Source organism: Notechis scutatus, chromosome 1 (assembly GCF_049901735.1).
Source record: "Notechis scutatus isolate UNSWTSFEM ecotype Mainland chromosome 1, rNotScu1.2, whole genome shotgun sequence".
Classification (NCBI taxonomy): Eukaryota; Metazoa; Chordata; class Lepidosauria; order Squamata; family Elapidae; genus Notechis; species Notechis scutatus.
This window is the reverse complement of record NC_142009.1, coordinates 73300100-73444278: the sequence shown is the minus strand read 5'-3', so window position 1 is coordinate 73444278 and position 144179 is coordinate 73300100. Positions and strand designations below refer to the sequence as shown.

Here is a 144179-nt window from a genome sequence, read left to right as displayed (position 1 = left end):
TACAGCATCTGAAGTGGTTGATTGGAGGAGAATCAGCTCTACCCACTTTGAAAACACCTCTACCACACTTAGGAAGTTTTTCCCTTGCATGGGACCTGCTAGGTCCACGTGTACTCTAGACCATGGTATTTTGGTATCTTCCCACTCCCCAGAAGAGGCAGCTGGTGGGGCAGGCCTGGACATCTGGCAGATGGAGCAATTCTGAACTTTATTGGTGACTGCCTCATCCAGGCCTGGCCACCACACATAGCTCCTGGCTAGAGCCTTCATTCTGTTGATCCCTGGGTGACCCTTCAATAATGCATGGTCTCAGTAGTTTGGGAATAATTACTCGGGGACCCCACAGTAAACACCCTTTTAGTGTGCTCAGTTCGGTCTGGCGTGCTTTGAAGGGGCAGAAATCCACTGTGGTGGTTTCCCTGGGCCACCCCCTTCGCACCCAGTCCATGACTTTAGACAGTTGTACATCTCTGGCGGTGGTGTAGGCGATGTCATCGGCTGTAAGAGGCAAACGCAGATCTTCCAGCAGGAACACAGAGGCTGAAGGGGCAGGATCAGCAACCAGAAGGGGTAATGGGCACCTGCTTCGGGCATCAGCATGAGCTAGGCCTGTAAGTCAACTTATAGCTGTAAGCGGCTAGGAAGATTGTCCATCGGGTCATTCTTGGGGAGAGGATTTGTGGGCTGGGCTTGTTCCCTGCCAGGATGCCTAGCAAAGGTTGGTGGTCCATGATGAGCTCAAACTGGTGTCCATAGAGGTATTCATGGAATCTTTTGAGTGAGGCCACCACAGTCAATGCCTCTTTATCTATTTGGCTGTAGTTGTGTTCAGCCTTGGAGAGAGTCCTAGAGTAATAAGGTATAGGGGCTTCCTGGCCATTTGGCAATTTATGATCTAGGACTGCCCCAATTCCATAAGGGGAAGCATCACAAACTAGGATAAGGGGGAGAGCCTTGCTAAACTGAATGAGGACCTTGGTTGAAGCGAGGAGGGATTTTACTGCAGAGAAGGATGCCTGTTCCTTGGATCCCCAATGCCACTGCATTTTAGAGTCTAATAGTCTGTGCAATAGTTCTGCTACAGTGGCCTTGTGGGGCAGGAAAGAGCTGTAAAAGTTAAGTAGTGCTAAAAAGGCTTGTAACTCAGTCTTGTTCTGAGGGACCGGGGCCTCCTGGATGGCCCGTACTTTGGATTCTACAGGGTGAATTCCCTTGTGGTCAATATGATATCCAAGGAAATCTATCTGTGAAACTGCAAAGATGCATTTTTTCCTGTTCAATTTTAGCCCAGCCTGTTTAAACACTGGAGAACTTTTTGTAATCTATCCAAATGTTCTTGAGGGTTGTCAGCAGCAATGAGGATGTCATTGAAATATGGGATGACCCCCTTGAGGGGGGGTCCCGTATAGCAAATGTTCCATAATGGATTGGAATATGCCAGGGGCAACGCTGACACCGAATTGTAAATGCTTACATTTGAAAGCACCCCTATGCATAATGATTGTTTGGGCCTCTGCTGTCTCATTGTCCACTGGGAATTGCTGGTATGCTTGAGTCATATCCAGCTTGGTAAAAATGGAGCTTTTTCCCAGGGAACGGAGCAGGTGCTATATGATAGGGACAGGATAAGCGTTTGGTTGGAGACCCTTATTCATCGCGGACTTGTAGTCAGAACAAATTCTTATGGAACCATCTTTTTTTAAAGGTATTACAATGGGAGTTTCCCATTTAGCAAAGTCAATTGGCTCTAAGACCCCTTGAGAAATCAATTTGTCAAGCTGGGCATCCAGTTTAGCACGTAATGCCAATGGCACTCTGCAAGGTTTGAGGCATATAGGAGCAACATTAGAGTCCAAGTTAAGGGAAATAGGAGTGCCATTGTAGCATCCCAGTTTGTCATTGAAAACTTCTGAATAGTCAGCAAGAAGTTGCTGCAAGTTGTGGGGGGCAACTGCATTTACTCCAGTTACTTGGAGGCCCAGGGAATGGAACCAGTCCAATCCCAGTAAGCTAGGTAAGTTCCCAGTTACGATAACTAGTGGAAGGTGACCCTGAAAATTGTTGTATTGAATATGGAACTTGCCTGTTCTGAGGACTGGAATGGATTGTCCTTGGTAGTCTCTCAGGGTCAGATTGCAGGAGCTGATTCTTGTGGAAATCTGGTAGCAGATTCTGTAGCGTCTTCCACGAGTTGAGGGATAGAGATGATCCAGTGTCAACCTCTATCTGACGAGGGCTGCCTTCTAAGAGAAGATTAACATTAATTTTATTAACATTGAAAGAATAAGCTAGTGACTCAGCTCTTGGGAATGCTTTGTTGATGGCATAGCATTCCTCTTTGGATTTGAGGTTTTTTGGTTGATTGAGATGTTGAGATGGTAGGATTGTGTTTCTAGGTGCCTGGCAGATTCTAGCTATGTGGCCTTTCTTCTGGCACTTTAAGCAGACAGCATTTCGGAAACTGCAAGTGGCTCTCAGATGGCTTCCTCCACAGCTGAGGCAAATCAGCTGTGGTGTAAGTTGTTTCCTGTCGGCAGGAAAACTTTTTCTCTGCATCGGCTGGGGTGCTCAGAGGCAATTGATTGCTTCTTCCTCTTCAAACTCATCATCTTCACCGTAGCTGTCTTCGTAGTGCACCGCAGTGCTGGGTTTTACCCCGGGAAGACTGCTTGGTTTTTGTATTTCGGCTGCGGATAAGTTGGATAGTTCAGCAGCTTGAGCTTCTTCAATGGCTTGCTTCAAGGTGAGGTCGCCTTTAGCCAGCAGCCGTCGTTGAAGTCAAAGGTCTCTCACCCCACAGATGAGCTGGTCCAGCAGCATATCGTCTAGATGATCTCGGAAACCGCATTGTAGGGCGGCTGAACGAAGAACTGCCATGTATTCACTTATGGACTCACCTTCTGCTTGGCTTCTTCTTCTGAATGCATGGCGGCGGGCAATATGTGATGGCTTTGCGGCATAGTGGTTACCGAGTATCTCTTGTAGTTCTTCCCAGGGAACAGCCTTGACCGTCGGAAGAGCCAGCAGCGCGGTGGCGGTGTCAAAAATGGAGGCCCTGCAGAAACTCAGGAAATAGGCTTTCTTCCTGTTAGGAGGGATGTCAGATAGGTTTGTGGCATCCATGATGCATTCGAACCTATTGATGTACGATGTCCACATCTCGGAGGTTGGCCGAAAAGGTGGAAAATTTGGCGGCGCTGTCATATCTTTGTTTGATAGTGACTGCTCTAGTGACAGCTCTTTTTGGTGACAGCTCTTAGTGACAGCTCTTAGTGACAGCTCTTTTTGAAGTGACTTCAACCATTGGTGCTCTCTCTCTTGCCTCAGGAATTGCCTAAGTTCATCAGCATCCCATCCTCGTCGCCAGTTTTGAGTTTGGCACACTTAGAAGAAGAGGTGGAGGCAATATAAAGCTTTAACAGGCTTTATTGTTAACATGTAACTCAGCTGCGGCTAGCTGCGGCTCGCGGCAGCAGCTGAGAGAGAGACAGCTGATTCCATTTGACAGCTCCTTTTACACGGAGCTATCAAACGGTCCAGCCAATCAGGGACTTCTCCGGTTCCTGCTTAAACAACGGACTGGAGTGAGGACTTGCTGGTTGCAACAGTTTCCCCAAAGTACTTCAGATTGTTATTACAGTGTAAAATAGGGTTCTGGAACTTCACTGAAAGTTGGTAATTTGTGCACCTATTGCTGAGGTGGGATGTGTCTACTTCTGTTTTTGTTAGGCTTGGTTGGAGGCACCATTTTTTGAAGTAACTTCTGGGAACTTCTGAGAAAGGATTACTTCTGCATCGCTAAGTTGGTTCTTTGGACTGTGAGATTGATATCATCAGCATAAATAAATTGCTGAGAAATAGTTTCAGTGCAGCAGTTAGCTGAATATTTTAAAATGAGCTTTCTTATACATATTTATTAAGATTTTCAGATAGAAGTGCACCTTCTGGGACTGTGTTATAACTGGAATTGTTGCCACACTACAACAGCTGCAATCTGATTATTCAGCAACACAATTTGTTTATTCTTAGTGAAGAGATTTTATCATAATATCAGAAAACCTTTCTTTTTCCTTTTTTCTCAATGCTATAAATGCCACAATAAGTCTTCTCCCACTCATATTTTACATATGTAATAAAAAATTAATCGCTCTCATATCTTTTCAAACTTTTGCCTGCTTATGCCTCATACAATTTCAATGACTGAAAGGAAATGATATTCTTTGAAATAAAAGTTTAGCTTTCCTTCTTCTTCCTTTTGCTTTTCACCAATAACCTTATTTAAAATGATCACCCAGAGGAAACTTGGAATATAGTTTCCTTTCCAGAATACTCTTAAAGCTTGTGAAACAAAATTGGAATCTGATATTATATTCTAAGAATGCTCATGTACTGATACAGGATTACACCTAATCACCAATTGCATATTGCAATTCTCCATTTAAGGGGAAAAAACATTTTTACAGACTTTCTGCATCATGCACATTACATATAACCCTCTCTTAATCAGAAGCATTGGATTATATAATTTACCTCATTTCATTTAGGACAGCATTGAGTAGGCATAACAGGCATTATATAGGCAGTCTTACATTCTTCTATTTTGCTTTGCTAATCACAGGAGAAAGGAAGTAAAGCAAGCACAACTCTTTAGCTAGTGGAAATTAATTTATGTATGGACTTCTCTTGACATCTCATTTTTCAGACTCTAGTCAGTTGGGATATGACTTAAGAACAGGCTTCAACTTTGTTAGAAAGTTGAGGGAGAAGGACATAACATTATTCCTAAAAAACTTTCTGTCCTCGCTCGTGAATTTCCATTTTCCTATTTGCTTTCTCCACTGTTGATTTCCTGATGTAGGTTGGCAGAATACATCTGAAAAAGAGCAGCAAAAGTAGTAACATGAGTGCTTTTACAAAGAAAGAAAGCCAGTCAGAATGGGATCTCACCACTGCAACTCAACTGCCCACATTCTAACTAGTCAAACCTGGTTCTTTAAAAAAAAACAAAAAACGAATATCCTCCTTAGGGACAGTATTAAACTTATTAGCATCTAACATGTATTTTTCCCCTTACAGATTTGCAAAATAAACAAAAATAAAACCAAAAAAAATAAACATATTCAAAATGTTGATTTATTCAAACATTCCTCTCTCATACTCTCCATTTTGTTGAACCAAACTCCTGGTAACTACATAGACATGACTGTGTTATTTTCTTGGCAACGAGACATTTGTCACTGCTGTTTTTCAGGATGTTTTTGACTTCCCACTCTAACATATAGCCCTGGGATTTCCTAGCTCTCTCTCATAGAAGTATTAACCAACCCAATATTAAACCCTATTTAAAGAAAACTCAGGATCCGTGACATTTTTACAGGGACAACGGTGGGGTGGGGGTCACAAACATACTGACCCTTTTTTTAGGTGTGTCACAACATGCTGCATATGTATGTCATTGCATATGTATGTCAGCATGACGACAGTTCTAATTTTGCTACTTTAACAAAATATCAGAATTCAACAAATACTTCTGATCTGGTTCAGCTAGAATTTGGTTCTTAGTGTGATCTAAAGCCATTGGGGAGCTTTAAAGCTTCCCCAGTGCCTTTACCTCCTTTGTAATTGGGAAATTCAGCCACAGTTCCCATTCTTTCACTTATGGGGAGTTGAACATGCAGTGTGAATAAGGTCACTACCTTCACTGTGAATGCTTTCACTTATTAACTAGTTTGAAGGCAACTTATAGGTATCTTCACTTCCATCAATCTCAACATTCCATTCCATGTATTTATTTACAGCAGTTCTATACCACTTAATTCCAGTATAACTCCCAGTGGTTTACATATAAAAAAGCAAGCAGTCCAACAACAAATACATCTAAAGCAAAGTAATAATAAAATCCATGGAGCCATTGGACATCCAATATCAATGATGACATTCACAAACTAAAATCGATGTGGAATAATACTGTTTTACCATTATTCTGAAAGACAGCAACATGGGTGTCCACTGAATCTCATGGGGAGGTTATTCAAAGCTGATCCAGTGCCCATGAAACTAGGGCCGAAGGGCTTTAGCACCTCATGCCAACTAGGAGATGGAGTGCTGTATTTTCCATCAATAGTAGTTTCTGATTAATTTTCAAAGACAGACCCATGTAAAGTGCCTTGCGGTAAATTAACATCTGGTTCATGAAGTCATGAATTACTGAGACCAAAGCCTCCTGCTTCAGCTGCAACACAATTCTGTTCAAATACTTTTTTTTTTTAAAGGAGTTGCTGGAGGACCTTCATGTCCTGTTTGGCTCAAAGTAGCACTAGCATATTGATGGTACCTTCTTTCAAACTCATGGATGAGCTCCCACCATTTTCACGCAGATGTTAAAAAGCAGCTGGGCCCTGTAGCATCCCACAAGGAAGTAACCACCTGGTTGACCTTTTCTCTATCACAAACACCAACTGGAACTCACTAAGAGAGATGCAGAACTACTAAAAAAGCTACTCCTGACACTAATAAGGGCATTCCCATCACTGATAGTATCCATTGCATCTAACTGGATCCAAAAGCTGCATTCCTTCTTCCCTCCAAGTTCCTATGGAGGTCAAATGCCAATGCTACCAATGCAATTTGCATTCCATGTCTTGGACCTCAGCCCTGACTGAAAAGGATCAAGATAAAAAGGTAATTTAGAGATTGCCGGTGCCCATCCCACTCAGCTTTTCGAAATTGAAACTGGGTACATTTGTCTGGTCCTTTGCAAAAATACATTCAGCAATTACTATGAAGAGACAGTTGCAAATCCACAAGCTCCCACTGATCTGTTGCATTTAAGAGCTTCCTCTTGCTAACTGTTTTGGTGAAAGAGTAGAATGCTGGCAGTATTGTAGTCAGGCACTTTGCCCAATAGCTGTACCCATGGTTGCATATTGCTGAGATAGCTGGAGTGATGGAGAAAGAGAGGTACAATTACTACAGAAAGAAACCAAGAGCAGGATGCCAAAAGAGGGCAATTAAATTCTCTTTACTGCCTTCCATTCCCCACAAAGGAGAAATAAAAAGAAATTGCTAACACCCCCCTTTTCCCAATCCGCAAAGCAGTTGCTCAAACAAACAAAACTAGAAGGAAATAGATGTCCCCTATTGAAGATAGTCAAGACTCTTTTCAGCTTTATATTCACACCCTTGACCTTGGTTGTTAGGCAAGGGAGCATCATTGCAACGAGTTGCAGAATCAAAATAGTCAAGCTCATTTAAAATGGAACCCATAGAATAAAACACAATTTCTGTTCAAATGTGGGAGGGGAAAAAATAAGCAGAGGGGGTTGCATTAGGAGCTCTCACAAGCTGAATAGATTTCTGAATGCCTTTGTTGGCAGATGATGTATCCCATTTTCAAGGAGACTGGCAGAGTCACCCCCAGTGTGAATTTACATCAGGAAACCAAATTACTGGGAACAATGAAATGAAGCTTTTTGCTCTTCTCACCTATGAAGCAGATAAGAATTCCTGCTTTGATGTCCTGCTGGTAACACTTAAATTGGCAAGCCTGTTTCTGAAATTCAGTTTTTTTCCCCTATTGTGTCAAGATTTTCAGATCTCACCCTATTCTTGTACTGCCTTCCTTACATCTTATTTGGGAAATCATTTTTTTTCTTTACTATCTTCTCTTGCTTGGTTATTGGACATCATGTAGCACTTGTTTATTTACCATTAAAAATACTTTTATACTAAGTCTTGTCAGTGTTTTTGCACTAATTCTCCTAATCTGCCACAGTATATAATTGATCATACTTCTCCCCAACATACTGATACCATCTTAGTATCATCCAAAGCACAATATTATGTATTGGTTTCCAAGATTTCAAAGCAACTGCCAACACAGTTTCAAGCGTCTTTTTACAGCTTTAAGAGTGATATGCATTTGAGGTTTATATATAAGCAGAGTCATTTTACTTGTCCCACTCATGTCATCCCTGTGTGTCCCACAGGAATCAAGTATATCCTCCCCAATCAGAAAAACACTTTTGCCTTTGTGCACAGTAAAAATTTGTTTTGATGAGTATGTGTGTATAAGAGAGAGGGGGAAGGACAACATACCTGAGTGCTGTGCCTGGTATTAAATTCCATCTTTATATGATGCAAATTAGAATTGACAACACCCTGCTTTGTGGAAGCTGCTTCCATGCCAATATTTCTCACTTTGTTTTCTTATAGTTATCTAGCTGAGATTAATTATTTAATGAGCGTAATTCTTTGGAAAAGAGCCCTTTAATTATTAACAGACAAATGCTATCTTGGGTAAGTGTCGCATGGCACATCCACTTATATACGTATATCTCAGCCATTTTGAAACAAATACATTTGGGTGTCCTTGTTTAAATAGCCAAGAGCAATTTATAAACTTACAAATCCTTGCCCAACTATCGGCAAGTTCTGAATACCATTAAAAAAAAAAAAATCTTACTCCCCTTCTGTTATGAAACATAGATTTTGATAGGCAGCCAATTTTTTACATAGTGCTGTGGAAACAGGCATGGCTGCCTTGTGTAAGCCAAGCTTCTTGTTACATAAACCTTTCCTAGCAATTAAAATTGATCATCCCTACCTACATTCATTCATCCATACATCCATACTCTCTCACACCCACAAAGTAAGCACTGGATTTCTCCAGTGACTGGAAACGTTTAAAAAATGCAGCAAAAACAATAATAAATGACTGAATCAGTCCTGTTTTCCAGGAATAACCAATATAAACAAAGAAGGAAAGCAAAATGCTTCATTTGCATGCAACATTCAGTACAGGACTATAACCTAGATGCCTTTATGCTCAGAAATAAAGAGAGAGAGAGAGAGAGAGAGAGAGAGAGAGAGAGAGAGTTTCACTTATTTAAAGAGGCGATTTTAAATGTCCTGAGATTGCAGGGCATTTCTAGCACATAAAAACCGATCCCTTTCTCCTGGCCTCTCCCTCTGCTTCTTGCAGTACACTGATAAAAGGAAATAAACATCACAGCAGGAAATATGCGCCAAAATGAAACAAACATGAAAATGGCAAGGAAAAGAAGATTTATATGCTGCAAAAAAAAAAAAACACTCCAAAATAAAATGTTACATTCACACATGGACCTGTACACACAAAAATACTTTGTTTTATATATAAGCTGCGTTCTATTTATACCTATTAATGGGTGTGATTTTTTTTTCTTTTTGTAGAAGAGGGAGGAATGAATATTTATTGCCAAACGAAAAGGTTCTGGCAGTTGGAGTAGAGGCTCATTTTTCTCCTCCCACAGAGACCCACTGTGCCTTGCAGGGAGTGGAAAAAAAATCCTCCTAAATAAACCTGTTTGATCAATAGGCTGCTTAAGGTCAGGCAAGCTTGCAGCAATTCCATCGGTGTTGCCAAATCTCCATGGAGGGGAACTTCAGCCTATGTCATGTTTCCCTCTCTTTCTTTCTTTCTTTCTTTCTTTCTTTCTTTCTTTCTTTCTTTCTTTCTTTCTTTCTTTCTTTCTTTCTTTCTTTCTTTCTTTCTTTCTTTCTTTCTTTCTTTCTTTCTTTGCAGTAACATAAAACATAAAATGAATACCAAAGCCTCTGTCTTCCGAAGGAATACTGTTCTTTCAAACCATGGACATATCTTACTCTGCAAAGAAAATCAATCATAGGATCAGGTTTTATTGACAGTCTTTGTCCACTGCAGATGAGATTCGCATTCCTTCCTTCTCGCTGAATGGAGGGCGGGAGAATGGGATGTCCTATTATGAGCATGACTTGCAAATATATATATATTCCCTCAGCTGGCTTACGGCTCTGGCCTCTTGACTAATTTGTGTCACTCTCTGAAGCTGATGAAATCAAAACCTGAAGCTGGCCATAGGTTTTTCATATTGATTAGGCTCTGGAGAAAGAGGGACCACAAATGAATCAGAAGCAGTTAAGCACAGAGAGGACAAACACTGGCATGTCTCATTTTCTCTTTTAAATCTACAACGCTGTTGTAATGATACACCCTGAAAGAAAATCGATAAGGAAGAAGATCTGCATCCTCCTGTTAATTTCATTTCAAGCAGACATTGGGACCAGACCTTGAACGGAAAGCGGTTGGGGGGGGGGAAGGAAAGAAGATTACGTAAAGAAAAGGAGCAATTATCTTTTGAACACTGCAGGAATGGACTATGCCTTCTCTTAGGCTATAAACAGAAGATACTGAAGTAGGGCACTTAGCCCTGTGGAGAAATAAGGAAAAAGTAGAAATTGATATGTAAACGGAAAGGCAGTATTATGCCATTTAGCACTGCCACTCAATTGCAACATACAGAACAGAATATGTGGGTCAAGGGTCATCTCTGCTTATCATCACAACTTGGGAATGCTCTGTGCATTGGTCTTGATAGGTACATTTGCAGTCTTTGCAAGTAGGCTATTTCATATGCAGGTGTACAACACATGGGATGATGCAAGCAAGGATGACTACTCCCTTAAGGCACACATCTGCTCGCACCTTGCTCGACAAAATGTCCTGACCTTTGGCAGGCCACAATGCAACAAAAGGTTACAAATATCAGGGAAAGATATATTCCAGCCACATATACAGGTCTTCCCCAACCAGGTGAATCCCAGGTAGGTTGGGGAGCTACACAACTATGGAGTAAAGTCTGTGCAATGTGAATAGCTGCATATTAAACCTCTACAAGGAAAATTCTGCTTTTGGCATATGCATCAGAAGGGGCCATTAGTCCTCTAGACTGCTGGATTGCTTTATTTACCTGACTCATGTCAAACATGCTCATCTTTTCTCAGTTGTGGAATTGCAGATCGTCCTCTCTTTTTAATTCTGGTATAATATTTGCCCCGACCGCTCTAGTACATTCAACAGGGTCTTGACCTGCAAGAAATAAACACGTGAAGATTTTCAGAAAAGAAATACATTTTTTTCTAATAATTACTGCATGGAATCAATGGCAGAGGGAAGTTGAAAACTGTAACCCTTGACATTTGGCTCAGGTTGCACCCCTCTGTGCAATCCTCCTGCTTCCTGACATCTCTGCAAACAATGAAATAACAATTGATGGCTTTCTACTGAACATTAGATCAATGCCATGGCCCTGCTGGCTCCGAAATGCAAAGTGATTCATTAATCTCAAGGCTAGTTTGTGAATCTGAAGGAGGGGGGAAAAAAAGAGAAAATGAAGAAGGTAAAAAGATCAGCAGAATGTGTCCTTCTCTTTCTCAAAAATGCAGGCATTCACTGCATGTTTGTTCCTGACTCATACAAAGAGAAGCCAAGAAAAACTGAGGGAAGAAGGATGCTTTCGTAAAGAATGTGCTTGTCTGAGGTTTAAATTTCCTTTCAGCAACAGGAGCCTTACTCTCCTTTCATCCACATCCCCTCTCAAGAATGTACAAGGAATTGGGACCATATCAGCCTGCAAACACAACTGTGCTTGTATATGTTGGCCATAAAAAGGGGGCCACGATAAAAGTATGGGTATATTCTCACCTGCACAAAGCCCAAGGGCAGGCTGTTAAAACCTGGCAGAACCCGTTCTCCCTCCTGCCTATCTGCCTGCCTGCCTACAAACTTTGCTGCCATACTTGTATGCAAACATCACCTCACAATGCCCAAGGGGGCAAAGCAGCCAGGAGCTATTCTATGACACTACTTCAGGGCAGATGTGCACCCAGAGAGTGCTGGGTGTGCCAATGTGTTTACCTCAGCCCAGAAGTTGGCTCTTTAAATCTGGACCAAAGCCGAGATGGTTTCTTTGTCGAGTTTCACCAGAAAGCATGCAGTGAGGCAGTTGGAAGCTTCTGTTCTTCTGGGACTGATTACAGACTGCTGAGGAAAATGAGTTTCCTGTGTGTGTGTGTGTGTGTGTGTATGTGTGTGTGTAGATGATAGATAGATAGATAGATAGATAGATAGATAGATAGATAGATAGATAGATAGATAGATAGATAGATAGATAGATAGATAGATAGATAGATAGATAGATAGAGTACACAAACACACCAATCCTTCCTTGTGTGGGTGTAGAAATGCCTCATTCCCATTTGATTCCCCCTTTATTTGGCACCTGGGGGCTTTCTCCAAGTTTTCCATTAGCTGAGAGGAAATAAGCTAAAATACTAAAGGGTTTGGAGGAGGAGGAGGAGATGTCAAAGAGTGTAAAGGGAGCCAGAGTCACTCTGCTGGCAAATCAATGCAGCAGGGATGATGTCATTGGAACAGTTGGTGGAGAAAAGAGAAAAACAAGTCTGTGTGTGCTAATCCTGTTTGCTGCCCTAAAGGGAATGGAAAGCAGCCAAGGCAAGGAGTTCTGGGAAACCATATAAGGGTGCCAAACAAGCTTTGCCGCCAACATTAGGAACTGACATCTTTGTTCTTTGTAACTTGGCTGGTGGCCAGAGGCCTCATTTCAGCTCTGCAGCCTGATTACACTGGATGCCTGCCAGCTGAGCTCTCTGAGTTCCTTTTCTTCTTTGGAAGCTTTTTGCCAAACATGCGGCAGTTACCATGGCACTGGGAAGGAAAGTTTAAAATTATACCTAACATGCACACACACACACACACACACACACACACACATATATGTACATTTGGGAAGGCAGCCAGAGAGTTTGCTTACGCTGGGGCTGTTTTATACAGATGTGCTCTTTTTCCTTGTCAGCTACACAATTTACAGATTTATCCCCAAAAACGCATTCAGGGCATTTGAGCAGAAAAGGGAGGATAGGAGATATGCAAGTATGTGTGCCTGTATGAATGTGTGCGCTTGTGCTCGTACACACACACACACACATACATCAAAGGGCCGGAACAAACTGCTTCCTTTTCAGCTAAATTAATTTGAAACAATGGGGTCTCTAGTTAAAAGCTAACGTCTAGATTTTCTGAAACAGTTAAGAGGTGAAAAGAGTTATTTTTAAAATTGCCATGGAAGGCTGTTTAGGAAAGGGAACAGAGAGATATGAGTGCGAGAAATAATACTATATGCCTGTGAACTTGCATAAGGCAACAACACTGATTTATGAGGTGGGGCAGGACTCACACATTCATAAGAAATAGTTTTGATTAACTAGGAAAGGGCTGCCAGAACTTGAATGGCCAATTTTATTTCTCACATAATAGGGAGAGGTGTGGTCCATCTCTGCTTCCTTCCTTTCTTTTACCCAGAAAAAACATACCATAGTTTTAATTTTTGAATAGGAAAAGTTCTTTGCTCAGGGATTTCAAATTGAGCCTGCTGCTATTTTTAACCAGCTATATTTTTCACCCGTTTAGATCATCTGGGAGGCAGTAGAAATCTCGAAAAACCATTTCTCAAAGTGCATACAATCAGCATGTTTCTGCAGTCAAGGTTATTTGGATCATTTTTGCCTCTTGCAAGATCCGATTTCTTGAAATTCAATACCAGCCCAATGGAATCCCTTCCCTCTTTCTGCCTTGCCTTGCAATATGGGTATTAATTGCATAGCATTATGTCTCCATATACCGTATATGCACATCTCAGATATAAAGTATGCAAGGAACTGTTGCTGGGGAAGAGAAGGATGTGGCCCATAATAATAATGGACATGAGGATGCATTTCAAAGCAGACATCTAAAATTACCTTGATTTCAATAGGAAAGTTAAGTGTGTATCTTCTCCAGCAACATTGGTGGGAAGCATGAAGGTGCATTGTATACAGTGTGATAGTGATGTAATAAATTCTTCCCATTCCCAACTGCTCGGGCTGGTCCAGAAAGATACCATGATCAATGGTATTGAAATCCATGGAGAGATCCACCTCCTTCCAAAGCCCTCCAAAGGTTATCAGGAAGCATAATCGATGTGGTCTCACTGCTTAGCCTAGCCTGAACCTGGATGGATACAGGTCGGATAATCCACTTCACTCAGGACCCTTGGCAGCTAAGCACCAACTGCCTTCCCTTTGTGGACAGAAATTATCCAATGTCTCCAGTCCCAAAGATGACCTCATGAGCAAGTGGCACAGCACTGCTCCTTCAAAACGCATGGTACCAGAGGTGGTATTCAGCAGGTTCTGACCAGTTCTGGAGAACCGGTAGCGGAAATTTTGAGTAGTTCAGAGAACCAGCCAATACCGCCTCTGACTGGCCCCGCCCCCATCTATTCTCTGCCACCAGAGTCCCAGCTGATTGGCTAGGTCTTCTTTTGTTGCCCTGCACAAGAGAACAGAGCTGGAAAGCAGGTTAGTGGGGTGGGGAGGGAATGGGATTTTGCAGTATCCTTCCCCTGCCACGCCCACCAAGCCATGCTATGCCCACCAAGCCACACCCACAGAACTGGTAGTAAAATAATTTGAATCCCACCCCTGCGTAGTACCATCCCTTCCCACAATGAGGCATTCGTATCACCACTCAGCTCCAATCACACAACATCTCCCGAGGGGCCTTGACTAACCAGAAGAGGCATGGGTCAAGCACACAGGTGGCTGAGTGAATATTCTATTCACTTCTTCACGATGGGCCAACACAAACCCTACTGTTCTGACCCAAACCCTTTTCCAATAAGACAAACAATAACTAAAGGGAACAGAAACCTTTTAATGAGTCTTACGTATCCCCAGTTAAAAGGCTTCTGCAAACTAATTAACTTTGATAAGCACAGACCTTGCCAAAACTGTGCAAGACTGCCAAGAATCACAGATAAGAAATATTTCACAACACAAGAGTCTTCAAATACCAAATGTAATGTCCACGAGGCTGAGTTTCAAAATGTCTTTGCTTCCTGCAAAGAGCGTTCGCTTCATAGCTGCCTTTTAATCTTCTTGAAGGAGGGGCCATTACCTTGCAGCCTTACTCCCGAGTCGCCCATGCTGTTGCAGCTGCTCTTTCCTGTGAGCAATCCTGAGTGCATGTGCACTTGGCACAGGCTCCTCGGGAACCTCCTCATCGCTGCTGCCAGCCCCCACAGTCTCTGAAGGCAGCAGTCCACTCCCTAATGGTCCTGGCCCGTCATCTGAGTCCTCGCTCTCCTCAGCTGTCCACACCTGCTGCCAGCTAACCACAACACCTTCCCAGATAATAGGACACAGACAGGTCTCTGAAGAACCACACTCTTTTTTTTTACACTATACAAAATTTTATTAAACAACTGAAACATCACATGGACACTGAGACTATACACAAACACTTCTTCGCACAAGCCCAATGGGATCGGGAGAGGGGGAATCAGGCAGGCAGGGGGCCCTTCCAGGCTAGGCGTAGAGATCTTCCTAGTCTGCTGAGTAGACCTCCTCCTCTTGCAGGAGGGCGAAGTTGAGGAAAAATGAGAACAAAATAACTTTTAACACATAAATATTGTAAATCAGTTTTACAGTATCTATTTAGAGATCATACTGGAGTGATCTGTAGTGATTCCACCCTCCTTAAAAACAAAATTAAAAGAAGAAGGAATAAGTTATTTTGCAGAGCCTCAGCCCCAAATGAATACTTGGTCCAGAATAGAGCTGTGGACTTGTTTCCTGCTGAAAGCCTTACCTGGGCCCCATACTATTGTTCTTCCCTAAAGTGCAGAGGCAATTAATAGAAAACATTTATTCTAACTAAGAGCCAGCCATTTTGAAAGAACCCAGAGCACAACAAGGGTGAAAATACCGGGAAGACTTAGATAGATTCCAATTCTCTTTTCTCTAAATCGCAGTCCTGATCCCATTCACCCACAACAAGTCATTTGACTTCATTTCCAAAGTAATAGGTAGCAAACTGTAACAAATTTTGCACATCTTATGGACAGTGCCAGAATGATGGCAATTGCTTCTTCCTTGGTATAGCTAATAACAAGTTAAGCCTAGACATTTAAGGCAATATTGTGAAAACAAGGTAGAAAATCTATGCTATCAACATGCTATGCTAAAACACAAACAGGGATGTGGCCTTCGAGATGAAGCAGCAGAAATGCTCAAGAGGCATCGATAAAATAAGGTGAACTGGTAATGTTGCCAATAATAATATAATTTCAGTGGTTACCAGATTTCAAACAAACTCCCCGCAATGTGAGATTGAAAAGGGGGTCGACTTCTCCAAAGCACCTGAGAAGCAACGGGTGGAAATTGATTAAAGAGAAATCCAATCTGGAACTAAGGAGAAATTTCCTGACAGTGAGAATAATTAATCATTGGAACAGCTTGCATCTCAGAGTTTTGGGCGCTCCATCACACCATCCAAAATAGACCGGATAACTGTTCAGTATGGAATAAGGTCTCCTGCTTTGGGCAGGGGGTAGGACTAGAACAGTGGTCCCAAACCTTTCTGGCTTGGTAGCCTGGCATGGAGGTGGGAGGAGGGAGGATAGTTCCATGAGAGCGGCAGGCGCACACATGTGCATGTGGACAGCTCCATTTGCGCAAATGTGATAGAGCTGCATGCACATGGACACTCATCCGCCCTTCACACGGCCCGGTGTTGAATGGGCCACAGCCCAGTAGTGGGCCACGGCCTGTGGGTTGGGGACCCCTGGACAAGAAGATCTCTATGATCCCTATGACCCTATAGTTTTATTTTCTACTGGGTATTATGGGGAGGGGGAGGAGAAAGGATGGAAGAGCATTAAAATGGAATTTCAAAATATGTCTATTTTACACTGAAACTCTACTGAACAGAAAGTAGGCAGATGCATAGAAAAGTGGAAGTTTGGTGCCCTTAGTGTTTATGCAGAAGAAGCAAACATTGGCAGGTGTTATTTGTCATGTCCTAATATTGCAAGAGTAAGAAAACCTGCACCTGCCATAATCCCCTCTTTTCTCTGGCTGTTAAATATAGGAACCTCTTTTTTTATTTTTTTTTATTTTTTTTGCACTAGGTCACCATCTTAAATATTCTGGCATAATCACTGAAGGACGTTTGAGCTCCATTTCCTCTTGTGGAAAGAAGGAGAGGTTATGCAATAGGTCCTTGCCCGTAGCAGGAAATGAATGCAGTCTTCCAGATTCTTAGGGCCACATCGTTTCCCTCCTAGGCTGCTCCTGGCCGTTTCTGAAGCTGACTTTAAAAATCCAATTCCATGCTTTGGCAACGGGTTGGGACTCGTTTGGACTATGGCCACCAAAGATTTTGACTGCACGTTCTGCCCTTCCCATCTGTGCAGGGAACATGAGCCCTGTTGGCTGCCCTCTGTGCTTGCTTTTTCCTTTTAGGGAATGTACCATCCTCCCTTGGCCCCAGCTTTTGCCTTTGATTTCCCAGAAGTGTCTTTCCCACCCTCTTCTTACACTGAAAATAATGCAACCCCCTTTTCTCTCCCCCTTCCTTTTATTGTACCATCCTTGCTTTGATGCTGCAATGATTAAAGCAAAGGGAACAGGTTGCTGCTTTGTTCTTTTGTTCCAGAAGGTCTGTGGACACTTTGTAGCGATGTTCAAGCTTCTTGGAAGCAAAGAGCCTTTTATTAAAGTCTGTACTTGCTTTGCAGTTTAAAGATTTAGTTGCAGTGCATGTTTCAACTTTAAGTTGAGGATAAGAGAGACAAGAGAATCTTTGAATTTCTGGGGGTCAGGAGAGGGGGAATAAGAGGAGCAGGCTTCATCCAGCCTGGGCCAAAACTGAAATAAGGCCTATTAGGGGGACGTAAGGAGCAACATGAGCATGGGAAACGGGCATAGAAAGACAGACGGTGAGGAACAGGGATGCTTGTGAAAGGTTGGGGGAGTCAAAAACAGTAAAGATGTACCCTGTTTCTCCAACAATACGGCCTCCCCCAATAGGAAGTCCCAGCATGTTTTATAGGCATGAAATGAAATTAAGCCCCTCCCCCCAAATTAAGGCCTATATTAAAACATGCGAAATGAGGGAATGGTGGTGGGGGGCTTGCCATTAGGAAATACTTTTGTTGCACAACCTGATATGGTGCTGCCTGCGTTGACCCCGATACGAAGTGCCCCACCAACGCCGAGGTCAACATCCAAGCCGTCGCCGCCCGCCCGAAGATGCAAGGGAGGGGGAATTAAGTCACCCCCGAAAAGACGGCCTAGCCATTTTTTCAGGGCTAAAAAAAAAAAAAAAGACCCGGCCTTATTATATGAGAAACACGGTATCTGTCCAGGGATATATGCAGAAAGGGTGGGGGAAAGAAACAAATCAAGATGGCAGCTAAACCATGCAATTGGAGCCCCACCATTTTTGTAGATGCATTGCAACAGATGTAAAAAAAAAGGGGGGGGGGCTTTGGTTGTGGCTACGGTCTGTACTTTTTTTTGATCCACCTCTCCATAGACATTCTTGGCAAGAAAAGTTCATTGACTTAATGGGCCTTTGTTGGATCAGGCTCAAAAGAGTAAACATAGTAGCTGCTATCCATCAGAAAACAGGAACCCAGCAGCCCAAGAAGAAGTGGCTGCACAAAATAATGACTATCCAGAAGTGAATATGTCATATTGTAGAAGAGAATTGTAGCCAATGCCACTAAATGAAAGAAGCACTTCAGGCCCCCGATCTGGAAGATTTTAACCTGACTCCTAAAAATGTCAGAAAACAGCATAGGTGGTCCTCAACTTATGGACACAAGTGGGACTGGGACTTAGTTGCTAAGTGAAGTGATCGTTAAGTGAGTCACACCCCATGATATGACCTTTTTTGCTGCAGTTGTTAAATGAATCATGCAGTTGTTAAGCTTGTTGGAAGCCACTTGGGAAGGTCACAAATTGTGATCACATGACCACAGGATGCTGCAACCACCATAAATACATGCTGGTTGCCAAGGGCCCAAATTTTTATCATGTGACCATGGGGATGTTGCAACAATCGTAAACCGTAAGTGGTTGTAAGCCACCTTGTTTCGGCATTGGTGTAACTTTGAATGGTTGTTAAAACGATTGATTGCAAGTAGTTTTGAAGTGGAGCAAAATTTCAAAACATAGGTGGTTGCATTTGCAAGGGACTTAGAGTGGGTGGAAGATAACATCCTTTATTTCTACATTTAAGAATGGAGGGTTATCCATACTGCAATGGACTGAGCAGAAAGTGCAGATCTACCCTTGGTTAAAATCAGAGCTTCCAGCTAATTTTATAATGCTCTGGTCTCTGCCTTTGAAAAGAACTTGATGTTCAGCTGCCATCTAATTTAGATTTTCCTTATTTCTACCATCAGGGAAATCAAGGCAGGGGATTTCCCATTCAGGCATGCAGAATCATAAGGATACCTGGATTTCTCAAAAGTGGTTTTATCGGGTTTGTCAGGATGTGCCCTGTTCATGATCGACAATGTGTGAATCACTGACTTTTGCATATAATGTTCTGCACTTTTAAGAGACAGGAAAAAGCCAGGCTGTCACTGTGGTTGTATAACAACAAGTTGGGGAAGGGAGGAAGTGACTGTTACCAAGGCATGAAATCCATAGTGAATAATATTCAAATTAGACTCTTAAGTGCTGACATTTCAGTTTTCTTTCCTGTCGCCTTTTTTGCTTCATTTTCTTGCTATAGAGTTTCTGAGAACGGGAAAAGGGATATGTTCCTTTTTGACCTTGAGCTGACCAACAAAGGGATTATTTTAATAAAGTGCTATTGTTTTTTTTTTTTCTTACAGCCATCGTGGCTATTTTTTTTCTTTTTTATAACTGTTGTGTTATGTTGTGTTTTGAAAGACAGATTGTTTCACTTTTTCTGATTCAGTTAAAGATGGCAAAAACTATTTTCCTTTTATTTTTGTAATAAAACCTGAGATCATTAATACAAATTTGCATTATTAATTTTCAAGGATAGACACACTTTAAGCCGGGGAAGGGAGAATCTTCTATTAACAAAAAGGTAATTTAATAAGATGCTACCTAACTTAAGACCCCAAAGCCCCATTACTACCTGAATACCACCAAAAATGTATCTCATTATAAATCTTGTTATACTACAAAATGGATATAAATAGAACTGTGACACTATATTGGCGGGCCTCATATTTCTCTTGGTGCTTATTAAATGATCCACTAAATTACAACGTCCTTCTTTATAATAATCTTTTCAGGAGCCAGGCATTTCATATGTTATGAAGGGGCTATTACAGCATGGGAAAATTAGCATGGGTGGTTTATTATGGAATAAGCACTTAGCTGCCCATTACTGTTAAGGGAGAGTGTGTTACAACAGAGAGAAAGTAGGCAATTTCATTATCCTTTCAATAATCTGTCATGGGAACTAGAAAGATCAGCCAGGATTTTATATTGTGCTGATGGAAGAGTTGCAAGAAGAGAAAACAATAACAATGGCCAAGAACAGGAAAGTTGAAGAAAGAGACAGAGGGGCTAATTCTGGCTGCACAAGACAAAAGCCTTAAGAACAAATGCATATAAAGCCAGAAAGGGGAAGACAGCCTTAGATAGCAAGTGCTGACTCTGCAAAGAAGCTGAAGATACAGTGAACTGCCTCTAGTTAATTGCTGTAAGAAGAGAGCAGGGACTGGTTACAAACAACAGCATGACAAAGTAGCAACAATGGTGCACTGAAATAGCTGCAAGAAATGCCATTCGCCTGCAAGCAAGAACCTGGTGGGACTACAAAAACAGACAAAAAAATATAGTAACAGAAAATGAAGAAGTGAAAATGCTCTGGCATTTTAGAATTCAAACAGACAAGTACCTACTACATAACATTCCAGACCTAATGATTGTGAACAAGAAAGACGAAAAAGGGGACATGGCAGTACCTGGAGACAGTTGAAGAGAAGAGAAGAAATTGGAGTAAATAACAATATACAAAGACCTGCAAGTAGAGGTAGAGCAACTGTGACGAAATGAAAGATAATACCAATAATAATAGGTTCCTTGTGTGCAATCCCAAAATATCTAGAGCACTAAGAGATCTCAAAGTAAGGCCAAGGTTGTATGAATCAAAAGTAATCCTTCAACTAACCTCATCACAAGCCATTTAGGAACTTAAACATTAACATCAGACCTTTAAATGTAAACCAAAAACTTACTGTTAGCTTATGCATATACAGTAATATAAAACTGTAGCTCTCAGACTTCACCAACCTCTAGTTGCTAGACTGGTTGTATCTTTCCAGAGTCCCTTCAAGGAAACTTATCTGCCCTTTCAATTAAAAGGATCAGTTCTTGGGAATAGGAAGTATCCTCTTGCCATGGTCAGTTAAGTCACTTCAACTCAAACAAAACAGCTGAAATCATCTGATTTGATTGTACTTCTGTATGTTATCCACTGCCTCAATCTAAGTGGGGGACTCTAACCAGTTATCATCTGCTATAAGACAATTTTCATATTACAACAATCCTTATCTAAATTTAACATTCAACACCATGTAGCTGTTTTTAAAACTGTGAAAAGAAAGAAAGAAAGAAAGAAAGAAAGAAAGAAAGAAAGAAAGAAAGAAAGAAAGAAAGAAAGAAAGAAAGAAAGAAAGACAGACTGTTGGCATAATTTTGCAGAGATAAATTAAACTGAATATTTTGTTTTGTTCAATTCTTTAAGATTTTAATTTATAAAGAGTAAATCCTGAGGCGGAATGAATGTACCTAACTGGTAGTTCATGGTGCTAACGATATTCTCACTGCTTAGGGCAAACTGAAGTCCTTAAAATGTAAACAGCAGCTTCAGAGAAAAGATTTAGCCCTGACAGTTTCAAGCACTAGAAATGTTTTAACTGTAAAACTGCTTAGGCTTTGCCTTTTTCTTAAAATGATTTTTTAAAATTTAGTTTAGACACGCATAACGATCTTTATTCTTAAAAACAAGAAAAAATAAAAAATACAAATACAAAGAAAAGAAATCTGCATCTACCAATCTACTTATCAATAATTATTGCTTTACTAATGAATTCGTTACTCTAATATCAACAATACAAAATATTATTGTAAGATATCACAAAATGTCTGCCATAGTAATATCTATGTGCAAGCTGTTGCGTCCTTTGATTAATATAAAATACTGCCTTTGTTTTGAGATCATACCTCTGGAATGTTAGTTTGCAACCAGTTAACTTATATTAACTTCAACCATTATATTAGCTGTTGCTCTGCTATAAAAGGAGATGGCCAATAGTTGCATTCCTAAAAGAACAGACCTCCACTGAGTATCCTAGGGAGACAGATTTGTTACCGTTATATTTTGTTGCTACTCTCATTTGGTCTTGTAAAAGGTTGCCTCTTTAAATGTTCTAGAAGGGCAATCTCCATGCAATTTCTATGAATAATGAACCGGCTTGAATAATCTATGAAAACTAAAGGCTGTCAGGACTGAACTTTCCATGCTTTTGAAAGATGATAGAATTCTTTATTGGCCAAGTGTGATTGGACACAAAAGGAATTTGTCTTTGGTGCATATGCTTTCAGTGTACATAAAAGAAAAGATACATTCATCAAGAGTCAAGAATCATCAGATACAACACTTAATAATAGCCATAGGGTACAATATGCAATCAAATCATACTAGGAAACAGTCAATATAAATCATAAGGATACAAGCAACAAAGTTACAGTCATACAGTCACAAGTGGGAGGGGATAGGCGATAAGGAGTGATGAGAAGATTAACAGTAATAGTAGTGAAGACTGCAATAGTTGAACAGTGTTGAGAGAATTATTTGTTTAGCAGAGTTATGATGTTCAGGGAAAAAACTGTCCTTGTGTCTAGTTGTTCTGGTGTGCAGTGCTCTATAGGATCGTTTTGAGTGTAGGAGTTGAAACAGTTTATGTCCAGGATGTGAGGGGTCTGCAAATATTTTCACAGCCCTCTTTTTGACTCATGCAGTAGACAGGTCCTCGATGGAAGGGAGGTTGGTAGTAATTGTTTTTTCTGTAGTCCTAATTACTCTCTGGAGTCTGTGTCTGTCCTATTGGGTTGCAGAACCAAGCCAGACAGTTATAGAGATGCAGATGACAGACTCAATAATGATGTAAAGCTGCAAACCAAAGCACCTTAAATAAATGGAAGAAAATTCCTACTATCCAATGCTTGGCATCAGTCTCTTGGCCTAGTAAAATTCTTGAACAAATTAGGGATGTGCAAATTGTGGAGCCCCTAGACAGAGCAGAAAAGGGAGGCGGTGGTGGGGTCAGGCTCTGTAGCTGCCAAAAGCCTACAGCTCATTTTGGCAGTCAGAGGAGGCTGGTTATAAATTTCCTGAGGGTTAATGTACAGAATCTTCTAGCTAGCAAACATGACCATAAAGAACAAAGATGAACATCTCAGAGCTGCTGACCAGGAATTGCCTGAAAAGAGCTGCCAGCTGCACGTCTGGAAAACCAACACTCTTATCATGGTGGAATCAGCAGTAGCCGAGTATGAAATGTATAGAAAACTTCTGGCTTTGGCCCCAGTTGTTGAGCCGAAAATCTAATCCTCATGAACAAACCTGTCTGCATGTAATACGATGATGCCCGGCAATCTAGTCATCGGTGCCCAGATACCGCCTTCCCTGAGAGAGAAAGTATGTGATGCCTGGCTCTTCAGTCTTGCCTGCTTTTGAGATATCCCCCAGGCTGTAAGGCTTCTCATAACTAATTGTATGCTTCCATTTCCCAGCAGGGACGTTCATCCTGTGCTGCTAAATCAGAAGGTTACCTAGCAACAAACAGAACTCTTGAACGTGCCGAGAGGAAAAAGGCATTAAAGGAATTTAAAAAAAAAAATTCTGAGAGAGTCACGGGGAAACAAGGTCATCATTTGCTTTGACAGAAGTGAGATGTTTCAGCTCTTGCTCTATAATTTCCATCTCTCCCAACCAGTACAAACAGCTGGGATGATGTAATCTTAACACATCTAGAGGGCACCAGGATAGGAGAGGCAGTATTTTTCCTTTTTCAGTGTAATATTGGCTGAACCTGGCAATAATATTTCATGATTTTCATCCCTATCCCCACCCTTGCAGCATTTCTGTAGCAAACATGGAATAGCGTTCCCAGGAAGAAGAAGAAGAAGAAGAAGAAGAAGAAGAAGAAGAAGAAGAAGAAGAAGAAGAAGAAGGAGAAGGAGAAGGAGAAGGAGAAGGAGAAGGAGAAGGAGAAGGAGAAGGAGAGGGAGGAGGAGAAGGAGAAGGAGAAGGAGAGGAGAGAGAAGAAGAAGAAGAAGAAGAAGAAGAAGAAGAAGAAGAAGAAGAAGAAGAAGAAGAACAACAACAACAACAACAACAACAACAACAACAACAACAACAACAACTACTACTACTACTTTATTGTCATTGTACAAGTAGAATGAAACTGTGGATGCACCCCAGCAACTGTTTGCAATACAATAAAACCAAAGCACTTAAAAATGAAGATAAGAAAAATAGAGTACCCACGTCTCCATTTGCAATTTGAGAGTACAATATCTACGAATATACACAAAATATAAAAAGTAGTGTTAGTCATGAAGAAGAAAATGGAAAGAGGTGGCAACATCTAATCCCATGTTAAGATAGGCTATTTCCGGAAGATATGTTCAACATCTGCACCCAAAAAAAGCTGGCTGACTGGTCCAAAGAGCAGAGAAGCATGGGATTTACTGAGTGAGAGTCAGTGGTTGGGATTCAAATATTTTTTTACTACCGGTTCTGTGGGAGTGGCTTGGTGGGTGTGGCAGGGGAAGGATACTGTAAAATCTCCAGTCAGAGGAGGTATTTTCCGGTTCTCCAAACTACTCAAAATTTCCACTACTGGTTCTCCAGAACTGGTCAGAACCTGCTGAATACCCACCTCTGGTGAGGGTGATCAATAACAACCAAGCTCTGCTATTGAAAGGTGTTGAAAAGGAATGGCAGAGCTGGCAGGGAATTCAATCCTGATATCATGGCCAGCAGCTCCTAGAAATAGCCTGTGAATTGCATGAAGCTGTAATGGAGCAATTCTCTCTTGCATCTTGCCAAGTAATAATAAAACAACAACAACATCAAAATGCATGTATGGCCTTGCAAAATTCTCTTTTTACTCAAAGCAGAGGAAAACAAAATCCATGCAATAGTGACTGAACTCGCAATACAGAAGTGGCAGGGTGTAGCTCTCTTTCTCTGTTTAAATCAATTTTCTGTGCTTGAGAGAGCACTAGGCCTGTTTTGTAAATACAAGTCTACCTCTGTTTTCAAAAGGGCACTTCATCCGTGTTCATAAAGAGGCGCAGCGTATGTGCTTCAGAAAGCACTAGTAATGCATTACCTGTGTCCAGTCTCTCCTGCAGCCCAAGTCAAAATGGCCAGAGAGCCCCTAGCTAGCAGGAGGAGGACGGCATGCATGCCTGTGGCATTCTTTGTTTTTTTTTTAATGTTTAAGGAATTTTTATTAAAGCAAGAATTTTATAATCCAAATTATGGTTCTTTGCTCAGCTATCAATTCTTACTGCTAACTACAACAGTAGTGATGATATTCTGAGCTTTTCCACAGTAAATTACAAAATTAAAGAAAGGAATGCTTTAAATTGTTTGTACTGTGCTGAAAATTCTTTTCCCCGGGTTTATAAAACATTGTTTTTTTTTTAAACTTTTGCTAGTTTGGGGGGGATTTTAAATCAATAGGTAATCTAGGGCTACCAGTTTTGCTAGTCCTGGCATTTGTTGTGTACATAAGCTTCAAAGTTTCCTTTCCTTTTTAAATTTATTTTATATTTTGTAATGTTTTTCTCAATATTTAGTAGTTTTTCCATGTTTAGATTTTTTCCTTCGGTGAAGCAATATAATAATACATAGTCCTGGGTCTTATTAGACACTTGGATCTCCTGCTGGATTAACTACTTTTTAATGCATATAAATAATTTAAATTTTAAAATATAATAATAATAATAATAATAATAATAATAATAATAATAATAATAATAATAATAATAATAATAATAATAATAATAATAATTTTTAATGCCTGTGGCATTCTTAATGAGCCAGTAGGAGCAGAGCAGTTACTAATTTTAACTGTGTTAGTAATCCACGTTATCAGTGAAACGTGCCATCGTGTTCCCTCATGAAAATCAGATCAGTGGAGGTGGGGAAGGAAAATGCCACTTTATAACTGGGACAGCTAAAGAGGATTTTAAGCAGCCTTAGCTGTGGGTCAGGGAAGAGATGAAGTTCATGCCACATTTGAGCGGATCATGAAGTGAGCCTTCTGAAGCTGGTTTTGAGCTGGCATGCTGCAGGGGGGAAGTGCAGAGCATTTCTACATGGGAGAATGTTTGCTTTACTTCAGGCTCACACCCAGCCCTTTATATCTTCTGGCACCCTCCTGCTACTGCTAATGCTGTCAGCATCCCCTGTCCACTTCAGCAGCCTAGGCAAGCAAGAAAGGGTGAGACTGAGAAAATCCTGTTGCTTTCATTGTTTCTCGGGATACGGACAGAATGAGAAAACCACCAAACTGATTTTCTCCCCTCGCCCCCCCTTTCATTTCCTCTTATGTGGAATGCAGGTCAAGTGGATGCCTGTTACTGTTAAAAGCCTGAAGCTCAAGACAGGATTTTAATTTTCATTCCTGGTTTTGGGTGTTTCTGAATTGGAGGAAGTGAAAAACAAAACAAAACAAAAGCACGGACTGTTTTCAAACGACTTTTGAAGGATCGAAGCTTGAAAACAAGGGTGACGTGGAAGCCCCTTAGACTGGAAAGTCATTGCCAACCAAAGTGACAGTGCTAAACTAGATGGACGTGAACATTACAAAGCAAAGATTCCAATGAGAGCTGGGATGCCTTTTAGCAGGAATCTAATAAGACTGTTTCTAAACCAGTAACTGCTTCACTTTACTTAGTGAGGATTGGAAAAACAAAAGCCATTGAAATCCAGTGTCCCTTTTTTAATGGCTGAAATTCCACAAGATAGGCCAAGTTCGCAAGATCTCTGCCTTTTCACCTAAGATCTTATTATGATACTTGGCCCATGTTTAACTTTCTAATTAAAAAAGAAAGTGAAGGAAGCCTATACTGCAACATCCTGAAAAATTGCAGTTCCTAACCCCCTGGTATCACAGGTTTCCTGTATCTTACATGGGGACCCCACCCCCCGCAACAAAATCGATCCTGCTGCACAAGAAGGAGAGTGGAAAATACAACCCTGATGAAACTTCACCTGGTATTCGCACACCGTCATGGCAATAATGTAGTATCATTTGCAGACAGAAGCTGCTCCATTCAATGAGATATGTGGTCTCAGAGTTGATAGATATCTTCAAACAGTGCTGGATTGAATGTTCATGATTCTGTTGCCATGGGAATATTCACAGCCTAGCCATAGCTCTGAGGCGTGAAAAGGTCCAGAAAAACCACAAATACACACAGAGTGTACTTTGGTGGCATATTGCTTGAGTGGAGTCATAAACAAGTCAATCTTTGGGGAGGAAAATCCCCCAAAGCTGAGATTTATGGCATTAGTTGTGGCTCTGGGTGTTCCTCTCTCTCTCTCTCTCTCTCTCTCTCTCTCTCTCTCTCTCTCTCCCTCCCTCCCTCCCTCCCTCCCTCTTTGCAAGCCTGTCTAGCATTACACCCCAAATTCAACAAAATGATAATATGTTGCTAAAGAGGGATTGATTTTTCCAACAGACATTGTCATAGTTATTTCAGGGGAATCTATGTGACATATTTGCAATTGTTTTTCTCCAAGATCTAATGGATTATTACATAGGTTAGAGATGAAGGTCTCCATTGTGTTCTGTCTTCTATCTACAGCATATGTAGAAAGATTTTTATTGTCCCGATCACTGGAAGTTCAGCATGGCAGTCATGCATTGATGACTGCAGAATCTCGCCAAGGACATATTGCAATGAGATGGTTCTCCTATTTTTGTCTGCAGCAATTGCGTTGATAAATTTGTTCCATCTTAGGGTTTATTTGTGACTCTACCCAGCCTCATGAATGCCTCCGGGCAAATCTGAAGAAAGCATCAAGCTGATAGGTAAGTATCAATCACAGAGGAGCTTCTTTTGTGAGAAGGAACAATACGGACATCATGTAGCCATGCTTTTGTGATTTGTGCTATCACAATAAGCTATTTATGGAATCCTACTCATGAGCCCTACGCATAACAGCTTAAGGCACCAGCTACCATGAAAATGGTGACATTTCCCTTTCAGCATTTGGGGAATATGTAAGATAAAGCAGTAAAAACATCCTAAAGTAAAGCCCAGTTTCTGAGGACTAAATGGACACATCCATGTAATTTTCTTGGCACTGACACCAACATGCTTCAATATTGTCATCTTCTGGGATGGTTTCCTAACTTTTCAATTTAATTTACTAAAGTACTTCGACTTCTTCACTTCTTCCAAATACTGAGCAGGTTTGAACTTGCCTAGCTTTTCATAATCAGTTCATTTTAGGCAGGAATGCATCCTTCTAATATGCATTAGCTATGAACAGGTAGCTGTCACCATGATAAACGATATCAAAATTGCAATAAATGAGAGCCAGGAGAACAGTATAAATTGTATTAAACAGTATAAATTGTATTAATATTGGACACCTTAATATACAGTAGTTGCAAAACCGAGATTCTTTTTCAGGCATATATTACTTAGCATGAAAATGAATCACTTTTTCTATTCTTTTACATGTTTATTTATATTTGCATCAAGATTTAAATGAGTAAGAATCTTCTATTTTATATTCAGCTTTATTTATATGCTGAGAAACAAAACAAAATCTGTTTGTGATCCTAGTAAGCTTCTCATAGTTGCCTTATTGGGGAGGTGGGCAACATACAAATTTAATAAATAAATAAGCAATGAGAGTTGATTTACCAACAATTATCAATCTAACGGTTAGAGCTGCAGTGGCGTAGTGGTTAGAATGTGGTACTGCAGGCCACTTCTGCTGACTTCTGGCAGTTTGGCAGTTCAAATCTCACTGACTCAAGGTTGACTCCGCCTTCCCTCCTTCCGAGGTGGATAAAATGAGGACCCAGATTGTTGGGGGCAATATGCTGACTCTGTAAACCACTTAGAGAAGATTGTAAAGCACTGTGAAAGTGTATATAAGTGTAAGTGTTATTGCTATTGCTAGTGTGATCAAGCTATCTTTCTGATAAAAGAAGTTGAAATTACAGAAGAATTACCATTTGTTCTAGTACATGTGTCAAATTTAATTTCTGATATACCCATCTTAGAGGATGTCAGAGTTGAAAAGACTGTTCCTGACATGTAGAAAGTTACTACCAGCATGTAACAAGCAAGCAATACATCTGCATGACTGTAAGGCAGCTTCTTATGAATATCTTACAATGAAATCTGAAATTATGTCAGTGGTGCTTTAGTGGTTTAAAAAGCAAATCCAGGGTTAGAATTCAGCATATTACATCTTGATAGATTCTAGACTAAAATCCCCACTCAGCCCTGTAGTTGATGGAACTACAATGGACCAATGATTCCCTTTTGCTAACCTCACAAAGATGTAAGTTTTTTTTCTTTTTTGTGAAAATAAATTAACACGTCTATCAGACTAGGTTTATGTTCCGCACTTGCAAATTAATGATTCCAATTGACTTTTCAAGAGTTATCAGAGTTTGGATTTCACTGCTTTTTCTTCACAAGATGATGTCAGAACTCGTTGTGCACAAATGGTGCAGTCTGAGGTTATTTTGGGGCCAAATACATATTCAGGTAATCCTTGGTTAAGGACTGCTCTGACTGTTTAATGATTTTCAAAATTACAGCAGGATTAAAAAAGTAGCTTTATGACCAGTCTTCAGACTTACAGCTGTCATGCTGTGGTGGGATTCAAAAAATTTTTTACTACCGGTTTTGTGGGTGTGGCTTGGTAGGTGTGGCATGACTTGGTGGGTATGGCTTGGTGGGCAGGTAAAATCTCCATTCCCTCCCCACCCCACTAACCTGCTTTCCGGCTCCATTCTCCTGTGCAGGGCAACAAAAGAAGACCCAGCTGATCAGCTGGGACTCGGGAGGCAGAGAATAGATAGGGGTGGGGCCAGTCAGATATGGTATTTGCTGGTTCTCTGAACTACTCAAAATTTCTGCTACCGGTTCTCCAGAACTGGTCAGAACCTGCTGAATACCACCTCTGCTGTCACGTGTCCCTGCAATCATGTGGTTGCCATTTCGACACTTTACAATCAGCTTCCCACAAGCCAAGTCAATGGACAAGCCAGTAGTAAGTCCCAACTCATGGTGATGTGATGCCGCATTGAACGATTGCAATGGAACGTATGCCATAAGCCTGGCATTTAAATATGATATTTCACTTATCAACCATGTTGCTCAGCAATGAAACTGCCTATCCCAATTGCAGGTTTTAAGTGAAGTGACTATTTGTAACTCTGATTATTTGCATGAAAAGTCAGTATGAAAGGGTATGACAAAGAAACAATAGAACAGGGTACTTAATTATTTCTCTGTGTGTGTCAACTTCCTTCTCCAGACTGCCCTAAGGACTTTGTCTCCATTGCTCTCAAATGATTTCATTGAGATAAAAGCCTTGAAAACAGCAGTTAAAAGCACTGAAATAATGAGCAAGGAAAAAGTTCAGTTCTCCTCCCTACTTTTTTTTTCTCTGTTCCAAATCATATTCTCCTGAGCCAACTTTTCATGCCGAAAAAGAAAAAAAGAAAAGACAACAACAACTCTAAGTGAGCACTTAAAATACCATGACATAAGGAAGATCCTCAAAGGAAAGTTACTAAAGGCTGCGAAAATATCATCGGCCCATCCGCTTGGGGAGGAATGACTTTGTCTCAAGTCTTTGCAGTTTTCCAGGCTAACTTTTCCTCCATATGACCAAAATAGATTAAAAGGTAACATTTCTGTTGAGTTGAGTTTGACTCCTAATTATTACACGACAATGGCAAGTTATTATGTTTCATATGGAAGTGATTTGTCATAGTCTTCTTCTTCCAGCCTGTCCTGCTTTGGAAATGCCTAGTGGTCCAACCCCATTTAGCTTAGGGTCTGAGACCCAAGAAAGTTGGTATCATGCTGCCAGGCATTTAAGCCCTAAAATGTAATTAGGACTGCAATTAAAATAACAATTCCATTGATCCGCATGCATCAACCAGTAAGCCTGAAGAACATTGTTTAAAAGCAGGAAAGTATGGCCTATCCCATTTAAAGATACAACCAGAATCTTGGCTGTGTCTCGGATTCAGCCCACATTCAACCAAGAGCAAACTTTTGGCTTGGAGTTCAAATGTACATGACTTTATTTAACTTGGCTTTGATTTTGGGTTCAATATTTTTACCTAGAGTCATGCTTACTGCTTTTTAATATACTTGTTTGTTTCCAATTGTCATGTACCTTGGAATATAAGAACAAAAGAAGAAGCAAGAATTACTCAGTGCAGAGTAAACAGATCAAAGTGACTTTGCTAGTAAAATCCTCTTCACAGGTTTTGATGTACAGGTATTCATAGGCTAAATTGTTTCCATTCAAATAAAAATGTGAAAATGTGATGCTTAATCGTTCATTCAGATTTCAGCCCAATTCTATGGAGAGATAACTTCTGCTGAATTGGAGGACCTTTACTCCTAATCTGGGAGCACAGTCATGCATAAGCAACCCTCTTACTGCCTGCTTCTAAGCTTGTTTACTCTCTAGACCAGGGGTGTTAAAGTCGATTTCACTGTTCAACAATTTACAAAGTCTGCGCTGCTGCTGCTACTACTACCATTAATCTTCTCATCACTCCTTATCCCCAATCCCCTCCCACTTGTGACTGTATGACTGTAACTTTGTTGCTTGTATCCTTACGATTTATACGGACTGTTTCCTAGTATGATTTGATTGCTTATTGTACCCTATGACCATCATTAAGTGTCGTACCTTCTGATTCTCGACTCTTGACTAATGTATCTTTTCTTTTATGTATATGAGAGCATTTGCACCAAGACAAATTCCTTGTGTGTCCAATCACACTTGGCCAATAAAGAATTCTATTCTACTCTCTTGAGGGCTGCGTTGTGTTTGACCTTGGGGGGGGCATAGCTACAGTGGGCGTGGCCAGCTCAACATGACTCGTGACAGGGGCACCTGTGGTGGCCAAGTGCTAAGGGAGGACTTCCCTCAGACCCTCCCTCATTCTCATTATAATCTCCTTCCTTTTTTCCTTCCTTCCTTCCTTTTCTTCTTTTTCCTTCCTTATTATTTCCTTTCTTCTTCCTTCCCTTCTTTCCTTCCTTGCTCTCTTCCAATCTTTCCTTCTTTTTCTTTGTCTTTCCTCTTTCCCTTTCTCCTTTCCTGTCCCTTCTTGCATGCTCAATTTCTCCCTTTGTTTTGCTTTTAGTTTGTTTTGCTGGCCCTCTGCCAGCAAAAATGGAGCTTGGGAGGGCTATGCACGCCCCCACCCCCGAGCTCCATTTTTGCTGGCAGAGGGCTGCATGAGGCCTCCATGGCCAAAATGAAGACCTGGAAGGCCACACTGGCAGAGGCAACATGGACCAGTTCTTTGCTGTTTCCAGGGTGTCCCCTTGGGCCAGATCTAAGCACCCTGCAGCTGGATCTGGCCTGCGGTCCTTGAGTTTGACATTCCTGCTCTAGACAATGTCCTACAAAAATCAGTAAGATTTATAATGAGAAAAGGTATAATTAGAACTTCAGTTTTTTTGTGTTAAATGGTTTCTTAGTTGTAGCATCATAATTATTGTCCACGTTACAAGACAAGAATTTACTTTATTGAAAATTGGAAAAGGAGAGCTGTAAAAACCCATTTTCCAAATCTTTCCAAATAGCTTACAGTCACCATGATAGACTTTGAAGGCAAGACTTTCTAATGAAATCGACATGTCTTCAACTTTGTCATGCCCCTGTTAGAATCTGACTCTGGGGGAGAGGAAAAACAGCTGACAGGGAGTGGGAGTGTGGCTCCGGAGGTTGTGGAGGAAACTGGGGAAAGCACAGGCCAGCTGGACATTCAGAGGAAGACACAGGCCCATCCCCTCTTCATCCTAGTGCACGCAGTGAGGAGAGGATAAGGGAGAAACATGAATGGTGTGGTCTACGGGGGAGGAAAGGGCCTTGATCCCCTTCACGGGCTGCAGCTGTGAGGACTGTTTAAAAGGACAAACTGCGCATGGGCCAGTGCTGGAAGCTAAGCATGAAAATATTTCTAGTTTCTTATCTGAGTTCTGGTGTCCTTCCCAGTGTGTGTATTTTGATATCTGTAGACGTTATCCTGCCTTGTCTCATTAATTGCTTTAGTGTGGTTTGTGTTGGTTTCTTCTATTTATAATTTATATGTATTTTGAGTTTGAATGGGAGTTCTTCCTTTTCGCAACTGTTTGTGGGGGAATTTTTTCTCCAGTCAATGATAATTGGACCTTTGAAGCCAAGTTGAAGGAATTAAAGGGACGTCACCTGTTTTTGTGACTTTGTTGCTTTTGTATCCTACCCTGGGTCATCACAAACTTGTTTGCAAGCTTACCGCTCATACTGTAGTACAGCAGGAGAAAGCTTTTTAGGGATCCAACCAGCTGGATTGTATTCCACTTTGGGAAGGAGAAAGAGACAGATGAGAGGTACTGCCTTAATGGTTTGCTCTAGGACAAGTTAAGGTACATACTTCCTCAGTGGATCTTGGCATTACTGATACTCTCTTCTCACCAGCAAACTGAGAAACTTCTGGAATGCCCACCATCACCAATTGGGCACAGACGTCTTCCTTTTGTTTTGCTCTCTCTCTCCAACCAAGTTAAGGTACAACAATCAATGAATTGAAAAATTCACTCAGATTCCCTCAATAGTGAGATGAGCAGCATATAAATTTAATAAATAAAAAATAAATAAAATAAAACCTACCCTCATTCCTGTTATTTTGACACAATGTTAGTGAGCATACGTAACATGCTATGAATCATTAGTCAGGAAATAAGCTGTAGTGCAGTTAAAAGCCACAATGCTAACTGTGCATCATAAATTTGGGGAGGTTGTAAATACTTTATAAATAAAGAAACTTATAAATACTGTGAAACAACCCCATAGCTAACCCTTTTTTTATTTTCTTAGGCCAATGTTTGGCATAACTGTAAAATGAAATACAACTTCTACTTAATAAAAATGTGTGTGTGTGTGTGTAGATACAGTAGATGGATAGAGATGAGATAGAGATGAAGATATCTGGCTTTGTACATACGTAACTCTAATTGGGGACACATTTTTAATTTGACTATGTAAAATTGTATTGCTAGACATTCAATGCATATACAGACATACATATTTTATGGAGGGCAGAAGGTCAGCACAGCTACTTCCACAGCAGAAAAATCTGAAACCCACAACCAGCAGCTAGTGAAATCAACTTATTGTGCATGAGATGCTAAAACAGCTGGTCAGTTTTGATGTGCATTCTAATTGGACTGCACAGTGTTAATAACAAGACCAACATCAGCCAAGGCTAAGGGTTAACTTTCGTGCCAGATGACAGAAGAATATGAATTACAGCAAGGTGTTGATTCTTATCTGTTCCTCAAAGTATTCCTCTGATCTTCTTAAGAACAACCTGTCTGATGTAACCTTCTAGTCCTTCTTGCCAAGCCAGCAAAACTACAAGAGCTGGATATGTGTCTATTTTCTTTCCCTTAAGCATGTTCGTTTCAAACCTAATTTTACCGCCCTAAGGATGAAACATGCAAATGTTTTGCCTTTATGTTTGAAAATGGAAATACTGCTGGCCTAGCCCTACTTTTGACATACAGTACTTTTTGGGGGGGGGAGAAATATTCTTCATCAAAAAATGCTGTCATGTCTCAAATTCCATGAATGTGTAATGATGATACCAATTTAGATATAGGGTTCACTCAAACAGTGGAAAAGTGAAGTGCTTAAAAATGGATGGTGGGGAAATGATCCCTAACATAGTAAATGGAATGCCTGGTCAGGTGATCAACAAATGACTCCCCAAATCCTAAATTCACATCTAGGCTGATAGGATTTAAGTCTAGCCCCCAAAATGGCTTTTGGAGAGAAATATAGGAAGAGCTTAGCTTTAACCTGCTGTAATTTTGATTGCATTTAAGGTTTTGCCTTTGACTATGGCAAGAAGAATTTTTACTCCAAGATATGAATAATTTTAACAACACTCATCATAAGTGAACATTCAAACAGAGTAAGAGCTTAGAATTTTAGTTTAGTCTGGAAGAGCCATTTCATTCCAATTCCAAAAGAATTACACAGGTTACCTACTCCAGGGGTCCCCAACCACCGGTCCGTGGACCGGTACCGGTCCATGGAACAAGTCCTACCGGGCCGCTGGTTTGCTGGGCGCCGCCATCTTTTTTTGATGAAAAAGTGCTTCCGGTGAGCTTTCACCGGTAGAAAGCTCACGAAGACTTTTTCATCAAAAAGATGGCGGCAGCCGTGAGCTTTTCCGGTAGAAAGCCATTTCTACCCAGAAAAGCTCACCGAAGCACTTTTCATCAAAAAGATGGCGGCGCTAGCGCTTCGTGAGCTTTTCCGGTAGAAAGCCATTTCTACCGAAAGCTCACCGAAGCACTTTTCATCAAAAAGATGGCGGCACCAGCGCTCAGCTTTCGGAGAAAGCTCGCCGGAAGCACTTTTTCATCAAAAAGATGGCGGCGCAGCGCTCGGTGAGCTTTTCCGGTAGAAAGCCATTTCTACCCGAAAGGAGCGCCGCATCTTATGAAAGGCTTCGGTGAAGTCACCGAAGCACTTTTTCATCAAAAAAGATGGCAGCGCCCAGCTAATGCCGGTACCGGGCCGCGCCATAAAAAAGGTTGGGGATACCGGGCCGCGGCATAAGAAAGGTTGGGGATCACTGACCTACTCCATTCTTCACTCTAAGTCAGAGAGGTCTCCAAACTTGGCGACTTTAACACTTGTGAACTTCAATTCTCAGAATTCCCCAGACAGCAAGTCTTAAAGTTGCCACTTTTGGAGAACGTGCTCTAGGTGATATAAACTTCAACTCCTCAGAATTTCCAGCTATAGTAATTTTGGCTTCAGCTGTAATCACGCTATGGTAACATGATGAATTAAACTACATTTACTGAATCATTCCAAGAACTTCCTGCAAGTAAGCTGTAGTCTGTTTACTGTCTTGAATTCCTACACTAATTCCTGCCCCTCTTTCAGAGTCCAAAGAGAATGGCCTGGCTTAATTGAAATCTGGCATGGATCCTGGGAATCCGGCACATTACACCACCCAGCATTTTCTTTAGCCATGTGACTGTCATTTATAGCAGCTGAATTTCAACATGACTGAGGGGGCCTCCAAGTTGGGGAAGACAGATCTATAAGTCTAATTTAGAGTACTGGTAGTTTAAAAGTCCTGTACAGCTGAGAGGCAATTCCTTATCTTGAAATAAGGTCATTGTCCAAATCCTTTTGGCAAGGTATGTATCAGAGGTGGTATTCAGCAGGTTCTGACCAGTTCTTGAGAACCGGTAGTGAAAATTTTGAGTAGTTTGGAGAACTGGCAAATACCTCCTCTGACTGGAGATTTTACAGTATCCTTCCCCTGCCACACCCACCAAGCCACGCCCACAGAACTGGTAGTAAAAAAAATTGAATCCCATCACTGGTATGTCTGTCTGTCTGTCTGTCTGTCTGTCTGTCTGTCTGTATGTATGTATGTATGTATGTATGTACGTATGGTATGTCTCTATCTGAAAAAAAATTCTCATGGAATTCCAACTTTGAAATATCCCTCCTCCCAGTTTAATTGGGCCAACAGTCTTTATCAAGACAGAACATGGATTTAAAATCAAGGATTTAAAATTGCGGAGTTACCCCCTTTTCTGTTACACTTTTTTGACTTTCAGTTTCTGTAGTGCTGCTGTTTCTTTAAATGGAATGGTATTTGTTGTTATAATTATTTCTTTCTTTTTGCAGTGCCATGGAAGAGCACTTTCAAAATCATATAAATGAATAAAATAAAATAAACACCCTCTGTATGAAGAGATAATTATGTATGTTATTACAGATTATATTAGGAGGGATTATATTATGTTAGACCTTTAGCATTTTTGTCTACATACTATTTAAGCCATCCCTAAGAACAAAAATGATTTAGAGGGGTTTCCTAGACTTAGTGCGTCAACAACTTGGCATTTTGGCAAATAAACAATGAAAACATAACCCAGTATCTCAACGTAATATGGCGAAATCGTGAATAAAGATAATATTCAATTAGGAAATTTGTCCTTTCACCCTCTTTCCCTATTAAAGTATTTTGAAATTGTTGTTGTATGGCCTTGCTATAGATAACCTGTCAGAAGACTTTTTTAAAAATACGTGAAGTGTATGCATCAGTGGTGGGATTCAATTTTTTTTTTACTACCGGTTCTGTGGGCGTGGCTTGGTGGGTGCGGCAGGGGAAGGATACTGTAAAATCTCCAGTCAGAGGTGGTATTGGCCGGTTCTCCGAACTACTCAAAATTTCCACTATCGGTTCTCCAGAACTGGTCAGAACCTGCTGAATACCACCTCTGGTTTGCATGTGTGTCTGCACACAAATTTCCTATTTTCTGTTAATCTTGTGTTTTCCAAATTAATATTTCTCTTTGCATTGGCACTCTTGACTCACTTAGAATAGGATCCATCAGGGTGCAGCTTTTTGTTTTTTTACCCCTAAACCTCATTTAAAAGAGTCAGTCTCTGTAACATTTTCCAGTAGTACTTACTGTTGAGCAATTTCCTTTTGGAATCTTCCCTGTTTAATGAGTTAGTAAAATAACAGAGGCCCAGTGAAAGTCTCACATGTCTCTGTAAATCTGTAAAAATATGGTATGTTTAGAGAATTATATATTGGATCCAGGCCTTCTTTTGCACGACTAATTTCCTCAGGAATGTATTTCAGGATGGAGAAAGTGAATTCCTTAGAACATTTTCATTAATTTAGATGATTTATAATAATGTATAAAAAGCCACACTGGTTCATATAATTCTCTATCCAAAGCAATCTTCTGCCCTGAACTGTGACTGGCCTCAGTTAAGTCCATTAGATTTAATAGAATTCATGTACTTAAACAAAAAAGTTGTAGTATATAATTTAATAATGTGTGCAAGTCTGGACCAATTCCATACTGTCCTCTTAGGGTTACTCTACCAGCCCCCCAAATGCACACATAAAAGCACATCCATTGTTTCAAACTGGATATGTTGCTACCTAATCTAGTGGCAATTCATGGAGACCAAAGATTGGGTTAAAAATCCACAGAGTTTAGCTCTTTTCCTGGATCTCTGCCTCACCCCATTGATCAAATGGCCCCATTCTTTTTGGATGCCAAATGCAATTTTCTTCTGGCTTGGCTGCATTTCAGCTCAGCTCAAATTATGAAACTTCCTTTCTATTATTTGAGATGCTGGAATTTGATACGGCTTGGGAAGAGATCAAATCTACATTAATGAGAGCTTGCATCCATACCAGCCTTCACTTCCCAATGTGGTGCACCAGTAGTAGATTAAGGCTTACTGGTGCCCTAAGCACTGACAAATCTTGGTGCTACCCCCTCCTTTGTACATACTGTACAAATGAAGCCAAGCTTAGGCTACATAAAGGTTTTTGTGGTTCCCCCTTTGGGCCTGATGCTCTAAACACGTGCTTAGCCTGCTCAATGGTTAACATACACCACTGTGGTGCACCTTCCCTGCCCTCACAGCTTTAGTTATCTCCAAAGTTCCACAGAGCTACCAAGTCTATGTTTAGTTTTTTTCATGCAGTAAAAAAATATAAGATGTTTTTATTGGAGCTTTCTTTCTCTCCCATGTGTATTTATCATTCCTATATCCTCCCATGGTAAAAATTCAGATCTGTAAACTCTAATTAGGTGTTGATTACCACTCTTGGGTTATGACTAATTGGTCCAAGGTTATGCCAACACTTCTGGCCTTTTGGTTCTACCCTTGAGTGTCCTTTTCTATTCAACAGATCACTTGAGTGCCCTCTGCTGTTTTGTAGGAACACCTGAGTAAGAGTTTTGAAAGATAAGGCACAGTTGATGTGCTGATGTGCAGGTGTTTAAACAAGTTAAAGTGGGGAAAAACTTTAATTTCAGCTGTTGGGTTTTTTTTCCTTCTTCTTCTTCAAAACATCCTGGGGAATGGAAAGTCAATGGGAAGACACAAATCAGTAGGAAAATAAATGCTATTTTCAGCTTTTTGAAATGGAACATCTAACAAAAAACAGAAACTGTGGCCATAGAATGGTTCTTAATGGAGCCCTTTTGAGACGAGATAACAGTGTTTTCTCTCTTGCTGTTGTGTGCATTTTTCACTCTGTCTTTGTCCAGCTGGGTTTAGTGATTGAGGTCTGGGTGTGCAATTGTGTATTTGTTCCACCAGATACTGAAGGCTGTTTGCTTTAAACAATGCAACATTGTTCTCTCTCTCTCTTTTTTTTCTCCTTTCTTTCTTTTCAAGATTGGAAGAAGCATTGCAATCCCTGGGAAAAGGGAGGGGGAATGGACTCAACCATATTAGGAAAGTATCAAAAATAAAAGCTGATTTCTATCAGTACATTGCAATAATACAGAATGATTAAAAACACATCTGGTTTTCTTAATTTCATCTGCCAACATGGCTTTAAGAAAAGTTGGTTTATTAATATAAGGCATGATATGTGAGACTACATGAATTTCCTTTATTTCCTTTCATTGTTTCATATCTGACTAGGCAAATATGTTCGCCTGGGACACAATCCAACAGGAAAAAATTTAGAGTGATATCTAGGACACATAAGCCCCAAAGAACAGCCATTGGAATTTCAGTGAATCTTACTCATTTTCCCCCAGTATCTTGAGTGGTTAATTACTAGATTTCCAGCTGCCACTATTATCAAAAAAGCAAATAATCTGGCTGCTTCCAGCCAGCTGATTAAGGTGCCATTGTTATCCAGCTGCTAGGAGTAACAGAAAACCAACTATGAGGGGCATAAGAAGTATGTGATTATGCTTGTGTATATACAGTACATATAAAGGATGCCACATGATAAAAGAAAGCAATTCAACAGCTGGAAAAGTTGTACTGCTGAACTACCTCTGCTTTGATACAGCTATTAGAAGAAGGGGGAATATAACAACAGGAGAGAAAAAATGAGTATCTATGCAATGTCCTTCTGTTTTGCTTGCATTCATGTTTTGGAATGCTTTTTGGTTCATTAAGAAAATGACCTCAGTATTTGTCTATCAGTACATGTAGTTAGGTATGTGATATTTGATAAGAAAAATCCAGCATCCCCCTCAACCAAGGCTGATCCATTAATCACTGTGGAAGATGCAGATTTAGGTTTGCCTTCTTTTGTGTGAGCTAACTTTCCCCTTTATAGCTATAAATGAGATGCCTGGAAATACTTTGTATCTAGGAGCCCTGTTAATGAGGGAGAAGTCTGTGAAATGAGCAAGTTTGTTGCTGAAATTCTTCAAGACTGTAACCACCAATTTAAATATTCAGAGAGAAGCTAAACATGCGTCTAGAATGAGGACATAACCACGAATTAAAAATTCCAGAGGGGTGGTGAAGGGAAAGTTTCAAAGAGCTTCCTTTCAAAGGTCACTGGATGATGGTATCACTTTCTAATAGTTCACAAAGTTCACTCAGTGCCTGTCCCACTGCATTTTTACTCTGCCAAAAGATGTTTTGCCTAATCTGGCCTCCACTTTCTAGGGCTTGCAGGTGGTGTTATCTGTGTTGCTTTGCAAAAAAAAAATCTGTGGGCCTGTTTTGTCCTTCAGAGAGGCAGGAGTCTGAAAGAGCATCGTATAATTACTGAAGGACACTGTTTGGCCTGATGCCCAGACCCTGAGGCCTATTGAATCCTCTCAGAATGCTAACTTTCTGACAAGATGAAAAAATATATTTCAAGGTAACATTGACAATCCTCACTCCCAAGGTTTCAGCTGTCCAAAAACAATAACTCTAGGGCTCTCAGAAGGGTTTTCAGTGTTCTGATAAGCAGAAGATGCATTTATTTGGGATTTGCACCTAACAAAAAATATTTTAGAGCTCTAAACAGGTTCTGAGTAGGTGGAGAGACGAATCACTTAATATTATTCATCCCTGAGAGAAAGAGTTTGCTAAAGGCAAACAAGAAAATAATACGCACCAGGTAATAAGGTTGAAATAAGGGCAGTTTTTTCTTTATTAATCAGAAACTGCCACTGACCTTAAATAACAGCACAGAAGTCTACATGGTAAAGGTTGCATTAAAAAAAACCTGTTGACAAGCAGAATCCTATAAAACAGCCTGATTTAGATCAGAGTTTGTCCTCTGATCTGCTAGAAGCCCACAAGGCCGGGGGGTTGGGTTATGAGGCGTGCGACTGCCCCGGGGGGGGGGGGGGGGGGGGTCCCCCCCAGGGGGGGAGCCCCCCCAGGCCCCCGGCCTGCCGAGGAACAAACGGGGGGTGAGCGCTGGGCGGCCCGGCCGTCGCCGCCGCCGCCGCTCTTGGAAGGGCAAAAGTCGGGCCCAAACAACCAAACAGGCAGGCAGGCAAGGCTGGAAGCGGGGTGGCGGGGGGGTGGGGAAGGCAAAAGCCACACCCGGTGAAGCAGCTCCGGGCGTGGGAGAGAGGGCTGAGAGAGGAACGAGGGGAAAGCCGGGGGGGAGGGAGAGAGGAGGACAGGCGCCTTTTGCCCGCCCAGCGCTTCACCATTTTAAAAATTTCTTGCGGTACAGAGTGCCCAGGACCGGACCTGTCCGCGGTGGTTGAGGCCCGTTAGAAGGTTCTAATTATGTGAGACTATACTGTATATATGCTGTTGAATTAATTCCTACCACTTTTTTTTTCAGGTTGCTCGGATTCTTTTTAAAAGTTTCAAAAGGTTTTTATCTCTTCGTGACTGAAACAGAAAATAAATGAGAAACAAAATAAAGAAGTAGATGAAATTTAGCAGAACAGTCCAATAATTCTAGTGATATATCTCTGCAAGTCTGATGAGAAAGGAATGAAATGAAAATTATTTTTGTTAGGATATCAACAGATCTATTACACATATTTGCACCTATGGGGTGGGAGGGGAGAGAATGAGTTCAAACAGCCATTACTGTCATCCCAATATGATGTCCAGTATAGTGTAGTGGTTAAGATAAAGGATGGCCAAATTCAAGTCCATCCTCAGCTACAAATGTTCATTGGTCATTCTCTCTCAGCCCAATCAGCCTCATAAAGATCTCTTGATATCCTGACAAAAATAATTTTGTGAGGGAAAATAGCAGGCAGTGCTATCTTTGCAAACTTGAGGTTTGTAAGAAAAGAAACTCAATAAACAAACAAAGAAATAATGGAGGTTGCAGGACCTAAATTGAATAGAGTAGACATCTTCCAGATACGTTTCCTGGAATAATAATTGGAATAATAATGCTGGTACATTGCCAAGTAGCACTGATCTTAACATCTATACCTGGGTATGATGCTTACATGTCTCTGTTGTGTCCCATTTTAATAGTTTGCAGTAGTGTTAGAGTTCAATTGCTTTTAAATGACTATCTTTAATTATTAGCTATATTGGAAACTTTTCAAGGTTTAAGAACATAAATATATGTCTAAGCTAACACTCTGCAACTAGTTCTTTAGTTGTGCTATAGTACATTCATCTATATCCTGGAATCTATCAGAGCTTGTTCCTCCTTGCTATCTTCCCCAAGATGAGGCCACAGCTTCTGTAAGATAAGATAAGCAGTGCTTTTGCTTAGCCTCTCTAGCCAGTCCCAAAAATTCTCACTGTAAAGAAATGTCATGCTCTGATTTCCCTCAGGACTTGCTTCCCAGAATTCTGTGGTTTTCTAGAACTAAGCCTGCCTTACCAGATGCTGCACTAATTCTGTCTCAGAGGTCCTGTTTTGCATTGGTTCTTTCTGCCTGAACTTTAGATCCTGTGCAAATATTGGATGCAATAGGATGCAAATATTGCTGAAATCAGAAGGTAGACTTTCTATTTTAAAATAATGACTAGCAGGAAATGTATATACATTATATAAAAAAGCACATGCAAAACATAAGAAATGGATAGCAATGCCAAACAGTATCCATTAATGGTATGGAATGTTTCTTGAGGACATCTATGAAAATCAGTAAGTCTTTGGTTTAACTCATACAAACATACCACATAACCAAAGGTATCTGGAAGCAAGGTATACAAATACACAGTGATTCGCTTTGTCATTATTTTTCTTCCATTCAGTTGTGTCAAAATCTTGGAGACAGCCTGGACAATAGCCTGCAGTTCTCTTGGCACAGTTTTTCAGAAGTGGTTTGCCTTTGCCTTCTTCCTAAGGGTGAAAGAAAGTGACTGGCTCAAGATCACCCAGCTGGCTTTGTGCCCAAGGTAGGACTAGAACTCACAGTCACCCAGTTGCTAGGCTGATGCCTTAACCACTACACTAAAGTGGCTATTATATTATGGGCCTGTGTTTATTTCCATTCATTGAAGATTCAAAGTCCTTAGAGGGCATAATTTCTTTACAATTCTTTAAATTTCTTTAAAATTGTTTTATAACTGACTGAACAACTTTAGCTGTCCCAAAGAATTCTAGGAATTATAGTATGATTACAATGCTAAGAACTATGATGCAATTCAGAAATACTTAGCACCTCAGGGGCCCTTGTGAAGAAAGAATACTATTTACCAATGCAAATCTGCTCTTAGTCACCTCTGTAAGAGACATTACTGTCAATTTATCTTCCAGACCCCATATCAAGCAAAAAGAATAGGAAGAGTAGTTACAAGAGATTTTAAAAAGATCTTGGTAACCAAGTATTTAGCACTAATGGTTGAAATATAGCCCAAGGATGTTGGGTGTGCTAGCAGCTTTCTGTCTTGTTTGAGGGACATTCAGTATTCCTTATTTTCTCCTCAGACTCTGTGTCATCTAGCACGTAGAAGAGCTTTTCTGTACCATGCGTGGAAACAGGTTTTCCTCATATTCTGTAACATTACCTTGATCCTGATCGGTTTGATCCTTCTGTTCATTAGAAATGGCCAGTCAGGTTACTGCTGATATATGAGATTCTACCCCAGTAGAGCATGTGTCTGAACTATGTCATTCTCTTTAACAGATCTTTTTGTTAACAGTTTGTGTCACCTCTTTTCTCATTACATTAAGAATTATGAAGGTACCATCTGGGCTGCTGATAAATCTGACAGACCCATTCAGTGTGGCCTTTTCTCCAAATCTCATTATTCTCTTAAGAAACTATCTGGTTTGGCATATAATAGAACTGAATACCATTTGGTTTAAGCTTGATGCTGAATACTGTAGTATGAAAGTCCTTTTGTTAAGAAAAAAAGTACTATTTGACATGTTAAAATTATCTGGGAATTCATTGGGAAGGCATTAGCTTGACTGACTCATTGAAATCCATGGACCCTAAATATATTCAATGTTGTTTGAAGCACAACTTTATTTACTGAACTGTGTGTGTATGCATGCATATATATATACACACACATAGCTAGGAGAGGGGGTGCGAGGGAGGGAGAGAGAGAATATAAAATCAAGAAAATAATTAAACCATTCAGCAAACATCATTTATTATATATCCCTAAATAAGTATTATTCATAACTGAGATTTATATTCCAACTTATGTGACTCTATGTCGCATCGGATCACCTCAGTAGTTTTGCATGTGCTTAAGCAATATAGCAACTTGTTAATTGGGTTGGGTTGAGTTCGGTTGGTTGGTGGGTTGGTTGGTTTTCTATGCACACTGGTGTCAGATTGGTAACTGTCCATAGGCAGAATTGCAGTACAAATTAAAACACAAGTGGGCACTCACATTCACTTGGATATTTTTGATACATCTCAAGGATCAGCAGGTATAATCAGAAACACTGACAGTGCATTTGACAATGGGCCTTTCAGAGGAGCCAACCATCAGCCATTATTCTGTGATACCAACTGCAGTCACAGTCTTGGATTGTCTGTCTGAATATTTGTCTCAAGTTAGAATGCTTAATATGAAAGCAGCCCTTCCCAATTTGAGACTTTCTTCGGCCATGCTCAGTGTGGATGATGGGATTTGTAATCCAATATATCTAGAAGACTATTGAAAGTTGATTTAAAACATCTGGACATAAACCTAAACATGCTTTTTCTTCATTAAGAAAGGATAGCTTTTAGAGTTACACACAGCAATTTTTCCAGTGAAGGTCATTATTATGAAAAGTGACTATGTCAATGAGAAATCATGCTCTGGACTTGGCCAAAACATACCAAACAGTGGCCTCCAGACTGATGCCTTTACCTACTTTGAACAGTTAGTGACAATTTTTATACTTTGCTGGCAAGGTATTTTCTCTTTTTTTACAATTTCTTCTTCTAATTCTACTTCTAATAAATAATTATAAAATTTTGTTATTTTTTTTTGCCTGATCCTAATAAAATTTTATCTAATTGCTGGAGTTTATTGTTAATTCCAAATTCTTTCTTGTCCTGTTTATATCTACTTTGAATTTGAAGATATGCCCACTGATCAATTTTTAGTCCCCGCTCTTGAAATTCTTGCCACAATTTCAAATTTCCTTGTGTATCCAATAGATCCTTATATTTAATCGTTTTAGTGATATCCAGATTATTTGGGTGAATCATCGCCTCCATTGTTGAAATCCAAATTGGTATTTTTAAATAGTGTTTTTTCCCTATTTTCTTCCAATTAGTTAATAATGAGTCTCTGATTAGGTGTCTATGAAAATATTTCTGGCTAGTTTTCCCTACATCCCATAAAAAAGCATGCCACCCCCTTTGCAAGTCATGGCCTTCTAAGAATAATTTTCTCTTATTGGTGAAATTCACCCATTCCTTCAACCATACTAAAGAGGCTGCACTATAATACAACTCCCAATTTGGAAGTGCCAGCCCTCCCCTGCTCTTCATATCCTGCATTGCCTTTAAATTTATTCGAGGTTTTTCCCCTTGCCAGATAAATTTTACAGTTATTTTATTAAGTTCTTCAAAAAAACATTCGTGTACTTTGATTGGGATCATCTGAAATATATATAGGAATTTTGGAAGAATATTCATTTTAATAGCAGCAATCCTGCCTAATAATGAAAGTTGCAGCTTACCCCATGTTTCTAAATCCTTCTTTACCTGTTGCATCAATTTATCATAATTATTTTCCTTAAGTGTCGTACAATGTGCTGTCAACCATATTCCTAAGTATTTAACTTTCTTTATCACTTGTATTCCCATAACTTCTTCTAGTTCTATTTTCTGTTTTTCTGTTAAACTTTTAGTCATTAATTTTGTTTTCTTCCTATTAATTTTAAGTCCTGCTACTGCTCCAAATTGTTCTAATTCATTCATCAATTTTTGTCCTCTTTCTATTGGTTCCTCAATGAAAAAAATCATATCATCTGCAAACGTTTGCAACTTATATTCTTCTTTCTTAACCTTTAATCCTTTTATGTCTGGGTTCTGTCTAATTAGCATTAGTAATGCTTATAATGATAATATGAAGAGCAGGGGTGAGAGTGGGCAGCCCTGTCTGACTCCTTTTTCTTTTTTTATTGGGCGGGTATAGTCCCTGTTTATTATAATATTAGCCTGTTGTGTATCATAAATGGTTGTTATAATATTTTCAAATGTGGTGCCTAAATTCATATTATAAATTTTTTGGATTAAAAATTGCCAATTTAAATTATCGAAAGCCTTCTCTGCATCTAAAAACATAAGTGCAATTTGTTTTTCGGGGTGGGCTTTGTAAAATTCTAAGACATCTAGTAGTATTCTTAAGTTGTTCCTGATTTGTCTGGTCGGGAGAAATCCATTTTGATCTTCATATATATGCTCATTTAACATTCTTTTTAGTCTACTTGCTATAATAGAAGTGAATATTTTGTAATCAGTATTTAACAGTGAAATCAGCCTATAGTTATGTATATATCGGGGATCCGAATCCTCCTTCGGGATCAGAGAAATCAATTCCCCCCTCCATGAGTCCAGCATCCTGGCTGCCAATAAGACGTCACTAAAAACTTCCACCATAAGAGGTCCTATTTGTTCTGCTATTGCCTTGTACAGCTCCCCTGGAATCCCATCTGGTCCCAGAGATTTATTGTTTTTCTGGTTCTCTATTGCTGATTTCAATTCAAACCAAGTAATGTCTTTGTTTAATAATGTTTCCATTTCTTCCCCAATTGCTTTATCCTTCACTTCATTTAAATCAGGGGTCCCCAACCACCGGGCCGCGGACCGGTCCCGGTCCGTGGAGCACTCTGTACCGGGCCGCAAAGAAAATAAAATAAAAAAATGGCGGCTTTCTTCGCCTTCGGTGAATGCTGCTGGGATCAGGGATCAAGGACACAAATGAAAGAAGGGGAGGGAGGAAGCAACCGAAGCCTGTCCTGCTCTCCGGCTCAGCGGCTTCGGTTTCCTCCCGCCTCGTTCCTCTCTCAGTCGCTCTCTCGCTCCTCCACCAGCCCAGGAAGAAACTGCTTCAAAGAAGCCGGGGGGGTGGCTTTACCTGTCGGCGCAGCTCCTCCGAAGCGCCCGTTCACCCCCACCCCGCCCGCCCACGGTTCAATCCAGTGCTCCGTTCTGCCTGCCTGCCTGCCTTCGTTTCTGGTTGATTCGGAGCAGCTTCGGCTGAGAATAATAACTATTCGCCTCTTTTTATCAGCCGAAGCTGCTCTGAATCAACCAGAAACGAAGGCAGGCAGGCAGGCAGAATGGAGCACTGGATTGAACCGCGGGCGGGCGGGCGGGGTGGGGGTGAACGGGCGCTTCGGAGGAGGTGCGGCGACAGGAAAAGCCACCCTGCCAGTTTCTTCCTGGGCTGGATGTTAGAGGTCCATCGTAGCTCTGAATGATCCCTAAACAAGGACTACAGGAGCTTCCTAGGGAAAACACACTGACTAAATGCTCCTCATTCAATTCCTGTTTTCACCAAACAGAGATAAGAGAAACATCTGCATGAAATTTTGTAGCTACACAGCTGGGCAAGACCTAGAACTAGAGAGACTGCAGTCAGGTGTCTTTAATGCTAGTTGTAGGGTAAACATAAAGTTTTGGGAATGGAAAATAGAATCTCCGCCCCCCACCCCGGGTCCTTGAAAAAGTGTTTCTGCTTGAAACTGGTCCCTGGTACAAAAAAGGTTGGGGACCACTGATCTAAATAGTTTCTTATTCTATCTTCGTTAACTTCTTCCTTTTTATATAACTCTTCAGAATACTTATGGGCAATTTCTTTTTTCTGTTCTATCTCCTGTTGTATATCCCCCTTTCCATCTATTAGCTGGTATATCAATCTCTTTTCTTTCCTTTTTTTTAGTCTATATGATAGCCATCTCCCTGGCTTATTAGCATGTTCAAAATAAGTTTGTCTAGTTGTATTCAAATTTATAATCATTCTCTCTTGTTCAATTAAATTCAGTTTATGTTTAGTTATTATTATCTGATTTTGCAATTTTGAATCCTTTGGGGTACTCTGTAATTGAGTTTTTTTGTTGTAATTTGTTTTGCTGGGCGTATTTTTCCTTATTCCTCGGCGTTATAAGAGATTGTTATACCTCTTATTACTGCCTTCATTGTATCCCAAATGTTTTGTTTCGTAGTTGCTCCATTATCATTTTCCTTTAAGAAATAATTTAATTCCTCCTTGAGTTTGTTGGTGTATTCTATTTCTCTTATTAACTGAGTATTTAACGTCCATCTTTTCTTGGGTTTTTCCCTACCCTTCCATATTATCTGAATTGGATTGTGATCTGCCCATTCATTAGGTAAAATTTCAATCCCTTTTATCTCATTTGCTATTTCCCCATTCATCCATGCCATATCAATTCGTGTCCATATTTGATGAGGATTTGAATAGAATGTAAATTGTTTTTTCTCGGGATGTGATCTTCTCCATATATCAATCAAATTTAACTCCTTCATCATTTCCATACATATCTTGGGAAGCTCTCTTTTCCTCCCGTTGTTCTCCCCCACACACACACATTACTGTGGGCTTTTTGATAATCAGCTATAGAATTAAAGTCTCCTATGATACAAATATTTCTTTTTTCCAATCCTACTATTTTTCCATAAAGATGCTTAAAAAAACTCTTTTTGATCTCCGTTCGGGGCGTAGATTACCACTAAGAGAATTGGGATGGCATTAATACAGATCTGCAAAACCAGAGTTCTTCCCTCAGAATCCGACCATATTAAATCTGCTTTCAAATCCTCTTTAACATATACTGCAATCCCTTTCTTTTTCCCCATGTCTGCTGGTGAGGAAAATAGCTTCCCTAATTTCGGACATTCTCGGTATTTTTCATCTGTTTTCTTTATATGAGTTTTTTGTAGGCATATTATATCAGCGTTTTGTTTGATTAATTTAGCTATTATCCTTTTCCTTTTTATCATCGAGTTTAAACCATTTATATTAATTGATAGTAGTTTCTTTTCTTCTTCCTTTTAATTAATTCTGTTTCGCTCTTTGTCTTGTAATGGCTCTGGTCTCTCCTTGTGCCTGAAGATGTGTCCTACTTTCTTCTCTCTTCTGATGTAGATGACTATTTCCTTGATTTCCTAAAGTTCCATCTCTGTTTTTATGATAGCCTTGATCTTCCTGGGAGTTTGTTTCCAGTTCCTCCTTACTGCTCTGGTCTTCTGGACCTACCAATTGCTCATAAAATTCCTGGGCCTTTTCCATGGAGTCTATTTTAATTTTCCTTTCTTTCTAAAAAACTAACATCCCCTCTGGGATTAGCCATTTAAATATGATTCTTTTCTGATTTAGGTAAGCTGCTAAGAACTTGTAGTCTCATCTTTGTTCTCTTACTCTTCTTGGTATTTGTTTGAGAATCAAGACTTCTTTACCTTTATATGTGATTGTTTCATCTCTTGACATCCTATATATGATATCCCGGACACTCCTTCTCGCAAATCGTATATGGACTTCTCTTGGGCATTTGTGGCATCTCACATAATTAGTGCTAATCCTGTAAACTTCATCAAACTCCCTTAAGATGTCATCTTTATCCTTTTCCAATAGTCCAGCCAGTATTCCCGCCATTAGTTGTTCCAGGTCTTCTTCTTTGGATTCCACTACATTTTGGAATCTCAAGTATGTAGCAGCCTTGTCCATCTCTAGGTAGATCAGTGAGTCCTCCATTTCTTTACTCACATTCTTTAATTCTTCATCTACCCTTTTCTAATTTCCTTTCGGTTCGTTCAGTCCTTTTCTCTACCTCTTTTATTGTTGCTTCATTTTTCTCCAAGGCCTGCTGTAATAATCCAACTTTGTCCTCTACTTTGGAGATATCTGCTTTCATTTCTGCTTTTAATTTCCCCATCTCCTCTTTTAGTTCATTGATATCTGCTCTCGTCTCATTATGGCTTTTCATCATTGTTTCTTGCAGCTTTGTCATCGATTCCTGTAAAGTCAGCAAAATTGATTGGATGTTGGCATTCGAGATGTTAGCTTGTTTCTCCACTGGTAATGTTTCTTCTATGGTTTTTTGTGCCGGGCGAAGCTGTTGCCGATGTAGTTGTTAATGTTGGGGTGACCTTTCTTCCAGTTTTCAGAGCTGTAGTAGTTGTGGAAGTCATTTCTTTTAAGATTTGTTTCTGTTGTTGTACTATATAAATTATATTATCCCAAATTAACATTCAGTGATAGAATCTCTGTATTAGGATTGACCAGTATCTAATTACTTAATCTATCTATCTGCTGGATAGCTGTGCTTTTAACTGGTTACTGGAGTATAAGTACTTATATATAAAAATATTATCACTGTATTATTTTAAATCCAAATTCTAAATCACATATATAATTTTGTAAGGTCTATGCTCAGCCTCTATACATAACTTCATGTAATTATATATATATATATATATATATATATATATATATATATATATATATATATATATATATATATATATATATATATATAATATCCAAATCCAACTATATTTAAATATTATAAATAAATATGTGTATTTATCTAACCTTATTTTAAATATTCTTAAACACAAACATTCATTCCCAAGTGGATTAATTGTGATCACACAATAAATTATAATATTAATACATAAAATCCTATACTTATTAATTAAATAATATTTAATGTTCTTACTCTTTTCCCTATATATCTAATCAAAATATAACTATCACTATTATTAATAAATCAATTAAATCAATTAATTCAATTATTTAACTATCAGTTACAACAATCAATTTTCCTTTCCCCAGTATGCATATTTATAATCATTATAAAGAGAGAGTAAAGAAGGAGAGATAGTTCATCATAGTACCAGATGATGAGGGAAAAAGAAGAAAAAAAATTGAGCAAATGTATACAGAAAAAAGGGAGTAAAAAAAGGGGGGAAAGGAATTTTGAAGTAAGTTTTTAGCTTTCCGTTTCTAAGTTTGAGAGCTTTCACTCCAAATGCACCAGAAATGGGGAGGTAAAAAATGCTAAGTAGTGACTGCAATTACACGGTATCTCCACACATTCGGAAGCTTCCACTTTTACTTTTTGTCTTAGCGTTCCTAAGTTCAATTTTCCTGATTTTCTTCAGATGGAACCACCTCCTCAATTAGATCAGTATGCTCCCTAAAGGGCTGTTAAGTGGTTTATATCAGTTATATTGTTACGATGGCTTCAGGGTTTCTAAATATCACCTGTGGCGCCACACTGTCTCTGTTCCGTCAGCTCCGATCTTCCCATCTTCGCTTTAATAAAGTCTTTCAGAATAAAAATCAAATGAGATAGTCCAAATCCTCCACAACTTCCAGGCACCTTCCAGCCACTTGTCTCCCAACCTTGTAAACTTCCCTTTTTACTTGTTATTGTCCTCTCTCTCTCTTCTGTCTGCCAAGCCCTTTCACTTTCACTTGCCTCGCATCCGCTTTTTGGGCGCTTTCTTTTAGGGCTCCGGACAGACACTTGTAACAGCCTTATAAAAGTCTATGGCATTCCAATTCTCCTCTCCGCCGCTAATTTTCTCTGCCACACTCTTCCCCAATGATCTCACAAACTGTCACTCACTCACTTCTTTACATCGGTGGCAGTCCGGACTTTGGAGCCGCCATTGATAGGAGGCTGTTTCTTGCTCGTTGGGCTCTGGAGGGCTCCTCTTCGCTGCAGGGGGATTGCCTTCCCCACACTGCAACCCGAGTCTCCCCCACACCGGCACAAATCTCTCCGGGACTCGTGCACCCTCAAAGGATTGCACCAACTGCAAAAAGAGATTAACTGAAACCACAGAGGGGCTTCGGCACCTCTGTTCGTCCTTGCCTTGCCACCGCAGGTATTTTCTAATATATCAACTCCACAAATGATTTTGGGACTGGAATCCATATCGCTGATGACACAAGCATAAGCCTAGAAGAGTTCAAAGAAGCTGGAGGCAGATTTGGTGAAAAGATATCCTTTGAGTCCAGGGGTGGGATTCTACCTGTTTGGACCGGTTCAGGCGAACCCCTTGCTCCAAAGATCAGCAGGCAGTGAACCAGTACATTGTGACGAGCATGTGGGCCCTCCCGCCCCCGTTCTTTCCTGTGCTTTATTCCCTTTTGTGAGAGCACAGCTGATTCGCGTGGCAGAGCAATTTGCCGCACCTCAGCTGTTTTAGTCACAGGGACTGCAAAAGAAGGCAAGTATAACACTTTTTTGAAATGCGGAGCGCGCGTTTGGTGTGACCCCATGCTATCAATGGACCGGTTGTTATACTGGTGGAATCCCACCCCTGTTTGAGTCACAAAGATTGGGAAGCGACTGAATGCCTGAACAAAAATAGAATATAGCAAAGAATATCTCTGCTTCAGATTATAAATATATTTTATATCCAATAATGTGACTTTCTTCTCTAATATTTGGCTCTTCTGTGTTTTACTGTTTTCTTTGTTCCATCTTATATTGTTTTGTTTTTATTTAAATTTAAAATCTTTTTAAAAAGAGAGAGAGAGATTGCCTTTAGCTTTGTTAGCATCCTGCTAGCCTGCTTCTGACAGCTTTCCCCTCAAGAAGTAGATGAGACCTAAAATATGGGCCTTTTTTATTTCATTTTGTACAGGTTCAATGTATCCCTTTTGCTTCTCTAGACTCCTGAACTCCCCATCAAAACAGAACATTGGCAATTTCAACTTTTGGAATGCTAACATTAATATCCCATGAAAAGTTTGATGCAGTCCACAAAACCAAGGAAATTACTCAGCCCTGCTTTCTACAGCTTCTGAAGCTTGTTCAGGGGCCTGGGTTGTCCATCAGCTAGGATTTATCCATTTGCTAAGCCAAGTAGAGCTTTGCACCTAGATTCCCCATCCCCATCCAAACCAAAAATTGTCTATATCACATTGGCTTTTCCGTGGGAAAGTGGCGATGTGATACTTACATTATGCTACCTTGGATTATATCACAAAGGGTTACTTCAGAAGGAACTGGCTCATTGGCACTTTGCTACTTCAGCAAAGGAGCAGTCCAACACGGCTGGAGTGAAAAAAATTCATGGCACAGTGGGCCTCTCTACTCTGTTCCCCCATCTTTTGTTTGAAGTAATTAAATCCTTATGAACAAACTGTTCAGATTTATTTTCTTAACTTTTTGTTTGTGCACTCCCACCCCTCCACCCTCTACTTCCCCGCCCCCCTTACGCACATAGGCAAAAAGGAGAAAAACACTATCGCATTGTTCTGTGCCACTTTAGATCTCCAGGGCACTCTCTGAGTGTGTAATAATATCCCCCATGGATAGTCTAAAAATAGGTGGGTGAACAGAGTGCTTGTCAATGGATGGGGTATAAAGCCTTATTAGGACAGAAGTTTCTCAGCTATTCAGTGAGGAAGTGTAGCCCAAGCAAGCCATCACCAACCTGATCTGCGAGTTTCTATGTAGCTTCCTGCCTCTGTGCCTACAAGAGAACTGCCACATCTTGCAATGAGTTTATCATTCAAGTTCATTCAATTCTTGGCAGCTCACTCAATTAAAGCTGTCTGGAGGTGTGCTGATCAGGTGGTTGGGTGATGTGTTGTTGCTTTTTAAATTTGTGGTGTGGAAGCAGTTGTATAACAAAGCAACTCAGTGACGGGCCTAAGTAAATAGCACACAAGGTGTTTTTTTTTTTTTCCTTCAGAGGAAGTGAGCCTGACATTAATCATAATCTTCTGAGAAGAGTTTCAGAGCTCTGCACTGCTAGCAACATGTGGGTGGGGACTGAACTTTTTTCATCATCGAAGCTCCAAGTTCCTGTTTACTAAGGTGGCTTGCTTTTTATACTCAGAAGTAAGCGAAGCACTAGAATAGCATGAAGGGTGGTTCCCAAAGTCACTTCTCACACTGAAAAAAAGGAAGAAATGCTTCACTTTCACTGCCTGTGCAAATGAATAACTATTCTTTATTCTTTAATTCAGAGCAAGGGGTGAAACATGCCCAAGCACATGGAGAGATACTTTCAGGTTGAGAGAAATAAAACAACTCAGTTCTTCAAATAGTTACCAAGCTTCCTGTCAATGTTCAGAAGAGGCCTCAGGTAATTTTTACATGAGAGCTTGCTATCTTTTTTCTTTTCTTTTATTAGTATTTGTGCATGCACATGGTAATCAAAAAGCACTATAACGGACTCCTTTCATACAGAGTGGAAAGTCTAGAACAGGGGTGTCAAACTCAAGGCCCAGGGGCTGGATCTGGCCCATGGGGTGTTTAGATCTGACCCGCCAAGCCACCCTGAAAACAGCGAAGGACCCGTCCCGTGGTGCCTCTGCCAGCGAAAATGGAGCTCAGGAGCCTGTTTTCGCTGACAGAGGGTTGCAGGAGGCCATCGCAGCCAAAAACTGAGCTCGGGAGCCCTTTTTCACTAGCAGAGTGCTCGGCCACCACAGGCGCCTCCCTGACACAAGTGACATCAACCTGGCCACGCCCACTCTGTCCATGCCTCCAGCCCACCCAAGGTCAAACACAACCCTGATGTGGCCCTCAATAAAATCGAGTTTGACAGCCCTAGCCTAGAATAATGTCATCACTGTAGTGGGAGAGAAAAGGAGTAGATGCAGAGGTGGTATTCAGCAGGTTCTGACCAGTTCTGGAGAGCCGGTAGCGGAAATTTTGAGTAATTCAGAGAATCGGCAAAGACCACCTCTGACTGGAGATTTTACAGTCTCCTTCCCCTGCCACGCCCACCAAGCCACGGCCACAGAACCGGTAGTAAACAAATTTGAATCCCACCCCTGAGTAGATGCCACAGGCATATATCCAACGCAGAGGAGAACCCTCTTCAAACTGCCACAAAATCTATTTTCTGAGACTTGAGAACAATTTAGCAGTAAGTGTGAGATGCTACCTTTCTGTATACTTCCCCACCACACACCGAATGTAAAATGATATTTCAGTAATAATTGGAATGAATACAGATAGTCCTCGACTTACGACCACAATTGAGCCCGAAATTTCTGCTGCTAAGACAGTTGTTAAGTGAGCTTTTCCCCCATTTTACAAGCTTTCTTGCCACAGTTGTTAAATGAATCACTGCCGTTCTTAAGACAGAAACAGTGTTGCTAAATGAGTCTGGCTTCTCCATTGACTTTGCTGATCAGAAAGTCACCAACAGATAATCGATCATATGACCTCCTGGACACTGCAACCATCACAAATACGAGTCAATTGTCAAGTGTCTGAATTCTGATTGCATGACTGTGGGGATGCTCCAGTGGTCACCAGTGTGAAAAACGGTCATAAGTCACTTTTTTCAGTGGTCTTGTAACTTTGAATGATCAGTAAATGGATGGTTGTAAGTGGAAAACTACCTGTATTAATTTCAAATAGTTTAAAAAACCCATTTTTATTCCAATATTTTCCCCCATAGAATATATTCTAATCTGGGTTGGTCACCAGGACCAGAGAGTTTGTCTTCCAATTTTTTTAGACTTGTGCTGGAGCCAGAGGCTAGAGAGAAGTTCCCTGAAGATGGGCTCTTCAAGCACAAGTCCAAAAGCTTGGAAGACAAAACTTGTGGTCCTGGTGACCGACCCAGATTGGACACTGCAACATTATCCTGGGACACATATATTCGCCTTCTTTCATGAGAATATATTCTGTTCCTGAATAGAAGGATGCTCTAAATAAATCCTATGTAGAGAAGAAAGCAGCTCTGGAGAAGGGAAGCATAAGCTCTTAATTTGCAAGACTGTAGGGAGAATCTCTTTTACTTGCAATTCAATCCTTGTGTGTCCTTGAGGCAACTCCATTTGAAATTGACCAGGCAATCTCCTTTGGTGCCACTAGATTCTCTGCCCCACCTGATTTGACAGTGTTTTGTTTTGATTTTAAGATTTTAATTAACAAAAAAAAAAAAAAAAGAAAGAACTGGAAATCCTGTCAAGCAAACCACAGATGGTGATAAGAGGTAGAAGTACAATTTTAAACACCGAGGCAGTAAATAAATCAGGGTGATGACCACATTCTGTTGAAGCTGAGTCACGTGTATCTTGTGCCATTCTCCTTACTCCCTGTTGCATGGGTAGGGGACCTAGAGAGATGCTGTATTGTCAAATTATATGCATTCTGAATGCTTTGGGAAAATGTCCAGAAACTAGTGGATGATCTTGTCCAGGCTCTTTTTGACCTAGGGAATAGAAAAACAGAGAAAAAAAATTAAAATAACAATATGTATGCCATTCAAACTGCCTACCTTTCTAACATAATTTTTAGAACTTTCCACTTTGGTCAATCAAAAACTAGATTTCAGAAACAATTTTGAAGGCATTCTGGAAACAATACTCAAGACTTTGGGGAGCTGTGTTTGCTTTAATTTGCAAAAGTCTTTGTGGGGCCTACCTAATCCTACACGCATTATTAGAAAATTGAAATGTGTGATGAGTAGCCTCGTATGATGTTTTGAAGTGTGACCACTTCAAAGTGAGAGGTAACCTCAAAAAGACAGAACCATTTTTGGAAGTTGGTGGGGCTGCTAATTGGCCTATTGGTAAATGGTTGCTGTGTGACTTGCCATGGCCATCACAGCATTACTTTATGAAGAGGCAAGCCTCTCTCACGGCAGCCATGTTGAAGAACATTTATTGCACCCTCTCAAAATTCCAAATGTTCCAATGTTAGCACAAGCTGATCTGGGACCAAAGCATTTTCAGAGGTTAGAGGACATGCTGTGGAATAACCTCACCATTGACTTTTGGAAAATAAATGCTTTGGATAAGTTTTGCCCATCATGGAACATTTTTGCGAATGAACAAGCTTCCCTCGTGGTTGCCATTTTGTAAAAGCATTTACAACATGCACACACCCTGCCGATTCCAAAGTGTATATTATCTTGGCTTGTGCCCCACAGGATTTTTACAATATTGAGATTACAATCCAGTGTAACTATATTCACATTTTGTTATATTTGGAATACACTAAATTATGAGTCACAGCAGATCATTAGAACTAAGTTGCAACCGGGGTGTTGGTCCTTAAAAGCAACAAGGTAGCAAAGCAGCTTCTAAAATGAAAACAGAGAAATCTAAGACGAGATAGAAAGGTTTCATTTCAATTTAAAGTAGCCCTAGGGGAGGTGGAGAACACATGTTTAGTTGCTCAAATGAAACTGGATGGAAATTCGCTAGAGCATACTGTAAAATATGAAAACCAGAGAGAGAGGTCAAAGGTGGAATACACACACCAGAATAATTTAGAGTACAGCACTCTGTATGTGAAAAACTTTGAAAAGTAGACTCTGATTGATGAAGAATGGGGTCAGAAAAGGAGGCATGGAAACCTATTTAGTCTGTCTGTCATGATTCAATTGAAGTTCACAAAACCTCATGGCATCCATCATTCTATGATACAACTTCCCCTGTTTTGTGCGCTGCACCAAGTAATTATTCTGATTAGATTTTTTCTGCTTTCGTATTAGAAAACAAGAGTTGATATGCATATAATGTTATGTTTTTGAAAGCTGAATAACTGCTTTACTCTGCCTCTCTGCAATAAATAATTGAGTTATTGTATGATGCCATGAAAGCTTGTCCAGACAAGGGGCATTTTTGAGCTAACCAGCATTAAGAGGGCTGTTTACATAAGTTTATCTTAAATCAGAGTGGAGGAAGAGGAGGGTTACTAAGGCAGCCCAGCTGTTTTTTCTCCAGTGGTTCCCATCACTCAAAGGTCAATTTCCTATTTTTAAAACACCCTCTTTTCGTACTGTTAAAAAATTTTTTAACTCCTTCAACTCCCTGCTGGAATCCAGATTTCTTATCTCTTATCACAATGTTTATGGTAATTTTCCAGAATCATTCTTCTTCTATACATGCTCAGACATTAGAATTTCCCGAAACCAGAGCTAAGCAGACTGAGACCCAGACTTACATCTGCCTCCTAAAAGCAGTGTTTCTCAATCTGGCCAAATGTGTGGACCTCAACTCCCAGATTTCCCCAGCCAGCAAAACTGATTAGGGAATTCTGGAAGTTGAAATCCATATATCTTAAGATAGCCAAGGCTGAGAACCCTAAAGCCTTTTATAGCCCTCAGAGCTTTTCCAAAATTTGTTACTGAATGGTACGGTAGTTGTTGAACATGATGGAAGGAGAAAATTAATTTGATAGGAAGTCATCATAGGAATTGTATTTAATTCACTTTTAATGTTTTTCACAGAACCAGTAGTAAAAAAAAATTGAATCCCATCACTGGATTGGCCCAAGGTCACCTACCTGGCTTTCATGCCTTTGAGAATTGAATTTCAACGTATGTGTTTTAATAAAAACCAAAAGAAAATGACTTATGAAATATAAAGTTCGATATCGGGCAAAATAAAGAAGATAACAGATAGATTTCATCCATCACTCTCTTTGATAAGAGCTTCCAACTTAAATCCAATGTGTCCATTCAAGTCTGAAGGTCTTCATCTGACAGCCTCCCATCAACATGAATGGGAACTATGTGGCAGACCTTTTCTGTATGGCTCCCATGTCCCTCCCCAGTTATACCCAAGTTATATTTAATCCTTTCCCACATTTCATTTTCTAAGGCAGAAAAAAACAGTCTAAATTATCGTACTGGAGGACAAAATTGATTATGGGTGCTCATCATGGCTATACTTGATTTGTTCATTGCTGTGCTTTCTTTTAGATTCAGTCTTATATTGTTGTGGTTTAGTCTTACTGACTGCAGTGATTTACCAATGTTGCAAGTAATACATAAACAAATGTGGTAGGCTGGGACCATAGAAGTGTAGGTGGTACTTTGAATGAAAATTTGAATCACCTGTTTGGTTACCCTAACTAAACAGGGAACAACACAGAGGGAAATGAAGAGCACCAAGGGTGTTGCCTCCCATGTCATCTTGCATCTGTCCTCCAAGCTGTGATGTATTGTATAAGACCAACAGGCACTGGGGAGGAGCATGGGGTGAAGTGGGAAGGAACAACCGATAGTAAGCTAGCTTTGTTGTGGATTTGTGCTGTTGCAAGGGAACAATGATGCCAGTAGCACTCAGATGGGCCCTACAGAGTAGGCAAAAGTATATAGAAGTAAGCAAGATAGCATATACCCCTTTACCATCATCATCATAGTATCTCCACAAGAAAGTACTAAAAATATGGCTATTGGCAGCAGCAGAGGAAAACCTGCAATGTGTGACAGGATAGCAGGGTTCCAATATCTAAGGGGTTGCCACAAAGAAAAAGAGGTCAACTTTTTCTCCAAAGCACCTGAAGGCAGGACAAGAAGCAATGGATGTAAACTAATGGAGGAGAAAACTAACCAACCAACTACGGAAAGATTTCCTGACAATTAGAATAATTAATCAGTGAAATGATTTGCCTCTAGAAGTTGGAGGTTTTTACGATGAGATTAGACAACCATTTGTCCGAAATGGTGTAGGGATTCCTACTTAAGCAGGGGGTTGGACTAGAAGACCTCCAAGGTCCCTTCCAACTCTGTTATTCTATATTCATTGGTGTTGCCATTATCAACTAACAGTCAGTAGAACTAGCTGAGGAGATGAAGTTCTCTGAGGAGTCTGTTCTTTAATGCAGGTCTAACGCTATATCAAAACATCATTAAACTGCATGTATAAAGAGGAAGAGAAAAACACTAATTGGGCATTATATAGGTAGATGTCACAATGCTTTCTTCTCCTGCACTACAGGACAAAAAGGGAAGCGGAAGGTACTGCTGAGTGAATGGAGTTTGCCTCACAGTAGTCTTAAAGTAGACCCTGGGAGATAGACTGATCCCAGACTCCGACCATATTGTTGAAGGTCCAGGAACATGCTGGTGACAAAAGAAAAAGAATCTGGAGAAAAAGGAAAATGCTAACTTGAAACTGCAACAGCTAAAGGTGACTCTTGTGAGCTGGAGATAATAAACTGAGAAGATGTCATAAAATAACCGTTTCCAAGGCAGGACATGTTCAATTTATGTGAAACTATATCCTTTCATGATAGAAACAGGAGACCAAAAACAGATCATTTCAAGGCTACAATCTTGTACTTTCCTCCTACTTAACTCATGAGATGGGCACCTCTATAAATGAGATAAAGAACTAAAAATAAAATAAATAAACCGAAGTGCAGTTTATTTTATTTTTAGTATTTTATCTCATTTATAGAGGTGCCCATCTCACAAGCAAATGACTCTGGGTGGCATACAGGAAAGCAATACATATCTTAAATCATTATCATTAACAAATATATCAAACATATTTATTATTCGACCTTCCTTGCAAGTATTTAGGGTGACTGGATGCCCCGCAAAAAAGGTTTAATGGTAAAACAATCCACCAGCTACCCTCCTGACTGCATGAGAAGCAACCCCTCTCTTCCCAGAGCTGCCATTCATTTCCTGGGTCATGATCAGGGAGCACATCAAGTGCTGATATTTATGACTGTGGCCTATCCAGAGACTGGCAGTGGGCAGAACAAAGGCAGCTTTCGGCTCTCTGCCTTTCATCACCGTTTGATCAAGGCAGCTATAAAACCTCGTGGTTCTTTGACTCCTTTTGATTATTGGAAGCAAGAGTACACAAGGATGTAACAGATCTGGCTAATCCCAGAAGCAGGTGAGAGAGAGAGAGAGAGAGAGAGAGAAAGAGAAAGAGAGAGAGAGAGAGAGCATTGTGCAATCATCGTTGCTGCTCAAGGAAAATAAGGAGGTGCCCTTTGTCCCTTGCTCTGCTGAAGCATGTTTGCTTTCCTGTGGTTAAGCCCATTGTGGGCCAGGAGCGTTAGAATTTCAAAGGCAAGAAGCTGGCTTTCTAAAGTGTAAATGAGATGGCCCAAGACTGAGCTTCTCTCTCTCTGTTTCTCTCTCTCTCTCTCTCTCTCTGTCTCTTTCTCCCTCTGGATGTGAAATGTTCACAGGGTTAGCCTCATCTGGTATGCCACACATGCTCTGTGACACTGCCGAGCAGCGGGAATCCTCAGGAGGTGCCTGTCTACTGCAGAGAAAAAGATGGATCAACATTTTATGGAGCTCCCTGGCTCCCGATGACAAATGCCAGGTTATCTTATAGCCTGTACATTTGGAAAAGAAGCTTGTGAAAACAATAAATATCTCTTAGCAGACTCCAAAGTTACTTTGGTAAACACACACACACACACACAATAATCCTACAAATCTATTGTGGCACTTTAACTTTCAGTGGCCAGACTAATTCATGTCAGTGCTTTTGCTCTTGAGAAAACTTTTTCCACCCCAATGGCATAGCTACTCAGAAATAAGTGCCAGGGAGTTCAGTCAAGACTTACTGCAGGTAAATGTGCACATAATTGCTGACAACCTTTTTAATCTAACTCAAAACTTTCTGCGCCAACTCAGAAAGCTCAAAACTGCCCAAGGAGCTGCTGATCCAATTCTACAGAGGAATTATTGAGTCTGTCATCTGCACCTCTATAACTTTGGTTTGGTTTGGTTCTGCACCCCAACAGGACAGACACAGACTTTAGAGAGTAATTAGGACTGCAGAAAAAACAATTACTACTAACCTGCCTTCCATCGAAGACCTGTCTACTGCACAAGTAAAAAAGAGGGCTGTGAAAATATTTACAGACCCCTCACATCCCGGACATAAACTGTTTCAACTCCTACACTCAAAATGTCAGTATAGAGCACTGCACACCAAAACAACTAGACACAAGGACAGTTTTTCCCCCGAACGCCATCACTCTGCTAAACAAATATTTCCCTCAACCCTGTCCAACTATTTACAAAGTCTGCATTACTATTACTATTAATCTTCTCATCACTCCTTATCTCCTATCCCCTCCCACTTGTGACTGTATGACTGTAACCTTGTTGCTTGTATCCTAATGATCTTTATTGACTGTTTCCTAGTATGATTTCATTGCTTCTTGTACCCTATGACTATTATTAAGTGTGATTCTTGACTCTTGATGAATGTATCTTTTCTGTTATGAATACTGAGAGCATTTGCACCACGACAAATTCCTTCTGCGTCCAATCACACTTGGCCAATAAAGAATTCTATTCTATTCTATTCTGACTGCTTCACTATGACCAACACTTTTTTTTTTCATTTTTATATTTTAGAGCCTCTTAGGTCAAATTTGGGGGCTGCATTTTTAAAAACACATTTAAAAAAAAAATATTGAAAAGCAAGGTCTGATTCTTCTTAAAGCTTGCATCAATACCGCGTGACAAATTAGTTTAACAAGTGATTGATATAAATACTATGATGCCAGAAAAATAAGACAAACTATCTCCCTCCCCCCAGCCCCCAATTTCTAGTGAATCACTTGAGTCAATTTTTTTACACTTCAGTGCTTTCTGGACTGCAAGGCTGAGAATAATGATGTCATAATGGCAGTATTACTAAAGGCAAGCTGCTAAGCTGGAGCCATCTGTGCTGTAATTAATGCCACCATGCATTAGATTTCTCCAGACATTTTTTTGAAGTTCTGCAGAACTGTTTCTCCACCACTAGAACTAGACAGCATCCAGCCATTTCTCTGATGGATGTCAGTGGCCTTGCTGTAGAAGCCATTCTTCACATCTACATACGTACTTGTGGAGATTTGCAACATGTCGTAAGGAATCCTGATTGAGCAGAACATCCCCTATGGGTAGGAGCTGTGTAATTCACAAAACTCCTCCAAAACATTAGTGGATATTGTTCAGAGGAAGAAGGGCAGCAGGGATGTGGGATACTCATTGAACATCTAGAGGGATTTTGCTGTTTATTCACTCACCCCATCTGCAGCTGGGAGGGCTCAAAGTGTGACCATGAAACACTGCTGTAGAGGTAGTCCTTTACTTACAATAGTTCATTTAGTGACCATTCAAAATTACAACAGCACTGAAAAAAGTGACTCATGACCATTTTCACATGATTATTGTAGCCTCCTCAGGGTCAAAATTCAGGCGCTTGGCTGACTCATATTTATAATGATTGCAGTTGTCCCGGGGATCACATTTTGTGACCTGCTGAAAGTCAATGAGGAATGCAGATTCACATAACAACCCCTTGTTACTAACTTAACAACTGCAGTGATTCATTTGACAACTGCAGTGATTTCATTTGACAAGAAAGGTCGTGAAATGGGGCCAAACTCATTTAACGATTGTCTTAACAACATAAATTTTGGGCTCAATTGTGGTCGTAAGTTGAGGACTACCAATATTCCTGGTATCAAGTCATCATTTAGCCAGCTAAATTCACAAATTTATTGGCTAATCTTGGAAGGAAGTAATTGCCCAATCTTGAAGGGTTCCTATTATATGCCTTCTTGCCACACAGGTACTTAGTTCTGTAACTTCAGAATATGGTTTGTTAATCACTGATATTATAGACATCTAAAATGAAAATGTTAGACTCAGTTGTATCCATAAGTCGAGGAACACCGTACTGTACTAACTGCAGTGGTTCCCAGTTGGACACCAACTGCACTACTGCATTGCACCATCTGCAAAGTATTCCCAGTTTTCAGATGCAATTCCAGGTGCTGGTTATTGTTGTGAGTGGCATGTCAATCCCACCAGATCTGGCAGGATGGTGATGCTCCAGATCTCTTTAGTGTTTTCTGATGGTTCCTGTTCTGTCTCACCTTTCTTCTTTCCCAAAAGATGAAAGAGTACAAACTCACACAAACACAGGCAGGCAAGCTGGCTCGGACTTCACAGAGTTAATTCTTTGGAACTGATAATGTCCTTGCCATTCCGACACGCTCTGCCTGCCAAGTCCGAATTGATAACAAGTAAAAAGCTACTTCCAGAAAATTACAAGGCAGACCACAGAAATCATTCACAAAGAAAACCTGAAGTAAGATTAAACTTTGTCCCGTACAAAATTCCAGCCGACAACACACCCACTTTTATCCCCTGTGGGGTGTGGCTCAATGACTCAGCTCGCTCTCTGACCCTCCCACGCCTCCTACGTTGCTGCTCACGTTTCTCCCTATGACGCTGCTTAGGATCAAGCCAACATTCTTCCTCTTGACTCCCTGTCAGGGGCTGCTCCGATATGCCTTCCTCCTGATTAATCTCAGGCTGTTCTTCTCGGTTGTCTGATGAAACCTGAGGCATTATCAGGGAGGAAGGCATTGCCAGAGAGGAGGATCCTGGGGAGGAAGGCATCCCCAGTTCCTCCTCCTCATCTTCCGAATCCTCTTCCTCTAACAGCACAGGCTCGGGAATCGGAGCCACAACAGGTTCCTAGGAAACTTGGCTTCTCCATCACAACACCTGCCTTATGGAACAAACAACCCGCCCCCCGAGATTTAGATATTTCCAATTCTACAAGGATGGTTGTAGACTCTGGCAAGATCCATCCAACATTCACAAACACACTCACACTCAGGCACACTTTCCCTTGCTCTCCCCCCAATCTTTTGTGTCAAGCCATTTAATCAAATCCAATAGTAGTGTCTCTTCTGAAAGCAGAGTGTGTACAAAGACAAAGAGAGTAGTTCCTCTCAATGGATATCGCCTCATATTCTGATTCAGAAAGTCAAAAGCAGAGGAAAAGAAAGGCAAGCAGTCCTAATTATATAAGAGGGATTGTCCCGTATCATCCTTAGTTTGTAGAATTTGTTGGACATCATGATTTCATCTTTCTTTTGTCATTCCCGTTTCAACTGATGACAGATGAAAAAAGCAGAGGAATGAGGAAGAAAGGTAGAAGCAAAAAAATAAATTTGTTTTGTAATGGTTTTGGCTTCAGGCCTGGCCACCTGGAATTATCTCTCTAAAGTATTACTTATTTCTCTTTAGTTGGATTCCACACTGCCCCTTTCCCCCACTGTGCAAAAGCTATTCATTACAATGAATGAATAGCAGGTTTAAATATTCTCATACTGGTAGGTTGTCCAGGAAGTATAATATAATACAGAGATCTGATCTAGTGAGGCTTTTAGCTGATAGAAATGCTAAATACTAATAAAGGAAAGTATTTACTAGGTAATACAAACTTTGGAGCAGTTTATCAATATTCATGCAGTTCAGTTGTGATACTTTAGTGGAAAAGAGTTAAAGAGAATATATTGCAACCTGAATAATAAATGTGTGTGTGTGTGTGTGTGTGTGTAAACAAAACAAATTTATATTTTGAAGTTAGTTATTAACACTGCAATCCTATTCAGAAGTAGTCAAAATAAGTTCAAAGGTCCTTGTGCCAAAATAAGTATAAAAATGAAAGCTAATAAAAAAAGAAAAGCAAAAACATAGAAGCCATACTTTATAACCCTATGGGAGATGTAATAATTTTGTAATGAAAGCTAGCTTGGAGTGCCTGATAGATTACTTCCAAAGTAGCAACACTTCCCTTGTACATGTTTGGACTGGCCTTGGGTGTGATTAAGGCCTACTTTTTGGTAAACAGTGTTTCTCCAAAGTGAATCATAAGTGTTTCAAAACAGTCGTTTTACTTTTGTTTAGGGAATTTTTTTTTTTTTTGTAAGCACATGAGTCTTACAGTGTGGGTCAGGATGAGCCACCCCTAGGGTATAAAAACTACTGTGTGGGTGGGCTGTCAACATTTTAGCCAAGTCTTTGCTTAGATGTATTGCTTGAGCAATACAGCTTGAAAGTCTTTGTTGAGGTTTGATCTTTTGCAGGAATGTTGTGTTAATTTTATGTTTGATGTTATGAAGTATGGCATTCTTTCAGAAAAGGAGAACACTTGAATTCCATAATTTGGTGAATTCTTCTTCCATTCCCCACCCCCACCCCACTTTTAGGCTAATTCCACACCCCGTAAAATAAAAGCTTGTGTATATCCAAATGCATTGAAATAACACATCTTACATACAGACCATGTTCACACAACATGCGTAAGTGGATTAAGGGGGTGTTAGTGTATCATTCAAATACCCTAGTCGTAACTGACTCTGAAAGGATTACAGTACTTTTAACCTCAAGCAGACGAAGATTGTTCACTGACAAAAATATCCCAACACAGACACTTCTCTTCCCACTGCTGCTGGCATAAAAACGTACGTTAAGACTGACCCTGCAGAAATGGCTTCTCTGGGGAGGTCTCTCCGATTATTTTTATTTTAGCTCTTCCCCACTCTGTGGCTAAAGAAGGAGATGTAAGGTTGCTGAAAGCAGCGAGGAGGTTCAGTTCTGACTCCAATCAGACTCCAATAGTTTCTTTCCTTTTCTTTTTCAGGCAATACCCAGGAAAGGGCAAACCAATGGTGCATGTGCCAAACTCTCTTTCTTCCCATGAAGGGCTTCCCAATCCATGCCCTATTTGGATCCATTACTGGAGAAACATCTTCAGGGTGAGATCATAGTTTGGTAATTGAGTGTATGCTTTGCATACAAAAGGCTCTGAGATTAATCCTTGGCATCTCCAGATAGGCCTACAAAATATCCCTGTCTGAAAACCTGGAGAAGCCCTGAGGTGAGGTGGGTAATCTGATTTTTGTGGAGCCAAAGTCCTAAACTACAGAGGCTTAAACTGTTAATAGTCTGTTAACATGGTTTATTGTTTATAAGACTGGCCCTATAGTATATAAAAATAACATAAAATAATACACCAATTTATATAAAAATAGATTGAGGTGATCCAGAGTATGACTTTCATGAACCTGTAGCTGGTCTTCCTGTCTTTTCGGATCCAGTGGAGCATTTTCACTGGTAAGATAAGGAAGGAATTGACCTTCTGGAGCCTCTCTTCCTCTGCTTCCATGGTTCCCAGTCTGTTTCAGAACCAACCCCAGCTTCCAGCCTTCTCTTTTAATGCTGTGGGGAAAACAGTCATATCCTGTATGCTGCACATTTTGTTGTTGTTCTTTTTAGTCCTACCACACCATAAGATAAAGAAGTTATACTTGCAGAAGCTCCTATATAGGTTTCCACCCACTCAAATGACAAAGCATCACTTTCTGGAAAATATTGGTACTATACTAAGAGCTCCAAGGAGAGGATTTGGAAAATATATATTGCTGGCCAAACTGGCAGAAGGGCACAGAAATTCAAAATATTAATGAACAATATCACCAAGACAGTACAGTTTTATAAAACTATTAGAATCAGCAACCTAGCATACAAACAAACATTCACAGAAAAGAAATAAAAATGAAGAATTCCTGGAAAGATTGAAAGAGTTCACTAGGCACTAACAGGATGTCAAACTCGGTATAAAGTAAACTCTGATGGATGAGTCCATAAGCCATGACTCTATTATAGCTTGATGTGTTGATATGTTGGGTTGCTGTTGAGCAGATTACAACATTCCAACACTGTGGGGAAAGAGCTGTGTTAGTTTATACCAGTCAAAAATCAGAAGGACTTGTTCTGTACAGTCAATTTACATACTTGTAGCCCGCGTCGCGATTGGCTAAAGCGCGCGCGACCGGATTGGTCGGCGAGCCGCACTGATTGGCCCGTTCGCGAATCCCCGCGATTGGTGGAAACTAATCGCGGGAGATTCAGCGGTGCCATTGGCCGCGGCCGACGCGGCTCGGAAATAAAAGCCGCCGTTTTCCTCTCCAAGTTTAAGCTGTATCCAGAGCCAATAAAGAGCTGAAACCAAGTCACTGACTCTGAGCTTCCTTCCCGCGACGGACATGACACTGGCGACGAAGGTGGGATCCAGAGACTGACCACCGGCACGTGTCCCGAGGAAGACAAAGACCGACGAGATGGCCAGCATGACCCCACCAGCACCCTTCAACCCAGCTACCGAGGACTGGGAATCGTACACGGATAGATTCCTAATGTTCCTCAAAGTAGCAATTTGAAGGATGCGAACGGGCAAAAGAAAAGGGCCGTTTTCCTCACACACTGCGGGCCCGCGGTGTTTAAGATGGCCAAAGCCCTAGCGAAGCCCGAGGATGTGAAGGAAATGGACTGGGCCGATCTCGAGCCACTCCTTCGGAACCACTACGCCCCGCTGTACCCATCCTCATCCGGCGGGATGAGTTCTATCGGCGGAACCAGCGGCAGGACGAGAGCATCAGCGACTTCATAGCCGCCTTGCGGGACCTTGGGGGATGTGCGAGTTCCGGGACCTGGACGACGTCCTCCGAGACCGCGTGGTCCTAGGCCTCCGGGATCAGGCACTAAAAAGTCGACTGATGGCAAAAGGCAACATCGACCTCGGGGCGCCCTGGCCGAAGCTTCCGCGGCCGAAGCCACCCGGAAGTCAGCAGCCAGACTTCGGAGGGCAGAGAACGGGACCGCACTGAAACCCCCGAGGCAAGCCGACGGGAGACCACCACACACCACGGGGACCTGGACTCCGCCTCCGAGACCACGGACGAGGAGGAAGACGTCCACCGGCTACAAACAGGACGGGACCGGCGAGATCAACGAGGTCGTAAGTCGGGGAACCAGTGCGCCGGGTGCGGGGAAATCACCTTATCAGAATGCCGGTTCATCGACGCGATCTGCCGGCATTGCAACAAGAAGGGCCACATCGCCCGAGTCTGCCGGCTCAGAAAGACACACAGCCCCCGCCGGCGAGAACCAAGCAACCGGGGACGAGACGACACCCCCCCGAGGGCCAGAGATCGCCAAGCCGACAACCGCTGGAGCCGAGACAACCGAGGGCGACGGAACGGGGAAGGCCGTCAGAGAGAAGAAACCCACCAGACGGTCACCATCGGCCATGCCGAAACCACGGATGCACGGAAGGTCTACGTGGAGGTGAGCATCGAGGCGAGCCATGCCAGATGGAGGTAGACTCCGGATCCTACCTCTCCATGGTCGCCTGGAAAGAACTCAAGCGACTGGTGCCAAACATCCAGAAAAGAGGACTGGAGAACCAGAAGCTGATCATCAAGGACTATCAGGGGAACCGCATCCCCGTCATTGGGACCGGACAGTTCGAGGTGACTTTCAAAAACCGCACCGCGAAACTCCCCCTGACTATCGTGGACCGGAACCGACCCAGCCTCTTGGGACTCCAATGGTTCGCGCCACTCGGGATCGAGGTCACGGGAATAAATCACACCACAGAGGCCGACTGGGAGCAGCAACTGGCGAGGATTTCCAAGAAGTATTCGACGGCACTCTAGGCAAGTACAAAGGGCCCCCTATCTCTTTCAACCTAGACCCAAATATCGCCCCCATACGCCTAAAACCCAGGCGGGTGCCTTTTGCACTCCGGAAGAAAATAGACGAGCAGATTGACAAGCTCGTCAAACAGGGGGTTTTGCAGCCAATCGATCACGCCCGGTGGGAGACCCCTATAGTCACCCCAGTCAAGCCAGATGGGTCAGTAAGGATCTGCGGGGACTATAAGGCCACCCTCAATTGCGCACTGCAACAAAGCGCCTACCCCGTCCCAGTAGTGCAACACCTATTACACTCGCTGGGGGGGGGGCAAGGTCTTTGCGAAGCTCGACCTGGCGCAAGCCTATCAGCAACTGCCGGTCGATGAAGAAACCGCCGAAGCGCAAACTATAGTCACCCACCGGGGAGCGTTTCGCTGTAACCGACTCCAGTTTGGAGTCAGCGTGGCCCCAGGAATTTTCCAGAGCCTCATGGAGAGGCTGCTGCGAGGAATCAAGGGGGTGGTCCCTTATTTTGACGATGTATTAGTGTCGGCAGCCAACCAGGAGGAATTAGAGGGTCGCCTAAGGGAGGTGCTAGAAAAATTCAAAGGGGCCGGGCTGAAGGTGAAGAAAGAGAAATGCCAGCTATGCACAGAGCAAGTCGAGTTCCTGGGGTACCTCCTAGACCGACATGGCATCCACCCAACCGGAAGCAAGGTCAAAGCCATAAAGGAAGCCCCACACCCAAGAACAAAACAGAGCTGCAGGCGTTTCTGGGACTGCTAAATTTTACAATGTGTTCTTGCCCCAAAAAGGCGACACGGCGGAGCCCTTGCATAGGCTCCTGGACAGGACGGCCAAATGGACCTGGGGGAAACGGGAGGACACCGCGTTCAAGAATACCAAAGACCTGCTCACCTCGGATGCTGTTCTCATTCAGTATAATGAGACCCTACCCATCGCCGTCACATGCGACGCCTCACCATTTAGGCGTCGGCGCCGTCCTCAGCCATACACTTCCAGACGGAAAAGAAGCACCCATCGCTTTCTTTTCAAGAACACTCAGCAAACCCGAAAGAAACTACAGCCAATTAGATAAGGAGGCACTGGCTATCGTCGCAGCGGTAAAGAAGTTCCACGAGTACCTCTACGGCCGCCGATTCACCCTCATCACGGACCACAAGCCACTGCTGGGCATCCTGGCGGGGAACAAGGCCACCCGAACATCCTATCCCCCAGGATGACAAGGTGGTCTGAGTTCCTCGCCGCCTCTACGACTACCGGCTCACACACAGACCCGGTAAGACGATCTCCCATGCAGACGCGTTGAGCCGCTCGCTGCTTCCCGACCTGAGACGACGATCCAGCTCCCACGACGACCACCCTCAGCATAGAGACATTACCCGACCTACCCATAACCGCGTCAGACATTGCCCGAGAGACTAATAAAGACAAGCGTCTGGCGCGGGTATTACATTGGGTAGAAAAGGGATGGCCAGAGAAAGACAACGATGAAGCATTCAGGACATTCCGAAACCGGCAAACAGAACTGTCACTACAGAAAGGTTGTTTGCTATGGGGGGACAGGGTGGTCATACCGGAAAAACTGCAAGGGAAAGTATTAAAATTATTACACGAAGGGCACCCGGGGATTGTGAGGACTAAAGCTTTGGCCAGAAGCTATGCTTGGTGGCCAGGTATGGACAAGGAGATCGAGGCCTGGGTAGCCAAGTGCTCACGCTGCCAAGAAACCAGACCAAATCCCCCCGCAGCACCAATATTAGAATGGGAAACGCCCAGGGGACCATGGTCGAGACTCCATATAGATTTTGCCGGGCCCACAAAAGGGAACACATTCCTCATCACGGTGGATGCTTACTCCAACTGGCTGGAGGTAAGCAACATGAAGACCACCACAACAGATGCGGTAACCAAGGTCTTAAACAAACTTTTCGCAACCCACGGTCTCCCGGATGTCATCGTGTCAGACAACGGACCCCAGTTCACCTCGCTGGAATTCGAAAGATTCCTAGCGGAACGAGGCATACGACACGCACTGACAGCGACGGCGCATCCGGCGCCAATGGTAGGGCAGAACGGATGGTTCAATTTACAAAAAGAACCCTCCAAAAGATCGAACACGGGGACATACAAGAAAAAATAAATAAAATGCTCCTAATACAACATATCACCCCAAACACAACGACAAACAAAAGCCCGGCAGAATTACTAATGGGGAGAAAGCTAAGGTCACCACTCGACAGACTACACCCCACATACAACCCGGAAAAACCCCCGGACTCATCAAGCAAGCACCGGGTTTTTGCACCAGGCGACGCAGTCTATGCAAAAAACCTTACCGGAGACCCACTATGGGTACCGGCAACTATAACCCAACTGACAGGACCCCACTCCTACCGGCTACAGACAACCGACGGACAAACATGGAAACGCCACATCGATCAAATAAGATCAAGAACAAAAAACAAAACCGACACGCAACCAAACACAGACGACCCCGTTAACACAAACCAAGAGGGGAGGGAAGATACAGGGGATCAAATAGGAAATAACCAGCAATACTCACCAGTCAACAGCCAGCCCGAAGTCTCACCAGGAAGGAACAGCCAGGCCAGCTCAACCAGCCCGGAAAGACCAGGCAGGAGCGGCGAAAGTCGCAGCTCGACCAACCCGGGTAGACCGGGAGGGAGCTGCAACAAGAGGCCCAGCGACACCTTCCAGGGGATTCCATCGACAGGGCCAAGAGAAACAGAAGTCCCGACCGAACCGGCCGAGAGCCAAACAACAACTAATCTGCGCAGGTCAAGTAGGCAAGTGCGAAGCCCCGCCTACCTACGGGACTACGTTACGTAGGACCGAACCAAGAGGGGAGGGGTGTTCTGTACAGTCAATTTACATACTCGTAGCCCCGCGTCGCGATTGGCTAAAGCGCGCGGCGACCGGATTGGTCGAGCGAGCCTCACTGATTGGCCCGTTCGCGAATCCCCGCGATTGGTGGAAACTAATCGCGGGAGATTCAGCGGTGCCATTAACGCGTGACGCGGCTCGGAAATAAAAGCCGCCGTTTTCCTCTCCAAGTTTAAGCTGTATCCAGAGCCAATAAAGAGCTGAAACCAAGTCACTGACTCTGAGCTTCCTTCCCGCGACGGACACGACAGGACTCATTTAAAACAATAAACAATAAGTAACAAACACTATTAAGAATCTTAATTCATTGCCTTTAAAGTATGTAGATAGTTGTTAACTTACAACCATTTGTTTACCAAATGTTCGAAGATACGACTGCTGAAAAAAGTGACTTGCAATCTGTCCTCCACTTATGACCATTGCAATGTCCTTGCAGTCATGTGATCAAAATTTGGGTGCTTGGCAACTGGCCTGTATTTATGACAGTTGCAGCACAAGTGTGATCACCATTTGTGACCTTCTCACGAAGCTTCCAAAAAGCAAAGTCAAGGGAAGAAGCCCTATTCACTTAATGGCTGCATGATTTGTTTATTCATTGTGTGAGTTGTTTAACAAGTGTGTGATTTACTTAACACTGCAGCAAAAAAAAAAAAAAAAAAATGGGCACAACTCATTTAATTACTACATTGCTTAGTAATAGTAGTTCTGGGCCCAGATGTGTTTGAAAGTCAAGGAGTATCTATGTAACAAAAGCATATAAAAGCCAATGTAATCATACATAAAGAACGCCAATGTAATCTGTGTGCTGAAAATCCCAGTCTAATGCCAACCATGCCTGGGATGAGAGCAGGGACAACCATAGAGTTTAGATGGCAGCCACAAGCATCTGAACTCTTTTACACAGCCATCATTGTAACTTTTTTGACCCTAGAAGGAAGGTCTTCTCATGGCAAAATGCCATTTCCTTCTCGTCTGTAATTCCTGCCAGCTTCTCCAACAGCCTTCCCAGCAGTCATTCTCAGAAAAGTCACCACAGGAAGACTATCCCCATAGAAGGACATGTAGGAAAGCTGGTAATTATTAATCAATCTGCCAGAGAGGAGCAGGCAAACCTGAAATGTCATTTTCTCTCCCACAAAACATGGATGTTTTGGCAACAGAACTTCTGTTAGGGGATTTTGAAAGAAAAGCCACTATATTTAAACAATTGCAAAATACTGCTTTGTAAATATACCCTTTGGTCTTAGGCAGAAGAATCAAAGAAACAATACCGTTTTTCATGGAGTGAAATCTCTTGCTCCCACAGCAAAACAGTGCTACCTTTATTATTTTTATAAATAAGACAGTGAACATACCTAATATTCCTTCATCCTCCTATTTTCCCCAAAACAAGAACCCTATGAGGTGGTGTTGGGCTGAAAGTGACTGGCCCAAAGTCACCCAGCCAGCTTTCATGGCTAAGCTAGCACTAGAACTCACAGGCTCCTGGTTTCTAGCCTGGTGCCTTAACCACTACACTAAACTGGCTCTAAAACAATTATAGATCAGAAATAATGTTTGGAAAGCACCTGCTGCTGTTTTTAACTCTCTAGTAATCAAGTAACCCCACTCTTTCCTAGGTAAATAATATATTAAGCTGCTCACAGGTATAATCTTTGGAGATCTGGTCACAATAGAATGGATATTATAAAAGTGACCTGCTTCAACAGAAGTTATTTGCACATGAAATCCAGATTATTGGCTCACATAGATCATTATTCCTTCCAATCAATGACTCAAAGCTTGATGTAGTTATAAAAGGCGCTCACATTGTACATGTGTTTATGCAGGATACATTAATAGCAATAGCACTTAGACTTATATGCCACTTCACAGTGCTTTACAGCCCTCTCTAAGCAGTTTACAGAGTCAGTTTATTGCCCCAACAATCTGGGTCCTCATTTTACTGACCTTGGAAGGATAGAAGGCTGAATCAACCTGGAATTGATTAGGATTGAACTGCTGACAGTTGGCAGAGTTAGCTTGCAATACTGCATTCTAACCACCGCATCACCAAGTCTCTGTGGTGTAACATTGTCTGTGTAACATTCTCTGATGACCAAGACATATGTGGGGTTGTGGGTCTCTGTGTTTGTGTGTTTTACTGCCATCTTTTTATTTTGGGAGACCTTTTGAAAATGTATGTGATATCATAGGTTTTAATTATGAACATGATCCAGTCTATTGTTCCATCTTCTCTGATTGCATAAAACCCTAATTTGTATCATCAGAAAAATCTGCCAGTCTTAGTTCAGTTCTGGAGACTCGATGTTATATATTTCAGTATAAATCAACTGGATTCTGCATCATACTTTTCTACCATCTTCTTGTAACTCCACAGTAATCAATATTGCACAAATGACAGGCTAAAAATAGGTGGTTCGACTATACTGTCAGTGCTTGCCTATATGCAGATATTCTGATTCTGGAAATCCCCTTTATCTCCAGTCATCAGTCTGAAAATGTGAAGAGACAAAGGAACTTGTGAAGACAAGGGAACTTCCACAGCCCAACGTTCTGTCTTTTTAAAAAATATTGTTATTAAACATATTTCATCATTTTATATCACTTTTACAATCTTTGCAGTGCTCCAGCATCAATAATACTCATATATACATATCAATTACATTCCTTTCTCTTCCTTTAACTATATACATTTCGGTTAAATTTAATATATCTCTTTATAATTAAACTTTACTTCTGTTTTCTAACTATTTATACCATGTGTCCCAGACCAAATAATATTCCGTTTCCCCTCTTTCTTTTAATTCTAATGTTAGCCTGTCCATCTCCGCACAATCTTACACCGTTTTTATCACCATTCCCTCAGAGGGCAGGCTCTCCTGTTTCCAGCATTGCACATATGCAATTCTGACTGTGATCGTTATATGCAATATAATATATTGAATTTTCTTACTGTAGTTTCCCCTTATTATGCCTAGTAGAAATTTTATATGATGTTTGCCTTGCTTTGCACTGGCATGAAAGCCTCTATGATGATTCCATGACATGTCCCAGGCTCTGAGTGCTAAGTGAGAAAACATCCCACTTTTTCAAACATTTTATAATTTCAAGTTTGTTGTGACAATGTATGTACTGAAATTCAGCTTTCCAGATGGCCTACAAGTAGCGTAACATTTGGAAGGGTATTTTTGGTGACTGCTATATCTAATGAACATAATTTCCAAACTTCACAGTCAGAAACTGCTGAATCATTCATGTTAAGTGGCATAATTTGAAGTAGAAAGGCAAAAATGTCATTATTTGGATTTTTGTTAATTGTAGTAATTGGGGTTGTTTTATATGTGTTGAGTTCTGCATTTAGTTTACTAAATAAACTTCACTGGTCTATGACCTGAACACAGATTTAATTTGATTTCATTTGAAACTTCACAATTTCTTCATCACCTTAATGAGTAGTCAAAATTAAGAATAGTAGAAAATGAAGATATACAACAGATTCACACCTTTCGAGAGTCAGACCTTTGTGGCCAAGCTAGGCTGCTGCTGACTCTGTAAAATAAATTTTATATGTATTTTCTGTTTCTGTTCAACATAATCCCATGAGGATCAGAAACCGTATATATGTCATGATCACTGACATATACATGCCAATTTAGTTTACTACTAAGTCCAGCCTATATTTCCTCCAAAATTTCTTTCACATGTTACATTTACTGGAGTATCTTCCCAAACTCCCCAAAAGAAAGAATCTAGAAAGAGTGCAGAGAAGAGCAACAAAGAGGATTAGGAGACTGGAGGCTAAAACGCATAAAGAACAGTTTCTGGAATTGGGTATGCCTAGTTTAATGAAAATAAAGACTAAGAGTGACATGATAACAGTGTTCTAATATCTCAGGGGTAGCCACAAAGAAGAGGGAGTCAAGCTATTTTCCAAAGCATCTGAAGGCAGGACAAAAAGCAATGGATGGAAACTAATCAAGGAAAGAAGCAACCTAGAATTAAGGAGAAATTTCCTGACAGTTAGAGCAATCTGGTGGCGAACCTATGGCACATGTGCCAGAACTGGCACACAGAGCCATTACTGCCAGCACGCGAACACTCGCCCAGAAAAGATCTACTGCGCATGCGCCCACGCCGCCCTCCTGACAGCTGATTGTCGGGTATCTGGCGCACATATGTGGTGGCACGGTGGTGCACAGGAGACACTCGCGCATGCGCACAAGCACGTGGTGAGCGTGGGGGGGTCACACAGATATACGCAGAAGCACGCAGCGCGGGTTGCACGAGTCACATGAGTCGTGTGCGCATGCGCAGAAGCACACAGTGTGGGTCACACGAGTTACACATGCATGCACAGGAGGCATGGGGGGCCATGTGCATTGCCTTCTGGGTGATGGCACATTAGCACGAGCAGGCAAGCATGCGCACAATTATCGGTACGGGAGCCCAAAAAGATTAGTCACCACTGAATTAGTGGAACAACTTGCCTCCAGAAGTTGTAAATTCTCCAATACTGGAAGTTTTTAAGAGGAGATGAGACAACCATTGTCTGAAATGTTATTAGGTTTCCTGCTTGATCAGGGGAATTGGACTAGAAAACTTCCAAGGTCCTTTCCAACTCTGGTATTCTGTATTTTTTATAACTAGAGTGGTTATTGGAGTATTATTGGAAAAGAGAGAGAGATCACCCAGATTTATAAAACATGTACATGTGCCCACACATATACACACTTAGTAATAATTCTTGTAACTTAAATGAATGCATGACATCTTATCCATCCTGGAAAAAAACATGTATATCAATGATCTGTGGGCTATAAACCAATTGTTTATCAACTTGATCTGTTAACCTAGCTCTCTTTAGACATGACTTCATCAAAGAACAGATTGTTCTCTACAGTATAAAGGATAAATACTATTTAATATGTAATGTGTGGGCCCAACTGTATATTTATAATGAATGTATGTTATTTAACCATACTTTTCAACAACAACAAAAATCACAGTATCTACAGCTGTAGTCAGATGTTAAAAAACAAATGCTCCCTTAGACTAAGGCTCAACTCACAGATACATCCAGGATCATCTTCTTCCTTGTCCTATTCTTCTTTTTCTTTGTAATTGTGGGCAACCATACAAAAATGCCACTGTTATTCTTGCCTTTCTCGGACACTGTTTTCTTCTGAGACAGTTTTTCATCTTCCCAGCCAAATCTACAGACCCATTTTTCTAGGGGGTCTCTCATTTAAGGGCAAACGAGGACTGACCCTGCTTAGATTCTGAGGCCAGCTAAGACCAACTAGATGCTGTACTTTAAAAATAGAGTTAAACCCACAATGCAAAAAGGTGATAAAAAGCCCCTCCAAGGCATTGCACACATGCCATTGACTGTTGCAATGAGGAAACCTTCACATGTACAACTGAATATGCCATGGCTTCGTGTCAAGGCCATGGCTTCCTGTCAAGTCCATATCCTATTCATGAAGGTTCCTATAATAAATGGGGGAAGGGTGTTGACGTGTTAATTGTCATCATTTTTGTAACAGGTTTTTCCATTGCATAATACTTGGATAGCATTTGTCTTACAAAACAGCTATTTGTAGGTGGGTGCATTCTCTTGGTTTTATGGATATTGATATTGGAACACACTATGATCATCCATCCATTAAAATTGGGAACACCTGTTCCTGCTAGTGACAACTCTGGATTGATCTCCCTTTAATGCTTGAAGTGGCCCTAATTAGACTAAGTTCTCAAGCAGACATTCCCTGTTACCGTACCACCATCTGAGATATGTTTTAAAGGAAGCAGGCTGAGTAAGGGACCTTATGTATCACACACAGGAATTTTCCATAATAAACAGCTCTTCTAACTACTGCTGCGTGGACTACGATAGAATGACAACAGAGCTGTACTCTTCCAGACTTCGACCTCTCCAATTACTAATCAATTTTAGCAATGCAATCATTCTCTTGTCCCAATCTTATTTTCTGTTCAGGGGCTTCAGTTCAAAAATGTGAACATAAAATTTGTTTTGTTTGCCTTTTCAGCTGCAAAATCCATCTTGGTTCTCTTTGTTCAAAGCTGTAGTTTCATTTCCAATCTCAATTACAGACTTCCATATAAGAAAGGTAATGCGTTTTCAAAAGAAATGGTTGGCTACTATGTTTTGACAGTTTGGCTTCGGTTAAAGTATAATTAAATGTTTCAGAAAACAAAGGTTTGGAAATTCAATCATGCCACTTGTACTTGGGAAAGAGGCTGTTTTGTTTTTACTTTGAGAAGAAGAATTAATTTGTCCTTCACTTTCCATTCTAAAAGCAAACAGTTGGATTGAGCATTCCACGATTATAAGCAGTGCGTAGCTAACACTGGGGAGAAAAGAAAAATAACATCTGAAACAGAGTAAGCTTTGATCCTGGCTATGTCTGATCGACAGGTTTTTTTAGAAGAAGAAGAAGAAGAAGAAGAAGAAGAAGAAGAAGAAGAAGAAGAAGAAGAAGAAGAAGAAGAAGAAGAAGAAGAAGAAGAAGAAGAAGAAGAGGAGGAGGAGGAGGAGGAGGGGAGGAGGAGGAGGGAAGGAGGGAGGAGGAGGAGAAGAAGAAGAAGAAGAAGAAGAAGAAGAAGAAGAAGAAGAAGAAGAAGAAGAAGAAGAAGAAGAAGAAGAAGAAGAAGAAGAAGAAGAAGAAAGGAGGGGGGACCTCTCTGGTTAGTGACTTGACTTCTGTGCATGCCCCCTCCCACCCCACAACAGCAGGAAGTGTGGGCATGTGTTGCATATAAAAAACCCAGAGGCCAAAAGTTTTCAAGTATGTTCAAATGGCACTCCCCTCCTTCCACCCACCACCCAACCCACATACCACATCCCATTCTAATTATGGCCTATAACACATCTGTGAGTCCTGAATTACGTGCCTAAGAACTATTTGTCTGGTTTGCAGCAAAAATATCTTTTGTTTTTCCTAGTAACTTAGGATTTCCTTGAATACAAAGAAGTGTGCTGCTTAAAAATATACAGAGGGAGCAAACCCAGTGCAGTCAAAGGAAAAGGCAAGAGACTGTTGTCAATGTGTTAATGGAAGACAGGGTAGAAGTTGCCACCTCTAGGGGAGGGAGGTCACGATACTGGAAACTTTCTCTTTTAGAGACAATTATTGGCCAACAGTTGCTTAGAAAGGAGAAGAGCTTTTTGTTGACACGGGAAAGGAGGGCTCTGAAACTCCAGAGTTTACAACTCAGAAAAAGAAAGTGGGGTGGGGAGTGAAACAAGCCAGATATCTGCAACAAAGGATTTTATAAATACTCCAAACCTTGTTTGGCTATAATCTACAGCAGGAATGCTCCATTGTAGCCACCGCGTCTGAACTTTATGCCAAGCAAAAGAACGGGAGTGGAAATCTCTCCTTGTAAACTAAAAGTACAACACTATACAAGAGTAACGAAGAACAAAATGGAAGTCTTGGCCCAGATCACCTTCCCTGCAATCTTAGACTAGTCATAGCAAGTACATAGCTGTGTTAGCAGAACAACGTATCTGACTTCTAATGCTGCCCCATTAATATAAACATGTTATCCCTTCCCTTTATTAAAAAAAGAATTTCCAATTACTGTGTTTTTCTTGTTTTGCTTTCCATCCTCCTTTTTTCATATAATTGTTCTGCTTTATTTGGTTCTTGTTTTTGTTTTGAAGCTCCTTAGAGACAAGCCGGCAGTTGCTTCAACTTTAAACTTTAATGAGCAAGCAAAATGGTAAAGGACAATCTCAAACCTTTTGCTTTTGACATAAAAGTGGGTCTGTGTTGCAAGGAAAAAAAATTCCAATGAAACCAAAATAGCTACCAACATAAGAACATTAATTTGGAATTCACATGAGTGCTGAATATCCATCTTACAAATATAAAAGTTTCAGGGGGGAAACATGTTGTATACCATATCCTGCAACACCAACTTCTCAATGGGAGGTTGACTTATTGTCCCAGTAGTCGAGAAGATAAATTGTAGCACGTATTAATATTAAACAGAATTATGATTCCACTTTGTGACAACTTCTCTTATTCTTCATGCATCTACATATCAAGAGTTATGTCTGTGATACTGTAATAATCTCTACATCTGGTCTTTCAGCAGACTTCAAAAGGAAGCATTTGATATGCAATTATACTACAGCATGGTAGATATTATTGGAGAGAAACTCAGACACGCTGGCTTTCAGCTGATGTGAAATTGTGCTTTGTATTTCTATTGACATTGCCTTGCTACCTTGGCTCAATAAGCCATTTTATTCTAGAAGAGGCAGCATAGTCAGATTTTTTAAATACTGCCAGTAATAAAAAGAATACTTAGGCTGGACATTGCATAACAACCCATACATTTATTCCATTGAGTAAATGAAAAAAGAGTTAATTAAATGGTAAATATGGTCCTTTCCACTTCTAATATGCAGAAATATTCAAAGCAGACAATAGTTGTCTTCACTACAGCCAACCTTTAAATACAGAAAACATCACATGAGACCATCACTATATTCTCCAGCTGAATAAAAGGAATACACAAAGAAACAAAGAGCATTTAACCAGTGCCTTCCCTTCCCCCATGGTCTGTTTCATAAACTCATAGTCAGAAGGTATTTCAGAGGTCAGGCACAGTTTGAAAATCTCCAGTGAAGAAGAATGTGCCTCTTCATGAGGCAACTTTTTCCACTGGTCAACAGCTCTTGGCATCAGGAAATACTTCATAGTGTCTGGCCCAAAATCTACTTCCTTCTACTTTCAGCCCATTTGTTCTGGTTCTGCTCTTTTGAGCAACAAGGAACAATATTTCCTCCTACAAATGAAGCTATGTTCTGTAGACATCGTGTCTTTAGACTGTAGATCCAGTGTAACTGCATTATAGATTTGTGTTCACTTTTTGCATTTCAACCCAATCACAGGTTACAAGAGCCCCATCTCTTTCACACACCAAAATGGGTGGGTGAACAGCAGGAGAGGAGACAGGAACTATCGAGCCATTATTCCAAAGTAAGAAGCCAAGCTAGGGTACAGGTAGATTAGAAATCTGTTGGGAGAGAAGCGAACTGGAATAAACAACTAACAATGTGGACAACTAACCAGTGGGACAGCTTGCCTTCAGAAATTGTGGGTTTTTCATCACTGGAGGTTTTCAAGACAAGACTGGACAGCCACTTGTCTGAAATGGGATAGGGTCTCCTGCTTGAGCAGGGGGTTGGACTAGAAGACCTCCAAAGTCCCTTCCAGCTCTATTCTGATTGATTGGAGATTAGGAACTTCTAGCCTTCCACAGCCTTTTCTGTCCACAACTGCTGGGCTGATCTCTAGGGAGAAGACAGATAATTTAGGAGACAGGAAGTTCCATCACTTCTACCAGAAAACTAAATTCAGATTGTTACCTGCGAAAAACCAGAAATAAATCCTCTGAAATATTGAGATAGATAACTTTATGGGGTGACATAACATACGTGGACATCATGGGATCACTGTGGAGCTGTTCTGGACACCAGCACTCCCATATGAAAGCACTATATGTACAGATATACAGGTAGTCCTCAACTTACAACAGTTCACTAAGTGACCATTTGAAGTTACAATGGCACTGGAATAAAAGTGACAAGATCATTTTTCACACTTATGCCTGCTGCATCATCCCCCTAGTCAGTTGCTTGGGTACTGGTTCATATTTATGACACTTGCAATGTCCCACGATCATGTGATCAGCTTTTGTGACCTTCTGATAAGCAAAGTCAATGGGGAATCCAGATTCACATAACAACCCCTTGTTACTAACTTAACAACTGCAGTGATTCATTTGACAACGGTGCCAAGAAAGGTTGTAAAATGGACCAAAACTCACCTAATAATTATCTCGCTTAACAATAGAAATTTTGGGCTCAATTGTGGTCATAAGTTGAGGACTACCAGTATTCCTGGTATCAAGTCATCATTTAGCCAGCTAAATTCACAAAGATATCTATTGGCTAATCTTGGAAGGAAGAAATTGCCCAATCTTGAAGGGTTCCTATTATATGCCTTCTTGCCACACAGGTACTTAGTTCTGTAACGTCAGAATATGGTTTGTTAATCACTGATATTATAGACATCTAAAATGAAAATACTTCTAGTAACGGGATAAGTTATTAATCTGGTAACATAAAGATACTATATTTTATAAAGTTAACACAAACAAAAATCTAAGATGCAAGTTAGCAATTCTGGACTATCCACATTTCAACATTTTGGGGTACGAGCTCATTTCCTGTTGGTGTCCAAGCAAATCTAAGAGAATAACTAGACAACTTGCTTTTTTAATGTATGCTAGAAAGAATTTACCAGCTGCAGCTTTAAATCTTCTCCTTTGCTATCCTGGGCATATAATAAAATCTGAATTCTGATTGTCATATGCTGCAATTTTGAAATGTTGGAGCCATTTTTCAAGAGAGATTGCTGAGTACTGACAGGTCCTTTGTGGATTTTTCCAGGGGTTACTGCCATTGGCATCGACCTCACAAGACTTCTCTCAGCTGGCAAATAGTTATTGTCTTTGAGCCTAGCCAAATGATTCAGAAAGTTTCTACCCATAGCAGACTTAAAGATATTTAAAGAGAAATAGAATCATACATTATCACAGATAGATGGAGCAAATGCAAACAAGCCATGACTATAATTTTTAAAGAAGGTGACGATGAATCTTTGTTGGCGAAATGCAATTATTTTATTAACTTCAGGCTCTGTGTTTTGAAAGAAAAAAGAAGGGTCAGATAAGTTAAAATAAGGTCCTATGCAAAAACAAAACCACAAAGGGCCTCCTTCCCAATAAAATACAGTATCTTTTCATAGTTTTCTTACATTACAGCAAGAATCTAGGTTAGAAGACCACGTTCTCATCTAAAAGCTACCTGTAGAAATTCACAAAAAGGTCAAGTCTTGAATCTCTTCCAAATGCCAGAAAAAGATACCTTCTTTTTTCAGGTGGTTTTTGGATCTTTAAAGTTTTAACTGGGAGTCAGTTTCAATGCAGCATTTATACTTTATTATAAGCTTTTGCAACACAATTTGCACTGAGTGAAGATATAACAAAGACCGTGTTCATCAGGAAATTGCTCAGCGAGAATCATTAAGAGGGTGAACATTTTCTCATGGATTAAATCAAGAGTAAGGATAACTATTATCATACTACCTATTTTAATCAGGTCACCAATGCAAGACACTGTCATATTATATCATTGTTTTGTGAATGGCACCTTTCAACAAGTATCGCTTCTGCATCTCTTGCATTTTGTTTCTCTCTGTTGTGTTTCTAAAGCCTTACAGCACAACTAGGAGTGAATAAGTATGCACATCTGCAGGCACACACAGACACACAAACAGAAAATCCATCCATTATAATATTACAACATCCTCCAAAAGCTTTCCCCAAAATCAATTGTTAAGGTTTTGAGATATGACAAGATTTCATTATTTATCCTCAATGAACCATTGCTGATCAGCTTAAATATTGACAAGATACATAGTTCTACATTTGAAGCATCATGGTGAAAAGTTAGTGTGCTGTATTAGCATACTCCAAACCCTCGCAACTGATTGGTCCAGACGGACAGCGACCTGATTGGTCGAAACCCCGGCCGTGATTGGAGCGCTAAGAATCTACCGCGATTGGCTGTGCCGATCGCGGGAGATTCAAAGCGCTGCCATTGGCCACCGAACCGCGAGCCAGCCCTATATGAAGGGCTGCCGCGGCTTGTATTTACCCAGACTATTCCTATTCTAAATAAAGAGCTGAACTCACTAGAATGGTCTCGCGTCTCCTTCGACCCGATCTACCTCAGATCTAACAGTTAGCATGCTGTACAAGGAAAAATCTGTCTCCGATGAATTCTTCATCTTTTGCTGTCAAATGATAGCTCTGATATTGGTGTTGTGCAATGCATGCAGTTCATTACTGAAGTCCATTATCTCCCTTAGGCTTACAGTGTCTTGGAGGCTACTTTAATAAGGAGATTAAGAGAATGAGCTATGCATCGCAGGCAGAATATTGTAGGTAGAAGGGATTCTACTGAGAACAAAACATGGCCATTTTTGGCAAATTGGCTGTACTGTATATATGCATTATATTACAGCCAAAATAGTAGAGTAGTATTGATTAGAAGACACTTGATAAGCAAATATGATTTATCTGGAAAAAGCACAGAGAAATGTATTGGAGATTAACGTTGAAGGGAAGCAGAAAAGTCCAAACTCAAAGAGATGGTGTTACCAAAGGTTTCTCTGAGGTTTAATTATTTGCAAACTAGTATACCACAAAGAAAAACACTGCTTCCTGGAATGACCCATTTACTTTTGTGCCTGTTCCTTTCTTGCTCAGTGGACCATAATTTGTTTTTGCCAAACAGAGTCAATGTCACTACTGTAAATCCAGGTTTTTCTCCCCATGTTTCTTGGAAAGCACCACTCAGTCCCATGTCAAGAAAAACAAACAGAGAGGGTTTACTTGGGTTCTATTTAAGGCAAATCACCAGTGACAGTTCCAATAACAACCCCAAAACCAATAGTGATACTTGTTGCAAGACTGAGACTACTGTGCAGAAAGGCTCACACAGTTGCTTCACCCAGTGCAGCTTTTTTTCCCCTTATTTTTTTGCCCCTCCATCCAGGAGCTTTAGCTGTAGAAATATGGGAGAAATCACTCTTAAATATTAGTTCAGTTGGCATGTAGACATGCTACAGATGATTAACTCCCTAGGCTAATTAAGGGACCACACTGTGAGCCTTGCCATACAACTCTTGGGTGACACAAACTACAGCAGCCAAAAGGAATCTAGTCCAGGGGTCGCCAAGGTTTTGGACCTCAGGGACCACCAAACTCATAATTTTAAATTCCACTAACCAGAGATCCTGGGAAAATCCCAAAAAAAGTCTGCAGGAAAATTCCCCACCCTATTTTCCTACCGATTGACCATTCTTTATTTGGGATCGCAGGATACCGTCTCCAGCTCCATTCTCAGGGGGGGGGGAGGGAGAGAGAGACTTTTGGCTTCATGCAAGGAAAGCAGCAGAAGTCTTTCTTTCTCTCCCCCAAACTCCACCAGAAATGAGTCTTAGTGAGACTTGTCATGCCAGTGCAGCCTCTTGGCGCAGGATGCCTTCCAGGGTCCCAAAGACTCATTTCTGGTTGAGTTTGGGGGAGAGAAAGAAAGACATTTGCTGCTTTCCTTGCATGCAGCCAAAAGCAGAAGAAGAAAGAAGTGGAAAGAAGCAGCCCGGTGGCCAGGCGAGTTCCCTCCCTCCACCCTTTCCCCCCTCCCCTCACTACCTCATGTTGTTTGCAATGCAAGCCTTGCATTCCCATGGGCCATGTGGGCGGTGCAGTCTTGTGTTCCCACACAGCCTGGTTTAATTGATTTGGGGAGGGGTTGCTTTGGGGATGACATTTCTCTGTGGACCACTAAAATTTTCTCGCAGACCACCAGTGGTCCCCGGCCCACTGGTTGGCGACCAGTGATCTAGTCCACTGATGCCCTAGGGTTGCAAATTGTATTAGAAGAGTCAGCCACTCAGTAGAAAAATGAAAGGTCAGAATGTGGATTTCTCCCAAAGCAAAGAGGAAAACCCCATTTTCAGAGAAACTGGAGTTGCAGTTTGCTTATAACAAGCCAGTAGCACAATGGCATTGTCAATGGGTGACTTTAGCAGCAGGGTGTTCTTGTGTGATAGACCTTTGTAAATGGTCCTATGGTTTTATTGACAAGGAGAACTAACTGTGTGTCCAGCAGCAGCCAGTGAATTAAAATATTCAGGAAAAGAAGCACTTTTTACCTCAGAAATTTTATTCCATCCATTTACCAGCGCCAGCAGGCTTCATCTGAAAAATAAATGTTTTTTTACTTGGATAGCCAAGGACTTTATTATTTCCAAAATTCTTCTCATCTTCAAAGTGCTTTTAGAAATTGGCTGTGTAACAAGACAGCTGATCCCAACTGGAATCTGCCAACTAGCAAAATCAGGCCACTGCATTTAGCTTTGCTTTTCTGCAACAACAGCAGCAGCAGCAAAAAAAAAAAAAAGCAGTTAGGAAAATCAGCTGGTTGGAGAGCTTATGCAAATAAAGCAATATATAATTCCCTGGACTAGGCTTCATTGGTCCCCATATTTTCATGCTGGTATTGCTGCTGAGAACTGAATTTCCAAATCAAGAATGGGTCTGGACCACACTTTCTGCTTTCTTAGGGGAAAAGTGTTTTCCTGGAGGACACAATAGCTGTTCTGTTCAGAAGCAAGAGTTATTCATGCTTCCAGAGCTGAGTTACATATGGCTCAATTTCTTTATATATGCAAATTGAGTTGCCAGTTTCCAGATGTTGACTGGAATTATGATAATTAGTTCATAGAGGAAGTCTGAAAAGATCTAATGTCTTTATTTGTTTATTAAATTTGTTCACCGTCCATCTCTCTGCAAGGCAACTCTTAATTGTCTTGGAACCTGGGGTGGGATTCTACTGGTTCGGACCAATTCGAGCAAACCAGATGTTAAAATTACAGCTGGTTCGCCCAACCGGTATTTCAAATGACCATCTGGCCCCACCCCTCCCAGAAGTCTCCATGCAGCCCATTTTTGATGGAGGGTCCGCGTGGAAGCTCTGGGAGGAGGGAAAACGGCCCTTCTGGAAGTCTGGAAATGAGCCTGTTTCCAGTTTCCGGGGGGCCTCCAGAGGCCGGGGGAGGCTGTTTTTGCCCTTCCAGAGGCCCAGGGAAGGCCTCTGGACTCTTGGGAGGGTGAAAATGGCCTCCCCCAGCCTCTGGAGGCCCAACAGAAGCCGAAAACAGGATGTTCCAGTAGGCCCTGCCCACCATATCCATGCCCACCCAGGAACCGTGCAGCGAACCAGTTGCTGGGATTTTTGAATCCTACCCCTGCTTGGAACCTATTTCAGTGACTGATCCATTGGAAGAAGTCTTGGCTAGCTACTTTATTATCAAAGGGTGACGTTGAATTGTGCTAACTGGTTGTCCATGTAATAAATTTCAGTCCAGTTTTCATATATACCTTTATTGATGTTAGCCAAAGTATGGGTGATAGATAGGTTGGGCAGCTTTTACTTTCAGCAATAAACTATATCCATATAGCCCAGGTTCATGTCAAATCTACCTCACCAATTTAATCTAGAATTCCATATGCATATTTCCCCCCTGCCCCCCGCAAATCTTCCGACATCAATGACAGACTTTTTTTGCTACGGTTTGTAAAAGAATGCTGAATGGAGACATGTTTGTATTCAGAACTCCGTGAAGTTATATTTGGTTTCTAGCAGTTACAAGGATTGTTTATTATAACATAGATCCTGAAACTATTAACTCAACATTTGACAGTGGCCAGATTTTTCCAAGAAGCATCTCCTGGGGCTATGCCAAGATTCAGCAACACTTAATTTAGTTTGAGTTTCAATCCCAATGCATATTTACTTGAGAGTACCTCCTGTTGGAATCAATGGGTTTATTTCTTTTTTAAAAATGAAGAACTTTGTAGCCTCAAATTATATGTGTTTACTTGCACTCACGTTACATATTCAGACAGCAAAATCCTTCAGATATACATGCAAGTTTTTTGTTATGCATGTATATGAAACAGAAGTCTACCCAGCATATCTATTTTCGTCCTTAGGCAACAGTGGATTTTATTCTGCGGTGTGCTTCTTATTCAGTATGAAATGGTGTTAGCATTGCTAATGAGAGAGCAGTAATTGGTTGGTAATCTTTCTAATGAAATCAGTATGAAGGCCATTGCTTTAAACCAAGATGCAACTCAAGCCTATAGTTCAGAATGTGCATGCATTTACAATTGCTGGAGGCAAGTTGTTCCACCTACTAATTGTTCTAACTGTCAGGAAATTTTTCCTTAGTTCTAATGTTGTTTCTCTCCTTGATTAGTTTCCACCCATTGCTTCTTGTCCTACCCTCAGGTGCTTTGGAGAATAGCTTGACTCCCTCTTCTTTGTGGCAGCCCCTGAGATATTGGAACACTGCTATTATGTCATCCTTAGTCCTTCTTTTCATCAGACTAGACATACCCAGTTCCAGCAACCATTTTTTATATGTTTTAGTCCTCTAATCATCTTTCTTGCTTTTCTTTGCACTCTTTCTAGACATCTTTTTTACATTGTGGAAACCAAAACTGGATGCAGTATTCCAAGTGCGGCCTTACCAAGGCATTATAAAGTGGTATTCTCCTGCGACTCTACAACTAAAGGAACTTTGGAATCACTCATGTGCTCCAGTCCTGCATTATTCTGCCTTTGAAACACAACTACTCCTTCCTGACCAGTGGGATTGCAAAAGTTCTTCATTTTATGACAGTTTATTCATAATTAGAGGTTCATTCTCCTAAAGAGAGGAAGGGTAGATCATAATAGGCATCAGTTTTATTCAGAACACATTTCCACTAGCTACTGAAGGCAGCTGTGCTGCTACAACGTGTTTTTCAGTAACACAGAACACACCACAGATTAGCTTCAGTGTGCAAAGCTTTCAGAGCAAGGGAGGAACATGCTTATAAGTCATGTTTTTTTTTAAAGATCCTGAGCCATATCTTAATTGGAAAGGGAGCTGGGTGTTGAAAAACATCAAGCCTCTAAAACATAACTTGTTCACATTGTTTCTGACCTTGGATGGCAGATAAACCAATGTGATATTATTTCAAGTCAGGTGTTTTGCAAGCTTCAGGTACCAGGTGTTACTGAAGGTCACTGTTATGGACTCTCCCACATCTAGGAGAAAAGGACTAAGAGTAGTTTTTATGCAAGATTACCTGTTGATAATTAACTGCTTTTAACCAAGAAGTTAATAGTTATTCAAAGCATTCGGTAATAGAGTGGAGGTGGAGAGACATACTTATTAAGCACTGGGAATGATGTGCAAAATAAAACCAAATGGATATGACAGGATGCGATGACTAACGTTCCTTAAGAAATAGGCTGGGGGATTGAACGAGATCATAAGTTTACCAAGAGCAGAGAGGTTATTTTTGAAGAATCAAGTTAGCTGCACGCTTCTTTAAATTTTATTACTGTGGATTTGTTTTTTTAAAAAAAGAACAAGCTGGATCTCTGCAGTTTGAATCCTTTTTTAAGTCCCGTTGTTGGATGTTTTTCAACAGAAAGTTGGGTAGCCATCTCCTCTGCATGGGGCTTCCTCATGCTTTAAGTACATAAAGAGTTTTGGTGAATCAAAGTAAAGGCCCATTCAGGTTCAGCGTTTTGATTTCCCTATGGCCAGCTGAATGCTTGGAAGGCCAAAAGCGGGACCTGGAAGCTAAACCAGCCTCTTAATCGGTTTGCTCATCAGCTGGTTTTTAGACAAATGGGCTATGAAGCCCGTAGCATAGTAGCTATGGTGACACACTGCTCAACAGTAAAGAACACTCCACTGAGCTACACTGACCCTACAATATGTTGATATTGAGGAAGAAAATGCTGTATTTCACTCTTGGCTTTGTTCTTTTGAAAAATAATGGACTTGCCTTCTGAAATAGTGCCAAGATAACCAAGAGACACTCCTGTTTGTGAACAGAATTATTCTTCCTTCTGTTTCCCTTGCTTTTTTTATACTTTAGTTTAGATTTTTTTGTTCATCAGTTGAAAAGAGGATCATTTACCTAGCAAATATTACTTCATTACATCCATGAAGAAAAGCAAAGGGAAAACAAAAGCCACATGGAACTGGATTTAAATAGCCATAACATTATGCGTCACAACTTCTCTTAATTAGAAGTACAAAAATAGGAACTAATAATGCTGCAATCTATTGCTCAGAAAAGTCCAACTGCTGCTAGGATAAAATGGAATAGTAATGTGGACAATCTGAGTCATCCTACCACTGCCACCAGATAGTATAGGGTCATGTCCATAACAAGAAGGTAGCCAGATGACAGATCTCAGATCCAAAGTCCTTTAGGGATATGTTCCTAGTCAAACAGTGACCAGATAACCCTGTTTGACTCTTGAATATCATTCCATCTGACAACTGCATCAACTGGGACAGTACAAAACAATAAATCAATAAATTGTAACAGCACGTAGCAATGCTAAAGTACAACGAAGAATAATCATTTGGCTACTATTTTGTTATGGGGAATAGGGAAGTCCATTCCTAGACAAGTAAATAGAATTCGTTTAAGGATCTAGTATGCAATGTCTAATGGTGATCTTCAGCAAGGCAAGGAAGAACATTAAAGACTTGGTGGGCATGGCAGGGGAAGGATACTGCAAAATGGAAAGGTATTATTAATCACCCTTATCCAGGGATGGAAATCTACTGGTTCGGACCAGTTCTATAGAACCGGTTGTTATGATTCGGTGCAGTTTGGAGAACTGGCAAATTGTGCCCCTGGCTGGTCCCTCCCCTCTTCTCCTGCCCCTCCCCACCCAGTCAGTCCTTATCACACACATGCAACATTGTACACATGACTGCGTTCTTCCCCGCCCAGTCACTCCTTAAGGAATTCCTTTTTTCCCCCCTCCCGACAACAAGCTGTTCCTATGATCAGCTGTGCCGGGATTCCCCTCGCTTACTTACTGATACACCCAGGAGGCTTCCCTGAGGCCCAGGAAGGCAAAATAAAAATAAAAAATGGAGGGGAGCACAGCAAAAACTCCCCGCAGGAGGCTCCCCTGGGGCACAGGAGGCCCAAAACAGAGTGCAGGGGGTTGCTGCATGACCCCCACCCCCGCCATGCTCAGGAAGGTTTTTTTCTTTCCTGAGCCACAGGAAAGCTTCCTGGGAGCAAAAATGCCCCCCAGGAGGCTCCCCTGAGGCCCAGAAGGCCCAAAAAATGGGGTGGTGCAAAAAAGAAGAAGAAGAAGCCACGCCCACCCAGTCACATGGCCATGCCCACTGTTGTATACTCGTAGACATTTGCATACTCGTAATACTACGTTCCGATTGGACAATCACTACCGCCTAGCGATTGGTGGTTAACAACGGAATATGATTGGCTGCCTAAACGGCGGGAGGTTTAAAATGATGCCATTGGTTGCGAGCCGCGAGCAGCCGCTATAAAAGAGTCTGCCGCGGCTTGAGTTTAGTCGAAGTTACTGACAGTTAAATAAAGAGCTGAACTCAACTCCAGTCTCGAGTCTACTTTGTTCTGGCGATAGAACACTCACCTAGCCATGCCCACAGAACCGGTTATTACAAAATTTGAATTCCACCCCTGCCCTTATCTTGGTAAGTTTTTTAGCTCAGGATGCATCCACCAAGAAAATTTCCCCTAGTCAATCCAGATTTGCCTTGCCTCATTAGTTGGTCTACAAAGAGCCAGTGGCCCTTAGAAGAGAAGCCATCTAGCACAGATAAAAGCCAAAATAATCCAGAAGTCACCACCTTTATGTCCTTCTTGTCAACCTTCATCTAGGCCTAGTAATGTACAGAAATTCCTCCCCCCCAAAAGGAGGGTGCTCAGATAACAGATACAACATTTAAGATAGCCTGATTTTGTGCAGTGGAGCCTTGCAGTAAGAAGTCATTTCAAAACAGCTAGAAATAAATTGCAATAAGCCTATCAGATTGGGGGTGGGTGGGTATTTTTGTGCTTATTTGGCAATAATGATATTAAACAACCTTGACAACTTTAGTTTGGCACACAACCCTCTGTTGCAGAAAGGTAAAGTTTACTTAGTCTACAAGATGCCTGTCATGGAACAAATGATTATTCTTACTATGTGTTATAATTGTATCCCTTTTATAATGTTATTGTTGTTTTAATTGTGCATTGCCTTGAGTCATATGTAAAGAAGGCAATTATATAAGTTGTCTAAATAAAGAAACAAAGCCATACGGTAAATGAACAAATGCTGAAGCAGTTGGCTTACTTGACCCTGGATTGAGATGTGAGAAGTAAATCTGGGTAAATCAATCCAAAAGACTTAAGTAGCTTTTGCCTACAAATCAACACACAGAATCAGCTCTAGCCTGGCGGCAAGTTGAATATAAATAGCTACAACAGTTCCAGAGGTGGTACTCAGCCAGTTCTGACTGGTTGTGGAGAACCGGTAGCGGAAATTTTGAGTAGTTTGGAGAACCGGCAAATCCCACCTTTGGGTGGCCCCACCCCCATCTATTCTCTGGCTCCCATTGAGTCCCAGCTGATTGGCTGGGTCTTCTTTGGTTGTCCTGCACAGGAGAATGGAGCTGGAAAACAGGTTAGTGGGGATTTTGCAGTAACCTTCCCCCAGGAGTGGGGTGGGAATGGAGATTTTACAATATCCTTCCTCTGCCATGCCCACCAAGCCATGCCCACAGAACCGGTAGTAAAAAAAATTGAATCCCACCACTGAACAGTTTTATAGTCAAATATGGGCAAATGCAGGATGATCCTGAGAGATGCATTCAGGAGTTGCTATCACTTCAAGGAAAATAGAAGCAAAACTCCACATTAAATTATGGTGAGTTTTACACATGTCTTACATGGATAATGAAACTCGGTGAGTTTGTTTCCTTGGTTTAGGTCGTCCTGGCTGTCCTGAACTATTATAAGTATTGCTTCTTATTTTCTTTCCCTTTGTTATTTTGCCCCTCTCTTCCTCTGTCAACCTTGCGAGGTAGTCCAGGCAAAATGCAAACCCAGGCATACTACCTCTATCTTTATTGTAAAGTGATATTAACAGAATCTTGCACATCTAAAAGAACCCTCCTGTCCCGCACCTTTATTCTCCCCAAAACCAGGGAGGTCCCTTCTGAGACGCTTTTGCCATCCCTCCTCCTTCGGACTCAGATTTTGTTTATCAGGCAATTGTCTAGGGTGTGGCTCTTCCTCCTTTCTCCCAAGGTCATTCCCACATACCATTACACCTCCTGTGCTTGGTGAAATGGAATTGCCATCTGTATGCTAATACAGAATGGGGAAAGAGTATACATTTGTGCTCCTCTAGCAGTTGTGTTTTTTCTTCAAAATTAAGAATGCAAATGTATGTACATAATTGAAATTGGAAATGGTTCTTTAGTAAGTACCACAGCAGGAGGCCAAGAGAGGAGTTCTGGGCTTTCATAGAAGGATCTGGATTAAAGAGCAAGCAGGAATACATTTGTAAACAGAGCCATAATTGCACATCAGTGGCATGTCTTTTCTCAAAGAACACCATCACTATCCTTCACCTTTACCAAACTTTGTTTTTTAGAACTCTTGTGCTACAACTCAGTCTAGTTAAAGTTACCATTTATGGCAGGGACTAAATAATTTTGACTGAAAAAGAAGAGGAAAGGACCAACTTGGTACTTGGATGGAGGCACAACCAGGAAAAGTGAGAAGGACTAAAATGGCCTGGGCATATCTGTGTAGTCAAACTTGATTTATGGGTGATTTTACCCTTTGCAATGTAATCACTCCATTTATTTGCTGGATTCTGTATTCCTGCTGGAATCAATTCATGTTTAGTGCCAAAGTTTATAACACGTAAATTGAATGTATTCCATTTTTGCAATCCCTAGCTGATCTGTGGTCACTAACAAGATGAAAGAAACAGTGGGGAAATATGGAAACATATTTGGAGACGGAAGATGATACTTCTGGATCCTGCAAAAATTTATAATGAGTCAGGACAAATACTGCATAATAATGCTCTCTGGAAAAACTCATTAAGAAAGCTCAGACAATGACATTTTGTCCATGAAGATTGAAATGACCCAGTGTACTGAAAAACCATGAGTATATATGATCTTCCCTGTTCCTTGGTAATGCTCTCAACATAACCATAAAAGGTTTGAACTCAATAAGATTCCATTCAATAATGCAGAATTTAGGGAGTGAAAGTAATGAGTAATAACAGCCTGTGAAATCTTGTTATGCATGCAGACACACACACAAAAATGGTCTTATTGGAGAACCAGCAAATAAGACACCATTAGAGATCATCTACCAATCCAGGTCCATAAGAAGGCACAAGTTTTTGTCTATGCAGGAAAGGTACAGTGGTAAATGCGAAACATAACAAACCAAAGCAATTGTTTCTGTCTCATTTTTCATTCTTACCCTTCCTGCTAATGCTATACTTTAGATTGCAGGTTTCTTAAGACATATGCCATTTTCTTGTGTTGTAAAACTCCAGACAGTTACATTGACATGTCATAGTCATTATCATAGGCATATGCCACAATAATATTTGCAACAATAAAAACCAGCAGGACTTTTAAATGTTGTCTGGAGACTTAAAATGGAGCATTATGTAAATTCTATACAAATACAAGTTTAGAGTATATTTGCCATTTTTCTGCAAAATGCATTTTACGGATATTCATAAAATGAAACCCTTAGGCAGTTCAAGGGATTTTTTTTTAATCCAAAACTTTCCTATAACAACAGATGGAAAACTCATCTCATTTAGGTTGTTTCTCATAAGTTAACGGAGATATTTAATGAGGAACCACAAATGTCTCCCATGGATTTCTGATAGTAGGTTCCTCTTCCATTTAATTGACAAATATGTAACTAGATGAAGTGGAAAGGAGCCAAAGCACAGGCATACAACGTGATGTGGGATGTCTAGTAATTAGCAGTCCAAGTAATAGCTTGTCTAGGGACAGGATGATTTTTTTTTTACCCCTACTCACAATCATTCTAAGGGATTTGTTGTTCAGCAACACTGGTCTTCATGTTCCACTGAAGGAGAAATTCTGCTGTTATCCTGCTGAAGTTTCAGGAACTATCTCATTTCTTCTGCCCCTTAACTAGATTGGAAGATTAATGTCCAACAAGCTGGAACATTCTGGGCACCAGAAAACTACTTCAGTTTAAAACCAAAAACAAAGCACTAGCAGGTATAAGGGTTTTTTTTTTAAAGGAGATGAATAGCATACTATAAACTTTGACATTCGATGATAAAAAGATAAATAAGTGGGTAAAAAGTATATTTTCATGGTGGGACACTGTTCACATTTCATGAGGAAGCTGCAGAAACATTATTTACTTATTACATGTTTATCTTACCCAAAGGGCTTCATGCTGCATATTTAGTCTTTCCTCTTCTCTCTTTTATCTTATCAGTCCATGATGGCATCCTGGGCACTTTTCATTGTTCCATGTTCTGAAGCTCCTGTTTATACAAATCCCTGCTATTGCAGCAGGATGATGCTGGGAAAGTAGCATACAATCGTTACATAGGATACCAAAAAGATGGTGAGGATCCTAGAAAGAGCACAGAAAAGAGCAACAAAGATGATAAAGGACCTGGAACCTAAACCTTACAATGAACGATGGACAGCTAAAGGAACTAACTGTTTTACCCAACAAAGAGAAAAGCTTAGAAGGTATGACAGCAGTCTTCTCTAGTACTTCAAGGGCTGACACAGGGAAGAAGGATTTGATTTATATTCTCTATAGCGCCCGAAGAGAGGACAAGATGCAATAGAATAGAATAGAATAACAGAGTTGGAAGGGACCTTGGAGGCAGTGGTGGGATTCAAAAAAATGTATTACCGGTTCTGTGGGCATGGCTTGGTGGGCATGGCAGGGGAAGGATACTGCAAAATCTCCCATTCCTTCCCCACCTCACTAATCTGCTTTCCAGCTCCATTCTCCCGTGCAGGGCAATAAAAGAAGACCCAGCCGATCACCTGGGACCCAGGAGGCAGAGAATAGATGGGGGTGAGGCCAGTCAGAGGTGGTATTTGCTGGTTCTCTGAACTACTCAAAATTTCCGCTACGGGTTCTCCAGAACTGGTCAGAACCTGCTGAATACCACCTCTGCTTAGAGCTCTTCTAAGTCGAACCTCCTGCTTAGGCAGGAAACCCTACACCACTTCAATAGGTGAAAGCTCATTAGAAGGAAATCCAGCCTAGAAGTAAGAAGGAATTTCCTGACAGTGAGAACCATTAATCAATGGAACAACTACCCTTCCGGAGTTGTGGGTGGTCCCTTGCTGGAAGTTTTCAGAAAAGAATGAACAATCATATGTCTGGAATAGTTTAAGTTCTTCTGCCTTGGGCAGGGGGTTGGACTAGAAGACTTCCAAGTTCCCTTCTAGCCCTATGATTCTAAGACCCCAGCAGCACCATCAATCAATCAAAAGGAATTCAGTCGTACCAGTTAGTATCTGTAGAAGGTAGGGATGTTCTGGGTTTGTCTCTTTTAATTTATCATTACAGATAAGCCCAAAGGATACAGAGGAAGAATAATTCATTCCAGGTCCCCACAAAGCAAACTTACTTTTTCTCAGCTATTCAGGAACCATGGGATCCTCCCCAAGGCCTCCATGTCCCGCATACAAGTATTATTATTTCTTGTAGATTTCAGCTCTAAGACCCAAACTCCACTTTCATACTGACCTACACAACTCTTCGGGGCAGTGGGGGTACGGGGTGGGCAGCGAGGTAGATTCTGATACTAAACATTCACTGTTCATACATATTATATATGCTGTCAGATGCCAGAATAGCAGATTGGAGCACTCTTAATTCATTAATAAAGAACTAAGAAATAATATAGGCAAACACTTGATTCCTAATCTAAGTTAAAGAAGATCACAGATGGGAGGCCTCCTGTCCATCTCATCATCCCTGCAACATATGGTCCCAGCTGAAAAGCCTCTTTGTGATGGGGTGAGGTGGAAGGGGGGAAAAGGTTAGGAATACTAAATCTTGGTTGAAATATAATCTCCAGATTACCACTAGAAAACAGCAAAGGTTCAGGTTTTTTTTTCTATTTCCGTTTTGTCATCTAACAATGATCCAAACTAACAATGATGCAGTCTAGATGCAGAAGGCTGATAAAGGATTCAGGAAATTATTTATTTTAGCAGCCCTTCACATTTTGTCTCACATCACTCAGGAGGATCACAGTGCTTTGGGCTGTAAGAGGGAGGAGGGTACTGAAATGTTCTTTTTATTCAACTACCTTAGAACCCAGAGGTGGTCTTCAGCAGGTTCTGACCAATTCTGGAGAACCGGTAGCGGAAATTTTGAGTAGTCTGGAGAACCAGCAAATACCACCTCTGACTGGAGATTTTACATATCCTTCCCCTGCCATGCCCACCAAGCCACGCCTACAGAACCGATAGTAAAAAAAAATTGAATCACACCACTGTTAGAACCCCATCCTTTTTATAGCATCTACTTCCTTACCTGTAGATTAATGATTGCAGAGCTAGCTAAATGCATATTAATGTAAAGGGGGAGAAGAATCTACCAAATTCCAGGAGCCAAGAGCTAACTCCCAGGGTCCCTACTAATAATATTCAGTCTAAATAGAATTAAAGGTGTTTCATAATTTTCAGAAGAAAAAATCCCCCATAATTTTTGGCAGAAATAAACAGGTTGTCAACAAAGTAAGATGCCCACTACAAGGCACTCATTCTTCAGTAATTAGAGGATATTCACAAGGATTTCAGCTGCTCCCAAAAAAGAGGCCGCTTGGAGAGGAACATAATGTTATTTTCTTAATCTGTTCACAACAGCTATATTAAATAGAGTTTACCACTGGGTAGTTCTTCTACAAACATTTCCACCAGGCATAATGCCGAAAGCATTTCTCATCTCCGCCACCGCTACAACAATTAAGATAATAGATAGTTATTAACATAAAAGTCCTCTACTATTTGGGTGGGGCTGATAGAGAGTGGTCCAAAGTCACCCAGATTGCACTTCTCTAAGCTCAACTCATCTGACAGGCTTGTGGTTGTTGTGGGGGAGGGGGAAGGAAATGGGAATATTATTTATTAACAAAACGTAAGTGAAGCTTTTAGTTTCATAACACGTCTCAGTCCCTGACCCCTCAACACTGACAATAAAAGCCAAGAAGAGGTAAGGAAATTGTGCATTCAACACTAAGTGATCTGGATTTTCAATTCATAGACCCTCCATACAGGACAAAACGAATAGTGAGAGATTGAAAAGGCCTTGGGGAAACCAGTCCAAATTATGTGATAAAAAGCTTTGTTGAATTCTAACTTTCTTAACTTGTCAGAAAACCTGCTTTATCTCCTTTCCCTCTTCCCTATCTTTCTCCTGAATGTCTGAAATACGATGTTGAGAGTTTCAGATGGTGGCAGGGAGGAATTAATAAAAATGGCCTCTGTTAACTGAGTGAAAAATAATCTACAGTGTCTAACAATGGCTGGATTCTTATTCAGATTTTATGCTGATAGGGTGAAGTACAGTGAAGTGTAGCCCATATGCTTTTGTGGGTGTTAAGTCTAACTTAACAGCTGGTTAATTGCTGGGCTCTAAAATGTCTGGGTTGGCAGAAAAAACATTTGCCTGTCATAAAACCATGAGAATCAATATATGACTTGTTTCTGCTGAGCAATCACTGCCAAACATTTGAAGTCTGATCAAACATACAAGGCAGTTATTGCTGGCTCTTGGTGCTGTATAGTTTGCTGAATTCCAACACGGTTTGAGAAATCACGAGACAAACAGCTGGACTGAAGTGAGCAGCTAGAAGAAAACAGACTTTGCCTCTAACTTTAGGGTCATTTTAGCCTGCAAAATACATTTCTTCTGGTAGAGGGGCTCCCCCTATTTTTCAGGGGGTCAAAGTTGCCAAGTTTGAGAAACAATATTCTAGATGTAAAGTAGTCCTTGCTTAGCAACCATAATAGAAATCAGCAACTCTATCGCTCAGTTCTACGGTCACTTAGATTAAAAAAAAAACATGTGGCCATGATTGGCTTATGACTTTACCTGCTCTTCAGTCATTAAGTGAATTGCTGTGGTCATTAAGCAAAACATATGACTGCAACTTACAGTTTTATTTCCACCTTCTCTATTAACGCTGCCATAAACCAACTGCTAAACACACACGTGATGATCATGTGGCTATGGGACACAGCAATGAATGCAAATGCCTGCCAGTTGCAAAAGGTCCAAATAATAATCACGAACAATTATAAATTGATTGCAAGTCTATTTTGTTTCACCATAACTTTGAATGATTGTTGGACAAGGTAGCTAAGCTATTTTATTTAAGGAATATGCCTTAATACACAATTTCAACACACCAAATTACAAAAAACTTGCTTTTGTTTCTGTTTTCCCAGACAGAGCCCTCCCCTTTTGGACAACTAGAGTGGGGTTGATCTTGAATCATGTTTGAATGGAAATTAAGTTTCTTCCCTGCTATCTGCTAATGACTAATGGATGTGCAAAGTTCTCATGGCAAACTTTAACTTCAGAGTTCAGCAGGAAAGAATACGATAGTAGGTCAGGCATAAATCACGCCACTCTCTCGGTCCACTGAAGGAAAGGGAAGAATGCCAGATTATTTTGGGAACCAGTTTTATTATTAAGCTGTTAAGGTAATTGCAGAGATCATTAATATTTTGTAAACGCTCTGAAGCACATCTAGGGAAAAAATTTAATCTGCTTTTGATCAGGGTTGTTAACTCTTGGTTTAAGCCCAAAGCAAGTAGATGTTGCGATGCATTGTTGGCATCAGCCATTGAGTCATGTCTGACCCTTGGCCACTCTATGGATCAGCAGTCTCCATGCCTCTCGGTCCAGTGGTGGGATTCAAAATTTTTTACTACCAGTTCTGTGGCCGTGGCTTGGTGGGTATGGCATGGTTTGGTGGGCGTGGCTTGGTGGGTGTGGCAGGGGAAGGATACTATAAAATCTCCATTCCCTCCCCACTCCTGGGGGAAGGTTACTGCAAAATCCCCATTCCCTTTCACCTCACTAATCTGCTTTCCATCTCCGTTCTCCTGTGCAGGGCAACAAAAGAAGACCCAGCCGATCAGCTGGGACTCTGGAGGCAGAGAATAGATGGGGGTGGGGCCAGTCAGAGGTGGGATTTGCCTGTTCTATGAACTTCTCAAAATTTTCGCTACCAGTTCTCCAGAACTGATCAGAACCTGCTGAATACCATCTCTGCCTTTGTCCCTCACTGCCTCCTTCAGATCTGAGACAATGCATTCAATTATAAACTAGAAGAATAAAGCTACACAGATCAATTTAAACAATGCCCACCTCATTTTACTTATCATTTGGGCTCAAGAACAGTGGACTGAGACTGGGATCTCTTTTGAAGACAATATAAGGAAAAATTCATATTTCTGAAGCTGCATATGCTCTTTAATTTTTTATAGATAGCCTTCTTACTATTTCTGACATTCTTTTTTATTCTGGGGTTTTTTTTTGTTCTTCTTCTGTTGCCTGTTTTTAATTAATCGATGTACTCCACTGGATCTTGAGTAAGTGGCATATAAATGATAAGGATAGATGATAGATAGATAGATAGATAGATAGATAGATAGATAGATAGATAGATAGATAGATAGATAGATAGACAGACAGACAGATAGATAATTTCCCTTAGGATTATAAAGGCTACTTAATAGGCCTATTTTAATTTTCCTCACATATAGGTAGTCCTTGAAAGTTACAATGGCGCTGACACAAGTGAATTTTGACCAGTTTTTACATTTACTACCATCGCACCATTCCCATGATCACATGATCAAAATTTGGGCACTTGGCAACTGTGATCCATTTATGACTATCCTGTGGTCCCATGATCACCATTTATAACTTTCCCAGCCAGCTTCCAACAAGCAAAGTCAACAGAGGAAGCCAGATTCACTTAATGAGAGCATGTTAATAACTCTGGCAAAATGGGTTATAAAATGGGGAAAGTTTACTTAACAACAGAAATTTTGGGCTCAATTGTGGTCATAAGTCAAGGACTACCTGAACTCAATTTTTAAAAAGCCCTGAGAAAGAAATTCCTCTATCAAATGCTGATGGTAAAATTTGGGCACAGAAAAAAAATCAACCCTACCCAGCTTTCATATATTGACTTGCTTTCTTTGCTGTATACAAACACACATATTTTACCTCTTACATGTTTTTTTTAATCGAAAGATCCACTGGTATACTAGTTTATATTTACTCAAAGCCTGGGAAATGCCCTGCTGTTATTCAGCATATACACTTCTCCCTCCTGAACTCAGCAAATACCTCAGACATTCTTTTCTTAGATATTTTTTGTGTATGTAATCAATTGTCGTCAATCCATTCAGATCAATGATCATAGATGATCATTGGTCACCAAACATCAGCACCCCTGAATTCTGACAAACCAGAAGAAAGATGTCTTGAATTTCAAATCAGGGCTAGCTCAGGTATATCGTTTTCAATAACCAAATTATGCTTCCATTTTAGTTCCATGAACTGAGATTCACCAGATGGGAAATCGAGTATGACTTCAGAGCTGGCAACCAGACAAGGTTCTTTACAGCACCTGTGGATAGTGGCTTGTTTAGGGAGGGAACACTGTCTACACTCAGCTGCCTTCCAATGCTTCCTTGCTGCCAGGCATATATTTGCTACCAAGTCAAACAAACATTGCAAACTTGTGGTGGTGCTGCCAGTGAACATTACCTGAACTAAGCAACACGATGAAAATGCAGCTTCTGTTGGATAGTGTGGGTGACTTGATTGCTTCTCTTCCTATTTACTCTGCCAGTGACGCAGTGGGAGAAAAAGATGGGGGCGTGCATAAGCGCACCAACGTGCCTACCGTCCCTGTCCTATTGTTTCTTTTATTTTTCTTATATGTATCCATGTAGTCATAACTATGTTTTTACTTATACCTATTATCTTGTAAGCAATTGACTAACCAAATAAAATAAAAAAATAAAATGAATTGATGCATCCGTATCTGGGCTGCAAAACATCCAGTCAGTCACTACATGGCAGCATGTTTTCAGTAACACTTTGCTGTCATCTAGTGGCAGTCCTGAGTTTTGGAGCCCAGAGACGGTGCCTAAAAGAATCAGCAGATTCAAGCCTAAAATATAGCGGGTTCGGAGGTATTTCTCAAGAAGAGTACTCCGCTCCTCTACTCACAATAGAATTCCCTCGAGGCTTGAAATTTTGGGCTTGGACAATCTGGAACTGTGCGCCTGCAGTCTGATCTAAGCATAGTACACAAAACTGTCTGCTACAATGTCTTGCCTGTCAATGACTTCTTCAGCTTCAACCACAATAATTTACCGGCAAACAATCGATACAAACTCAAGGTAAACCACTTCAAAATGGACTGCAGAAAATATGACTTCAGCAACAGAGTGGTCAATGCCTGGAATGCTCTACCCGCCTCCATTGTTACAGCCTCAAACCCTCACGGGTTCAATCTCAAACTGTCTACTGTGGATTTGACCCCATTCTTAACAGGTCCTTAAAGGGAGTGTGCATAAGTGCACCAGCATGCCTACCGTCCCTGTCTTACTGTCCCCGTTTATCTGTATTTACTTCCTTTGTTCGTGTTTATACTTGTTATCTTGTATATGTTTGATAAACAAATAAATTAAAATAAATAAATAAATAATATACCAGTGAACCATAGCTACAGGAGGGACAAGGTTGCTTGGCAGCCATTTTCCTCAGGTTCAGGCATTAGGATTCCAATTTGTAGCTTGTATAGGATTATGTACCAGGGACAATTCAGAGGCTCCGTCAGTCATGTGTTTTGAATTTCTCATTAGCTAATAATTGTAGAATGGTGATATTGTTGTCTTCCAATATGTCTTATCCATAATGTTTTCAAATAACACAGATAATTAATGCACTAGTATGGGAACCAAAGCCAGCATCCAAGTTTAAGTCAGTGAGCTTCATGTAGTCACACACCAGATGTGTAACGTTATAGATTAAGTTATTCCCTAGGAGGACTGTGGAATAGAAAGGATGTGAGCACATTGTACAACCTATTCCACAGGGGGTGACATAATACATTGAAATTCAGATAGTACTGATGTTTTGATCCAGTGCTCTGTCGAGCAACACGATGCCAAAATCATCAGTTAATTTTCAACAGCAATATTGAGATATGATCTCAGAGAATGAATCTTGTAAACTGAGCAGGTTTGCATTCCCCAAATCTGCTATTGATTGAACTGAAAATATGGGAGTGACATCATTAAAAGGGGCTGGGGAGAAAGCATAGGACTTCGTAGAGGACTTTCTCAAAAGTAAGTTTTACAGAAATTCTCCTCATTGCAAAGAAGGGAGAATACCAGTGCATTACCTAACTTGCTCTCTTCCTTCCACTGGTTTCAGAAAGAGGTTGCTTCTCATTTGTGTGATGCTCTCCTCATCTTGGTGGAGAAGCTAGAAAAGACCAAATTTGCTGGGATTGCATTCTTTACATTCCATTCAGGCCCCACTGCACTGCCAGCAGCTGCCAGACCACAATTATGCTGACATAAGATATATGCACTCTAGTCTACAACTCTAAACCCCTCTAAAACAAAGAGTGGTATGAGCCTCAGAGACATTACAGTATCGCCCACTCTGCAAGCATTCCTGTGCAACAGACATAAGGTCCATTTATATGAATTTTTGTTGTTAGCTGTATTTATTTCTCCAAATAAGAATAATTTCAAATGATTTCAAACTGCTTTTCAGCAGCGTCTCTATCAATATGGCTTCATATTACACAGCTTGACAGGAGGCTTGCGAAACTCCTAGTGAGCTGCTGGGGAGATTGTGATTGGCTGGAGAATTAACCCTAGTCTGCCATTTCTCCTTCCTTGGTTGTTCAGTTTAGTGTTTCTCAACCTTGGCCACTTCAACTCCCAGAATTCCCCAGCCAGCTTTTGAAGTCCACAGTTCTTAAAGTGACCAAGATTGATAAACTTTGTTGCTTGTATCCTTACAATTTATATTAACTGTTTCCTAGTGTGATTTGATTGCTTATTGTACCCTATGACTATCATTAAGTGTTGTACCTTATGATTCTTGACTCTTGACGAATGTTTTTCTTTTATGTACACTGAGAGTATTTGCACCGAGACAAATTCCTTGTGTGTCCAATCACACTTGGCCAATAAAGAATTATATTCTATTCTACTCTATTCTAAATAGTGTTTCAGCTGTTTTGTGACACACTCCTTCCAATATGCCACCAACCTTGCTTTAGAATTACCTCAGGCAGTTCCTCCTGAACAAACAGCCTATCTTATCCTCAAGTGCAACCTCAAAAATAATATTTGGTGAGCTTTAATACTGGCAGCCCTTTATATTTATCGCTAGTAAGATCATGAGCATCACTACCTCTGTGTATTGCAGAGGTCTCCAGATGGCTTGAGAATTCTGGGAATTGAAGTCCACAAGTCTTAAAGTTGCCAAGTTTGGGGACCCCTGTTGTATTACAAAGGGCAAAGGAAATACAGTCACATGAGGTTTGAAGCATTTTTTTGAAATTATTCATTCAGTGTTTTCAACTGTACAAAATTGTTTGTTATATTTATTTGCATCCAGCCTTTTGTTACTTTTACAAATAATTCAAAGCAACAAACATGTCCAACACACTTTATTCCTCCTCCTTTCTCCACAGCAACCCTGTGAGATGGAATGGATAGAGAGAGAGTGGTTGGACTAAGGCCTCCAAACTGACTTTCATGGTTAAGGCAGGACTAAAATTTACTGTTTTCTTCTTTTTAGCCTGGTGTCTTAACCAATAATGCTGAAAACACCAACATTCCTGTATGTGCATTCATTGACTTTCCTTCCTTCCTTCCAACATAGAAGCAGACATGAAATTTGTTCCCAATCTTTTTTCCCCCTCAGATTCTGTTTCTTATGTATGGTTTAATTTAACTTTTTTTCCCTTCATCTCCATATGGAGCAAAGTGAAATTTAGAAAAACACACACTTAAAAGAAAAAAGGCTTGGAAAAAACTTGTGTTTTCCAAGGCTCGGGTACAGCTGTTAATTTGTGGCCAACCTCAGTGGAAAGTAAGCAAGATGGCAGCAACATTTGACACGAGAATTCGGAAATAGCCTCATTCCAGAACTCGGCTGGCTTCAGAATTGAGCTGCATTGCCAACACTTCAAGTTGTGTCATGTCATTTTATTTTTTTTACAGAAAATGTTGATGCAGCTGCAGAGGACTTTGCTATTCTTTCAGACTGAAGTTTCATGGAATAGTGATGGTTGTCTTTGCTCAATAGATGATAATGAAGGGGTTTGAGAAAAACTGAAAATAAGGGCTATTGTGGTTCTTTGTGGAAAATAGTCCTATCCAAACCATAAAAGTCATGAACTTTAACAGAGTTTTAAGCTGAATTTGAACTTTGTGGCTTGGGGTCAGTTTTCAGCACCAATCAAGAATATTTTCCTGCATCCAGTATGCCACTGGTCCTGATTTTCAGAGACTAAGGAAATTTTTCAGAGATATTTTCAACCAAATAGAAGTACAAGAATAATTTATCTGAAGATAAATTGCAAACATCTTTATTAAATTATTTTAATTAATTAATTTTATTTATATGGCTTCCCATTGCATATACTTGACCTTGGGTGGCTCACAAAATAGAATACAAACAGAAAAAAAACAAATCAAATTTGAACAAGAAAATAATAACATAAAAGCTTAGCAGCTGAGAACATTTCTGACATCACATCTTCAATATAATGATGACAAAGAAATGGGCTCATCCATATATAACAATAGCACTTAGACTTATATACCACTAAGCGGTTTACAGAGTCAGCATATTGCCCCAAACAATCTGGGTCCTTGTTTTACCCCCCTCGGAAGGAGGGAAGGCTGAGCCAACCTTGAGCCTGGTGAGATCTGAATTGCCAAATTGCAGGCAGCCGTCAAGCAGCAGAAGTAGCCTATAGTACTGCACTCTAATCACTGCACCAATCATAATGGTAAAACCTGGATTTTAATACTTTGAGAAAGGCCAACAGAATCAAGGCAAATCTGTTTTCTGGGAGAAGGATGTTCCAGAAGAGAGGCACCAATAGCAGAAAAGGTGTTCTTCCTGGCGCCATCAAATGGCGCTCTTTTGTGGGCAGGACCCTCTTCTGCCAGATCTCACAGGACGGACAAGCTCCACTGGGAAAAGATAGTCCTGTAGCCCCCAATCTTTTGGGCACCAGGGACTGGTTCCGTGCAGGGAGTTTTTTCCATAGACCGGAGGGGATGTAGTTTTGCATGCTGCCTGCATCCCACGGATGGGGCGTCATTTGTTTGCACGGCCTGGTTTCTGGCATGCCGCGGATGGACTGGGGGTTGGGGACTTCTGTTGTAGCTAATACTACCTCAAGCCACGAAAGGCTGTAAAGGTAAACATCCGCACCCTGAAATGCACCCTTAGCCAATGCAGCTCACAGAGTGGTGGTGTCACATGCTCCAAGTAACTGGCATCCATAACTGCTCATGCATTCCAACTACTCTTCAAGTAGAGTAATTAACATATTACACTCACCTTTAAAAACTTGCCAGTGGATTGTAGTGGGTAAGGTGTTGAACTGGCATAGTGGAGACCCAGGTTTAAGTCCTTGTCTTGCATGGAAGCTCATTGGGTAACTTTGGGCCATTTCTTCTCTTGCAGTCAACCTATTGGACCAGGAAGAGGGAGTGTTATGTCTGTCACCTTGGGGCTTCCGACAGAGACTTGGGAAAGAAACTTAAATCAACCAATAAATGAACATGCATACAGCAAATGAAGAATGCTTTTTTTCCCCACATTGTTTCTATCTAAAGATTCATAAATTTAATTGACCAATTGATTAAACTCAGTTGCCCATCTTCTGTAATGTAGGAGTCACACTGGCCAGAGGCATTAAGTAAGGAATCTTTTGTAATGATCATACTTATTGCAGAAGGCAGTGCATCATACCTGGCTAGGACAAATGATCTGCAAGATGTATAATTTGTTTGGCAATATGTCATGCTACTGAAGATAAGCCTGGAATATATAGACTGCTTTGGTGCCCTACTGTGTCTACAATTCTTTCCTTCAGAACTTTTTTTTAAAAGTTTGGTCGTAGAGTAGAGCAGAACATAAAATATAGGTTTCCTTTTATTTTATTTTTAAAGCACAGAATAATTTCCAGTATTCAAGGTGCAGTAAACCAGAAGTTTAATGGTTATACATTATGGACATAATTATGAGGTCATGATCAGAAAGAGGAAAGAAGTTTAATTGTTTTCAAATAACTTCTTACTGAGTCACCCAGGTTATTTTTTAAGCCTCACAGCACTCGCCAGGATTTTTTCTCTTATGTCATTAATCATTTCCTTATTGTGATAACTGAATATATATTAGGAGGAATATTGGTGGATATACCTCTGAGTGATTTGGTTAAAACATCTGACATGGTTGAAATAAACAAGGGCTGGTTTTTATTTTTGTTTGTTTGTTTGTATCCCACCTGTACTGTTTTTACAAATAACTCAAGGCAACGAACATATCAAACACACTTTTCTTCTCCTATTTTTCCCACAACAACAACCCTGTGAAGTGGGCCCTCAAATATAAATTTGGGAATAAACTGTAATTCAATGGTATAAACATCATACATTCATAATGGGAATATGACTTTCTGTATTAGAACAGCTAACACACTCACATGACTATCTAAAGGAATACAATGACAAATGGCTGTTTATTGATTATTACATACAATTGTTTGTTTCTTTTAAACAGAACTCTCAGAAGTCTACGAAAACCTTGACAATTCCCAGATTTGAGGACACGCTAGTTAAAATGATGTCACTGGAAAACAAAACAAGTCACCCCCTCCCCCCAAAAGGGAAAGCCATGATTTGAACAGCCTTTAAAAAAATTCAAAAGGCAAGGATTAAAGTCAAATACTGCGTTGAATAGGAGGCTAGGTCAAGAAAATTTTCTGGCCGCTCTAATTAGTTCTGACCCTTTGTAGAAAATAATTTGTTGGTAGCTTCCACAACTTGATATAAACAAGTAAGTTAGCAGGTCAGTGCCTCTCACTGACTTATCTAATAAAGGAGAATATTTGTAGCTCAGGGTTGAAATGAGGGGTCCTTGGTGCTCTCTTGGGTTTGGTTGTTTTCTTGCAGACATTTCATTATCCAAACTAGATAACATCATCAGCACTGATGATACTAATGATCTAATGTAGGTAATGATCTCACCCACTCATTTGGGAGCTAATGATCCACTCACTTGGGAGCTAACCAAGGTTGGATTCAGTTGGTACCTGAATGGGAGTTTATGTGCCAAAATCTGATAAATTAAATAGATGATGGGGGGGGGGGAGGGAGGGAGAGAGAGAGAGAGAGAGAGAGAGAGACTTCTGTGAAGAGCAATGAGGAAATTCTCTCCTGTCTCCTCACTAGATGTACCTTTGAGAAGAACCAGGAAAATAATTCAGTCAAGAGACATGGACAAACTCATCTGGCAGAATTCAGCTTTCAGACTGCCTGGCCCAACAGCATATGGAGCAATAGAAGTATGGTTTTAACAAGGAAACCTCATGATCCCTGTAATCAACTTTGGCCAATGATCTGGCCTTCAAAATACAGCATCCTAGGGGCCCTTGTCGCAATAAGAGTGTGTAGCTAAAGGGTAAACAGTGTGTTCCATTAAAAATGTGTAGCTAATGGATAACCACTGTGTCCCTTTAAAAGTGTGTAGCTAGTACTTTCCCAGATGCCCTTCCCTGATATTTTAAAGCTTGCAAAGTCATTCTAGAAATAGGTTCCTCTTGCAACTGATATATGTTAACATATGCAAAGAAAAGCCCGACACACAGCTGATATAGCTGGCAGATGAAGAAAGACAAATCTGTCAACAACTAGCAAATGCACCGACAAGCTCAGTCAAGAGCCCAAAAGGTCAAGTGGCCGTCCTCTTATTTTACATGTATCTTCACAGAGCTAGATAAGGTCTTGCAAAATGCCACAACTGCTGCTATCATGAAAGCCAGCTTAGAGCTTAACAGAAATCCACTATTAGCACAAGGAGTCTGGTGGGTTTTTTGTTTTAATGTGTAAATACATTTAATATCTTAAAATAGAACAAATTGTGATTTTCCTCTCCAGGCTTCTCTGGATAAAAGAATTTTGCTTACCAAATGTTGTTGTTTTTTAAAAGAAACAATTAAAAAAAAAAAATCACAACCTTAACGTATAAATGCACTGGATTATTTCAGCCATAACTGCTTTTTTAATGCATGTTTCAGAATCCAGTTTCACTAGGAAAGATGAAGTGTCAAAACTGTTCACAAAATCTAACATGGCTATTTCCGGCATCTGGTTGTCATAAAGTGATACTTATTTTGTCAACCAATCTTGAGCAAAATTGCTGCTCTGCCACTTATGAGGCCTGTCAGCGGGATATGGACAATTTATTTAATGTTTTTGAAAGGCAATCTCTGGAGTCTGGAGCTGACCCTGTTCTAGCACATTACACACAAGCAAGTGTCCTTCCTGCCCATTTGGAAATTTGTGACAAGATGATGAAATTCTCAGACATGAGCAATTTAATGACAGACTGAAGTTATTTTTAGGAAATAACAAGTTTTATATCTTTACTAAGAGCAGTCAGGTTTTCCCTATCAGATATGTTTTACTTTCTCTCTTTCTTTTTCTTTCTTTTTCTTTTTTCTTTTTTTCTCTTTCTTTCTTTTCTTTCTCAATTCGTATAGTTGTCCTTCTCAAATATATGAATGTTTACTCCAAAATGAGCCCCACTAGGTTCAATAGAGTTTATTCCTACATGGATGTAGAACAATGGAATAAAATTAAAGAACATTTTAAAAAATCAGTACTGATAAATGAAAACAATGATTCATTCTTAAATGATAAATAAATAAGATTAGCTGAAAATAAATAACTTTTTTAGTCATTTTCTTTGTTCTGAATTTTGAAAGGTTGGTTGTCAAGCACATAGTATTTTTTAATTATTCTTATTAAATTGCTACTTTACTTTTCTACTAACTATAGAAAACAAACCTGAATGGGAACAAGGAAAAGGGGAAAAAAGGTCTGGATCAAGAGCTTGAGTCTTCAGATACCTTTGATATCTTAAGAAAGCTATCCACTGCCATAGCCAAACCTCTAAGCATAATCTTTGAAAAATCTTTCAGAACCAGCTCCTTGCCTAACCTATGGTCACAAGCCACAGTCATCCCCATCTTCAAAAGGGAGACCCAAGCCTAGTTGAAAATTACAGGCCAATCTCCTTATGCTGCATCACCTGTAAAGTCATGGAATCAATTATTAACCAATCCATTATCCTCCACTTAGAGACAAACAACCTACTCTCAATAAACAATTTGGTTTCAGAAAAAAACTATCCTGTAATCTGCAACTCTTACACTGCAAAAACATATGGACGACACAACTCGACCAGGGCAAAGCAATAGACGCAATCTACATAGACTTCTGTAAAGCCTTTGATTCAGTGGTACCACGACAAACTACTCCTAAAAATAAAATCCTATGGTATCTCTGGACAACTGAATAACTGGATAGAAGCATTCCTGTCAAACAGACAACAAATGGTCAAAATCGGGAGCGTCCTATCAAATCCAGTATCTGTCAATAGTGGTGTCCCCCAGGGCAGTGTTCTAGGACCAACCTCTTCGATCATATTAAGAGCAATTGCATTCTTTTAGCTGATGATGTAAAGCTGTTCAATACCACAGACAATACTGCTACCCTTCAAAAGATCTCGACTATGTATCTGAATGGTCAAACAAATGGCAACTTCAAATCTCAACAAATAAATGCTCTGTCTTACATATTGGCAAAAAAATCAGAAAATAAAATACAAGCTGAATAGTCAAGAACTTGTTGATGACCCAAGCTCTGTAAAGGACCTTGGAATACTCACCTCTAATGATCTAAGTGCTAGAGCCCACTGCAACTACATAGCCAAAAAGGCATTAAGAGTTGTTAACCTAATCCTACGTAGCTTTTCTCTGGTAATATCACACTACTAACCAGAGCATACAAAACATTGCTAGACCAATACTCGAATACAGTTCATCAGTCTGGAACCCTCATTACGTATCTGATATTAGCACAATTGAGAAAGTCCAGAAATATTTCACAAGGAGAGTTCTCCACTCTTCTACTCGTTGTAGAATACCTTATGCCACCAGACTTGAAATTCTAGAACTAGAAAACCTTGAATTACGCCGTCTTCGGTCTGACTTAAGCATGGTATATAAAATCATACATTGCAATGTCCTACCTGTCAATGAATACTTCAGCTTCAACCATAACAACACAAGAACACACAATAGATACAAACTCAAAGTAAACCGCACCAAACTTGATTGCAGGAAATACGACTTCAGCAACAGAGTGGTCAACGTCTGGAATACTCTACCCGACTCTGTAGTCTCTTCCCCAAACCCCAAAAACTTTAACCTTAGACTGTCTACTATTGACCTCACCCCTTCCTAAGAGGTCTGTAGGGGCGTGCATAAAGCGCACCAACGTGCCTACCGTCCCTGTCCTATTGTTTCTCTTATTCTTTTATTTTTCTTATATGTACCCATTTCATGTATTCACAACTATGTATACGCTTATACTTATTATCTTGTAAACAATTGGCAAATCAAATAAATAAATAAATAAATAAATAAATAAATAAATAAATAAATACCAGGATGAGGGCCATCTGAACCCCGGGAAGAACCTCATTCCAGAGGGCAGGCACGGCTACAGAAAAGGAATTATATGCTTTGCAAAAGAAAATAAATTACAAGAAGTAATTTTATTTACTCAGCATCAAATTATCTCTAGGATGGTGTAAAGCAGAGGTCTCCAAACCTAGCAACTTTAAGACTTGTAGACTTCAACTCCCAAATTCTGGGAGTTGAAGTCCACAAGTCTTAAAGTTGCTAAGTTTGGGGACCCCTGGTGTAAAGGGATTGTATGGGTCTGAAAACAACAGGGGTAGTGGGAACAAAATAGTACAATGTAGAACCAATCTTGGGGTTTGTTGATTTATTGGGGTGGGGTGATACACAGTTCAGTACAGTTTCAGTTATCTACTTTTGGGGATTTGATAGACTAAAGCTGTACATAAAACTGAAAAAGATAGCACGTTTTTAAAAAGGTGTTTCCTATAAACCTTTGGTTTGAAATAGCTGTACTCCTCAATTAGGGGACTACAAACCACAGGCTTTGCAGAACAAAATACTACAAAAATTAACACAGCACAAGTTGGGGGGAAATCAGGTTTTTAGATTTGGCAGTCAACTTAAGATACCTAATCTTATCTTCAACTAAACAGGATATGATGAGATTCATAGTCATACTTAGTTCAGTTGACTGAAGCTTATGTTAAAAACTATCAAGTGTTAGCATTGACAATCTTCTGGAGCTACCTTAATCCATATTGTCAAGAAAACAATGCAGATAGAAAACTTCATTCTTTCTTGAGCACTACAATCTTTCCCTTTTGATATTTCTATCAATCATTCATATTTGCTCGCTTGTTTCATCTTTTAGTCAGAATACATCTAAATCAAATACTTTTTCTTAATGTAATTTCCTATTATAAGCTTCTTTTCTTTTTTAAAAAGTAAGCACTAATTCACATAAAAAGGTGACTTACTCCAGGGCTCCCCAAACCCCAGTCCGTGGACTGGCACCGGTCTGCGAAATGCCAGAAATCAGGCCAGGCAAACAAGTGAAGCCCCATCCATGGGATGCAGGCAGCACACAAAACCATGCCCCCTTCTGGTCCACCAAAAAACCTCTCTCCACAGAACCGGTCGTTGGTGCCCAGAAGATTGGGGGTTGTTGACTTACTCTATTGTTTTTGTTTCTTTATGCACCCATATCCCCCTACATAAATCTATTCCTACAACGATGTGGCCCTGCTTACTTTTCAGGGACAAGATCTCGTGTTGATCTGGCATTAGGAAAAATCCCAGGAAACTATTTCAAGTGTGAGATGATAAGAAGCCAAAGGGTACATAGATGTTGCACATTTAAATCAATTTGAATTTAATCATCAAAGTATCCATCTAAAGAACTCTAAAGAGGCATAATGTAAAAGCTCTAACAATGTTTTCTCAGCATACTTGCACTATGTACAGCTACCTTGTAAGAAACCTAATTAGAAGTTGGTTTAACTTTGTATGAGAGATATGCTCTTCTGAGAAGATAAATTTTCCAGCAAAAATTGGGTTGCAGTCAAGGTAAGTGTGAACATTTAACATATTTTCTTCAACCATAATTTGATGTTTACCCATTAAGAAAAATTGCCATCATTTTAGTATACTTTCTATTTGTACAAATTACAACTTTTATACATAAAAAAACAAAGACGAGACATGAAAGAGCAGATGGCGCTTCATAGATTCACAAATAAGTCTGTTTCATCAACATTCCTTCTTTTTTATGCAAATGTTTATATTTCTCACTGTTTTCATTTTATTTTACTAAGGATATTTGCATAGGCAAACTTCTAAGATATGAAATCCAAAATATCAAGGGGAGATTGCAAGCAGAAGGTGACTATCAGAATCACTTGTGAACCTGCGGCCTTTATCTCTTCCACCCTACAGTTATCAATTGGAGATGGCCTGGGAGGGAGGAGGAAAACCACTGCAACATAATTAGCAATAGCACTTAAGACTTATATACCACTTTGCAATGCTTTATAGCCTTCTCTAAGCGGTTTATAGAGTAAGCCTATTGCCCCCAACAATCTGAGTCCTTATTTTACCCATCTTGGAAGGATGGAAAGCTGATTCAACCTTGAGCCTGGTGTGATTTGAACTGTCAAATTGCAGGCAGCCGGCAGGCAGAAGTAGCTTGCAGTATTGCACTCTAACCACTGCGTCACCGTGGTACATTACATTCTTGATCTCCACAGATCTTTCAGAAAAATACCATAATGGATGGTATAGCTACCAAAAGATCAAGAGGGATCAGAAAAATTGCGCTATCTCCATTCTGTTCTACCAATAATCATCCAAAAAAAAAAAACCACAAAACCCTAATCAATGTCATCTCACCTTCTGTTTGTTGTTTGGTCTTGTTTCAGTTACTGGAGGTACAGATAGAGAGCATTTTAATAAACATAAAGTATATGTTCTCCAAAAAATGTAAGGTCAGGGGTGGGATTCTACTGGTTCTGTCTGGTTCTATAGAACCCCTTGTTAACTTTCTAAGCAGTTCAGAGAACCGGTAGTTAGAAGCAATCTCCTTTTGTTTTTTTCCACCCTTATTACATTCTTGGCAGACAGCCTAGACTTACTGTCTCTGAAGCTTTGAGGCTAGGCTTTCTTAAAGGGGAAGGGTTGTTTTAAGATTTTTACACTGCTGTTGGGAGGAAATGCTTCCCTGGACAATCAGCACTTTGAAGAAATAATTGAATAATGAAGCAAAGCTTCTAGTGACAGGGAACCAAGATGAGTGACATTCAGCCAGGCTTCTTGGCTAGCTAGAAAGATTGACATTCAAACGTGAGTTTACATACCTGTTAAGTATGGTCGGTGGGTCCCATTGAGAGGCGAGGCTTAAGTAGTGAACAACAGCTCTTTATTAAGGAAGCAGATTCTGAGACAATCGCCTTAGCCGCAGCTGCTCTTTTTATAGAGCTGGCCGCGGCTAGGCAGCCAATGAGAGGTTTTTGAGTTTGCCGCGCTTGGTTTTGTCCAATCGCGGCAATCCCTTTACGAACCAATCAGGAGTGCTTTACAACGTCCAATCACGGCCCGGCTTTTCCGGACGAATAGGAATGCAGGCCTACAAGCCTGCTAGTATGGAATAATATCCTTTCTGAATTTTGGTCTAAAGCTGGTTTTTGGTGAAGGTTAATTCTGTGCTTGGTGACGTTTAATCCTGTGTTTATTGATGGGATAATTTTCCCTATTCAGCTTCAACAAGCAACAGCTACTGTTGTGATTTAATTATTTGTATTCTGTTTGAATTTTTTCCTGCCTCGTGGTTTCTTTTTCTATCTGGGAAGTGGGGTCTTCCTCACTACTATAGTACTATCTGGCACTGTCCTTTTGGAGTAAACTTCTAAGAGGCAGGATGCAAGCTTGGCACTTTTTTTTTACTGACTTTCTGGGGGGCATGTGACCTTTCCTTAAATCTGGATGGTTTCCTCTTGTGAGGTGAGTGAGACCAGCTGGTATCTTTAAGTGGTGCAAATAGATCTAAGGATTGCTTTTTCTGGGTGTGCTTTTTCTGGAGAGCTTAAATGACCTCTCTGCTAAAGGGTTTCACTTTATGAGCAAGATTTGGCTGCTTGATAGTTGTCACTGCATTTTAACTATTTTCATTCCTCAAGGTGCTCTGGCACCCTGCCTGATTTGTAACTCTGGCTTGCAGGTATTTTTAATCTAATGATTGGTATTTAGGGCAGCTTTTTGCAAGCAAAGAAGCTTGTTGTATTTTTGTACAGGTAATCCTTGATTTACAACAGTTGATTTGGTGACCATTCAAAGTTACAATGGCACTGAAAAAAGTGTCATGACCATTTTTCATACTTATGACCATTGCAGCATGCCCACTATCATGAGAGGCCAGGCGAGGAGAAGCGCCCCTTGACATGAGTGATGTTGAGTTGGCCACGCCCACCCAGTCACATGACCACCAAGTCATAGCCACCAACTAAGCCACGCCTACAGAATCAGTTGTTAAAAAAACTGAATCCCACCCTGTGTAAGGTGCCTAGTTAATAACATTTTCTCCTTGCCTATGCAGACATACATATGTGCTATAGCATTATTATTATTGTTGGAGACTGAACAGTCACTTGTCTGAAATGATATAGGGTTTCCTGCCTAAGCAGGGGATTGGACTAGATCACTGGTTGCCAATCAGTGGGCTGGGGACCACTGGTGGTCTGCAAGAAAATGTTGGTGGTCCGCAGAGAAATGTCACCCCCAAAGCAATTAATCTGTGTGGGAACACAAGGCTGCACCGCCCACATGGCCTGTGGGAATACAAGGCTTGCATCACTTGCACTGCAAACAACATGAGGGAGTGAGGGGAGAGGGGAAAGGGTGGAGGGGGGAAACTTGCCCCACTCACCCCACGCGCCTGGCCTGGCCACCGGGCTTGCTTCTTTCCACTTCTTTCTTCTGCTTTTGGTTGCATGCAAGGAAAGCAGCTGTTCTGTACAAGTCAATTAACATACTCGTAGCCCGCGTCGCGATTGGTTAAGGCGCGCGACGACCGGATTGGTCGAGCGAGCCGCACTGATTGATCCGCTGCGAATCCCCGCGATTGGTGGAAACTAATCGCGGGAGATTCAGCAGTGTCATTGGCGCGACCGCCGCGGCTCGAGAATAAAAAGCCGCAGTTTTTCCCTTCAAGCCTAAGCTGTATTCAGGAGCCAATAAAGAGCTGAAACCAAGTCACTGTCTCCGAGCTTCCTTTCTCGACGGACACGACACTGGCGACGAAGGTGGGATCAAAGAATAACCACCGAGCACGTGTCCCGAGGAAGACAAAGGACCGACGAGATGGCCAGCATGACCCCACCAGCACCCTTCAACCCCGCTACCGAGGACTGGGAATCGTACACGGATAGATTCCTGATGTTCCTCGAAAGTAGCAATTTGAAGGATGCGAACGGGCAGAAGAAAGGGCCGTCTTCCTCACACACTGCGGGCCCGCAGTGTTTAAGATGGCCAAAGCCCTCGCGAAGCCAGAGGACGTGAAGGCGATGGACTGGGCCGATCTCGAGCCACTCCTTCGGAACCACTACGCCCCCGCTGTGCCCATTCTCATCCGGCGGGATGAGTTCTATCGGCGAAACCAGCGGCAAGGCGAGAGCATTAGCGACTTTATAGCCGCCTTGCGAGACCTAGGGGGATGTGCGAGTTCAGGGACCTGGACGATGTCCTCCGAGACCGCGTGGTCCTAGGCCTCAGGGATCAGGCACTAAAAAGTCGACTGATGGCAAAAGGCAACATCGACCTCGGGACGCCCTGGCGAAGCTTCCGCAGCGAAGCCACCCGGAAGTCAGCAGCCAGACTTCGGAGGGCAGACAACGGGGACCACACTGAAACCCCGAGACAAGCCAACGAAACCACCACACACCACGGGGACCTGGACTCCACCTCCGATACCATGGACGAGGAGGAAGACGCGTCCACCGACTACAAACAGGACGGGACCGGCGAGATCAACGGGTCGTAAGTCGGGGAACCAGTGCGCCGGGTGCGGGGAAACCACTTTCGATCCGAGTGCCGTTTATCGACGCGATCTGCCGGCAGTGCAACAAGAAGGGCCACATCGCCCGCGTCTGCCGACTCAAAAAGACACACAGCCCCGCCGGCGAGAACCAAGCAACCGGGGACGAGACGACACCCCCGAGAATCAGAGATCGCCAAGCCGACTATCGCTGGAACCGAGACAACCGAGACGACGGAGCGGGAAGGCCGACAGAGAGAAGAAACCCACCAGACGGTCACCATCGGCCATGCCGAAACCACGGATGCCCGGAAGGTCTACGTGGAGGTGAGCATCGAGGGCGAACCATGCCGGATGGAGGTAGACTCCGGATCCTACCTCTCCATGGTCGCCTGGAAAGAACTCAAGCGCCTGGTGCCAAACATCCAGAAAAGAGGACTGGAGAACCAGAAACTGATCATCAAGGACTATCAGGGAACCGCATCCCGTCATTGGGACCGGACAGTTCGTGGTGACTTTCAAAAACCGCACCGCGAAACTTCCCCCTGACTATCGTGGACCGGAACCGACCCAGCCTTTTAGGACTCCAATGGTTCGCGCCACTCGGGATCGAGGTCACGGGAGTAAACCACACCACAGAGGCCGACTGGGAGCAGCAGCTGGCGAGGGACTTCAAGAAGTATTCGACGGCACCCTAGGCAAGTACAAAGGGCCCCCTATCTCTTTTAGCCTAGACCCAAATGTCGCCCCCATACGCCTAAAACCCAGACGGGTGCCTTTTGCACTCCGGAAGAAAATAGAGCGAGCAGATTGACATACTCGTCAAACAGGGGTTTTGCAGCCAATCGACCACGCCCGGTGGGAGACCCCTATAGTCACCCCAGTCAAACCAGATGGGTCAGTAAGGATCTGCGGGGACTATAAGGCCACCCTCAATTGCGCCCTGCAACAAAGCGCCTACCCCGTCCCAGTAGTGCAACACCTATTACACTCGCTGGGGGGCAAGGTCTTTGCGAAGCTCGACCTGGCGCAAGCCTATCAGCAACTGCCGGTCGATGAAGAAACCGCCGAGGCGCAAACAATAGTCACCCACCGGGAGCGTTTCGTGTAACCGACTCCAGTTTGGAGTCAGCGTAGCCCAGGAATCTTCCAGAGCCTCATGGAGAGACTGCTGCGAGGAATCAAGGGGTGGTTCCCTATTTTGACGATGTATTGGTGTCAGCAGCCAACCAGGAGGAACTAGAGGGTCGCCTAAGGGAGGTGCTAGAAAAATTCAAAGGGGCCGGGCTAAAGGTGAAGAAAGAGAAATGCCAGCTATACACAGAGCAAGTCGAGTTTCTGGGGTACCTCCTAGACCGACATGGCATCCACCCAACCGGAAGCAAGGTCAAAGCCATAAAGGAAGCCCCCACACCCAAGAACAAAACAGAGCTGCAGGCATTTCTGGGACTGCTAAATTTTTACAATGTGTTCTTGCCCCAAAAGGCGACCGCGGCGGAGCCTTTGCATAGGCTCCTGGACAGGACGGCCAAATGGACCTGGGGAAACGGGAGGACACCGCATTCAAGAATACCAAAGACCTGCTCACCTCGGATGCCGTTCTCATTCAGTATAATGAGACCCTACCCATCGCCGTCACATGCGACGCCTCACCATTTGGCGTCGGCGCTGTCCTCAGCCATACACTCCCAGACGGAAAAGAAGCACCCATCGCTTTCTTTTCAAGAACACTCAGCAAACCCGAAAGAAACTACAGCCAATTAGATAAGGAGGCACTGGCCATCGTCGCAGCAGTAAAAAGTTCCACGAGTACCTCTACGGCCGCCGATTCACCCTCATCACGGACCACAAGCCGCTGCTAGGCATCCTGGCGGGAACAAGGCCACCCGAACATCCTATCCCCCAGGATGACAAGGTGGTCTGAGTTCCTCGCCGCCTACGACTACCGGCTCACACACAGACCGGGTAAGCGATCTCCCATGCAGGCGCGTTGAGCCGCTCGCCGCTTCCCGACCTAGCGACGATCCAGCTCCCACGACGACCACCCTCAGCATAGAGACATTGCCGGACCTACCCATAACCGCGTCAGACATTGCCCGAGAGACTAATAAAGACAAGCGTCTGGCGCGGGTATTACATTGGGTAGCAAAGGGATGGCCAGAGAAAGACAGCGATGATGCATTCAGGACATTCCGAAACCGGCAAACAGAACTGTCACTACAGAAAGGTTGTTTGTTATGGGGGACAGGGTGGTCATACCGGAAAAACTGCAAGGGAAGGTATTACAATTATTACGAAGGGCACCCGGGATTGTGAGGACTAAAGCTTTAGCCAGAAGCTATGCTTGGTGGCCAGGTATGGACAAGGAGATCGAGGCCTGGGTAGCCAAGTGCTCGCGCTGCCAAGAAACCAGACCAAATCCCCCGCAGCACCAATTTTAGAATGGGAAACGCCCAGGGGACCATGGTCGAGACTCCATATAGACTTTGCCGGGCCCACAAAAGGAACACATTCCTCATCACGGTGGATGCTTACTCCAACTGGCTGGAGGTAAGCAACATGAAGACCACCACAACAGATGCAGTAACCAAGGTCTTAAACAAACTCTTCGCAACCCACGGTCTCCCGGATGTCATCGTGTCAGACAACGGACCCCAGTTCACCTCGCTGGAATTCGAAAGATTCCTAGCGGAGCGAGGCATACGACACGCACTGACAGCGACGGCGCATCCGGCGGCCAATGGTAGGGCAGAACGGATGGTTCAATTTACAAAAAGAACCCTCCAAAAGATCGAACACGGGGACATACAAGAAAAAAATAAATAAAATGCTCCTAATACAACATATCACCCCTAACACAACAACTAACAAAAGCCCGGCAGAATTACTAATGGGGAGAAAACTAAGGTCACCACTCGACAGACTACACCCCACATACAACCCGGAAAAACCCCGGACTCATCTAGCAAGCACCGGGTTTTTGCACCAGGCGACGGTCTATGCAAAAAACCTTACCGGAGACCCACTATGGGTACCGCAACTATAACCCAACTGACAGGACCCCACTCCTACCGGCTACAGACAACCGACGGACAAACATGGAAACGCCACATCGATCAAATAAGATCAAGAACAAAAAACACAACCGACACGCAACCAAACACAGGCGACACCGATAACACAAACCAAGAGGGGAGGGAAGACACAGAGGATCAAATAGGAAATAACCAGCAATACTCACCAGTCAACAGCCAGCCCGAAGTCTCACCAGGAAGGAACAGCCAGGCCAGCTCAACCAGCCCGGAAAGACCAGGCAGGAGCGGCGAAAGTCGCAGCTCGACCAACCCGGGTAGACCAGGAGGGAGCTGCAACAAGAGGCCCAGCGACACCTTCCAGGGGGTTCCATCGACAGGGCCAAGAGAAACAGAAGTCCCGACCGAACCGGCCGGGAACCAAACAACAACTAAGCTGCGCAAGTCAAGTAGACAAGTACGAAGCCCCGCCTACCTACGGGACTACGTTACGTGGACCGAACCAAGAGGGGAGGGGTGTTCTGTACAAGTCAATTAACATACTCGTAGCCCCGCGTCGCGATTGGTTAAGGCGCGCGCGACCGGATTGGTCGGCGAGCCGCACTGATTGGTCGCTGCGAATCCCCGCGATTGGTGGAAACTAATCGCGGGAGATTCAGCGGTGTCATTGGCCGCGACCGCCGCGGCTCGAGAATAAAAAGCCGCAGTTTTTCCCTTCAAGCCTAAGCTGTATTCAGGAGCCAATAAAGAGCTGAAACCAAGTCACTGTCTCCGAGCTTCCTTTCTCGACGGACACGACAGCAGCCAAAGTCTTTCTTTCTCTCCCCCAAACTCTGCCAGAAAGGAGTCTTTGGGACCCTGCAAGGCCTCCTGCTCCAAGAGGCTGCGCCGAAAAAGACTCATTTCTGGCAGAGTTTGGGGAAGAGAAAGAAAGACTTATGTGGCTCCTGCTGCTTTCCTTGCATGAAGCCAAAGCTCTCTCTCTCTCTCTCTCTCTCTCTCTCTCTCTCTCTCTCTCTCCCCCTCCCTCCCTCCCTCCCTCCCTCCCTCCCTGAGAACAGAGCTGGAGACGGTATCCTGCGATCCCAAATAAAGAATGATTGATTGGTAGGAAAACAGGGTGGGGGATTTTCCTGAAGACTTTCCCAGGGTCTCTGGTATGTGGGATTTAAAATGATGAGTTTGATGGTCCCTGAGGTCCAAAAGGTTGGCGATCCCTGGACTAGAAGACCTCCAAGGTCCCTTCCAACTCTGTTATTCTATTCTATTATTCAATTAATTTTCTACCATTTGGGTTATCCAGTTTTTCACATAAAAAGTAAAAGAAAAGAGGTGTGAAACATAACTGTATTGCACTTTTTTAAAAATGGTCTTGATGTCTTTTAAAAATTCTTCTTCCTTCTGTTAACCCACACATTTTTAAATAGCCTATAATGTAATTTGATAAATTCAATTATTTTATTTCCTTGCAGGTGTCTGAAAGATCCACACACACTCATGTCTAAGAGTATCAGAGTTTTTATATTCCACTGAATTTTTAAAAAATACTGCTGACAGAAAGTTATGTATAGCAGATGGCCATACATTTTCAGGGGTGTAGCATCAGTATACTGTGTCAGTATAAAATTTGGCACCAAATACCTACATTGATTTTAATAGCCCACCTCTGGCTGACTTCTGCCTGCTGAGTTTCCAAGAACTTCTGTTTCATTTATGACATGTTTGGCAGCCATATTTGTTGGTATATTTAAAGTATTATCAATATCTGCCCAAGCGTGTACTCAAAGGAAGACCTCCTGCTAATTCAAAGACACACGATGCAATTTAATCACAATAACAATATAGATCTGTATTCTTGCAAAAAGAGATGTTCAGCCCAATTTCAACAGAAGTAGGTCTCTTTAATGTCTATAGCTTCATTTGTTTATTTATATTTCATATTTCTTAAACCACCCATCTCCCTCATAGAAGAGCTGTGGGCAAGGAACAATATATTGGGTGAGATTTTATGTAAGTGTTCATGTATCAGGACTTAGTACAGCTCAGGACATACTCATTATAACCTTTCCTAAAGGGAGAAGTGTCATGGCTCCACTTTTTAAAGTGGAATTTTTAATTATAGTTAAAATACATTTGTGACTAGTTCTTATTTTAAATTAAGGAGATCAAAACCCTCACAGCATAATGCTCTAATGTTAATCTGTGCCAGAATACCACACCTTCCAGTGTGGAATGGATTCACACAGTTCCTCCATATTGTGTGGGTAGGCAGATTACTGGTTCAGTAGCAGTTGGAAGCAGCCAGTTTTCACCCTGGAATGGGCAAGCTTCTGCACACAAATAATTCTTGGTGCTATAAAGAAAAACGCTAGTTGGTTCTTCAAACCACCCTTAGCACACAATTCTTCTACCATGGGATTCAGTTGCAGGAGACCATTCCTATTTTACATTAACCTAACTCAAGGTTTACAAACTCTTCTGGAATGCAATCTAAGACTTTGTCGTTCAAAGTATGCCCATTCTTCATTTCCTCTGGTCTTGTTCATTTTTGGCAGGAAAACAATGGTTACTGTTTTCCTTGGATTTTCTTTGCAATCCAAACATCACACTGTACTTCCTCTATAATGAGTATTATTCTGAATATTACTTTATGGGACACTTTTGATTATCTTGGAGAGAGGTTGTTGGTTTTTTTTTTCTTTCTTTCAAAAAGCAGCATTATACGTATATACAAAAAAAAAGGGTTGCATTGGCTGCTATTTTTTGTTTTTTCTGGATGTTATTTTATATTTGCCTCAAGCTCTGAGTTAAAGAACTCTTACAAAACTTAGCAAAAACCATGGGTGTCTTCAGGAGGAAGCAATGTATGTTGAAGCACAAACTACATGACTTATATACTTGAATGAGAAAGCAGGGATACTAATATGAAAGGTAATTTACATTGTGATGCTGTGATACTTGTTTGATCACGTTTGCCTAGTACAAGGAATTCTATAGTATTACTCTCATGTGCTATTTCTTTCTTTCCTTTTTCTTCTGTGAAATGAGATAATTAGCAAAGTACGAGCAAAAGAGAGCAATGACCGAATCATTCCACTGCTTTAGTTGTTGCGTGATCATTTTATTTCCTCTTTTCCTCATAGGAAAACCAGAGGTGGTATTCAACAGGTTCTGACCAGTTCTGGAGAACTGGTAGCAGAAATTTAGAGTAGTTTGGAGAACCCACCTCTGACTGGCCCGCCCCATCTATTCTCTGCCTCCTGAGTCCCAGCTGATCGGCTGAGTCTTCTTTTATTGCCTTGCACAGAGCTGGAAAGCAGGTTAGTGGGGTGGGGAGGGAATGGGGATTTTGCAGTATCTTTTCCCTGCCATGCCCACCAAACCACACCCACCAAACCATGCCACGTCCACAGAACCGGTAGTAAAAAAAAAATGAATCCCACTACTGAGGAAAACCCTCTCATTGCTTTTGTGGTAGGTTTTTTTTCCCTTCCTCCACCAACTATAGGGCTGTAGGAGTATCAATTGTTTGCTTTATAGGGGAAATACAAATCTCCCATTTGCTTTCTAATAAGCACTGTTTGCACTGTTGTTTTAAGTTATAATGTATAAAATGTCAAGGCCCTTTTTCCCCTGGGATCTTAAGGCACTGTTTAAACATAACTGGAAAAAAGTTTGTGATGTCCCTGGGGAAGGAGCGTGATTTTGAGCAAAAACTTGCTGTTGGGAAAAGCAACCTTTCTTTCTATCCTCTTTTCACCTAAAATTGCTTTTAATTTAAAACAACAAAAATGACTCCTAAGGCCTTCATTACATGCATTCATTCATCACAACCCTTCCCCTATCAGTTCAAATCTATCTGTCCCCTTTTATCAGGCTTTCCAGAATCAATCAAATCTGGCATTGAAATGGATCGCCTTTACATTTTTGCCACCTTGGGGTAAACATTTTCTTTCCAACTATTTTTTTCTGTAAAGAAAAGAAAAGAAAAGAAATAGTAATAAAGAGCCAACTGATACTATAGTTATTGTGGTTTTCAATAAACTCCCCTTATTCTCTCTTTTCTGTTCAGATAAATATTCCACAACTTCAGATTAGAGTAGGATTTTCATCTTCAGAAGGCTTAGAAGTAAAGTCCCTATGTTCGAAGACTGTGCTTAGTGAAAACATCTATGAACATTAAATTAGTAAAGGCTACACCATGGAAGTGTTTCTCAACCATGGCAACTTTAAGATAGGCGAACTTCAACTCCCAGAATTCTGTGCTGGCTGGGGAATTCTGGGAGTTGAAGTCCGCCTATCTTAAAATTTCCAAGGTTGAGAAACACAGTAATAGAGGATTCTTGCTTTCAGTTGTTGATTATATTCCGGTTCAGAATCTAATCTTATTCTGCCCAAAATTTCAGCATGGCAAATAGCTTTTGAAAGAAGATGTAAACTATTAGGGGGACCTCAGCAAAGCATGCAGCTTCCTGACGGGCGCTGTTCTCACAGGATTCTACTTGAGTGACTCAATGTGGTAGCTATGGAATTTCGAGACAGGCTGTTTTCCTATTAGCAAGGGCTTCCTAAGGTTGCCTCCCCCTGCTACAACTTCACATTCTCATGTCTCTGTGGTTTTCATAAATCACATAAAGAAATAGCACCTTGGTGGTTTACAGCTCCCTGATTGCAAAGGCCCAGATGTTTTAAGTGCCAAGCTAAACAGACCATGTATGGGACAGAGCAAGGCACAGCACGTTCCTACTGGTCAGCCAAAGGGTGTGCTGATTTGAGGTCACTCTTATTTGGTGTTCTTTGCATTTCAAGGTCAGTCTGATAATGGTTCTGCAATTTGCAAAGCAAGGTAGCCATGGTATGGAAATCCCTTAGAGGAATTGCTATTTTGGCTTAAATACTTACTTACAAAAAAATCACGTTGCCTTAGTAATAAGCAATATGTCATTATACTTAAACTGTCACAGCTGCTTTTTCAGGAAAATAGCAAACCTTTGAGAGTGATCTGGCCATTAAAGTAGCAGGCAATCTATTCTTCATTGTGGATTTCAAATCCCAGAACAACCAAGAGTACCAAAATTGTACATGTTTTCCAGCCTTTTGAATTTGAAAGTACATAAAAAAAAAATCTAGCGTGAGTCTTAAAATAGGCTTAAATTGTGTGACAGTTCCCCAGTAGGAAAAAAAGGATCTCAGAAAATGTCAATCTATATGCCTCATGCTCCCCACCTATTTTGCATCTGTACCTCACTCACTGAGATTTTCACCCCTCACCCTTTCCAGGAACCAAAAGGTTGTGTATCCCTGTATTAAATGTCATTTACCATCTTTTTCTTTTACTCACGGCCAGAGTAACGTCAGAGCAAGGTGGAGGGGAGGACTTTAAGCCACTGCATTTCAAGAGAAGCTCTCTTGGTGCAATTCTATACTTAACTGGAAACCAGCCCAGCCAGAGCTACTTTTGAGAGAATGGGGAAGGTTACACCACAGTTACTACTGATAGGTTGCAATCTTTGTTTCATCCCCTCACCCCCAAGTAACACCCCGCAGCAATTTGCTCTTTAGGTGGTGGTGGGACTTCTGTGATAGTTTTCAGCAAGGTGCTTCCTCCCTTTCCTGCTGCTTTTTAAAGACCCAATTTTGCTTCCACCACTGTTTTTCCCCCTCTTAGCTTCCTTTCCTGGAAGTCCTGAGATCATTCAGTGCAACAGGATGTTAGATCACTTTGATAGCACTAACTTTTTTTAAGACAAGAAAAAGAAAAAAGAACCCTTGTTTAATTCATAACCATACATATATTTCACAACTATTCATACCTCAAGAAATCTGGAGTCTACCCTTTAGGTGAGATACACTTGTTTTGTAGTCATTCAAGGAAAAAAAAATGATTGGCTGTAGCAAATCTAATTCTGTTTTCCCATTACCTTCAGTTCCGGTACTTAATGGAGACAGGGGAGAGAGTGTACTTAAAAATCACATCCAGAATCTAGAAATCTCTTCTCTTCTAGCTTCTCACTTCTTGCTTCCCATCATTTTACAACAATATTTTAGTTCTAGGGAGTATTTGGAGAGGGAGAACTGAATCAGCCTAAAATTTTGTTCGCCTATGTTTCTTACTCTTTGGGAGTGGTTTTATTTTTATATTCAGCGTGCTATTTTTCTACATGGTCTAAATCACTGGGTTTTTTACATTCTTGTTTTTCTACCTGTGTTTTCTTATTTAATTAGGCACCCTGCATGCTAGTTCTAATTGAAAAACGGATTGTTGATATCTGAAAATGAACGAACTCATAAATGTTATTACAAGAGTTTTCTTCCTCTTTCAACAGGAATTCAGATTCAGAGATTTCAGAGTTCAGATGTCAAAAAAATGTGCCTACAGCATTCATTCTCTCCTTCTCTCATGCGTACACACACTTGTGCACATTTTTCATAGTGGCTATTTATACCGGGGGAAGAATGTTTTCTTCTCATGGAATGAAATATACTTGTAGCACTATAAATACCTTGAAGACTCTTTGTACGTTGTGACATGTATGAATGTGAAGAGCTATTTCTAAAATGGAATGTGCCCAACCAAGCAAGTTTTACATTCATACTGCAATCTATTTAATCCCCCCTGTGTGAGAATGCCCCTTCTGTTTGAGATGTCCATAAATAACACAGCAGCAAAGCTGACAACATGTACTTCTGCTTTGTCTAGGTTTTGTCCTCACCCTGTCATGACCTAGATAGGCAGGCTTAGTTGCTGTCTCTTCAGTGTCTTCCACGTTGATGTATTCACAAAAACTGGGTGTTCAGTAAAGTGACCTGAAGCTGTTTCCAGAGAAGTCATAGAATCAGGACAGGAAAGTGCTCCAAAGAACAAGAAACTTCAGGGAGATGGGAAAAAATCATTGCCTTGGAGAATTGAAGCAAAGTCTGTATAATCCACCTTTCTGTTTTCAGTGTTTGCAAGCAGGGCTTAAAAGATGAGTAATCTTGTTTTCTTTATCTCCAGCAACAAGTAATCTTAGATAATCACATGTCTGCCACCTCTGAACATATCAATGCCATCAAGTTTGTCTTGATATTGGTAGCAATCTCCTCCAGGTATTAGTCTGATCCTCTTCGAAGCCTCCTAATCAAACCCTGCTTCAATTATTGTAGAATGATATGTAGGGGTGAGTTTTCCCATCTATCCTAATGTTCTTGCAGTCTATTCCTGAATGGGAAGTATGAAGAAGGCTTGACTCCTTGATGAAATAATTAGGAGATTTTCCTACAGTCTAGCAGGAATCATGGGGAAACTATAAGCATTCAATATAATGATCAGCCCCATTGGAGCTTCCAATAATACAGAGTAGAATCAAAGGGTGCTAAGAGATTAGGGACATAAGGAGTGACTGTAGAATTCCTTACATGAGTAACAAGCAGAACTAAGAAGAACTTCACGGTTCAGGCATAGGATTTTCATATGTCAGTTATGTGTTATTCAAAGAATTGTCTTATATCCAGATTCTACTCCACAATAAGGAACATTTCACTTAAGGCAAAAGAATATTCTTTAGCAACAAACTCTTTCACAGATAGTATCAGAGACCTGTTCTAACTGAAAAGTAAACAGAAGTACTTCAGCTTCAACCATAACAATACAAGAGCACACAATAGATACAAACTCAAGGTAAACTGCACTAAACTTGATTGCAGGAAATACGACTTCAACAACAGAGTGGTCAATGTCTGAAATACTCTACCTGACTCTGTGGTTTCTTCCCCAAACTCAAAAAACTTTAACTTTAGACTGTCTACTATTGACCTCAACCCTTTCCTAAGAGGTCTGTAGGGGGTGTGCATAAGCGCACCAACATGCCTACCGTCTTTGTCCTATTGTTTCTTTTTATTTTTCTTATATGTATCTATTTCATGTATTCATAACTATGTTTATACTTATACCTGTTAACTTATAATCGCTTGACAAATAAAATAAATAAATATCAACAAATGAAAAGATACCGCTTGTCCTGATGTTATTAGTTCATAGCTATCGAATGTTGTATGGACTGTCTTTCTCTTTGCATTGATCCCTTTTGGCTCACAGAAGATGATAGCCAAGTAACCTTTGTAGGAACTTGTCAATTCACCAGATACTCAAATAACTTGGCATACACTGAAATATGAGGCAGTAACATGTAAATATGAGGCAGTAACTCCAGTACTGTGACATTAACTATGCACCCTCGAATAGGAGGGTCATTTGTACATCTCAGTTACAACCTGGTCAGGCTGACACATACTCCAACCAGACATGAAAGGGCATAGAACTGTCTGTATACTTATCCCAGAACATATTTGTTGTACTAACGTCAAAGGATCCATTTAAATGAGATCTACTTTTGTTGACACTACTGTAATGGCTTCTAACTTATACGGAAAAGCCCTGGATTAAATTCCTAATTGCTATGTCAAAATCAAAAGATTGACTCTGTCCTTTTAAATCTACCAGTTTAAGGAGAAGAAAGTTGATACCTGCATGTTTGCTTCCCTTATCCACCATGTCGCCGTATTTGCTAGAGAAAGTAAAGATTAAAATTGTATCAACTCTTTAATAAGTCATCCATAACCAACTGCCCTCCATGTATACTGAGGCTACAGCTCTGACAATTTCTGTTGATTTTGCTCACTGGTATTCTGGAAGTAATATCCCTAATGTATAAAGAATATTGCCTTAAGAAAACCAACTTTTGTCATAGAAGATTTTTCAGACTGACAATTCTAGGCAGGGGTGAAATTCTACCAGTTCGCACCTATTCACTAGAACTGGTTGTTAACATTCTAAGCAGTTCGGAAAACTGGTTGTTAGAAGAAATTACTGGCCTAATCCTGTAAGGAAGGCAGGAAGGAAACATTCTGGTGTTGCTTACAGAAACTGCCTCTCCGTTAACCCTTCTTGGCAGGACTAGACTTCCTGTCTCAGGAACTTCTCTGGAGTTTTTTTCCCCTCCTTTGCTGGTACTTTGCTTGTGTGAAGTGACCATTCAAAGTTACAATGGCACTGAAAAAAAGTGACTTATGACCATTTTTCACACTTACAACTGTTGCAGCATCCCCACAGTCATGAGGGGCCAGGCGAGGAGATGCATGCCTCGATGTGAGTGATATTGAGTTGGCCACACCCAGCCAGTCACATGACCACCAAGCCATGCCCACCCCCTAAGCAACACCCACAGAACCGGTTGTTACAAAATTTGAATCCCACCCCTGATTCTAGGTGAGCATATTAATACATTCAAGTGTGTGTCAATATTCATATGTTAAATACCTGAGTGATTCTACAGTTATAAGAGCAAGAATTCTTTAGGGATAAATGTTTTGTTCACAGTTAATAGAATTTGGGGGGAGGGGAAAGATTACTTTCATGTATTGTAACCTTAATTTTCCTTCTAATAGATACTGCTAAAATCCTGCCCTAAATTTATCTCAGATAAAAATAGTTAACAGCACGAACATGCCAAAGTTAAAAACACATTTCAGCTTGTTTTCACCAGTACAGCTTGGTGAAAATTATGACCTGTTCAAGCATAAACTGCAGAGATTAATGAAATGGTACTTAGACATTGTATTCCCATTTGTTCTATAAAGCCAGAATAATATTTGAACAGCAGTTAGGAGTAAGATAGTAAAACCCCGGATAGTGAAAAACAACCATACCTAATAAAAATATAAAGAAAAAGAAAAAAATATAAAGTGCAAAAAAAAGGAAAAAAGGAAAAAGAAAAAAGAAAATATTAAGTATGTCATAAAGAAAAAAAAGAAATCTATAGAGAAATGACCTCCACATGCATCACAAATATAAATTATAATATCACCTTCTTTAAAATGCAATAGTCTTTGGTTCACCACTTATTCCCTAATAGTCAAAAATAAACCTATTTGCTGAAATTGTTGTGCTATAATTTTAACTTTCCCTTCTAGTTAACATTGATAATCAGAGATATTTTTTCCTTTGGATTAATTTGTTCTGGTCTAAATAAAAGGCAGAAAACTGACAGTTCCAATCTCATGCTCTATCCAGAAGGAGTGGTTCATATTCCTCCCCATATATTTCTGACAGAGATTTCATAAGCAGATCTTCCCAGTCCTACATGCACCTTATCTGGAGATAGCTTGGATTGAGCCTTCAATCCTCAACAAGTAAAGTTTGTAGTCTATTCTGAATAGCATTCCCCATTACTATTCTGTTGGCATACTTTATGCTGTATCTTCAGAATTGAAGAAACACTTGACTTATGTGCTTTCCCAAATCCAATACCTTTCGGAGAATAAGAGTTTCATTCATTTATTTATTTGATCCATTTTTATACCTTTTCACATACGAGAGAGGCAGGCAGAAACTAGGCCACAGTCTCTCCAGTGGTCCTGCTAAACCAGTAGTGGGATTCCAAAATTTTTACTACCAGTTCTGTGGGCATGGCTTGGAGGGCATGGCAGGGGAAGGATACTGTAAAATCTCCATTCAGAGGTGCTATTTGCTGGTTCTCCAAACTACTCAAAATTTCCTCTACCAGTTCTCCAAAACTGGTCAGAACCTGCTGAATACCACCTCTGTGCTAAACCATGATGTATGAGGGACAACTGTTACTGAATTACATGTTCTAGCCTTCTTCACTATTGGTCATGTTAATGGGGTCCATTAAGAATAATGGTTCAACAAACTCTGGAGAACCACAGGCTGTCTGATCCTCGGGCTAACTACATACTGGCACAATTTCAGTTGTGCCGTTGAGTAGAACATATACATTGTCAAAATACAGCAGAAGTAATCACCGCAAAAGCACTGCCGAGGATACGAACTGTGATCTCTTCGTAACCCACATGTTTCTCTTATCCAATTGTGAGACCAAGGATAGATGAAAAACATGGTGAAACAGAGGCCCATCCGACTGGCAGAGTTGGCACATGTAACTGTAACCCCTGAAGCATTTGAGATGAAGAACAGTTGTCAATTGTCAAGAGGATGGCCTCTGCATTTGTTTCCTTTACTTACAAGGCATGTTGTGCTGCTTAGTCAGCTGTTATAATGGCACACAAACGTTTTTGGAAGACTGTGGTAGAAAATAACTAAGTCCAAAATGTCAGAGCTGTCTGGGTAGGTGGAGGCACTAACAGGAAAGCAGGAAACCTTGTCTGCAAGTTTAGAGCTTGTGGAAAGAAAATAGTTTCCATCTAACACAGGGTCAGTAGACTGACTTGACAAGAGGGCTCAGCCAAAAGCCCCCCCCACACACACACACCCCTATTCTACTTTAATCATTTCAGCTTGTTGCAGTTTAGCACTCAAGGGAGGAAATGAGGCTTAGACTACATTTAGTGTTTTGGATTATTCTTACTATCAGCATTGCAGGCACAGAGGGGAAAAGCACATGTGAGTATGTGCTTATAATATCCATTAATAGGCACGTATAAAGCAAAGATTATTTCTCAGCCAAACCAGATCTTGAACTGAAGCGTGATTGCTCCATTTTAAAAATCTGCTCTTTTATAAACTGCAAAAACACCCTGATTATATCCAAAATAGCACCACCTTGACTGGATTTTAATTGTACATCTAAGATTGCACATATATACATACATACATACATACATACATGCATGCATGCATACATACATACATATTTTAGTAAAATGATTAACATTCTGTAGTAGTATGAACATGCTTTGCAAAAAAATAATAATTGATTTCTGTCCAATTTTCAGAGCAGGAAGAAGTACCATCATTCCAAAGCTATTTTTGCAAAACAGCTTCTTTCCCTTCAGATCTGAGCATTACACTGGAAATGAGGGCTTCCTTCAAAAATACACGTTTGTTTCTTTTTACTCCTCGTACAATGTATTACTTCTTACAAGAAATGCCCTATCCAACATAGCACATTTACATTATGTTCTGGAAGTTGTAGTCCCACATATAGCAAGGTCACAGCATTTAGGAGGGCTGTCATAGAACATGTTGGCTGAGGAATCCTTGGTGGTCTCTGAGCTTGGTTGTTTTCTTGAAGTTCCATGAGGTAACATCATCAGTGCCAATGCACTGTTAGTTAGTTGGATAATGAAACATTTATAAGAAAACAACCAAACTCAGAGAGGACAAGGACTCCACAGTTTAACCCTGAACTACAAATATTCTTTTCTATTGATGACATGTTGGCTTTTCACCATCCTTATCAAGGCTTCATGTAAGACTGGCTAAGCATACATATTTTCTGAAGTAAGCCCCACACAAGCAGATCCAACTTACAACATATTTAAATTACTTGGAAGTATCTGATCAACTTTGCCTGGTTGAGAAGTTAAACAGATTCAAATCTGGAGAATACTTGGAGACACCTAAAGAGAATATTGGGGCTGAAGAAGACAGATCTTCACTTCCTGGCAAATAAAGTACATAAAGAAAGCCAGTGTGGTGTAGTGTTGGTCCTACAAAGACCCAAGTTCTAGTCTACCTTCAGCCACAGCAGTCATCTGCTAACTTTAGATCAGTCGCACTTTCTCAATTCAACCTACCATACTGAGTGGTTGGGAGAAAAAAAACAGGAGGAATGATATTTATGCTGCCTTGACCTCTTATAGAAAAGGCACCATATAAATGCAAGAAAGGAGGGAAGATGGATACATGGAATCAATTTTAGAAAAAGAAATCATTTTATATGGCAATATCATGGCTTAGCTATAAATTCTTCAAATTCATGCACATTCTCTTTGTAGACCAAATGAAGTGACATGGCTCATATTTTAGCCCTTGCAAAAGCAATTTATAAAAAGAAGGAAGAAGCCAATAAGCAGATCTCAAAATGAAGGGGAACACTGCTGTGGTCCCAAGTAGAATCAAGGCAGCCTCAAACTGCTTTACACAAAAAGAAGGAATCTTTTATTGTTGCTAAATGGGATCTTTCTATCCATCACAAAGAGCAGGCATATGGAAGAAAGGGGGCTATTTCATTTGCATGTAGAAGGAGCCAAGGTTAATTCCAATTACGCCATGAAAGATAGGTTGAAGAGTTATTTATTCATGCCATATTTGCAATCTGGCCACATTCCCTCTATCAAGACTCAAGATGAATATTATATTGTGCCTAGTATGTCCTTGAATATTTTCCTCATAATGAATCCAGATAGTTATTTTTCCACTTTTCACGCATCTTATAGAGCTGTGATGGGGATCCTTTTGGTCACAGCCTGAATTTAGCCCAAAGGATAGTACATCTTTTCTTTGGGAATGCTCTTCTTTTTTCCATGTAAGCATTTCCCTTATAATCCTACTTGTCCATCCACCCACTCACTCCCCAAGCACATCTACCAGCTACTGGCTTCACACCTAGAACGAGCATTTCCTAGGACTCCATCACGAATGCTTCCTCTGCTTTAGGTCTCACCTTAGGAAAACAAAAACCCATAAACAACAGCAGTTGCCAACTGGCTATTTGTCAAGAAGGGGACATAGGATAGGTGAGATGAAGTTCAAGCACTAGTGCGATTGGTAGGATGACTTTAGGTCTCTCATTATTTAGGGCTAGATCAGTTCTACTGTAGATAATGGGGTAAAAGTATTCCAAGCAGCTGAACTTTGAGGGGGTAAATATAATAGATTCTTTCTGCACAGAAATGTATCCAAAATCAATCCAGAAACACATTTTGAAAACAGTTGTGGAAATTATTCCCATTGCCCTATTTAATTAATCCAGACTTCTTGACAAGTTTACATCTTAAACAAATGCTGAGATAAAGAAGTCCAGGACCATGTAAGATGTGGAAACCATAGATGAGATGTGAAATTGTGAAACAGCACATCTCTTTGCCAATAGAAAGCTCTCCTTTTGCTGTTAATCTTCAAAGAGATGCTGCTCACATGTCTTTTCTGTTAGGATTTTAAAAAAAAACTTTTTCTGCATAAAAGTGTACTCAACCAAAGATTTTCAAAAGCTGTCTAAGTTCACTTTCAGAACTTCCAACGCTCCTTCCCAGTGACATAAAAAGAAAGCACCCTAGCAGAGATGTGAAACAGTTGGACATTTCAAGCTTCATTCTCCATTCAGATTAAATAATGTGCTGTGCATTTTTCTCATTGTCATTCCAATTACCCAATACTGAACAAGTCGTTTTCTTATTGGGTCCCTTATGACCACACAAGTATTGTTTCATTTGTCACGGGATGCTTATCAACATCTGAAAATATTTGTAATAACTCACTGAAGCATTTTTTAAATAAGTAATCAAACCCCATATAAACAATACCATTTGGGAATGAGTCCCTGATCAACATGTGTCCAAGTGTTTAGCATTTATTCAATATTGTTTCTTGGTAAGCAGGCAACATCTGGTGATGTGGGCTGATCTTTGCAGTGGGAGGGGGCATTTCAAAAAATGACGGTGAAAAGGATTATCTGCAGTTGGGAGAGGAATTTTAGTGTGTTTATTCTTTAAACTAAATAAGTTATGCTAAGCAGATTTTAGGGGTTTTAATGCAATTCTTATGCATCCTACCTCAAAATATCAGGATTTTTTATTTTATTTTTGGGTTTTTTTTGGCCATGGGAGTGAAGTAAGAATGCAGCTCTAAGCATTAGCTTCCTCATTTCCCATAATTAAAAGGTAGCAGTCCTCCAAAGTATTATTTTCAAGGTTACCCAAACTGTCAAAATACATATAAGTATGTAGATGAATGAAATCTGAAGTGCGCTTAAATTTGCTTTAGAAAACAAATATTTTTAGAAGTGATTATTACATAGGGATTCTTCTCTCTTTCTTTGACCTTCTTTTGCACACCATCACCAGTGAGGCAGCTTCCATCTCCTCGGTTATACTCTTCAGTCATACTCATCCATTCCTCAGGCGTCTCCTTATATCTATCTATCTATCTATCTATCTATCTATCTATCTATCTATCTATCTATCTATATATATATCTCGATCCGCCTTACCCAATCTGGTACCCTTCAGATGTGGAGGGTTGTATGGTTTATAGACCTAATGAAAGATATTTGCTAAAATGCATCACAGATGACTTTTAGGGCAGTGTAGCACATTGCTTAAGTCTACATTTGGAGGCATTCATTGCAGTTATTTTAGAGCTCTTAGTTTTCATTACATGCAGTCCTCGACTTATATCCACAATTGAGCCCAACATTTCCACTGCTAAGCAAGGCAGTTTTCAAGTGAGTTGTGCCCCATTTTATGACCTTTCGGGCATGTTGTGAAGTGAATCACTTCAGTTGTTAAGTGAATCATGCGACCCAGTGGTGGGATTCAATTTTTTTTTACTATCGTTTCTGTGGGCATGGGTGGGTGGGTGTGGCAGAGGAAGGATACTGTAAGATCTCCAGTCAGAGGTGGTATTTGCCGGTTCTCTGAACTACTCAAAATTTCCGCTACTGGTTCTCCAGAACTGCTCAGAACCTGCTGAATACCACCTCTGATGCGGTTGTTAAGCAAATCTGGCTTTCACAATTGATTTGTTTCTCAGAAGCTCCCTAAAACGGTTGCAAATGACAGGACCATGGGTTGCCACAACCATCGTAAATACATGCTGGTTGCCAAGAATTCAAAGTTTGATCATGTGACACTTTTTTCAGTGCCATTGTAACTTTGAACCATTAAATAAATCGTAGTAAGTCAAGGACTACCTATATTGAAATTGGTTTCTATTGTTTTTATCTTTGTTTTGTAACTGCTGTGAACAGAGGAAGACAATATGGCAGCCACGACTTCACACTTTTTTTAAATTTACACACTTTTTTTTAATTTACACACATTAAAAAGGGAAGGACTTCAATCACATGGTCATGGTTGTCCTCTTGACTTTTTAAATCTCCCCTGCATTGACACCCATAGAATGATGTTAATTAAAAAAATATTTTCTTATTCTATCTAATGATTAAAAAAATGTTAATACTGTTAATTATGCCTCTATAAGAGAACAGAAATGTGTTGAGGATGAAAAGGAAAGCAATCAAACACTGGCAGGTGTTAATTTAACTCAAGTTGTCTGAGAATGTTTTTTTTTTAGTATGGTTGCATAAACTTTGGTGTTTTTATTTGTGGTTAGTGGTAAGATGTGGTTTATAAACTGTGTTTTTTGAACAGTATGGTCAAGATGATGGAATAAATTTCTGACAGATCTGTAATAAACAAAAGCTATATTTGTTAAAGCATTGCTGACGTTATGAATATTGTTTTTTTAAAAAAAACATGGTTAGGTTATAGTAAATTTCACCATCCGAGTGCTCTTTAGATGTAATCTGCATTGATGGCATTGGGAAGGGACCTTAGAAGTCATAGTAAAATTCATTTGGAGAAAGTTAGAGACTTATGACTGAGTTACGACTGTCAAAATTGCATGTGCATTATGTTCAAATGTATTATGTTCTGTTTATTTAGGTGAAAACAAATGCATACTTTCCCATCAATGTTCCTTCAAATATTCTTCACAATCAAATAATGTGATTTCAAAATATATACATGCATTTTAATAATATATTTTAAATATATATATTTATACTTCTTTTGTTATGTTATGAGCTATGTGATCAGTCTCTGGATAGAAAATTGGGTTGTACATATGTTATAGATAACAGAATATGAAACTTTTATAATTGTCATAAGATTTTTTAAAAATTACAGACATTTTAAACTACTGTAGTTGCAGTCACCAGCATAGTTCTGTGTAAGTCAATATTTGAGCATGTGTCACCACTTTTTGTGGGATATTGATTATTGATCTGCTTCTGATTTCATTGTAAGTTTCTGGTTATCACCTTTAAAGCTCTACATGGCTTGGGATCAGGTTATTTGAAGGCTCACCTCTCCCCAGTTATGTCTATCTATTCTGCCAGAGCAGAGAAGGTATGTTGCGCATCCCATATATTGTGGGACCAAGCAAAAGGGCTTCCTTTGTTATGGCTCCTTCCCTCCCTCCCTTTGCAATATCATTACTCCAGAGATAAGATTGGCCCCCAGCTTGTTACCTTTCCAGAAAGCCCTGTAGACAAGGTTTTGTCAGATGAACTGGAGCGCACTGGCTGGCCAATTGAGTGTCTGGTATGAGTGTGTGGTTGGTGCCAATGGGCAGTTGAGGGGGATGTTATGGGTTTTTACACTGTGATATTTCAATATTGTAAGCCTCCCAATGAGTTGGGCGATCATATAAATTTGTTTAATAAATAAATCAATAAACCATTATGGCAGATTTCTTTTTCCTTTTCGCAGTGGTTTTTCTTCTACTAATTTTCCTAGATTCTCCAGGTCCGTGCAAATGTAACACTGCCAAACATGGCAATACATAAATATGAAAATGCCTGTAACAAAGCTCAATACACAGCCATGTTTTCTAAGTAAGAAAAATTCAGCTCCCAGAAATCTTACTCAATTTGTTGATGAAAATCATCCACATGCTTTAATATTTTAATCTCATGGGAAATTCTACACATATCCCATTGCATTCAATGGTGCTTGCTTCTCGGTAATTCTGCATAAGTTTGCACAAATGATGCCAAGATTTTCCTAGAGTAACCTAACCCAGAAGTCTTTTCTCTGGTCTCCGGGGTCTCATCTGACGGTGCTGCCAAATTTTGATGATGCGGTTATTCAAAAACAGCACTGCTTTTATTGCAGAAATGTTTGAATTAAATTATAGAATAATCTTAAATCATTTGAAAAACCTGCCCAGAAAACAGAATCATAGTCCTACTTATAGCCAGGTCATTACCTAATAGTCCCCATACTCTGGAATACAGCTCTAAACTACTAAAACGCTGTCTATCCTGCTTATCTTGAGTGACAGCTAAATCCATAACAAGGTGCATAACAAAGCATTTTCATTCGTGTAAAATTTCTTATAAAAGCCAGCTGAGAATTGTTCAGTCTGTTCACTTTGAGCTAAGAAAGTACCAATCAGGCTGTCTAAAACACTAATGAACTGATCATAACCCATATCAACCATCCACAATCAGAATTACCATCAATCATGGCTAAAACTAATGCTAGCTGGGGAATACTGGGATAAGGAAAGTTAATCTACAAATATAAGATCTAACATTTTGAGAATAAAGCTTTCCAGATATTGATTTTTCCCCTTCCTCTTGGCTAGACTTGGTCTTACCAACTGTGCAGCCTGCCTTCCTGCAAGCCAAGATTTATATGTTTATATATTTCTCTAACCTTCATCTGCTCACCATTCTCAGAAAAGCCATATGATTTTCTTTCTCTCGATTTCTTGCATTTACAAATCTACCTTTCTCCATTGGAAGGATTGCTTACCACACCCCTTCCAGCTAATTCATAGCTGGCATTTCATTCGTCCAGTTTGATAACAATATTGATGGCATGCTCCTTTCAAAAATTTCATAATTTTTGCTGTCAGGCAACATTCTCAGGATGGTCAAACAAATGGCAACTTCAAATCTCAATAAATAAATGCTCTGTCTTACATATTGGCAAAACAAAATCAGAAAATAAAATACAGGCTGAATAGTCAAGACCTTGTTGATGATCCAAACTCTGTCAAGGACCTTGGAGTGCTCATCTCTAATGACCTAAGTGCTAGACCCCACTGTAACTACATAGCCAAAAAGGCATTAAGAGTTGTTAACCTAATCTTATGTAGCTTTTTCTCTGGTAATATTACACGACTAACTAAAACTTACAAAACATTTGCTAGACCAATACTCCAATCTGGAACCCACATTACGTATCTGATATTAACACAGTTGAGAAAGTCCAGAAATATTTCACAAGAAGAGTTCTCCACTCTTCTACTCGTTGCAGAATATCTTATGCCACCAGGCTTGAAATTCTAGACCTAGAAAACCTTGAATTACGCCATCTTCGGTGTGATCTAAGTATGGTATATAAAATCATACATTGCAATGTCCTACCTGTCAATGAATACTTCAGCTTCAACCATAACAATACAAGAGCAAACAATAGATACAAACTCAAGGTTAATCGCACCAAACCTGATTGCAGGAAATACGACTTCAGTAACAGAGTGGTTAATGTCTGGAATACTCTACCTGACTCTGTGGTTTCTTCCCCAAACCCTAAAAACTTTAACCTTAGACTTTCTACTATTGACCTCACCCCTTTCCTAAGAGGTCTATAGGAGGCATGCATAAGCGCACTAATGTGCCTACTGTCCCTGTCCTATTGTTTCTTTTATTTTTTTTATTTTTCTTGTATGTATCCATGTATTCATAACCATTTTTTACTTATACCTATTATCTTATAAGCAATTGACAAATCAAATAAATAAATAAATAAATAAATAAATAAATAAATAAAAATAGCATACCTGACAAGATTCACTAGGATAAAGCTCCCCAGGATTCAGTTTGCAATGCTGATTTGAAGCCATGTTGAATAGATGGCGTTTGAAGCTTCCCAGTACAATAATTAGAAGTTTCAAAAACTAATCTTTCCTTCCAACCACCTCCAAAGCAATCTTTTGAAAGAATATTTGGTTTAGTATCAGGCAGACATACTAAGTGCATGCAGGCATAAATTGTGTGTGTTGCAGGGGAAAGAGGCCACTCACTAGAAATTTATTTATTTTTCTTTGGGGGGAGGGGCTGTTTGTAATTTAGGGAGAACAGGAATCTGTGAGGTACAGAACCTTTGACTAATTTGAAACAGAAAATGAGCACAGGTTGACTGCTGTTCTTTACTCTCTGCTATTGGGCATCTTGCTCTGAGCAATGATTTATGATTTATGATTTCTGCAAACTCCAAACTCACGTGCTAATAAACAGCTATTCTAAAAACATTGGAGTTCTACGAACAGTAAGATCATTGAGAAATAGAATATTGGTTTTAAAAGATATTAGCAAATAAAAAGAGTTATAGATATCTAAAACGGTGACCCCCACCACCCAACCTTTTGGGCACCAGGGACTGGTTCTGTGGAGAGAGGTTTTCCATGGACTGGAAGGGATGTGGTTTCGCTTACTGCTTGCATTCCGTGGATGGGGCTTTGCTTGTTTGTACAGCCCAGTCTCTGGCATGCCGCAGCCCGGTGCCAGTCCATGGACTGGGGGTTGGAAACCCCGATCTAGAAGTTATACTCCATGGAGGCAATTGGGCACCATGTTAGAGAAAGTTGATTTAGTGCTATGAACTCGTAAGTCCATTAAATATTTACTTAGAAAAGAAAGGGGTTGAAATTTTTTTAAAAAGGAACTTTTTAAAGGAGTGATTTATTCTCTCCTTACCAAAGAAATACAATACAATAGAGAAACCATAGAGAGTGGAAATCAGCAGGGACGTGTTTTCTGTTGCGATTCAAGAGCCTTGATTTAATTGCTGTTCTAAATAGATAGCAGCAGCCTGATTTCCTGAGGAACAAGATGAAGAAATTTCAACTACATCAGGGAGGAATTAATTTCCTAATCCATATAAAACTTTGCTCCAAATCAGGCACAGTTCACATAGAAGAGATGTTTCCACTTCTTCCCTGATTCATTGATGGATTCTTTGGCAAAAGCTATTTAGCTCTAGAGGCTATTTGAGGTGTTTTCTTTGTCTAGGGATGAGTGGAGGGGGCCAGAAAGCTGGCAGCTTCAGCTAAACCCAGCCTGGTGTTCATTTTCTCTGTCTCAATATGTTTCCACCCCTTAATTCTATTGCATCATTTCCTGCCCTGGCCCGAGCCGTTAGCAAGAACAATAATGGCTCTTTTTTTTTTATTGTTATTACCAGAATCCAACATCTGGATTTGGAACAGGACTTCATGTCAAGACCCCACTTCTCCATGCCTGGGAATATATTATTTGCAATCAACCTTGTTTTATTCCCACCCATCCTTCCGAATGACTTCTGAAAGTTAGTATAGCACTGCACCATTATACGCTTCACTTCAAGGAGATGTCTCTCTGGTTAGCATAAGCAGCTCTGATCTGACTGACCTCATTCTTCCTTTGTTACTTTTTATTTTATAAAGGGTGATATCATCCAGTGAAAGGAATACAAGGCCAGTTTCAGTTTGTAGAAAGCAGGAATGGGTGAAATAAAAGCATGAGCTTGCTGAGCATCCTATCCCTCACCCTAATACAGTCTTTAGAGTCTTTGCTTATCAAACCCTTCTTCAACTTGGTGGCCTTCAAGAATTATGAATAATGTGGAATCCTGGATCTTATAGTGACAGTACACAACAAACCTTTCACAATTGGGAAAAGCTGGGTGTACCTGTTCAGTAGGAAAACACAGGGATCAAGAAGCATCCTCTGCAGTAGACAGACGTACTAGATTGAGCAAGGCTGCTACTAAAGCTTACACAATCACAAAGTGGATTCATGATTTGAAGAAGAACAAAAGAAACAAGGTCCCCGGAGCCTGGGTAGCGGAGGTGGTATGACCAGTTCTGGAGAACTGGTAGCAGAAATGTTGAGTAGTTCAGAGAACCGGCAAATCCCACCTCTGACTGGAGATTTTACAGTATCCTTCCCCTGACACGCCCACTAAGCCATGCCCACAGAACCGGTAGTAAAAAAAATTGAATCCCACCACTGCTGGGTAGGTGTAGTCAGTCTCCTTTCCTGGGCTATCCTGCTAGTGTACTGAAATATTTCTAGATACAGTGAAGTGGACCAGTGGTGGGTTGCAAAGTAGGTTACCACCGTTTCAGTGGGTGTGGCTTGGTGGTCGTGCTTTGCGTGCGCACACACATTTTGCACGCACGCGCACAGCAAATGCACACTTTGCGCACACGCAAACGCTTTCCTACTCACCTCTGCAATCCTACACTCTCCCTGTAGCTTCAGCAGCTGACACGTGGCCGTCTGATGTGCCACACGAAGCAGCTGCGCTTCAAAAGCAGGGAATAAAGGTCAATATGGCAGCCTGGGCGGGCAGGTGGGCCCAACAGCAGCTCCTCACAGAGAACTGGTTCAGTCTCCACTGATCTTCAGTGCTACCGGTACACCAGAAGCGGGCTGAACCAGTAGAATAGAACCACTGAAGTGGACTCTCTCAATTAAAGTTTTCATTTTATCTATATTGCCTTTGTTGTGAATATCTAGGTTGAGAACTGGCTGCTTCATTTCAGCTTTCTTAGTTCAGTCTTTCGATTAGTCCAAGATAATGGTGAAATTATCCCATATCCATTGGTGAGGTTTCTTCTAAAGGTAGGTGGACAGAATGGAACAACAGAGATGACTTCTCCAGAGGAAGGATAAGTGTCTTCATTGCTATGTGACTCTTCTGGGATAGCATGGTCCTTTTTTCCTATATTATCATTTTGTCTATAATCCAGTTACCATCTCAGCCATCTAAGATTGCTAATTTCTGGGAAGAAGAAGTGATTTATGCAAACAATATTTACAAGTGCTTTCCAGAAATCTGCAAAACAGATTCCCCCCCCCCCCAGCTTTCCTACCAAACAGACACAAAGTTGGAAGAAAAACAAAACTATTATAACTGCCTCTGAATGTTATGTGGGATGCTGATGAAAGAATGTTGGAGTGGCTACAAAACATTCGAATGTTCACAAGCCTGGACTGAGTCATGATCTCATCTGGGCCCTTCTGCAGAGCCATGCAGAAGACACACAATTGGCACACAAGATGATGATGTAAACTTCATTTCTTTTCTGGAAATGACTACTTGGTTTTCTAAACTGTAATATATGTTAATTTGGGTTTTAACTCTCTTAAGATTGGAAGATTTACAACTATATTCCAATCTTCCCCAACTCTCCAGATGGCTATGTCAGTTGGGAATCCTGGGACTTGTAATCCAACCCATCTAGAGATCACCAGACATAGAAGCCTATATTTATTACCATGAACAAGTCAAAGCATATTTTAATCATAGCCTAGTTGGACCTTGTGGACTATATTCAAGAGTTTTGATTATCTAAAAAATTCTTATTTTTTAGCATTTGTGTAGGAGGTTAGTACTAGAGAACAAAGGTTAGGTTAGAGTAACTGGATCCAAGTATCCATTCTTGGGTGAAATGAGTTCAGCAAGCAATGGTCTCATTCACAGAAAATAGAATTTGTGGTATTATTATTTATAGAAACATCTAAACCTGGAAATAGCCATCAATACTAAGAGATGAGTCTGTGTTATAGTTTTTCATTGTCACACAATGGATTGCCTAGCTATGTTAAGCATCAGTGCAAGGAAACATTCATAGCCTAAAGGAATTTAACTCTGGCCAAATATGATCTTTCAGGTTTAGTTAAAAAAATTGGTACATTCCACTTCATTCACATTTAAGAGTATAATAATATACTCTTAAAGAGTACAATACTCTTGTATTAAAAATATAATATACTACAATACAATACAATACAATACAATACAATACAAATAGGAGGCCATTGCACTATTTCAGATTGTATGAAACAGACAATAACAGGTCTGTTCTGTACAATCATTTACATACTTGTAAATGCCGCACGGTGATTGGTCAAGACGCACGGCGAGCTGATTGGCCGAGCGAGCCGCACTGATTGGCCCACCACAAATCTCCCACGATTGGTGGAAACTAATCGCAGGAGATTCAAAGCGGTGCCATTGGCCGTGGCCGCCGCGGCCAAGGAATAAAAGCCGCCGCTTTTCCCTTTTCGAGCCGAGCCGATCTCGGAGAAAATAAAGAGCTGAAACTAAGTCACTGGCTCCGAGTCTCTTTTCCGCGACGGACATGACACTGGTGACGAAGGTGGGATCCCAAGCCTGATTCCCCTCGAACACGTGTCCGGAGGAAACGAGACTGACAAGATGGCCAGCATCGCACCGCCAGCGCCATTCAACCCAGCTACGGAGGATTGGGAATCGTACACTGACCGATTCCTGATGTTCCTCGAAAGTAGCAACCTAAAGGACGCGAATGGGCAGAAGAAAAGAGCCGTCTTTCTAACACACTGCAGGCCCGCGGTGTTTAAGATGGCAAAAGCCCTCGCGAAACCCGAAGACGTAAAGATGATGGACTGGGCCGATCTCGAGCCGTTGCTCCGAAACCACTATGCCCCCGCCATGCCCACCCTCATCAGGCGGCACGACTTCTACCGGCGGGACCAGAGAGCGGGCGAGAGCATCAGCGATTTCGTGGCTGATCTACGAAATCTCGAGGGCATGTGTGGGTTTAC

The 144179-nt window shown here is 41.0% G+C and overlaps 4 long non-coding RNA genes across 5 annotated transcripts; 2 read left to right on the top strand and 2 right to left on the bottom strand.

Annotated features, from left to right (window-relative positions):
* Positions 1-2086: 2086 nt before the first annotated feature.
* On the bottom strand, positions 2087-11916 carry LOC148132856 (uncharacterized). The gene is made up of 4 exons (XR_015750030.1): positions 11717-11916; positions 10770-10888; positions 4531-4873; positions 2087-2243 (listed from the first exon to the last, which is right to left on the bottom strand). It is a non-coding gene; the product is annotated as an uncharacterized LOC148132856 (long non-coding RNA).
* Positions 11917-43103: 31187 nt separating this feature from the next.
* Positions 43104-62209, top strand: LOC148132855 (uncharacterized). 2 transcript variants are annotated; one of them, XR_015750026.1, is made up of 4 exons: positions 43104-43144; positions 53887-54035; positions 54164-54282; positions 61104-62209. It is a non-coding gene; the product is annotated as an uncharacterized LOC148132855 (long non-coding RNA). The 2 variants fall into 2 exon arrangements; XR_015750025.1 differs by lacking the exon at positions 43104-43144 and having other exon boundaries at positions 53759-54035.
* LOC148132853 (uncharacterized) lies at positions 54276-108380 on the bottom strand. Its single transcript, XR_015750022.1, has 4 exons — positions 108257-108380; positions 106356-106486; positions 95121-95318; positions 54276-56370 (listed from the first exon to the last, which is right to left on the bottom strand). It is a non-coding gene; the product is annotated as an uncharacterized LOC148132853 (long non-coding RNA).
* On the top strand, positions 92159-103831 carry LOC148132854 (uncharacterized). The gene is made up of 3 exons (XR_015750027.1): positions 92159-92340; positions 95178-95440; positions 101292-103831. It is a non-coding gene; the product is annotated as an uncharacterized LOC148132854 (long non-coding RNA).
* Positions 108381-144179: the final 35799 nt, after the last annotated feature.